The following is a 113760-nucleotide window of genomic DNA, read 5'->3' on the forward strand; positions in this document are numbered from 1 at the left end:
GACCACAATCTAGTTCTTCAGCTCATATTCTGGAGAAACTGATCATGTAAAGTATTTTGACAGGTGCTAAACACGTCCCTCCAAGTGAAATGCTTCCTGACATGTTAATTTTCAGAACTATTAAAATAAACTCATATCTAAAACAACAACAACAAAAGACCAGATGGCATTATTGCTGAATCTGAGCATTCTCACTGCCTGTAAATAGAGTTGGCATTTTCTTTTGGAAAATACTCCACCCTCGAGGTCAGATAACTACCTGCTGTGTTTTGCATTCAGCTTTATCCCTTCTGACAGACAATGCCATATGAAATATATGAGGCACTCCTGCACATTTGGCTGAAGGAGTTGCCTCATTCATCATGCTAGCCCAGGGGCACTCTTTACCATGGGAGTTCCCACAACCCCAAGGCAGCTATTAGAGAGCGTTAGAATTAAGATACATAGAGCCTTACGTTCTCATCTGCTCCCTCGTTCTTGATATATAAAATAAAATCCAAGCAGAATGTTATCTAAGTTGCAAAGTCAAACTTTCAAAAGCTAGGAAATGCCTGATTTATGGTTGCCTGGGTAACCTTAAGTCTGCCCTCTTGTGCATCCATTCATTGCACCGAATGAGACTGTGGGTCCCTAGAAAATATAGCATGACCTCCTGCAATTCAAGATTGTGTCATAATGTACATACACAAAGGGACCTCGAGCACCTTAAGTAAACCGAAGGTGGTGGAAATAATTATTGACTCTTTCCCTTTCCCCTTGTACTCAGTAGATATTTCATGCTGCCCAAACGCTGATATACCAGCTTGCTGCTGCTGCTGAAGTATTTCTCTGGAAATTAGTGCAATCTTAGAATATTTTTTTCAGAGCTGCTAAAACTGCAGAATTCAATTAGGGCTGGGTGCACAGCTGAGGCAGAAACCTGAGCCTGCCTGAACCACCCACCTATCAGGCTAACCCATCAGTCCCAGGTTTGGCTTGGCAGAAAGCTGTTAGCTATCTGCCTTTTTAATGTTCTGATGTAGTATCCAGATTCAGACATCTGATGCTCTTTGGACCTCTTCCCTGGCAATAGGGTATATCGGAAAATGGCTAAGCAAACTCTTCTCTGCTCTCTAGAGCACAAGAGGGAGGAATACAACCATTCAATGTTGCCAAACTTCAAATATCTTTTTAGGGACGAGCACTTGATACAGCCTGAATGTTGCTGTCAAGAAGAAACATATTGTGCAAATATTAGGAGGACAATCAATCTTCTTCAATTCTGAAAAGCAGCTCTGGGGAAATTACAGATTCGGGTTTGCTCAGTTTACAAGGGAAAAGCTGGCTATTCTAACTGCCCGCTCTGCAAATTCTCCCGGGGTTCTCTGAAAAATCAAGCTCTTTTCCTTCCCCTTCACATTATTATGAGCCATAAAAATTCCTCAGGGAGAATGTAGTCGAAAATTGTGCCACTGGATGACAGAGGAAAATAGAATTGTTTGTTCTCCCATTGTGGTTTGGGCTTTTCAGTACAAACTTCTTGTTATTGGTAAACAAAGCAGGTATGACAAGAAGATCCAACATTTTTTAGAAATACTGTATGCTCCTGATCATAACCACACTTGTATCACAGATTTAGAAAAAATTGATAACAAAAGAAAACTGGTTCTTTTAACTATATTAAACACATCCACAACAGTCCTAGGATGCTACAATTTTCTCTGACATTTCCAGAGTGGAAAGACTTTCTTATGAGGGAAGAAATTTCAATGATTTGGATGTGAATGAGGTGCATCAAAATGTCACTTATGCATCAGAAACATCCCTTAAGTCCATTGAAAAACACTTTTGCAATGGGGGGTAACTAAGAGAGATATTTTTTTTATTTTAAGGATTTCCTAATGCAAACGTCAAAACTCAAGCAGGCCAGGGGTGAGGTATGCCCCACTCCAAAGCATCTGTGTTCAATTTCAGTACCTGCAATGATGATCCACTATCTAAAGCGCTGTCTACACTACAATCATGCTAACAGAATGATTAAAGCATGGTTCTGTTTTCCCATATAGGCAGTGGCCAGCTGTATTTAAATAGTTGTGCTAAAGCCACTTGTCCACCAAACCTTTGAAGATTGACTGAAGTGCTACAGTATTTGTCTAAGACATATCAAGGCTGTTGCACAACTGTTAGGCATGGTTATATATAACCTGTCCACATTAGAAAATGGAACCTTACTTTAACCATGTTGGAGGGTAATTACAGTGTTACAACGTACTCCCATACAATTGTATTAGCAATGTACCAGGAACCAAAGAGGCTAGTTAAGACAACTTACTGTTCCTGTGGATTTGATTGCAATTGTTGAAACGCCATGTTGCGTTTGGATGCCTTACTTTACCACTGCACAGGAAATAACCGGCAGAAGTTTAGCTCTGTTCACTGATCTTTTAAAGATAAAATATTTTGTTTCTTTCATGTGGACAGTTTCCCCTAAGAGTTTATTTAAGGCAGTTGTGCTCCAAAGAGATCTCTGTATATCTTTGTGTGTCCTGGCTTGTATATCCCCTTTTTCAGGGCTAAAATGAAGAAAATGCTAATAAGAAAACTACATGGGCTTGCAAGGACTCCAGTTTAAGCTTGAAATGGCCCTGCATTGCCAGAAGTATTCCCTGTAAGCTGTACATTTGTGTGGCCACTCAGGAGAGATTCAGATGCCACTGGCAGGTTAGCAGAATGCCCACAGCTGGATTTTGTGTTTTTCCTGGTGGCGCACATAAGACAATTTATTCTGCACATGAATGGAAAAAATCCACACACAGATGGAAAAGATTAGAGGAAATATTGTCAGTAGCCAATACTTAAAGCTCACACTGGCTGAGTCAGCTGCCTAAGTACATTTTTTAACATAGTTAGGTAACACTTGCTGTGCAATGAAAATTTGGTTGGGTCTCTGATCCTTGCACAGGATGGAACTAAAATGTCCCAAATCAGCATCTCTGAAAATCAAGCATTTAATTCTGCCCCTGTTAAAGTTAATGGGAGACCTTGATGGGAACAGAACCGGGGCACACACTTCCTAATTTTAAATCACCAATTTTTTTCCAGACAGAAGAAGAAAGCTGCAGCAACTCTTGAGAAAACATGTTTAATTATTTAAGGTGAGTTACAAAGGTATAGGTGACACATTTAAAATGAGTGCAACCTCATCCAAGTTTCCTCTAGCTAGTTCCAAGGATTTGAAGTCACCAAATTGTGTGACCATCTTATAACTGCTGATTGACTCTCTTTTACATTTGATGAGTTATTGATCTGACCAGTTTTCAAACATTTGCACTATTAATTCACTTACTCTATGTCTACACAGCAGCGTTATTTCAGAGTATGCTATTCCAGAAGAGATATTCCGGAATAGTTTATTTCAAAATAGCACAGATACACACTAAATGCATTTCAAAATAGCGCTAAGCAATATTGAAATAGCGTGTCCACACTGATTGGACGCTGAATCGCATTTAAAGCCACCCGGAACCAGTTTAGGCAGAGCATCAGGTCAGTAGTTACCTCGTGTGGCTGCTGCTTGAGGCTATCTGAGGCTCATGCCTAAAGGGACTCCCCTGGACAGTCATTTTTCAGGTTTCCCTGCTTGCTTGCCTACCTGTCTGAGGGAGCTGGCTCCGGGTATTCTTCAGCTCTTGGAGCTTTTGCTGAAAGTCATGCCGCACTTTCTTCAGGCTGCCTCCCAGGCTCTGCTGGAACCCAACCCCCAAGGCTTCTTGGAGACCCTCCTCGGGTATATGGAGGAGCAGCTACAGGATCTGGATACCTCCCGCCATGGTTTGGCCGCTGTGCCCCACCATATCTGGCATCTGGACACCAGTGCAGACTGGTGGGACCACGTTGTTTTGGAGCACTGGGGAGGCTCCAGAACTTTCAAATGAAGAAGGGCACCTTCCTCGAGCTCTGTGAGTGGCTCGCTCCTGCCCTGAGGTGATGGGACACGCACATGAGGCCCGTCATCCCCCTCTAGAAGCGTGTCGCCATCACCCTCTGGAAACTCCCTATGCTGGACAGCTACCGATCTGTGGGGAACCAGTTCAGTGTGGGGAGATAGACAGTGGGGCCCTGCTCATGCAGGTATGGCATTCTTGAGCTATTGTCCCAGGAGGCAGGTGGAAGGAGGGAATGGGCTTCCCTAGGGTAAAGGGGGTGGGGGAAGCTGGCTGAATGCTCCCGGGGAGCAGTGGAGGGCTGGCTGGCACCATCTGTCTGGCTCATGTTGGGCCGAAATGCAGTCAGTGGCAGCTGCAGGGTGGCTCAGAGTTGTCAGGCCCGCAGCGAGCCACAAACCTGCCTGCAGAGTTTGCAGCTTTAAGGGCTCCAGGAAAGGGAGTGGGGAATAGAGTTTTCCTGTATGTGGCCAGAGCGGCCAGCAGGGCACCCTGGGAAGGGCTGGAGGCCCCCTATTTCGACTTAGCCCCTATTTCCTGTCTACACAACGCCTATTCCAAAATACCTACTTTGGAATAGGAGCGATTCCTTATAGAATCAGGTTTACAGAACTTGAAATAAGCCGTCTGCGATTTTGAAATAATTTCAAAATAGCGGTTTGGCTGCGTAGACACTCGCAAAGTTATTTCAGAATAGTGGTCATTATTCCAAAATAACTTTGCTGTGTACACATACCCTTAATGAGCACCATTCAACAACAGGAGCATTTCACAGTTTAACAGAGAACTTCAAAATCTCAGCTTCTTGTTTGGAAGACAAGTAAGCATAAATAATCATGAGGTTGAGAGGCCAGAGGCAGAAAACAATATTCCTCAAAAAATAAGGTTTACAGGATCTTGCGCAAAACAGGGTTTTCCGACAAATGGCCCCGTCTACACAGGGCTTTTTATCGCAAAAACCTCTTCTGCAAAAAGGATCAGAAAATAATATGCAAATGAGAATGAGAGATTTGCAAATGAGCGCTCCATTTGCATTTCCTCATCTGAAAATCTGCCACAGTGTAGACGTAGCCTTAGGGTCCACACAGGCAAACCAGTGTCTACACTCAGGCTGCATCAACCACCATCCATTGACTGTGACTCAACACCACTCAGGGAAATGCTATTACTAGGTTGGCATAATGAGGCATTTACATGGGCTGGAGACACCTTTAAGCGGATATCCATGCACAACTAGGTCAGCTCAAGCTGATTTGTGTTGGCCCAACTTTGTAGAGTTCTGCACTTTACTCACCCGAATTGAAGGGTCGGCCTTCATGGCGCTTTTGTCTGCAACTTTGCCTTGGAAGTAATGTGGTAATTAGCCGTTTATCTGTAGCTGATAACTCTCAATGGATTCCTTGTGTGACTAATAGGCTGTAATACAGACTTCACTGTGGTGACTGGCTGATTGTACTCTAGCCAGGAAAATCACACCCAGCCCCAAAGGCGGTTTACAGGATTACTCTGATCCTTCACATTAGTTTCCCCTGCAGCATTCTCACCACATGTACCACAGCCATTACTTACGTGTTGGAAAGCCAGGGATTCTCCCACAATCTGTGCAGTTCTTTGCAGCTCAGTGCCTCTGCCACAACACTGGGGGCCACTGCTCCATACTTGGTTTGCCCACCTAATGCACAGCACTGGTCTAGCTGCAATGCCAAGTGACACCTTCTGGCTACAGCCCCTGAAGCCACTCCTTACTTAGGTTCCACAGCAAAGTCACTATTGGCTCTGTTGGTATTAGCATTCAATGTTGCAATGTCAATGGGACTGATGGGGGCAGAGGTCATGGTTGTCCTTCCAGCCTCTCCTCTTCTCTACAGGCAGATCCATAACCTTGTAAAATGCACAGCCAAGTCATGCCATTCAAGCCCAGGCCTACACTGCAGACCATACGAAGATGCACTAGTGTTTGGAAAATGCCCAAGAGATTTTGCTGCAGAGCGGTGTCCCAGAACTCCCTGCACAGCATAGCAGCTTGAGAGCACAGCACGTTCCACCCCCCAGCATGACTAGGCATCACAGCTGGCAGGTGGACAGGGCTGGGCTGGGAGGGGGCGGGGTATTATGACTCCACCATCTCCCAGTTCCTTCCTTCCTCCTTTGGGGCACTCTACTTCCTGTGGCAGGCAACTCAGCAACAACCCGGCACTCCCCTGAATGCCGCGCTTGCCAGTTCTGGCTGGTATGACAGGCGTGTCCGTGTGCCAACTATAAAGCAAAGCGTGAGTGATAATACCAGCCAACAAACCCTGGGAAGAAAAGGCGGTGCTGACACTGCGCCTGGAGGTTTTTATGCATCACTAAACATACCAGCCACTGACTAGTTTCTTAAAAATCCATGTGTGGGGAGAATCAAACAGGCTGGGCTCTTTATGCTGCACGAAAAGGATGGAGCAGGCTAAAGGGGACGAAACAATCTGTAAATCTGGTGTAGGGACGATTTCCCTGATGCAAGCATTGCAGGGACTGCCAGAACCCTTTGCAAGCCCCGGCATAGCACATGTACTTGAAGGGGCAGGACAGCAAGCAGTGCTGTAGAGATCCCAGGAACTACTGTGAACTATTATAGGGCAGCCCAGAGACACAGCCATGACTTGAGAAGTTATGTCTAGGGCCAGCAACACAAGACTTGGGCTGGTGGCTTAGCACTACTTTAGTATCTCTCTCTCTCTCTCTCTCTCTCTCACACACACACACACACATGGAATTTGAGTTCTGTGCTCTCAGAGGCCCAATGCAGAATCTCACCCACAGGGTGTGTCTATAATTAATTTGAAGAGACTGTATTTTAAAAAGGCAGGTCCCTCAGCTGCGGGGGGATGGGTAGATGACCTCTTGAGTTCTATTCCAGAGCCACATTTGTGATTTGTTTTTCAGAGTGTGGATGAACTCTGTGTACAGGAAAACCCCTGTACACAGGCTGACCCCCTACTACCGCCAAACCTAATCATTACTATTCACACAGGGAGCCGTGGTGCCGGTCTGAATCAGCCCTTCTGTGAGCCTGGAATGGACCTTTTATTGCTGACTCCCAACAGAAACGTAATGGCCCTGTTTTGGAAAGTTAAGATCTGAACGTGAGAAATATGGAGCACCCACAACTCCCGCTGTCTTCCCAGGGCTGAATCCTAAGGCAAGGCCTCTGACTCTTTTAGTAAAATACGGTGATACTGAAAAATGTTGAGTAGTGAGGGGGGGAAGGGGGTACTGAAAGCTCCCTGTCTGCCCTATCCCTCTCCTGGCTGAGGCAGGGAGCCAGGCTCTGTCTCTGGAAAGGGGGACCAGGACAGGGGTAAGAGAAGGAGGCCATAGGTGGAGATGGGTGTTGGACCAGGAGCAAAGCCCGGTGCAGGGACCAACAGCTGGTACCAACGTGCGTGGCCAAAAGCAGAGCCCTGGCCATGGGGCTGGGGGCAGGGCCTGGAGAGTGGAGCCATGACAGCAGGGAGCCAGGCACAGGGCCCCGGGCATGGTGCCAGTGGCTGGGGAGTGGGACAGAGGGCCCAGATCAGAGCCCTGCATGCAGGATTAGGAGTGGGGCAGGCCATAGGAGTGAGGGAGGGAGCCTAGCACAGAGCCAGCAACCAGGATCCAAGCCCCAGGTGAGGTGAGGTGTTGAGGAGTAGTGTGTGGGTGGAAGGCCAGTAGCTGGGCACAAGTGTGGGAAGCACCCCCAGCTTTCATGCAGGGACCCAGCAGCTGGGGAGCAGGGCACAAGGCCAGTAGCAGGCAGTACCCCCTTCACCGCTACTTACCACACCTCTGGTAAAATAGGGGAACACTCTGGCCATCAAAAGAGCTTCTAGGAGGGTTTGGAATTTAATCTCCATTTCTCATGTGGTTGCAACAGACCAGTTTACAAAGAATTAACCCAGCCTGCCAGCACCTCTGAGTGTCAGAGCTCAGGATACTGCTTTATCAGCCGTCCTTTGCCTTGACTCGGCTGAGTACTTAGTTAATAGAACACAGTCAGCCCCCATCCTCAGCTGGCCTGGCCTATCTCTCAAGGCCTATCTATTGTGTAATTCATTGTCAATCCAGCAGTTTTTCCCTAGAATTTTTCAAGAGGGATGTGTAGTACCAAAGTGCAATTTTACTATATGATTGATCTGAATCATGAGTATATTGCTTTGTCATCAACAGTATATTGACACCACTGTTTTAAGACAATGAGCATTAAAGGCACTTGGCATGGTTCTAACTGGAAACAGATTTAAAAAACAAACCTCCAACAGATTTCAATGACATTTTTGTTTACAATTTATGCACATATAACAGCCTCGGGGTTTTTTGGCCCTCTGAGTACTGATTTGCTGATAAAGGGGCCTCTGGGCCAAACAAGAATAAGATGTGAATGGGATACTTATTCACTGTAACCTTACAGCACACAGTGTGCCCAGGGTTTTGTACCAAGTTTATCGCTGGCTGATTTCCATTGTAATAACTGTCATTGAAAATCTTTTTTTAAAAAGGAGTCTAAGCATTTAATATAGCTTTCATTTTAACCCCTTCTTCCTTTTCCCTTGTAACCCCTTATTCCTTTTCCCTTTAGATGTATAATAGTTTTAATAGGCAAAATCCCTGGCTGCCATTGTTTTTCACTCATATTATAGAGTCTTAAGTGTTCCTTTGGGGAGGGGGAGAAGTAATAGTTAGTCGATAGTTAAGTAATAGTTAGAATCAAACTTCAACCACACTCCCTTAACTGTTTCCTTTAAGAAAAAACAAGCCAAACACACATGGAAGCGGAAAGGAAAAGTTTATTGTTATGCCAAATATGACTTTACCAAAAGCCTTGAAAATCTCTTATCATGGTTCCTTTCACTTAAACAAACCAGCTAGTACCAGTCTGTTTGTCTCCAACTTTTGCTGACTTTCCTAAACAATTTTCTGGAACTGCCCAAGTTGGCCTTTTTTTCAACCTTGGGCACCTCAGAGCACAGGATTTTGCACACCACCACAGATCTTCATTCTTCCTACTTCCTAGTCCACACTCTTCAATGTATTCCCTCACTATGCCGGGCTGGGCCCAACGCTGGGCTACAACATAACAGAACTAGCGGCTCACCAGTACAGAAGAGCATTTCCAGGTCCACAGCAGTGCCCTGCTGCAGAGACAAGAGAGCTGTTGCTTTTTTAATGAATCATGTGACTTCTGGTGTTATCCCTGCACTGCCACTCGCCTCTCAGCTGTCCCTCATTTTGTGGAACATCACTCAGGTTGTTGTACCAAAGTTCCTAGTGTTCCACACCAATTTGGGTCTCAGTTCTGTAATTTCTGCCATGATGGGTGAATTGCTATGTTCACACACAAAGAATTGCAGTATCAGGGCCAAAACTCTCCTTCCTTGTTATTATTGCAAACAATTTACAGCCCCCGCTAAAAGCAAAGCAACTGAAGATACAGAAAGAAGAGCGACATGAGAGGAAGGAATCTCCCAGAATGAATCATTTCATACAAGGTTGTTTGCTTTTGTGGAGCCCTCTTGCTGGGTATTTGTCAAAAACTGGGTCTCACATTCAGCCCTTGGCAGGTCCAGAGGTGAGCTGGGCAACATTCAGAATTTCCAGTGGAAGGGAAATTCCAAAAGGACGTCCCTGTTGGAAAAATCAAAATGTTTTGATTTAGTTTTTTGGAAGGGGAATGGAGCCCCAACTCCCAAGGACCCTGCATGCAGCGCTGAGGGACTCTCCAAACCAAAGTCAGAGGTAGCTCAAAAAGTTGCCCAGAATTAGGGGCAGATAGGGAATTGGGGGCAGCCCAAAGGCCTCCTGGGAATCAGAGAAGTCCCTGTCACAACAGACAGCATGGACAGCGGGTGAAAGCCCAGCTGAGAAAGAGCAGCCACAACCCCACCCTTTCCGCCCCTTCTGCCCAAGGCCCCACCCCTGGAGCCAAGCCCTGCTCACCCCTAGCCTGATCCTTCCTGGCCACATGGAGGGCTGGGCATGCTGCAACCTTGGCCTTGCCCTCCCTGGTGGCCAGGGAGCAATGCTGCCACGCTGCAGCCCCAGCTTCCCCTGCTGGTGGCCCAGCCTTTGTCGCTTGGGCGTGTAGGCAGTTTTACCAGCTTCCTATGGCAGGGAGTCTAGAAGCCCTGAGAGCCTTGGTTTCCAGAGCTGCCAAGCTCCTGGCTGCAAGACAGGAAGCCTGGAAGCCCCAGAGGTTCGCAGCCCCCAGGCAGTTTACATGACAGAGCTGTCTCGGAGCCAGCCATGTACCCTGGAAGTCCAGGCTGGCAGGAAACCAGGCAGGTTTCAGTGGGAATTCACCAAAACCGAAACATTTCCACCAACCGGCATTCTCCCGTGAAAAATGCTTGTATTGGGAAAATGCCAGCCTGTTCTAGCTGAGAGCCAGGCTAACTGCACAGCCATTTGTTTTCCTCTCACGTGTATGGTTTAGCTCCAAATTCAGCATTAATGGATTAAACTGTTCCCAAAACGGACTTTTAGCCACAGGACTCTTTTGAGAAAGGTTTATTTGAAAAGTATTTTCCTGGTCAGTTCTTTTGTTGCGTTCTCGCCCTAAACTGCTCTATTTCTGAACGCCTCGGTTATAAAGTCCCACGTGGAAAGTTTCACCATGAAACTGCTGCCAGACTGTCAGCCAGACTGGCTCTAGAACAGTGGTCTCCAACCTTTTTACACCCAAGATCACTTTTTAAGTCTCAGAACAGGTGACGATCTACTGCCCCGCCCCTTCCTTGAAGCTCCGCCTACATTACATGAGGAAATCTAATGTAAATGCACTGCGCAGGTGCGCAGTTCAGAGAGGGCTCAAGAGCTACTCTTGGAGCCCCTGAGATCTACCGGTAGATCGCGATCTATTGGTTGGTGACCACGGCTCTAGAAGGTGTTGTGAGAGTGATATTTGTGAGTTGAGTCAAGTTACTGTAACTGTAGCTGTGCAGGAACAAACATGGAATCTGAATTGCCTTGATGGTACCAAGCATTAAAACCTTCCTACTCTTGGGCTCCAATCCCAGCACACTTCATTTGCCTCAGTGTGACATGAGAGTGTGCAAGGCATGCACAATTGAGCCCTTTATGACTTTGCGTTTACCTAGGGCCTGGTCTTGGAAACTGTTATTCATGGGGCTCCCTGGTCTAGCTCACTGAACTCAGTGGCGAGGAGTCCTGTGGCACCTTATAGACTAACTGAAGTGTAGGAGCATAAGCTTTCGTGGGCAAAGACCCACTTCATCAGATGGGTCTTTGCCCACGAAAGCTTATGCTCCTACACTTCAGCTAGTCTATAAGGTGCCACAGGACTCCTTGCCGCTTTTGCAGATTCAGACTAACACGGCTACCCCTCTGATACTGAACTCAGTGGGACAGTAATAGAGATGTAGCCGTGTTAGTCTGGTTTTGCTGAAACAAAAGACAGGACTATGCAGCACTTTAAAGACTAACCAGATGGTTTATTAGGTGATGAGCTTTCGTGGGCCAGACCCACTTCCTCAGCTCAAATTGTGGAAGAAAATTGGCAGCTGCAGAGTTAGTCACATCAGGCCCTTAATCTCAGAAGTTTTCAGAGGAAGGGTTGGTTTTGCAGTATTGGATCATCATATAGTAGAAATCACTTTAATAGAGGATTTATTCAGGGCCAACTGTGTAGCTATAAGGTAAGAAAATTCTTATTCTAATTCCCACTCTCCTCAACTTTTATAAGCAGCAAAACAGAAAATTGGCTCTGGCTTGCCTGGATCATTGTACACATTCAAAGAACAGCCCCTCTATTCATTTGTTAAGACTGATATATATATATATATATATATATATATATATTACTGTACTTAGGGGATGATAAAGGGATCCCCTAGGGATGATGTACTGTAGTTTTGTGAACAAAGCATCCGTGTCATATTTCAAAGTAAAACATTTACATCTTTTACAGATTGGGTTGTGTTAACCTTTCAAATAATGTTGTCCCATCAATTCAATTCCAGAATTCTTTGACCAAACGTATTTCATTCTTTAAATATTTTGAAAGAATCATACTTTTTAAAAAAAGGGTCAAACAAACACTACTGCATAGCCAAAATGGCAGACCTCTGAATATTATTATTAGCAGTATTACCATAAAGTCGAGGAGCCTCAGTCATAGAATAGGACCTCTTCTTACCCTCTCCAGGATGGCTGAACAAAATAACTAACTAACAATTACAGGTTTAACTTTAAGTCCTGGCTGATGACAGATTGTTACAGAAAGTTCTCTTTTTACTGTTGCAGGTGAACTAGATCAAACTTATCCATAGTGCAACTTGATTGTAGTTGCTACATTGACACCAGTCATGGGTTTGGCCTCTCTTTAAAAGCAATCCTTGCAAAGAACAACTTATGTCTGACTTGAGAATGGTATGTCGATGTATGTCAGATGAGCATTGTCTGTATATTCCTGCCCTTCACAGGACTGGTTTTAATCAAAACAATCTATGAAGTTCCTGTATCACAGGATGATTTTTAAAAGTAAACTAAACAACTAAGATTCATAACCCTAAATAAACCTAAATATTGCAAAACTCTCGGCTTCACTAGAACTATCAAAATATGCACCTTGGTGGAAACAAAAGTGGAGCTTACTGCACTGTAACCTCAGAACTGATCCACTAATCGGTTGCTCCACTAATTCAGATTCCAGATACCAGCAGCTCACTGGAATTTTGTTCTTCCTTTTCCATCAGTGTCAGGTTCAAACCTTTCAGAGTTTGGATTTAAAACCAAAGACCCCAGGCAAAATTCCTTAAAAAACTTAAAAATTCCTATGTTTTACTTGGTGGTGTGTTGAAAATATGAATAATGGAATGTTTCTAATTTGGTATTTAAAAAAATACACATGAAATAGTTTGGATCCAGTATATGCCACTACTAAACTCAGATTCAAATGAATACTCTTATGCCCACCTAGGAGTGTTTGGAGCATTTACTGATGTCCAGTGTATTTTGAATAGCAGAGAGAATCAGTAAGCCTAGTAGCATATATAATCATCTCTGAAATGCAAGTTATCCAGCCTCCCTTTGCAGATAAGACATGAAATACCCTTACATGAGCATTCTATAAGGCTTCTTATAATGCAGTTCCTTAGGTCTGACAGTCTGGGCAATGACAAGTGTGAAATCAGATTGCTGTGGTTTTACTTATTAATGCTGAAAACCCTTTAAAAACACAGTGGAAATGATACCTACTAGGACCAATTTCATCCTTGGCGTAAACTGTGTTATTATGAAATCAGCGATGCTATGCCAGAGATACCTTTGACTCGTTGCATTTTTTAAAGGTACCTGTCACTTTAAGACTCAGGCAGGGGTCAATCAGGAAATGGATGGTGGGGCTCATTGTTCTGGGTACGGCTGCTGGAGCTCCAGGACAAGCAGCACTGCCCTGTATTTCTATCGCTTCAGGGGGTAGCCGAGTTAGTCTGTAACAGGATAAACAACAAATGGTCTTGTAGCGCTTTAGAGACTAACAAAACATGTAGATGGCATCATGAGCTTTCGTGGGCACAGCCCACTTTTTCAGATGACCAGAGTGTTGGATGTCCAGGACCAAAATAAATATGGGAAAAGGAGGGGAGTGGAAAAAGGAAAAAATGGGAGTGGGGAGCAAGAAGAGGCAGTGGATAAAAAATATATACATGTAGGCTGTCTCTAGACTGGCAAGTTTTTCCGCCAAATCATCTGATTTTACGGAAAAACTTGCCAGCTGTCTACACTGGAGGTTTGAATTTCCGCAAGAACACTGACGATCTCGTGTAAGATCGTCAGTGTTCTTCCAGAAATACTGTGCTGCTCCCGTTTGGGAAAAGCCCTCTTGCGCAATTCATTTCTGCAAGAGGGCCAGTGTAAACTGCACAGTAAGGCTACGTCTACATTGGCCCCTTTTCCGGAAGGGTCATGGTAATTTTTGAAATCGCAATAAGGAAATGCGCGGGGGATTTAAATATCCCCCGCGGCATTTAAATAAAAATGTCCGCCGCTTTTTTCCGGCTTTTAGAAAAGCCGGAAAAGAGCGTCTACACTGGCCCCGATCCTCTGGAAAAAGCGCCCTTTTCCAGAGGATCTTATTCCTACTTCAAAGTTTCTGCAAAAAAGCTCCAATCACGAAAATGGCGATCGGGGCTTTTTTTGCAGAAAAGTGTGTCTAGATTGGCCACGGACGCTCTTCCACAAAAAGTGCTTTTGTGAAAAAGTGTCCTGCCAATCTAGACGCGATTTTCCGAAAATGCTTTTAACGGAAAACTTTTCCGTTAAAAGCATTTTTGGAAAATCATGCCAGTGTATATGTAGACGTAGATTGTAGTGGGTTTTTCACCCTTAGACCCTTAGGTAGGATATCCATCTGTTTGCACTTGGAAAGGAAGATGATGTCCATTTGGATCTGTGCAAGTTTCTTTGTGAAGTTGATGGATTTCCACTCAATATGGCTGAATGCAGTGCCTTGCATGTTCTGAATTTTGACTAAGTACCTGTTCAGGTACACTGGAGAGGAGGCCTGAAACAGACCTAGTGCAAGCTGTTCTTTATGCTGGAGATAAGAAGAAAGAACACCAGGTTCTATTGCTTATTGAACACTGGGATACTCCATTAACGCTTGGCATTTTAAGCATCTAGGTAAATGTCTGTCTCCTGAGTACAGTGAGACATCTTCTGGCAAAGGGTAGGCAGTGCTGCTTGTGCAAGTTGTTGTAATGAAGTGCCATTAAAGTAAACGTCATCTGCATGTGGCAGTGTAGTAAAGACAACTGCTGGAGTTTCCCTCACTTTTTTTCTCCTCCCTTCCCTTGTTTTTAGTCTGAGGAACCGCTTCTTTCTCCGATGAGGATGGTCTGCGACCACTAGCTGGTGGCCTGTGCCAAGATGAACGAACGTAAGTGTTGCATCAGTGCTTATTGAATGGCTCTTTAGTAGCATTAGCTCCCCAAAGACAGGAATGGGGGAAAAAAGGTGACAGATTCAGAGTCACGGATGGAAAGTTTTCGGTGCTTTAAATTGCCCTCCCTCCTGAGTGGGATGTCCCATCACACAAATGAACAACATGGAATAACACTGGCTAGTTCAAGTAACAACAGCCAGGAAGCCACACCCACCCTTCCACATACTTGGCGCAACCATTGCCCAGCCTACAGCAATTTTACTCAAGCGTACTTTGATCTAGCTAGATGTGCTGCAATTGCTGCAAGGCGTGCTGACTGCAGCATAGGCAAACAGTTCGCATTAGAAAAGCCTTCCTCAGATGCAGGACTGGTAGAATTTTCAGTATCCAGGCTGGTAGGTACATTCTTATTCTTCACTTATGTTGCAGCACTTAGAGGTGTGCTAAGCGCTTCACACACAACACAGAAAGACCCAGCCCCTTCCAAAAGAGCTCCTAATATGAAATTAGACACAACCCAAGCAGTGATGGTAACAGACTCTAGACCCGGTTGAGGATGGACCAGAGTAATGCCAGCATGAGTAATGCTGCTGAGTGTACAGAATGGGCACGTCTTGGTTTATTGTTTTAATGTGTACATGTAAAATGTGTCTGGGGAAAACAATTGACTCCCTTACAGTGGATCACAGAGAAGAACTGAATTTTTAGGCATTTCTGCGTTCATTCTTGGTTTCGTAAAGCACCAAGAAGCATGAGACTTGTGATACTATACAACACTCAATAAGCAATTACAACAAATAACCCCAGGAGAAGGCATTTGCAGAAGAATCTCCATCTTACCTGGAAGGGCTGTTGGGGTTTAAAAGAAGTGCTTGGCTCTTGTATTTGTCTAACTCTGTAAAAATCCAGCCTAGCCCAATTTCTGAGCAGGTTCAGATAGAACAGATGCTGCATGGGGTTCTTTTTATCTCCATGATAAACAACACCATGCCATGGAGCACACTGCAAATCCCTCCTGGCTAACGAGTGCATATATTTTTAATTCGTTCAGATTTTGTGTCCTGGCAGCTGTTGCACTATTCACTAAGCCAGTATTCTACGATGGTTTTTGTTGCTGTTGAATGATCTAACCAGTGTGATAAAATGTACCCTGAGCTTTGGGCAATAGTGTTTTCGATTCTTTTCTCTCCCCTACACATCAGTTTATTCATTCCTCCTTACTCAACTTTGTTTTTTTATCATTCCACCCAGAGTGGAATTCAGCTGCCACAACAAAGTGGGGAGTTCACTTTCAGTTAATTTGACCTCCCCTGTGAGAGATCCCAGGGCTTCTTATTAAGCTCAGCGAGAAGCTGGTCCAGGGTAGGCAGAGAAAATAATGTCCACCCTGTTTATCCCATGGTTCACGTGCTGAGGGAAGAGCCACATAAAATAAAGGAAAGAAGAAAGAGAGACTAAGAAAAGCTCCAACCCAGAGAGAAATCACAATCCCCTAGTTAAAATATTCTAAGAAATGCACATTTTTTTCAGGGTATCTTTGCTTTTCTGTTGCTTTTTTTCCTGTGCTCTTCTGGGCACTTCTCCCCATTCCCCAGCTAGATTGCCTCAGCCCACAGCCCATGATTTATCAGTACCCCATCCCTCCTGTACACAATCTCTGGCCACAGAGAGTCATAGGTCTTTAAGGCCAAAAGGGACCATTATGATATGTCCCATCACACTCTGTTCAGCCAGTGTTACCAACCTGGATGACCTCCCAGCCATCTCCAGCGTCATCCTTGTTTCCCCACCATGCACATGAAGCATGAAACCCTCTACCCAAATGTGGCCTGTCAAGCCACGCTCCTCCTCATATTCAAGTCTCTCCTTGACACCCTCTTCTGCACCACAAAAAGTGAGTTGACCCCAATAACAATTATTTTTGGGAAATGGACTGAGCTGCCAAGATACATTAACCCACTGAATCGCCATTGCTGTAACTTTCTCTCTCTCTTTCCCCAGTTCCCCTCCTTCCCTTTGTTACCCCCATTTAGCACGTCATATCCCAAATTAGCTTGCTAGATCTTAAAGACAAAGGCAGGGCCAACCTTAGACATGGGCTACTCGGTGGCCATCCAGTTCACCTGGTGGCTAAGGGGGCACCGTACTGCAGGGCAAAGGGGAGCACTGCTAATATGGGGCCTGAAACTGTTGCTCCGTGGGGGGCCCTCCCTGCTTCCCCCCAGCAGAGGAACATGGATGGTGGGCAAGCAGAGACACATGTTCCTCTATGCCCCTGAGGGGGCTGTGAGGGAGAAGTGAGGAGCAACCACAGCAACCTACCTGGGCTGTGTTGAGAAGCATCAGAAGCTGCTGCTCTTGTGCCCTCTCCTTATGCAGGCCAGGAGGGGGTTAGGGTTAGGGTGCATGGAGCATTTGGGATTGCTCCTCGCTTCTCCCCTCATGGCCCCCTGGGAAAGTGAGGAAACAGCATTCAAGGGGGCACCAAGCAGCCATGCCAGCTGCTCTGTGCATCCATATCCATTTCCCCACATGGGCTCAGGATGGGAGTGCGGGGATTACGGGTGCAGAAGCACAGTGTAGGGGTTCAAGGTAAGGGGTGGGGCACGGGGGAGAGCAGGAGTTAGAGTGAGGGAGGGTGAGGAGCCCACAGGAGCCAGGGCACACCCAGAGGGTCCAGGGCAAACGTGGGAAGGGGGAGCTCTGCATCCATGGGACTCAGGGCTGTTAAAATACAAGTTCACCCCAGGTGCCATTTACCTTAAGTCCAGCCCTTGGCAAAGGTGATGATGGGCCAGCATGTGAGGCCCAGCCATGCTGAAGGTGAAACAAAGACCCATGGTGTATTGGTGTAGAAGAGACTCTAAGCCACCCGTCCTCTCTAGCCCCAGCGCGCTTTAGAGAAGGTTCCAGGTTGCTGTAAGCTACTAGAGCTTCACGATCCCCTAGGGACAGCTTCACCTGTTGGGATCTGGCAGAGAAGCATGTGCTTTAGCTCTACCCACTTCTGCCAGCCTATATTGGGATGCCAGGGGTTGCAGATCAGATGGCAGAGAGCCAGCTCCATAAGGCTTTATACCACCATGGAATTCCCTTAGAACTAGGCCCTACAAATCTGCAAAGAGCCATGTGCAATTTGTGGGGCATTGTTATAAATATAACTAATAACTATTCATCCTGGCTCTTTGTACTCAGTGGCAGGAGAAAGCCAAGAAATGCCAGCTGCTCCTCGCCTGATCCTGGTAATGGGATCTGTGTTTAGAGAACTCACAATCTGTCTGGGAAAAGTGATGAACAACATCCTTATACCAGGTCAGTTAACTTGAGCCAATTATTGTTTACCCAGCTGCACCGAGTCTTAAGAAGCCCCTTCAGATCAATGAGCTCCATTGCATTTTGCAGCGGCCTGTCTCTATTTTTGGTTCTGAAATAGCATTTCCCCTTATCGACTTACCCTTCAATATACCAGAGTGAATGGGACTGGGAACACCATAGCAGGTAGTAACGCTGAGCTGCCAACATCACTGAGGAAATAGTAGTTACATCCATTTTCAGGGGAAATTCAGTAATAGCAGGAGGAAAAAGACATTTCCCTTGCTTGACATTCCCCTCTCCCTCCCCACCCCCCTTCCCCAGTCAGGTTTTCAGACAGTTTATGAGTCCTGAAGTAACAGGGCAATTTACTCATTGTTGCATTATATTTCAGGTATTTGCAGACAAATTAATGATTAATCCTTGTTATGGAGATTAGTTAAATACTGACTCAGCAAATGTATTACTTCCATGGAATTCTCCCAGTCTTTGGTGGCTTTGTGGAATTGGGTTGGTTACAGGATCTAAGTAGCGATAATTTGGGTTGTTACTATACAGAGCTTCGGTTTAAAAAATAATACAATAAGCATAATTTTACAGCTTTGAGAACATGGCTAAAAATCCAGCTGCCAATGGGAGTGGATGTTAGGCAGCATCAAAGCTCTAAGAGCCAGCAGGAGTGTTTGTTTATATTTGGCATAGATTGAAGGAATGATTATCTGGGCTGAGGGACCATACAATGGTCAGGACTTTGGACTGTTTTTCAGACTCTCTTGGGTTGACCTGGTGAGTGGAATTGTTAACATTCTAGCTGAAACAAAAATGCTTACACTGCAGAGGCTGCAAAAGATAATAGAGCAATGTGGATTGTTTCACAAATCGGGCCCATTCATATGCAATGTCTTCTAATACAACCAAATGTGAAGTTATAGATCTAGGAGGAAGGTATGTAGCCCATATACATAGATTGGGAGACTGTAGCTTGGAAAGCGGGGACTCTAAAAATAATTTAGGAATCAAAATGGTCAAGTATCGAAACATAAGTGCCCAGTGTGATACTGTGACCTAAAAAATGGTCAGTGCAATCCTTGGATCTATAAAGAAGGCAGTAGAAGTAAACAGGTAGTTTTTCCTTTATACAAGGGATTGCGAGGCCCCACTGTGAAAATTTTTGTTGTCCACATTTAGAAATCTCGAAAAAATGGAAAGATGAAAAGAAGAGCCATACAAATAATTTGAGGAGTAAAAAAAATGCCTTACAGTGCAAGACTTAACAAGCTCAATCTGAAGATTGAGAAGTGACTTGATTTTAGTGTAAGTATCCTCAGCGAGAGAAAAAAACAGTAGTAAAGGTCTTTTTAAAAGTAGGTCAGGAAGGCATAACAACAACCAGAGCTGGAAGCTGAAGACAGGCAAATGGAAATTAGAAATAAGGCACACATTTTAACAATGAACATGATTAACCTTTGACCCAAACTACCAAGGGAAGCGGTGGATTCACCACCTCTTAATGTCTTCACATCAAGACTAGGTGCTTTTCGGGAAGAAATGCATTAGTCAAACACAAGTTATGGGGCTCAGTGGGTTGAACTATATGGGCCTAGTCTATATAGCAGATCAAACTACATAGTCCAATTTGCCCCTTTTGGCCCTTTGACTCTGTGAAACTTCCAAAGATTTCCCCCCAGAAAAGGTTCCTGAGAATTCTTGACTCCCAACTCAAAACAAACAAACAAAAATCCTCCCATGAGCAAGTGAATGATATTTTGGTTCTAGGTTCCAACACAAAGAACTCAGTAGTCAGGCCACTTGGAGCCCCAAGATCAAAGCCCTAAGTTAATAGGGAACTACTAGACTATGAGGGAGAAAGTCTCCTCAGTGCTACAGCCTGTGGACCAGAGACTTGAAGTTGGCTCTCCGACATTGCAGATGAGGGCACGAATTACTGAGCAGCAGTCATTCTTTTTCTTGCTTTCTCTCTCTCTCTGGCCCAGTGACTGTTTCATTATGTATACAACATGGAACAGCTGTAAGAGATGGCGAGACCCAGCCCAGACTACTCCATCGCCCAGAGGTTACGGCGCTCATCTGGGTAGGGGGAAGCCCTCCATGCCAATTGTTGCTCCCCATCAGGCAAAATGGGGATTAGAATCTGGCTCTCCCACAGGCTGGATGAGTACACTACCCCCTGGGCTAAAAGGTTCCAAGGGACAACCACCTCCTCCACCAGTATCTTTTGTGCATGGTCCAATCCAGCAGGCAAGACAATAGTTAGCTTGCGGATCCTGTTGGCCAGGGTTGGGCAAAATACGGCCTGGGGGGGCCGAATCCAGCCCACCAAGCCTTTCAATCTGTCCCATGGCCCACCCCATGGGATCCATAGGCACGGAGCAGCCTCAGGGCTCAGAGCAGCTGGCTGCTCCATCTGTCTTTCTGTGCTGGGGGTAGGGGGAAGCTTCGTGCACTGCGAACTGCCGCCTTCCCCCAAACTCCCTCTCAGACCCCACACCCTCCCTTGTATCCCTGTCCCCTACCCCAAGCTCCCTTTTGCATCCAGCGTCCATCCCAGACATGGCATGCCCTCCATAGAAAAGTGTAGCCCTTGACCACTTACTAAAATTTTGGAGTGCTCCCCTCCTTCTCCCCTCCGGCCATCAAAAATTATTGCCCATTCCTGCTGTTGGCTTAATCATGAGCTGAGTTCTCAGGCTATGTCTAGACTGCAGGCTTCTTTCGGAAGAACCTTTTTTCAGAAGAGATCTTCCGAAAAAATTCTTCCAAAAGATAGTCTGAATGGACGCTATCTCACATTTAAGCTGTGATTACTATGGACAGAGTGGCCACCAGGGCACTTGTGCTTTGTCCTCTTTCCTCTTCTTTTAAAAGAACTCCCTCTTCCCCATCCACACATGCCTTTTTCCGAAAGAGCTCTTTCGGAAAAAGACGTCTTTCTCATAGAAAGAGGATTACCAACTCAGGAAAAACCCCTCTGTTCTTTCAATTTACTTTCGGAAGAACGCGATGGCAGTGTGGACATATACCCCCAGATTTCAGCACTTGGGCACCACCTACTGGCAGAAATTTAAACACTGGGGACGAGGGACTTTACTAGCAGGAGTTTAGGCACCCAGGAATTTTGACACTCTGGGTATGTCTACACTACCTCATTAATTCGAGCTAGGTAGGCAAATGAGGCAACCAGAGTTGCAAATGAAACCCGGGATTTAAATATCCCGGGCTTCATTTGCAACTCCGGTCGCCTCATTTGCCTACCTAGCTCGAATTAACAAGCTAGTGTAGACATACCCTTTGAGAGTTAGAAAGCAGCTGAGCAGGAGTTTGGGGAATTTAAATTTAGACATAAGCACCAAAAATATTGTGTAGGTCAAGCCATAAGTAACTTGCCCATGGGCACACTGGGAGCCTACAATGGGTTAGGGACTGAAACCCACAGCTCTTGGGTCACAATCAGCCTCATAGAAGAACTCTGTGGATACCTTGGAGAAGATGGGTATTGTTTGTTTAAAGTGTGTAGCTAGAAGAGGGTCTAGCACAAGCTCTGCAGTGAAGCAAAAAGAGAGAGAGCGAGAAACTGTATTACAATAAACATCTTTGTTCAGTGTAAAAAGAAAACAGATTCTTCTCATATGACACTCACAAACTCTAAGCAGCTTTAGCAGTGCCCGGTGCCATCAAACTCAACTTTTGATGGGAATGGGATGGGATTGACATTTTAGCAAATAAAATAGAAGAGTGGAGTTGAAAATGTTCCACGTGGCTTGCAATTTGCTTTTTGATAGGTATTTGTGTACTGTATTGAGCCTGTTTATCACTAAAACATTGCTTTTGTTGGGAGTGTGGGATTATACATTATCCTGGTACCAGCAGATTTCGCACACTTTCCTCTTCTCTCACTCTATCCACCATACTCCAGTGGCTGAAGTAGATCACATCTTAAGCCTCAGCTGGGCTAAGCGGTCAAACACAGCAGCCACATTTGGCAGTATTGTAACAAGCAGAGTTGTACAAAACACTCATTATTAGCATCTTGAATTGCTTGTTGTGAACACATTGATTTATACCCAACCAAAAACGTGTGTCTGTAAATTTGCATTGAGATTCATTATCCCCATCAAATGAGGCCAAATTGTGCATGATGGTGAATCGTAAAGTAAGTGTCATCTGTACTTGGTGTCCTAATACAGAAATGAGTTGGTGGTTCACTATCATTCCTAATGGAGGGGTTGCCACAAGAAACCCCTTCCTACCAAAATGGGAACCAAGGCCCATATCTTCATTGATTTCAGTGGGCATTAAGCATCTAACTACCTTACAGGATCTTGGACTAATTGCCCATACGTACACATACGCCCCTCTGCTGGTATCATCAACTGAGAGAAAAAGAGGCACAGAGACCAATCGCCACTCTCAGCTAAACCTGTGGAGGGGGCTTTCTAATTCAGTATAATGACACGCTGGTAGACCAGCATGGGGATGCTTTGCATTCTGCCTGCCATGCTATGCTTGTGCTGTTGGTAGCATTTCTAGTATCCAGGACATTTCACCATTCCTAAAGTCACTGTTATTTTTTTTAACCTCACAGCTTTTTTCTCTTTTTGGCAGAGCACTTTTTCACCAGTGAAAAACAGTTTTTGCCACCATGACGTTGGCAGCAAGGCATTACTTAGAATAAAAAGGAATTGTCCTCTTTGAAAAAGTTTATTTTTCCTTAGTGGAGAATACCACCTTTGTGGTGAAAACATTACGTTTTCTGTAAATACGGCAAGAATGTTCCTTTTCAGGGTTCTTGAATTTTGTGTAATTGGGGACTGTGCCTTTAAGAGCTTCCCAGACAGAGTATGTGGGAGAGATGCTCTTGTTATGCCCACCCAGTTGGAAATGGACACAGAATTAAAGCAGATCTCATGCATCTTATGCACCAAATGACAACTGATAACCATGACTTCATGAGATAATCCTCATTTTGTTATGTCTCCTTAATGTCCGCATCACCGGATTAGATACTGTGGCACCATGGTCCTATGGTACTCCAGTGCTGGTTATTCTAGAAACATGATTAGATGAAAGCATCCTGAATTATCTTTTGGGACTGATGCAATATTATCACTTCATGCCATTGCAGCTGCAGTGAGCTAGGCCAGCTACTCTGTTGGTGACACATGCAATAGGCAGTATTTCTATGAGATCTCCCTCTCCTGTCTGATAGAGTTATGAGAAAGAATGGCTACTGCTTTGCAATGCAATAGCCTTCCTTCAGAATCCCAGAGGAGCTGTAATGCATTAGCTTTCAGTAGTCCCCTCTCTATCTATATTATCCTAAGGAAGAAATATGTTTTTCACACGAGTTTGGCTTATCCACCTGACAAAGTGCAACAAGGGAGGCAGTTTGTATAATAAAGTTCCTTTTTTTTCTTTGGGCCAAACCACTTTTTTTACATGAATTTGCCATGACAAGTTGGTTCCTAATCAAACTATGCAAGTGGAAACACAGTTCTTCAATTGTCTGCTATTTTGTTTTTTAAATTAGTCACTCCCATTATATTCTAGTGCTATTTGCATTGTCAATGAAAAGAACAGTTTGTTTGTTTTAATCAGTAATGAGTATGAACTTGGACCAATATTTTGGCAGCTTTGTAATTACACCCAAATGTAAACATTCCCCACTGAGACTGAATCTAATCTCTCCACTGTTAACCCAGGATCTGGGAAACTATGACTGCGGTAGAGCAGTGTAGCAACTGGAGTTCACCATGGGCTCTCTTATAAAGTTATCTCCGGTGCCTGGCCTTTGATGATTCAGTCCTGCTGCAGTTCATCTGAAATTCTTCAGTTAGCTTTTTCCATTCCCCACAGTGGAGGCTTCATAATTCTTAAACATTTCAGAGGAAGTCTCAAAGGGGTAGCCGTGTTAGTCTGTAACAGAAAAAACTTAAAAAACCACAAATAGTCCTGCAACCCCTTAGGGTATGTCTACACTGCCACCCTAGTTTGAACTAGAGTGGCTAATGTAGGCATTCGAACTTGCAAATGAAGCCCGGGATTTAAATATCCCAGGCTTCATTTGCATGTTTCCGGGCGGGCGCCATTTTTAAATGCCCATAGTTCGAACTGACTGCGGCTACACGCGGCACGGACTAGGTAGTTTGAATTAAAGCTCCTAATTCGAACTACCGTTACTCCTCCTGCAATGAGGAGTAACGGTAGTTCGAATTAAGAGTGTTAATTTGAACTACCTAGCCCGTGCCGCGTGTAGCCGCGGGCAGGTAGTTGGAGCTACTGGGCATTTAAAAATGGCGGCGCCCGGGAACATGCAATGAAGCCCGGGATATTTAAATCCCAGGCTTCATTTGCAAGTTCGAATGACTACATTACCCACCCTAGTTCAAACTAGGGTGGCTAGTGTAGCCATACCCTTAGGGTATGTCTAGACTACAGGGTTTTGTCGACAGAAGTTTTGTCAACAGATACTGTCGACAAAGCTTCTGTCGACAAAGAGCGTCTAGACTACATCCAGTTCTGTCAACAAAGCAAGCCACTTTGTCTACATAACAGTGTGGACGCAAAGGACAGTGTAGATGCAATAATGCCTGCTATCGACAGAACTCTGTTGATAAAAGGCATAGTTTTGTCGACAAAAGTCCACTTTTGTTGACAAAACCCTGTAGTCTAGACACACTCTTAGGGTATGTCTACACTACCCTCCTAGTTCGAACTAGGAGGGTAATGTAGGCATACCGCACTTGCAAATGAAGCCCGGGATTTGAATTTCCTGGGCTTCATTTGCATAAGCGGGGAGCCGCCATTTTTAAAACCCCGCTGGTTCGAACCCCGTGCAGCGCGGCTACACGGGGCACGAACTAGGCAGTTCGAACTAGGCTTCCTAGTTCGAACTACCGTTACTCCTCATGAGTAAGCCTAGGAAGCCTAGTTCGAACTGCCTAGTTCGTGCCCCATGTAGCCGCGCTGCACGGGGTTCGAACCAGCAGGGTTTTAAAAATGGCGGCTCCCCGCTTATGCAAATGAAGCCCGGGAAATTCAAATCCCGGGCTTCATTTGCAAGTGCGGTATGCCTACATTACCCCGCTAGTTTGAACTAGCGGGGTAGTGTAGACATACCCTTAGAGACTAACAAAACATGTAGATAGTATCATGAGCTTTCGTGGACACAGCCCACTTCTTCAGATGAATGAGGGCATGTACAGGCAGCCTGGCTCCTACTACATTTAAACTGCACAGCCACAGTGGAAGTAGGCCTGGGACCTAGCGTGAATCAGGACTGCTTCAGTCCCAGCTCAGGCCAGATCCGGACCACTGTGGCTCTGCCTTTCAAATGTAGTAAGAGCAGCTCTACTTGAAATGTGCAGGTGGCTCTTGTTGCATAAAAAAGCCTCCAGCTGAGCTTACTTGATTTTACACATGCATTTTCTGAAAATACACTAACTATAAGGTGTAAAGTTTTAAACAGCAACTCGTTGTATCTTTGTCAAACTTTGCAACTTTGTAACTCTCAGCGCTTTTTGCGGAAAAGCGTCCGTGCCAATCTAGACATGGTTTTGCACAAGAAAGCCCCAATCGCCATTTTCGCCATCTGGGCTTTTTTGGCGCAAAACGATTCTCAGCTGTCTACACTGGCCCTCTTGTGCAAAAGCATTTGCGCAAGAGGGCTTTTTCCCGAACAGGAGAGTCATTGTATTTGTGGAAGAACACTGACAATCTTACATTAGATCGTCAGTGTTCTTGCACAAATTCAAAGCAGCCACTGTAAACAAATGGCAAGTTTTTCCGCAAAAGCAACTGCTTTTGCAGAAAAACTTACCAGTCTAGACGCAGCCTTTCTGTTTAATGTAATATTTTATTTAAAAATGAAGCCTGGCCAACAAACCCCCAATTGGGGCCTAACCCCCATCTGGCCGCAGCATCATAACACTCCTGCACCACCACATCTCCCAACCCTAGATCTGAGCCTATCGTACACTGGAACCCCCTGCCCTGAGCCTTTCACATTCCCAAACCTCTGCACCCTCAGTCTTCTGCCACAACACTTCTGCACCAGCCACACACTGCAAATCTGAGTCCTGAGCCCATCATACTCCCAGCCTACCTTCCCTGAGCCCATCACATACCCCAACCCAAACTCCTGCACCCTCACATCCACAAGCCTGTGGCTTGCTCAGTATCCCAACCCTCCATCTGACCCCAACACTCCCCAGCCTGGAGCCCCCTCCCCGAGCCAGAATCCCCTTCTCCACCTCCTTCTGCATCCAAATTCCCTGCCAAAGCTTGAACCTCTCACCCCTTTCCATTCTCAAATCCCTCATTCTCACCCCAGAGCCCACACCTACTGTCTCAACCCAGTGAGGGTAACAGCTAGACTGCAGGAGTTTTTCCAGGATTCCAGAGGTATCCCAGAAAAGCTCTTCCACGTCCAGGGATGTGGAAGAACAAACATGCTCTTTCGGTAACCCCTGTATTCCTTGTTCCAGGAGGAATAAAGAGGCTTCCAAAAGAAGGAGTTTTCTGACATTTGACCCAGTCTAGACAGGCGAATGTTGGAAAAATCTCTTCCTAAGCAGAATCGAAAAAAAAAAGCGGCAGTGTAGCCATACCCTGAGAGTGTATCGGGGCTGGGGATAGCAAGTGATGGAGAGGAGAACAGAGAGGGCAGGGCTTCAAGGAAGGGGTGAGGTCTTGGGAAAAGAATGGGACGGTAGATCTTGGCTTGTTTTGACATTTAAAAAGTGATCTTGGGAGTAAAAAGGTTGGAGACCACTGGTCTATAAGGTGCCACAGGACTTCTCTTTGTAACCTTTGTAACTCTCAGCCACTTTGCCTGTAACTTGCCTGAGCGATGAAGAGAGAGAGAGTGTGAATGTGTGTGTATATTAGGAGTTGCAAGGCTGAGGCACATGGTGATGAGTCATCAGACTGCAGCTTTGCAGGAGAAAGGGGAGTCTGGGCATGCTCCCTGGTGACGAGGTGGCTGAGTCACAAGGGTCATTCAGACACAATAAAAGAAGAGGGAGCACATGTGAGACTGTCTTTTTTTTCTTCCCCCTGCTCCTGAGAAGCTCCTTTCTACAGCCAGTGTCTCGCCTGACTAGCTCCCCAGCCATGATCAGCAGACAGAGCCTCCAGAATCTACATGCCTTGGCTCCTTCTGCAACCCATATGCCTGTGTAAGAGCGGGTGTGCCTGAGGCCAGGAATGAATGTGTGTGAATGGAGTGAATGAATGAGGGGTGTGTTTGTGTGTGTGTGTGTGAGCGAGAGAGAGATAGCTGGTCCCCCCGTTAGTTTAAACCTTTGGTGGCAGCTCTAATTTTGTAGTACACATAGTGGAGTGCTAATTCCTCAAACAATAAACCCATGTTAGTGTAACCCTGGGTGGTCTCCAGTGGGAAAAATTCGGAGTAACAGCTCTGACTAAATTTAAAAGGCAGAGCCTCAGTGCCACTGCCTCCCCCCCCCCCCAACACTACACCACAAAGATTAAGCTGGCTCTCCCCACCACTGGCTCCTGCTTTCCCCCTTTACTGCCTCTGATATAGAAGGACGGGGGGGGGGGGGAGAAATGCGAGTAGGTGACTCCATATCTAGTAGTCAACTATTCCGCTACTCTTTTACATCCCTAGTGGCCTGGACGCAACTGGGTGGGTTCAGTAATGTGGGGCTCTGAGAGTGGGGGTTCATCAGGGTGGTCCAGGTGCAGGAAGGGCTCATTTGGAGGTTTAAGTGCAGAAATCTCAGAGAGGAGTGGTCTGGATGCAGGGGGAGGGGCGTGGCACGGAGATCTGCGTGCTTGCTCCATACGAAGGGGAGTAAAGTGCAGTGGGGGGGGGGGGTCCAGGGCAGCAGGCTTAGTAGGTTTATTTCGGTACCAGCTACTCTGGGCATCTAAAATGACATGCTCATGCCACTGGGCAGGGATGCACAGCTACTCTTGCAGCTTCCCTTTGCTTCTCCATCAGATAGTCATTTTTCTTCAGGGGACATGCCATCTGCCTGTACCCAGTAGTGCAAAATTCCTCCAGGAGATACATAGTGTATAAGACCATCAGTGAAATGTTGCATAAGACTTCTTTTGCATGGGTCCCTTTGTGGCTCTTGTGGGGAACAGTAAGGAGCCCAGCCATTGCTGTTCCAGGACATCGAGGACTAGGCATTCAAGCCCATTGTGTTCCTTATTGTTTCTCAGCAAGTCGGAACATATCTCCCACACAAAAAAGCACTAATTTATTATTTACAGTGGTAAAATTCAAAATCCAAATGTACTTTTTTACAATACAAATTTCCTAGTGTTAAGATCACAGAATTGTTAGATTACACATGTGGTATATCACAGCAGGGAACCTATAAACTTCCCAGTGTCTCATGAAATGTGGCTATAGCCCTGCATATACTGGGGGAGCTACATCAGAACAAATCCCCAATGTGGATGAGCATTACCAGAGGAAAACACAACTTGCACTGGTGATTTCCACTAGTAAGCTGCCAGAGTAAGTCACGCTGGTGTGTCTACACTAGGGGTTTACACCTGCATCAAGAAGAAGTTACTCACTCTGTATAGTAATGATGGTACTTCAAGATGTGTGTCCCAGTGGGTGCTTCACTCAGGTGTCGGTGTGTCCTCATGCGGGTGATTGGAGATTTTTAGCCTAGCAGTGCTTCCCCACGCTACTCATGCTCAGCAGCCATCTCGCGCTGTTTCCATACATTAGTTGTGCATGCAGCACAAGTGTCCCTCACTTCCTTTTCTACTGGAAATCCTGTAACAGACTCCAAAGTAGAGGGGAGGAGAGAGTAGTGGAACACCCACAGGGACACACATCTCGAAGAACCATTGTTACTGCGCCGGGTGAGAAACGTCTTCTCCTTCGAGTGGTGTCCTTATGGGTGCTCCACTCAGGTGATTAAAATGCAGTACCCACCATTGTAAAGGTGGGACTTTGGAGTCATGTACTGGCAGAGGCAAGGAATGCATTGCCCACGGTGGAGGTAGGTATTGGTCCTCACAGTAACATATAATGTTGCATAAAACTATGCAGAGGACCATGAGGCCGCCCTGCAGCTGTCGGCTAGCGGGACATTGTGTAGAAAGGTGGTAGATGCCGCCATCACTTGGGTGGCGTGTGCTGTGATTGCTTGTGGTGGCTCCTTGTTTCTGAGTCTATAGCAGGTATTTATGGAAGTTGCTATCCACCTGGATACATGATGGCTGGTCCCTTGGCAGGACCAGACATGGATATAAAAAGTCTGTTAGATTTTCTAAAGGGTTTTGTTCTGTAATATAGAATGTGATCGCCCTTCATGCATCAAGGGTATGTAGTGCCACCTTCCTCGGGGAGGCGTGTAGCTTAGGGTAGTAGGTGGGCAGATAAATGGGCTCATTCAGGTGAAAGTTGGAGAGAACCTTTGGTAAAAACTGCAGCTGGGGTCTGAGAATAATCTTCTCTCTATTGAAAAGCATATACAGTGGGTTGGCCATCAGGGCAGTGATGTCACTTACTTGTCGTGTTAATGTGATCATGACAAGGAAGGATGCTGTCATGACCGGGTTTTGCATTGAGGCCGTTGCAAAGGGTTTAAAGGGAGGTCTTGTTAAGGAGTCTAATGCAAGGTTCAGGTCCCAGGGTGGGACGAGTGGACATCTATGGGGTCATGCCTTTGAGAGACTTGCTAAGAACCATTTAGTGATAGGATGGGCAAACACAGAAGCATCATTCACTGGCTTGTGGAAAACGATGGTGGCCAACAGATGGACTCTTATAGAGCTAATAGAGAGTCCTGCATCAATGAGGTCCATCAAGTATTCCAAGATGGTCGGTATTGGGGAGGAATGTGCTTATACATTGCATTGGCTATACCATTCCTGAAAACTTTTCCATTTGTTTTGATACCTCATGGAAGGGCAGAGACTGCTGAAAAGGATCTGTTTCACTCTCTGGGAGCAGGTAAGTTCATCGTTCTGGAACCATGGAGAAACCAAGGGGTAAGCTTCAGGCTCTGAGAGTTTGGGTGAAGCGTTTGTCCATTGTGTTGAGTTAATGACTAAGAAGTGATGGGGAGCTGAATGGGTTTGGCGACTAATGGATAATGGAGGTACAGAAACCAATATTGTCTCGCCCAATATGGTGTTATCAGGATGACCTTCACTCAGTCCTCTTGGATCTTGTAGATTACTCTGAGGATCAGGAGAATCAGAGGCAATGAGTATGAAAGGGGAGCTGTCCGTGGTATGATGAATGCATCCCCTGCCGAGTGTTTGCCCTTTCCCCCTCAGGAACAGAAGCAATGGTATTTGCAGTTGGTTTTTGTGGTGAAGAGGTCTGTGACTGGGAACCCCCATTGCCAAAAAATGGGTAAAATGATTGTCAGGCTGAGTTCCCATTCATGGTGTTGGGAGAAATGTCTGTTCAGCTCATCTGCTCTGGTATTCTGTTGGTCTGGTATGTACATTATGGTCGGTTCCAGAACTTGACTGCCTAGGCAGATAGTGAGCGTGATTGGGCAACCCCCTGTCTGTTGATGTAGTAAATACAGGGAGTCCATAAGGACATGAATAGTATGGCCCTAGATCAGTGGCAAAAAATGGAGACAAGCGTTGCAGACTGCTCAGAGTTCTAAGATACTGATGTGCAGTGTTGTCCCTCATTGTGACCATTTGCCTTGCCATATGTAGTGTCCACAGTGGGCTCCCCAACCTAGAAGGGAGGCATCCATAGTGATTACCCATAAAGGATCTGGGTGGTAAAAGGGGACTCTGGACAGAAGGTTGTGTGGGCAGGTCCACCATCGCAGCGATGTGCGTACTAGTGGTGTGAGTGTAACTCACTTGATGAGGTTGTGTTGATTGGGGATATACACGGATGCCAGCCAGACTTGTCGGCATCGCATATGGAATCTCGCCAGGGACACCACAAATGTTGTGGTTGCCATATGTCCTGTAAATATATTTGGATGGTTGTCACTGGGGTCTGTAAAATCGTTTGAACAACATTGCACAGTGTTTGGAAACAGCTCAGAGGGAGAAACGCCCTGGCCACAGTAAAGTTTAGAAATGCTCCGATTAATTCTATTCTCTAGACAATGTCCAGAGTAGATTTCCGTACATTTATTAAGAGACCCAGCCGGGTAAAAGTGTCTCAAGTAAGGTCTGTAATGATCATTGTGTGTTGTCAGGAAGATCTTTTGATTAAGCAATCGTTGAGGTACAGGGAATATGATGACTCCCTGCTTTCTGAGAGAGCCTGTGACTGCTACCAGGGTCTTGGAGAAGACGTGTTACACTGTTGACAGTCCAAAAGGAAGGACTTAGTATCGATAATGATCCTTGCCTACCATAACCACCTGTGGGCTGGATGTATTATTATATGAAAGTACGCATTTTAAAGGTCGAGGGACGAGAACCAGTCCCCTTCGTCCAGTGCTGGGATGATGGATCCCAGAGTTACCATACTGACCTTGTTGCGTACAAACTTGTTAAGCTTTCTGAGGTCTAAGATTGGCCTCCATCCCCCTGTCTTTTTCAACGTGAGGAAATACTTGGAATAGAACTCTCTTCTGTGAAATTCTGGTGGAACTCACTCTATGGCCCCTAATCTGAGCAATTTTTGCGCTTCTGCTTATAGGAGGGGCTTGTGAGAGGGGTTCCTGAAGAGGGACAGGAAAGGGAGGCAAGTAGGGAGTATAGACAGTAACAGGATGGTGTAGCCAGTTCTTATAATCTCGAGGACCCATCAGTCCATAGTGATGAGGGCCCATTGGTGGTAGAAGGGCCTCAATCTGTGATGGAAGATTTGGATGGTGTGCACCAGATGGAGGAGATGGTCGCTCATATCCCCGACCAAAGTTTCAAATTTGCTACTTGGGAGGAGCGGATTGAGATGTGAATGGCTGGGCATGCTGTGTCCTTCTTCTATTTGGCCTTTGCTTTGATCTGTTGTCAAATGGCCTCTAATGCTGCCTTTGATAGGACGTATCTCTTATCTTCTGATATGGTGTGTATCTCTTCCTCTTACTGGGGGGGGGCGGGTACATTCCAAGTGTGCAGAGGGTTGTATGCGAGTCTTTCATGGAATGGCGGGCTCAACTATTCATGGCTAAAATGGATTTAACCATGAATAGTTGAACTCTGTCAAAGGGCAGATCCTCCACTTTGGTTTGCAATTCCCTAGGAACACCAGATGTCTGCATCCAGGAAGCTCGGTACATAACATCACCGTTGCCAGTGATCATGCCTCCATGTCCACTATATCCATCGACACTTAAAGCACCATTCAGGCAATGGACTGGCCCTCTTTCATAATGGACTGCATGTAGGGCCTTTTTTGTTCTGAGAGGTTATTGAACAACGCCTGAAGTTTGGTGTAATTGGACTAGTTGTAATTGGCCAGGAGGGCTGCATAGTGGGAAATTTGAAACTGGAGTGAGTGTAGCCAAGGATTAGACCTTCTTCCCGAAGAAGTCTAGTCTTTTGTGGTCTTTGTCCTGGGGAGCTGACGTATAGTGTGGTTGTCTAGACTGGTGGAGGACAGAATGAACAACTAAAGAATTTGGCTGTGGATGAGAAAACAGGAAATCCACATCCTTTGCTGGGACAAAGTATTTTCTGTCGGCTCTGAGGTTGGTGGGTGTAATAGAGGCTGGTGTTTGCCATATAGCTGCTGTTGGCTCTGTAATGGCCTTATTTATCAGTATTGTGACCTTGGAAGATGTGGAATGTTGTAAAATTCTTAATAGTTTGTGCTGGTTTTCTTGCACCTCTTGTAAAGGTATGTCTTGTGACTGTGCTACCCTTTTGAATAACTCCTGAAATTGTTTGAGGTTGCCAGCTGGTGGAGAAGTGGAAGTGGGAAACATCGTTTCATATGGGGAAGACAAAGATTGCTGGAGAAGGGATTGCTTGAATGAGTTCCACTGTGGTATGTCATCATCATCCTCTACTAGGCCAGTTTGTGTCGTGGCTGAGGGGAAATGAGCTAGAGAAGACTGAACCATTTGTGGAGATTTAACGGGGGTGCACAGTTGAGTGGCAAGTTCAGTGCCGATGACGTGGTCAAAAGTGTCCTGTGCCAGGTCTGGTATTGGGAGAGGATGGTGTAGGAGAGAACTAGATGTTTTTGGAAGAATGTGGGTGCTGGCTAGATTCCACAATCCTAGGGGAATTGGGAGACAACTTATTTGTTGGCCCCAGTGAGGAGGGCATTGATGCAGGTGGTAGCCAGTGCCAAGGCTGCAGTTCACTCTCTTTAGACTTTGGCACCTGTGGTGAGAGGGGATGCTTAGATGCTGCTGGGCGCCAAAAGTCCAGTACTTGCAGTGCTGTGGTATTTTTCAACACTGGCCGAGGCAGCATATTCATGGGTGCCGGTGTGAACGGTGCCAGCATGGTGCCCTTTCTTTTTGGTTCTGACTTGGCACCTTGGTCTGTACCGTCTTTTGTTTATGTGCCATGCTGGATGTTGACAGCACTGGCAAGTGCCCAGCATGTGAAGCGGATGGCACGGCAGGCGAGAAGTGTGCTGGAGAGGCCTGTGACTTACGTGAATCCCTTTATGGGTGATGAGCTAGCCCTTTTTCTTGGTATTACAGGTTCTAAGGCGGGCATTGTTTTGGCTTCTGGCAATTGAAATTTCTGCCATATTTTTGAACCTTGTGGTCCCCTTGTGGTCCTTCCTGGCCCTGGTGGTCATACTTTGACAATGTGGGCACTTCTGCGCCACAAAGCCTTCACCCAGGCACTTTATACATGAGGCGTGACCATCTGAAGTGGGCATCAAGTCTTTACAGGAGTCAAATTTTTTAAAACCAGGAGACCCTGGCATAATGCTGACTGGAGCTAGGAACTTGAAGCAAGAACCCAATGAAAGGAAGACAAACCGGGGTATAACTTTTTTTTTAACTATAACTAACTAACGCTACTATCTCTAAAACTGACTAAACTGTAACTATGTATTTCTATGTTTTCCTTGGGTGAGGAGAGCACTGCTGGCAACTCCATCTTCTGCTGAGGATGGTAGAAAAGGAACTGAGGGACACTCGCACTGCGTGTGCAGCTAACGAACAAAAACAGTGCAAGACGGCTGCTGCGCATGCACTGTGTGTGTGGGGGGGGGGGGAATGGCACTGCTAAGATAAAAAATCTCCAATCACTAGTGTGAGGATGCATCGACACCTGAGTGGAGCAACCACAGGGGCATGCTCAAAGGCAAATATAATTATAGCCATGAAAATTTCCCTTATCCATGCATATACATGAAATCCATCACAAGAATGTTTTATAGGTACATTCAAAGTGAAGGCGTCTAACACCAAATAAATCGACACACGTTAAGTGTGTTTTTCTTAGCAAAGTTCTGCACAGAGCTCTTCTATGATGAAAACCCTGCACAGAGAAGCTTGCTGGCTGCTGGCATTTTCAGCCTACCTTTCCCTCTACCTGTAAGGTGTCTGTGGCATATTCAAAGGAGCTCCCCTGGTCTTAAAAGATGCTAAATGGAATATTATTGTCTGATTTTTCATAGAATCATATGGAGGTGGAGAGAAAATTAGTAATGAACAGGCTGAACTAAGTGTATTGACTTGCTGTTCCTAGGGGTGGTGGAAAGAATATCCTGTTTGGATAAAGGAATCAGTATTTCATGTTGTTCATCTGGGAAATGTCAGGGATGCCTATGGCGCTGTATAAATAAAAACATGATTATTAGTTTCTACCTCTACCATTTTATGAAAACACGAGTTGTTCTCTAGCACTCAACTATGGCTCTTGTGATTCTTTGATGTGGTCAGCAGATGCTTGCTTTTTTCGAGGAAATGTTTACAGAATGTTTTTACAACATCATGCAAAGAAAAATACACACTACCTCTGAGCCAATGCCCATTGAGATTGGTTAACAGACACACTTGACTACAGTAGGAGTTCGGTCAGACGTACGCAGAACGCTGAAGACTTACAAAAGACCAGCAGGACACACGGTTAGAAGCAGAAATTATATCTGATGTGCTGAATGGTGTATGGACAACTTTTCATTATTACTTACCGATGAAACCACCCAGCCTGACTGAAACAAAACATGAAGCATTCCAAGCAGCTTATGAAGACATTCCAAGAAGATTTCCAGGCTTCTTCAGGCTCCTGGCAAGATTAGGGAAAAATATTTCTAGAATGAAGATGCTGCATTTCATAGTCGTGTCTGCATATTTCGGCCCCCTTTTTCCCTATCCCATATCCTACAGTGATTTAGTCACTACCAAATTCCAGGCAAGAAAACAAATGACTTGCTGAAAGCAATACACAGAAGGATGCTTGTTTCTAGACAGTCCCCACACAGCGAGCTGGACATCCCGGAGAATAAAGCTAAATAAAAAAGGAAAATAGAGAGAGTCTTGTGTCTTCCACTAGGTAAAGTATGTAACTCTCTACCAGTCATCCAAAAGTGATGCATGGCGGGGGGAGTCAAGTTCCCCCATCCCACCCACCAGATTATCCTGCTGGGAGGAGGAGGGAAAGGAGTTCCGTCCTTCTTTCCCTGCACCTCTCCCTTGGCAGGTTCAGATATCTGGGAGCTGGGCAAGGAATGGGATGGAGCTGCTCTAACCTGAGAAACCCTGGCTGTGAGGCAGCAGTGGCCCACTTGGACTTAGCTTCTAAGGACTGGGGCTGAGCAATTTGGAGCTACCCTGTCCCCTGGCATGCTTGGACCCAGGAACCTGGGCATATGATTTCCATTGGTAAGCTACCCCCATAGTTATTACATCACTTGTGCATGTGCAGCCAATACTTGTGGTGACACACTTCCTTCCCAGGAGCATTTGTATCAGTGCGGAGTGCAATGCATTGTGACGGGGGTCAAGTGTCTCCTCCTTCCCACCCACAGACTGGCCTGCCAGGGGTACAGAGGGAGAGTGGTTTAGTCCTCCTCTCCTATTGCCTCGTCTATCACCAGGAGTAAAATTTAAGTGTAAATGCTTTCACCGCTAGATCAACGTAACCTGCCTTGTGTTGACCTAGCCATGTAGTGAAGACTAGGCCTAAAAGTTAGAGAACTTTTGACATGTCACCTTTCACCAAAATGCAGCTAGCTCTGGCACGGAGCATGGCACTAATTTAACAGTGTATAACAATACTAACCGGTAACCTGGGACATTAAGGGTATGTCTACACTACAGCCTTATTTTGAAATATCTTATTTCAAAATAGTTATTTCAAAATAAGATATTTCGAAATAACGCATCTACACACAAAATGCATTTCATTTTGCTATTCCGAAATAGCACGTCCACACTGAGTGGACTCTGAATCGCATTTAAGGTCAGGAGTTACTTTGTGTGGCTGCTGCTTGAGGCTATCTGAGGTCTGTGCTTAAAGGTATTGCCCCCCGCCCCCCGACAGCCAGTTCTCACTTTTCCCTACTTGTTTGTCTACCTCGATGAGGGACAGCAAAGCAGCTTTGTCTCTGTATGCTCTGGTTGCCCTCACTCGGGACACCACTGCACTCTGCAACATGGAGCAAGAGCTGCCCATGGGTACTCTGGTGCTTCTCATGGACACGTTGCTGCGAGCCTGGCTGCACTTGCTGCAGGCTGCCATCTGGGAGGTCCATCGGGGGGCTGTCAGTATCCAGGAGGCCCTGCGGGAGAGCTCCCACCCTGAGGCGCACTAAGAGCCTCCCTGGTCTGCCCCACTGGGGGCTTGTGCATCATTCCTCCCTCACATCCTTCCACTTACCCCTCCCTAACCCCCCTTCCTGATGTTAAATAAAATACATGTATTTTCATAAATACAACTCTGTTTGTTTAACAAAACGGGGGGGGAATGAAACTCTGGTGAGACTGGGGAAAAGAGGCAGGAGAGGGGAGGAGAAAGGGTGGGAGAAGGGAGGGGGAAACCTGGGAGGAGGGAGCTGGAAGGGGGAAGCAAGGAGAAGAAGGCGGGAGGGGAAGCTCAGGGTTCAGGGTTGGGGGTCTCGTTGGACCAACTTGATTTTCATGTGAACCTGCTCCTGGGTTCGCATGTGGCCTTTGGTGGCCAGGCTGGCAGCTATCCTGCCATAGACGGCCGCGTTCCTCCATCTAGTGTGGAGATCATGGACATTGGGGGCATCCCCCCCCAAACTTGAATAAGGTCCATGATCTCCACCCTGGACCAGGAAGGTGCCCGCCTTCTCCAGGCCCTGGCAGGCTCCTGGGAGCTGGCAGACTGCTCCTGGGGAGTGCTGGAGAGCTGGCTGCCAGTGGCTTGCTGACTCATGTTTCAACACTAGTTCCAAATCACTGCCTGCTGTGTAGTCTCGGACTAGGTTATTTCAAAATAATGTTGCTGAGTAGATGTACCCTTGGTAACTAAATCTATTACTGGCCCTGTAATTTGGACCAGAGATTGAGACTGGTAACCACTCCCCTCCCCCCGTGCTTTATAAAGTATTGTATGGAATCTTAAATAGACTCCATAAGATCAGGGCCTCGTTTGTCTACCAAATCCCAAACTGGCATCTTTGGCACTGCTCTACTATCCTATTACATATTAACTTGCAGCAGCGCTGTGCACTATGGAACCCTCTTTGTTTTCACACTTCACATAGCTCACCCATTCACACAATGACCACACCACATACCTTCTGAAATCAGCCAAGAGCACAGCCTGGGGATACAGGGCTGGAGGCCCCACAGTGCTATAGACAAACTGCAGCAATACACATACAAGATGGCTAAGTAAGGGATCAGTATAAGCATTTGCCTCCAGAAACAGAACATCCATGAGGGAGACTTACACTTTTTCCCAGAAGAAAGCTCCTACTGTCAGCTTTTAAGAAAATGTCTTATTTATCAGCTAGTTAAACAGGCAAGTAGCTGGATGTTAAATTTACTGACAGTTGGCAGCACAGCAACTCAAGCTCAAGGGCCTTCTACCAAGAACTGTGTTTAGCATGTAACTCAGTTTGATGACAAAAGCAGAGAAGCATATCTTGCAGACAGAACCACAATAAATAACATGAGAAAGGGACGCTGCTAGATAGCCCCTTAGTTCAAGGTTCTCTGCCCTAAAAACTGTTTGGAATAATGCAGTCTGTCATGTCCTTCCTTTCTACAAAACAGTGAGAATATGGGGAAAATCACATGGGCACAGTTGCATGGTCAAAAAAATGTGTTTATTAACTATGTACAATTTTACAAGACTTAGCTCCAGTGCCAGATTTATGCACAAGCTATGTAAGATACATTTTAGAGCCTCAGATTATGAAGGGCCTTTGAATAAAAAAAAGGACTAGTTTTTAGTTGCATCCACTCCTATGTACCACCATATATGTAAATATAAAACTTTGTGATGTCTATTTTCATTGTCCTTTCCATTAGAATAATTCATTGTTTTTAGGTAATGATATGTGGCCTCTTAAACTGGACATAGTTTAGGGCCTCAGCAGGTCTTAATCCAGCCCTGCCTCGCTCCCTGCTGTTCTGGCAGGGTCCTGATGGGTTCAGCAACAGACAACAGGAAGGCCCACTGGAGACCACCCAGATTATTTAAAAGACTTGTTCCCAGTTCCTATACAGTACAATCTGGAACTAACTATTTTTAGTGTGAGTACACATTACTCAGGCAGCTGTGTCCACAGCAGATCAGAGAACCTGGCCACACCCAAGACACACTCTGAGTTGGCTTGCTAATGCTTCCTTGTTAAAAAAAAAAACATTGCAGCACAAGGGGAACAATTTTACCTCTTCTAGGTTCCTTGAGCTCTTATGTGCCTTTGGGCTGCTACTCCTTTCCTCAATCACATATTCATGCTATACCAAAAGGAAGAGTTACACATACCCTCAAAAACATGTGCCCCAATTTTTCCAACTTTAAGTGTTTATTTAGCACAATGCAACATAATTACCTCGATTAGATTAATAGATATTCTCCCTCTAATGCAGGACAATTCAAATTCTGAAAGGCGAGACTAGCAACAGTTCCTGCAGGCGGCTACATCTTTGAATGAAATAGCGAAGTGCAGTTTTCTGATGGGTTTCTCATCAGTTCGTACTACTAATTTATAAATAGTAATGGTGGTGGCTACCATAGACATGTGATACGTGATGCAGAGCTAAACAACGTGTCTAGACTACAATGCATTTCTTCCCTGATACAATCCGTTTGTGGCTTAAGGAAGAAATAGCATAGGCTGTAACTCTGTAGATTTAAGTTACTCTTGAAGGCATACTGCTGAAAACTGAACAATGTCTTCAGAAGTGAAAGTAAACCAGTGCTCCTCCCAGGGCTTTCCTGCTGGCTGAAGTGCTAAGCAGCAGGCAGGTGAAAGGGACTAGCTGGGGGCATGCCCTAGCCTTGAGCCCCATCCCCAGGGCATGGTTTAGGGAAGGTAGCGGGACTGAAGCGTCTCCTTCTCCAGTTCCTACTGATACTGCTTGTTGCCTATTGTTCACTATCAGGGAAGGAAAGCAAAGCACACAGTGTCCCTGCCTTCCTCTCCCTCCTGTCTGGTGCAGGGAGGGGGAAGAGGAGTGAGCGAGCCACCCTGACAGTGATGAAAGGGGAAGAGCAAGCAACAAGCAGCATCAGTAGTAATTGGAGGTGACTTCAGCCCCCCTGCCCTCCCCTAAAAGGTGCCCTCTCCCTTTGCACCTACCCCACACCCCCCAAACTCCTACCTTGTGCCCCCTGCCCTTACCCTGATTCCTACACCCCTCCACACACCCCCAAGCACCCTACTCTGAGACCTTCCTCACACCCACAACCCTGACTTCTGCACTATCATATACCTCAACCCTCTATCCTGAGTCCCCCCCACCACCATCTCCAACCCTGTCTCCTTCATCTCCCCACACAAACCCAGCCTCCTGCCATGGCTTCTGAACACCCCACACCCATTGTTCCTTCTAATCTTTTTCATCCTCGTGGGGATTTTTTTCAGCCATGTGCTGAATAATTTTAATGTGCACTGAGCCATGTGCAAATGTGCACCACCAGTAGAAACAAAAACAATCTAGTTGTGGGCATTCTGCTAATGAGGTGGGCAGCATTTGAATCTCTCCTTAGTGGCCAAACAAGCACACAGCTTACAGGGAACAGTGTCCACACCCCAATCTCCTGCCCTGAGCCCCTTGCACTCCAAATCACACTTAAATTTCTTACAAGTACTGTCATATCACATACACCCACAACTTCTTGCCCTGAGCATCGCCCCGCAGGGGAGCAATCCAACAATGCTTGGAAGAAATTTAAATTACTTACACTCTTGAATGTCTTACTTATTTTATTCCTCACAGCATCAGAGAAATGAGACCTTGCTACTGAAGATGGTGTTGATGCTCTGAATATTCCGGAACCTGTAACGGATGTGAATTATTCTGAGCAATAGGAAAGGAGAGGAATGGCTACCATTTTAATTTGGTCTAATATAATGTCCAAAAAATTAAGTCAGACATGCTGAGAAGTGAATCAACAACCTAGAAACCTTTGAAAAGCTTGGGCTTTTCAAATAGAATCTAAGGGAGTCAGGCACCTCTCTCATCTGGAAATTCAATGAGAGTTGACTTTAGATTCTCTTGAAAATCCCAGGCCAAATTTTAAAAGCCCAGTTAAACAGTAGACTACCTAGAGTTCTCTAACTCATGCATGAGTTAAGCAGCTTTATGTCACTTTATGCCACCTCCTCTCCTGAGCTGTACTGAATGCTCCTAGGCTACAGCTGAGTATCCAGCCTTGAACCTTTTAAGAACATAAGAATGGCCACATTGGTTCAGAACAAAGGTACATCCAACCCAGTATCCTATCTGCTGACAGTGGCCAATGCCAGATGACCCAGAGGGAGAGAACATAACAGGTAATCCCTCTCCTGTCATCCATTTCCAGACAAAGAGGCTAGGGACACCATTCCTACTCATCTTGGCTAATAGACATTTTATCAGTTGCTTAGCTTCCTAACCATAGGTACCAAGTTATCAGCTGTATAATAGGAACTAGACTTAGGCCAGGTCTACACTATGAGAGAATGTCAACCTAAGATACACAACTCCAGCTATGTCAATAGCGTAGCTGAAGTCAACCTACCTCAGGTCAAATTTCTGTAGCATCCCCACTGTGGGAGGCGGGTGGCTAACTATGGGTTTATTATAATTTGCCAGTACAAAACCAATAGTCAAATACAATAGCAACACTAGACACTGAAAGTATATCTTTCTCAGTTAACCGAGAATAAATGCTACATAAGCTCTAAAAATTATTACTGAGTGGCTAAAGCTTATACTGCCACCCAGTGGTTAATATAGATATGAATCCATTTATCTCTGTGTGATAGGTCAGGCCCTACCAAATTCATGACCATGAAAAACATGTCACGGACTGTGAAATCTGGTCTTTTTGTGCTTTCCCCCATATACTAAACTGATTTTATGAGGAAGATCAGAGTTTCTCAAATTGGGGTGCCTGACCCAAATGGGAGTTGCAGGGGGGGGGGGTCACAAGGATATTTTAGGGGATTGTATTGCACCCTGACTTCTGCCTTCAGAGATGAGTGGTGGCTGTTGGCCAGGTGTCCAACTCTGAAGGCAGCACCCCACCAGCAGCAGCACAGAAGAAAGAGTGGCCATCCCATCCCATGCCATCCTTACTGCCATCCTGTGCTGCTGGTGACAGAGGCTCTGCTTTCAGGACTGGACTCCTGCGCAGCAGCTGCCACTGTCCAGCTGCCAGGCAGCACCACCGCTTGCAGCAGCACAGACGTAAGGGTAGCAGCACCGCAATTCCCCAACCCCCCACTCCCCAGTAACCTTGCAAGCTCTCTACAAGTCCATTTTGGGTCAGGATTACAATTACAACATTGTGAAATTTCAGATTTAAATAGCTGAAACCCTTTGTTTAGTCTCCCCATATCCATGGAAAAATATAAGATTCAAGATGGATTCCAGGTAGCATGGTCACATGTTTTTCTAGGACCAATCACAGTTTGGGTTTATGGGAAAAAAACATTTACAGATTATTACCTTGAGTACTGAGCCATTATGTTTCCGGAGTATCAGTAATGGCCCTCCATTAGTGCATTTAGAATTATAAACAGATCCACACTTTGTATTTTTAACTTCATGTACAAAAGTGATATATGCACAGAAATAGAATATACACATTCAGCACATTGATATGTTACATGATGCATTTTGCATAAAATGTTGCTATGCTGATAAAAAGCACATGAGATCTTTTTAAGGGAAAAGGCAATATGCCACATTTATTAAGATTGCAATAGTAAAGCAGCTAACATATGCTTACATAGACATATACTATCCTAACAATATTTACCAGATTGATCGTGGATAGGAATAGGGCTCTATCAGTCGGGACTGATGCTCTAGAATCTTGGCAAGATGAACCCAAAAATTACGGCAAAGCAGCCCCTTTTTATAGCAGTTTTCCTTTGTTGGGATTAGTACGTTTTCCACCATCATCCTGTAATCAATTGCCGTGTGACGAGTGCTTGTGTTTTTAAGTCATTCTTCACATATCTCCATTATTTTGTCCCAACTGATAGGTGCTTGAATTATCCTTTAGAGTCGTCAATCTGCCCTTCATCCTCATCTTGATAGGGATATACAGCAATCTCCTGGCACTTTTACACCTGTTCTTTGCTTCTCCCTAGAACATCTGCTCTGGTGATGGCCTTCACACTTACCTTCTAACACATATTTTACTTTTACACACACACACACACACACACACACACACACACACAATTGATTTATTTGTTTTACGGAAACAATATGAATATTGAAGCAGGAACATCAAATTACAATTTAAATAAAACATACCCTTTACTTATTTCACAATACTAATTGTAAAACTTAAAACAAAAACCTTAAGAATCTATTCCTGCCTTATCATAAAAAACAAAGACAAACAGCCTGCTTAATGCATCTGTGCCAACAACACTAGTCTGTTCCTTTCTGCGTGTTAGAAAGGGTGGCTGGCAAGGTACACTGAGGCACATTATATTATATAAAGCTACATCTTAGCTACATGGCTACAATGTCTTTGAGTTATGCATATTCATACTCATAAGCTAACTGTCATAAAGCATGAGGGGCATGGCATATATGTATGCTACCTGAACAGACTTTCTTTTACAACCTAGGATACTTTGGTTTCTTTGAAGCTATTTGCCAACACATGTTTCCAGTTATTTACACCATGAAGGATGGTCTTGTGGTTCTGACAGCCTTACATGTTTCCTGTGTAATCTGGAGAAAGTCTCTTTGGCTCTATGTGCCTCAAAGGGACATCATGAAAGTTTCTAACAAACTTCGTTGGACTTTTGGGACAAGGATTGTCTTTAATTATATGTTACTACAGCACGTGGCATAACAGGGCTCTACAGTCTCAGCTGAGGCCTCTAGACATTATTATAAACAATAAAAATAATTTTCCTGCTTATGTCCAAATATTTCTGCATTTTGTGTCACTGTGATTAATTTGGGGACTATAGGTACAACTTACAAATTCTCTTTGATGTTATGAAATTATGAAATTGTATCAGGAAATACCTCTCTGAGGATGTGGAATCTACCATACTAGGGACAATGAGGAGTTATGAACTTTAATAACCATTCTCTAACCAAATAAAGGGTATGGTAAGGAGAATGCCCAAACAGGGAAACCAGTTCAACCAAGTTTCTCTGCAGAGAGGGGAATCTGAAAATATCCGGATGGAGAACAAAGAAACCAGAAGTTGGTAGGGGTCACAAAAATTTGAGGAAGACGCACAGATCAAGACACGGGAAGCTCTGGGCAGGAGAGCAGAAGAGAAATGCATGCTTTCTTAATAGGAGGTCCAAAATCAGAGAAAGCTAGCTAACTCAGCGTACATCTACATTACAGGGTTTAACTCGAAATAAGCTACACAAATTGAGCTATGTCAATTACGTATCTTATTTCGAAATAGATTATTCTGAAATAGGGAGTGTCTACACAGGACTTATTTCAAAATAGAGCACTCTTCCTGCGACTTTCCTTACTCATACAATGAGGGTTACAGGAGTTGGAGTAAGTCATCCTCCCGATTGACAGTGTTTTGACACCATTTCAAAATAACTGCCTGCTGTGTAGATGCGGACTAAGTTATTTTGGAATACCGCTAGTCATTTGAAATAGTGTTGCAGTGTAGACATACCCTTAGAAGTACTCAAAGATTCTAAAACGAAACCATGAGCTGAAGAAGAAGAATCCTGGACATCTCAAAGGAAGCCCAAGTCCAAAGAACTCTCCAGAGTGGTAAAGAAACTGAAGTAGGGAAAAGGCATATAAGTTTACTTATTATAGTGTTTATGTATCTCTTGTGTTGCTAAATAAAGAATAATTGTGTTTCAGAATGCTGTGCAAAGTCTGTCTGTGTGTCTGTTGGCTTTTACTGTCACAGGGGTAAGGTTTGGACTCTGTTCAGGAGGCTTAAAGAGCACACAGGATCCATTTCAATAGATCCCAAACACAACAGCCTGGGAAGTGCCCAACCAGACAGGAAGTTCTATTAGGGCTGTGTGCACATTATTATTTTAAGTTTATAATATCATATATTGCCTGGCATTTCAAGATTATTAACCTGCTACTTAATTATGTGGGAGGTTGATTCTTTTTAGGGGAGGAGGGTTGCCATGTCCCAAAACACTTCTGGTTGTTCTGATGTTTATGCGGGTTCATCTTCTTCAGCAATCACAGATGGCCCCTCTCCTTTATGTGATTCTGAAATTATTGAAAAAAATGTAAGAAAGATATTAAAAATAATTCATTGGTAAGATGATTATGAGTTGATACTTTGCTAGTCATTGAATTAAACAGATATGGTTCAACTGTAGCTACCACTCACTAATCTGCGCTCCAGTGTCATTTCAGTGACTTACAACTGTTATTCTAAAAGCATCATGGGTTCTCTTTCCACTTTTGATATTAACATACTAGTTTGTTAATGTTGTTCTACTCAGTTGCACTTCTCAGTTTCACAAGGCCCCTTCTATACAGAATGTTCTTCAAAACCTACACAATCAGGTCACTGTGGCACTGGTTTCAGGCTTATTAAATGCAATGACTCACCCATTATGGGACAATTAGTCCCTTTCAGACCTCCTCACAGGTGGTCATGCTTCAAGGGACTGCATTTCTGTTCTGTATTTATACAATGCCTAATGCAATGGGGGTTTAGCTCTAGCTACTTCCAAAACTGTGAATCAAAATGGCATAAGGTTATATCACTGATTCATCTGAATCTGTGTAATGAATTCTTTCAGTTGGTGAGACTAAGAATTTAAGGAGCTAAGAGTTAGCAGAGGTTCTTCTCAAGACATTTCCCATGTGATGGAAGAGGAATATGCGACAAACTACAATTTAGATTTTTCCGCATGTCAACTGAGAAAATACGGGATTCCAAATTTGAACCTTTCAGATAAAACAGAAATATTAGTTCATTGGTCTTGTGATGTACCTTCTGGCTTTTCCAAGGACGTAGTATCTACCTCTGATTCAGTCTCAGTCAACAAAGGATTTGTTTTTTCACTGTCTTCTTTCACTATGGCAACAGATACATCTCTGTGGGATGCAGATGCTTCTGAAGAACTGAAAATGGCCTGCTAAAACATAAGTGATTGGCTCAGTGTGCAGAGTATAATAAATAGAGACTATCTGAACAGAATTATATTGTTCATCGTCAATGATGGGAACAGTAACTACACAATTTTCTGTTAAATTGGAGTTAGAGAACATATGGTTGGCATGTACTAGGCAAAATGTAATTGAAAAACTAGAGGCTCATTAAATATTAAACATTTCAAGCTGCTATATGGTACTTGAATCTAATAACAGAGGTGAGCAATAAAATGGCAGCGGTTCACCAGGGTTAGCCCCTGGTGGGCTGCTGATGCTATATTTACCAGTACTTCCGAAGGTATGGCAAGTGCAGCTCTGACAGGCCAGGAACAGCGATCTGTAGCCAATGGGAGCTATGATCCCCCGTGAGGAGGCGCAAGTAAATATGGCACTGTGTGGGCCTACCAGGGGACCTTTAATCAAAGGTTAAGTATTTTGCATGGAAGTTGACTTTACTATCAGAGACCTGTAGCAGTTAGAGAGACTGTGACTATGTACTCAAAGTATACAGTAATCTTTCAATTGCTTTCTAATAAGAGTTGCGTGACACATGCAGGGCAGGCAACAGACTTCAATGCTGCAGCAATCGATCCATCGGCAGTCGATTTATTGTGTCTGTTTAGACACGATAAATCAGACTCCATAGACTCTGGTTCTCCACCACGAGGAGAAGAGTAGCCAAAGTCGATGGGAGAGCAGCTCCCACTGATCTTAGCATGTGGAAGACATGGCAGTAAGTACATCAACTTCAACTACACTATTTGCATAGATTAGAACAACATGGGGTATAGTATAGACTAGGCCTGATGTTCTCAACAGGTGGTCCATGGACCACTGGTGGTCCATGGTGACTTTTTTGGTGGTCCATGGGAACATTGTCCAAAGTCACACGGCGTGAGCAGGCCGTGTTCTCAAGCACACAGCGTGTCATCCATAGCGTCACGTAGGACGCAACCACGTTGTGTTGCCAGTAACTTCTGTCTGAGGCTCTGAGCGTCAGTGTAGCTGCCGCCATCATGCTGAGTGGTTGCTGTGTCATTCATTCTGTGCTACATGTGCTGTTTTACAGGTGTGGTGTAGTTTGTTTATAATGGTAATGACAGGAAGAAATGTCAAGCGCAAGTATTTGGAGGACTACATCAAATTCGGTTTCACTTTTCAAGAAAAAAAAGGCGTGGATTTGCCACAACGTGTTATATGTTTCAAAGTCTTGGGGAATGACTCAATGAAGCCGGCTAAGCTGAAACTCCATCTCAAAAAGTGTCACCTCAACTTGTTGCAAAAGGTTGAAGATTATTTTGAGCAGCAGTTATCAGGTCTGAAATGGCAGCGCCTCAACTCAACAAGTGCATTCTACAATAAGACAAGAAATGCAGTGCGTGCTTCCTACATTGTTACATACAAAGTTGCACAGGCGAAGAAGCCTCATACCATTGTAGAGCACCTTGTGCTCCCCTGTACAAAAGAGATGGTGCAGCTGGTTCTTGGCGTGGAAGCAGCAAGGAAGCTGAATGATATATCTGTCTCTAATGACACAGTATCGAGACGGATAAATGAGATATCACAGAACATCAGTGAACAAAATGTGGATGAAATAAAGACGTCTCCATTGTTTGCCATACAATTGGATGAATCGACCGATGTCGCATTGTGCTCTCAGCTATTGGTGTTCGCACGATACATGGTTGAGGGAGACTTCAAAGACGAGTTTCTTTTTTGTAAGACTCTTGATACCACCACAAAGGCTCAGGATGTAATGGAAATTGTTAACAAGTTCTTTGAAGTACATGGTCTGGACTGGGTAAATCTTGTGGGTATCACCACTGATGGTGCACCTGCCATGCTGGGCTCAAGATAGGGCTTCCAAATGCTGGTGAAACAGCACACTCCAATGGTAACCGGAGTCCATTGCTTCATTCATAGGGAAGCTTTGGCGTCAAAAACATTGCATGATCAACTGAATACCGTTTTCAAAGGGTTGGTGAAAGTGGTGAATCACATCAAATCATCGGCTCTAAACACCAGGCTGTTCAAAAGATTTTGCCTGGACATAGGTTTCGACTTTGATGTGTTACTGTTCTACACTTCTATATGGTGGTTGTCAGCAGGGAATGTACTCAACAGTTTTTCAGTTGAGAGAGGAGTTGGATTTATTTCTCCAGGCTCAAGGGAAAGAGGAATTCCAAAATGTGCTGACGCAGTCAAATTTAGAACTTGCGTATCTTGTCGATATTTTTGGAATCTTGAACAAACTGAATCTTCAGCTTCAAGGGAAAGGTGCAAATCTGTTCTCTCAGCAAAGCATCATCAAGGCTTTTCTTGACAAATTTGGAACTCTGGATTGTAAGAGTCGAAGGCAATAGTTTGGTTCAATTTCCATATGTGGATACCATGCTCGGGGAAAAGGCAGCCATTCGGACACAAATTCTTGATCATTTACGGAAGCTATGAGACGAATTCCAACTATACTTTCTGGAGGTGGACAGGACAAGGGATGGATTATCTTTCATCAGGAATCCATTTACAACAGATGTTAATAGTGTTCCAGAGGATCTGCAGGAGTAATTCTTGGATCTGAAAAATGATTTTGCGGCTCAAGAGGTGTACCAGCAGTCTACCATAGAGAAATTTTGGGCCAGCGTAACCGGGAGTTACTCATATCTGTCAGCACACGCAGTCAGATTTCTTTTGACATTTGCATCAACTTATATGTGTGAGACTGGATTTTCGTGTTTGTTGCACGTTAAGTCCAAACAGAGGAATCGGCTTGCATGGAAAGTGATATTCGTTGTGCATTATGAAGTACCACTCCAAACACTGAAAAGCTTGTCAGTGAGAAGAGAATCCAAAAAACTGTTAGTAAGAAATAAATTTCAAACCAAAATGTTCGTTGTCTGCTCTTTTTTATCATGTCTCAAAAAGGAGGTGGTGCACGAAAATTTGTTGATTGGCCTGCTGGTCCATGGACTGAAACGAGTTGAGAACCACTGGACTAGGCCTATGAGTAATGGAGACAAGCAGCCCAGATACAAGGACAATGTACATAAATCTAACGAGTTAGAAAAACCTCAAGAAATGACCATGAATGGTCATTTAAGTAAACAAAAGTAAGACTGCCTCCCTGTTGGGTCTGCTTCCCATGACTACATTATTCAGTTCACTAGTAGGGCCATTTATTCATGGAAACAGAATGGCTTATGAGAAGTTTAGGGAATATTTGAGGAAAACAAATCTTAAACTCCTCTAAATGTATTTTCACTAGAAACCTGAGTCTAGGAGTTATGTTCCTCCAGTCATGGACAGAAACTTACTATGTGACTTACATACTCCTTCAGAACTACTCAACACCAGTTGGATTTCAGATATTAAAAGTTCACAGTGAACAGTTAGTGCACAATCTACAAACCACGAATGACTCACTCATAAAATTAAGTAAACAAAATTAAAAAACCAAAGAGGTTGAAGAAAATCAGACTGCTCACAGAAAATTTGTGGACAGAAAAACAAAAATTTGCCATGTAAATGATTGGCTTTGAATTATTGATATTGCCACTTCAAAACTATGAAAGGAATCCCTCATATGAGGGGTTATTTTCTGTCCAGTTATTGGTAATCACAAAGATAATATCATTAACTACCAGAACAGTAATTTTACAATAATCTTGCAATTGCTTTCTAATAAGAGTCTTGTGACACATGCATGGTTAGTGACAGACTTTGCTGGACCCTGAGCAATGGGGAGGGATGCTAGGCTCTGCAACCCTGGAAGGGGTGGGGCCCTTGGCACTGCCCAGACCACACCATGCCGGGTTCTGGCCGCAATTTAAAGAAAAATCAGTTGGGAAGCACACAAGTGAGATGCAAAAAAACTCCCAAAACCCCCAACCCTCACTGATGTGGCCTCCAACTCAGATACTTCACTCTTCTGGCACTCCAGCCCCCACAGGGTGAGCGGAAGGGAGAGGGAGGACTGAGGTTCAGGGCTTCTCATAGGCCAGATTTACTTTTCTGGGGTTCCAGAGTTAGTGGATTTTGTGGACCACCATAGGCTCTGGGGTGGGAACAAAAATTAGGGATTCCATGTGTGGGACAGATTGCCATCGAGTGAATAGGGAAGCAGGATGTGCGTAGGAGGTGGGGTACAGGACAGGGTGAGGAGAGCAGGGTCTGGAAGGGAGTTTGGCAGCAGAAGAGTGGGTGGGGTGGGGGTACAAGAAGGAGTTTGGGAGCAGAAAGGGGTCAGGGGAGTAACACAGAAAAGGTGAGAGGGTGAGAATGCAGCAAAGAGCTAGTTGGGGAGGAAGGCAAAGAAGTGGGGTGTAAAGGAAAGTACAACTTCTGCATTGCAGTTCTGCCCACAATTACCAAGCAATTATAATTAGTACATCTCCTAGAATCTTTAGTCTTAAAGGGCTAAGTTCCATTAGCAATCAGACCAGCAGTGCTTGTTCTTAAAGGGGCCTGCAATCTTAATTAAAGTAGCCAAAGAAACTATGGTAAATTTGTCACTGTCAGAAAACACTAGACGATCAGTCCAGCGTACTTCTCAAAATATGAATTAAAATTAAAGTCAAAGAGATACTCTCCAATCAATTAAAAAATTGGCATTCATAATTTTATTCATCACTCACAGACCAATGTAGTGAGATTTTATCTTTACCATAGTATTTTTATTATTATTATTTGTATTATAGTAGCACCCAGGAGCCGCAGGCATGGACAGAATATTATTGTGTTAAGTGTTGTACAAATACAAAATCAAAGGATGGTTACTTGTCCAAAGAGCTTATTATCTTTACCATTCTAATATATATATTTTAAGCGTCATGTAGGCATATTTTTCTGGTTTATCCTGTTTATTATATTTTTTTAAAATGTGTTTACCTGATCAGGAGCATATTCCTCATATGCTGATGACAATATTTCCTTTGTCTTTTCTTCCGTCTCTCCTGAGACTAAAGTTTCAGTATCCTTTCTATTATATTTCTCTCGATCAGCTGTAAGAATATCCATAACTCATAAATACTGCTCAATGCAACTTAGAATTAAACAGAAATACAACTTCTTCTCCTTAAAAGAAAAGTACATTCTTATATAAGTAAACATTGTAATTCTGGGAAATATGGGTTACAATTTTTCAGAACCTTTTTGGTGGATGGTGGGTTCTTGATCACGGTTTTGTCTTAACATGATTTAAAACACCTGATAATTCCTGGAGGTCTAGTGCGAATTCACTAAACTGATTTTGAAACAATTAGACTAGCATATACTTTCAAACTGCACTTAAAAGTGGATTAAACTGATACCAATGTAGGAAAGTCTAAAAACACTGATCAAACTTCCTGCTGAAAAATGTCAAAGTCATTACAGTATTGAACAGATCTCAGAAATAATATTAAAAGTCAGAAAACTCACCTCGGAGAGCTAAAATCTTTTCATCACAAATGTTCATGCCTGTTTTGTCTCTTCTTCTTAGCACAAAGGGTTCAGTGCTTGGATCTGTTTCATCTTCTGAATGTGGATTTCATGTGGGGGGGAAATTTAAAGCATTAGTTTTATGTTTGGGCAATATGCTAATGGTGCACAACCTGAAGAACGAGGGCCGCATGTGGCCCATTGGGGTCCTATGTGTGGCCCATGAGACATATTGTTTGTTGTTGCCCACATGCAGGGTTGCCAGCTTCCACTGGTTTCTGTCCATGTTGGTTTTTTCCTACCAATATTACTAAAGTGACACACACGCAGGGCAAGAGCACATGAACTGAGGTGTGTGCTGATGGCTCACAACACAGACTGTGAAAGCTGTGTGCTCCCTCTGCATTAACTCAAAGTGCTGCTGCGGTTCAGTCGGCACACCCCACAAATTCTAGGTACACAAGTGCAGCTGGTAAAACTACCCTATTCCAAGAGACCATCTTGGTTATGATAATCTTATGGCCCACTAAGATGAAAGAGAGCTATTCATGTGGTCCACTAACTGAAAAGTTGAGTGTCAGTCTCCAAAGCCATGGAGTTCACCCACCTCAAGAGTTTGATACTTGTACTCCAAGGCTACGTCTACACTGGCACTTTTTTCCGGAAATGCTTAAAACAGAACAGTTTTCCGTTATAAGTATTTCCGGAAAAAGAGCGTCTACATTGGCAGGATGCTTTTCCGGAAAAGCCCTTTTTCCGGAAAAGCGTCCGTGGCCAACGTAGATGCGCTTTTCCGGAAAAAAGCCCCGATCGTCATTTTCACGATCGGGGCTTTTTTGCGGAAAAGACTACTGTGCTGTCTACACTGGCCCTTTTCCGGAACAGTTTTCTGGAAAAAGGACTTTTGCCCGAGCGGGAGCAGCATAGTTTTTCCGGAAAAGCAGCTGATTTCTTACAGTAGATCGTCAGTGCTTTTCCGGAAATTCAAGGGGCCAGTGTAGACAGCTCGCAGCTTATTCCGGAAAAGCGGCTGCTTTTCCGGAATAAGTGGCCCAGTGTGGACACAGCCCAAAGGTACAGTCTTTACAAACATATGGAAATACAATAAGAGAAGGCAAATGTGTATCAAGATAGCACTGAAAAACATCGTAGTTATACAAAATGCTGCAGAGACAATTGCACAATTTTTGCTAATCAATCAGTCACTTCTCTTGATGTAGTTCTCATTAATGTTAAACATAACTTATTAATGTTAACTTAAGTTGCATATTTATTAAAGGAATAAATTACTTCAGCTTTCTATGTAACTTAGGGTATGTCTACACTACCCCGCTAGTTCGAACTAGCGGGGTAATGTAGGCATACCACATTTGCAAATGAAGCCTGGGATTTGAATTTCCCGGGCTTCATTTGCATAAGCGGGGCTCCGCCATTTTTAAATCCCCGCTCGTTCGAACCCTGTGCCGTGCAGCTACACGCGGCACGAACTAGGTAGTTCGAACTAGGATTCCTAGTTCGAACTACCGTTACTCCTCATTCCACGAGGAGTAACGGTAGTTCGAACTAGGAAGCCTAGTTCGAACTACTTAGTTCGTGCCGCGTGTAGCTGTGCGGCACAGGGTTCGAACGAGTGGGGATTTAAAAATGGCGGAGCCCCGCTTATGCAAATGAAACCCGGGAAATTCAAATCCCGGGCTTCATTTGCAAGTGCGGTATGCCTACATTACCCTCCTAGTTCAAACTAGGAGGGTAGTGTAGACATACCCCTAGTGTTTCTACATTAACTTCACTATTTTACATATCATTACTTTCATGATTAAGCAAATATATGTCAATAAATCACAGTAGGTAAAGTCAGAATACAGCAAGTGGGACAGAAGTTAATTTGCATCTGAAATGAGGAGCAGCACTTCCTGTTGCCTACAGATTAAAGATGAAACTTGTCTGATCCTCAGTGTCCCCTTTGCTTTTTTTGAACGTGTAAGTTACCAGCTTTCTAGTAGGCTGATTTCTATTTTTAAGAGAAAGGATGGCAGCAGCATCATTGATGTATAGTATATGTTCATCTCTTCTCAGGGAAGAGCTGACTGGAAATAGGAACACAATTTGGGAAAACAGACAAAAAAAATAGGCTCATTAAGAACTTTGATAGGGCTCATGTACTAATGTACTGTCCCACTGTCACAAAGAGAATAAAAGGCTGAATTGAAACGGCAACTCTGCTGTGAACTTTTTTGCATGGGAGTGACTTTCCATAAATGACAAGGGGCTTCACATACAGGCAGTCCCCGGATTACGTACAAGATAGGGACTGTAGGTTTGTTCTTAAGTTGAATCTGTATGTAAGTCGGAACTGGCATCCAGATTCAGCCGCTGCTGAAACATCAGTTTCAACAGCAGCTGAATCTGGACACCAGTTCCGACTTACATACAGCTTCAACTTAAGAACCCCAGGTGTCCCCAAGTCAGCTGCTGCTGAAACTGATCAGCAGCTGATTCCAGGAAGCCTGGGGCAGAGCAACTCTGCCTCGGGCTTCCTGTAGTCAGCCACTGGTCAGTTTCAGCAGCGGCTGACTTGGGGACGCCTGGGGCAGAGCAGCTCGGGTGCTGCTGGGTTGGTCCAGTAGCGCGGCCGCTCCTCGGCGCTACTGGACCAACCCAGCAGCACCCCAGCTCCCCTGCCCCGGCGTCCTGATTCAGCCGCTGCTGAAACTGATCAGCAGCGGCTGAATCAGGATGCCTGGGGCAGAGCAGCTGGGGTGCTGCCGGGTTGGTCCAGCAGCGCCAAGAAGCAGTGCTGCGGGACCAACCGGCAGCGCCCCACCTGCTCTACCACAGGCCCCGGGCTTTGGTCCATGTCTCCCTGTTCTGCTGGGGGGGGGGGACACTAGTTGTGTCCCCCCCCAGCAGACCAGGGAGACGCTAAGCAAAGCCACGGAGGACCCGGGCCGGACCCGTGGCGCTTCCAGATCAGCTGGAAGCGCCGCGGGTCCGGCCCGGGTCCTCCGCCGCTTTGCTCCCCGGGGAGCAGCTTTTCTCGCCCCGGAGGAGGCGGGCGGCGGGACCAGGTGTTCCGCCGCTCCAGTCCTCCGGGGCGAGAAAATCCCCATTCGTAACTGCGGATCCGAAATAAGTCGGATCCGCGTAACTCGGGGACTGCCTGTATACAAAGTTATGTACTTGCCAGTCAAGACCTAAAGCAGTATTTTCACCCATTTAATAATTGCTCATACTTCATATAGTTGCCTACCTGTTGGATCCTTGGTTGCACCTTCTGGTTGCTTCAAGAAGAAAAAAAAATGAGTGAAAAATATTGAACATTTATTTTTTCTAATGAAAAGAGGCACTATTTAGTAGCTTGTTGTGCTGGAGGGAATTTTTAAAATAATCTTCTGAATTCTTTTCATTTTGGGTCACAATAGTAACTCTCAGCCTTGACATGAGTTGTGACTGTCCGATAATTTTCTTTCAAACTAATTAGAGGGCGCTGTACATTAATTCTTGTGCTGAAATGACTACAGAATCATGTATATAGTAACTAAAAAAGAATTTAGTTCAATGAGCTGTATTATCTTTGGAAAAAGTAAGTCCCCATTCTACTACTGTAGGAATATCTATATATAATCACCAGTCATGGAACAATTTGTGAACATAGTCCCACTGAATTAAATCTTTGCCAGATGGAGACCTGTGATTTCAGGCAATAGTCCTAACCACTCTGTCAAATATTCAATGAAACACTGTTAATGGAACATCAGAGCTGTCACATATTCAACATGCACCAAGGTCAGAAAACTAAGTTATGTTTCCCATAGCAGTTGCAATTGAACCCCAGCTGCATATTCAGAGCCAAACCTTGCCTCCTTCCAAAACAGTAAACCCTAAAGTACAGCAAAACCTCCTTCATTTTATCATGCAAGATGACTGGACATTGAAATCACATCATGGAATTTCCTGATTTTTGTGTCTGGGTAATTTCAGTTATAATACTTTTGTTTGAATGTAATGTCTTTGGCAAGGTAAAAATCATTACATCATGAAATGGGCATCATAGCACCTGGTCCTGTAACCACTGCAGTCAATGGTAAAATTACCACTGACTTGAATACTATTGGATCAGGTCCTTAATGCTCTTTGATTACACATGCAAATAAATGAACTGGCACCTTTGATTAAATATTGAAATAAAAATTTGCACATATGTTCATGCAGCCCTTGTAAGAAAAAAACTGCCAAGCATTCTGCTAGGTATTACCACTGGAAATTTCAAATTTCACATGTACTAAAGATAGCACTCCTTGTTTTCAGTTACTTTATTTAACCTAATTTTTTATTTACTTAAATCCCAGGAATTTATCACTGTTTATTACCCAACAATAAAAATGGTAAAAATCAGTGCAAAAAACTATTAACTTTTCTGAGTATATGTTAGGGTTTATTTTGATGGACAGAAAGCCAGGAGAGTAAAGTATTTGGTGGACTAATGCTTTGAATTCTGTTCATCAACATGGTTTGCTGAAAAACTAGAACAGAAATCAGAACACAATGCTACCTCTCAGTTTAAGAAAACACTATACCTCTCATCCCCAAATACATCTTTTCATTTGAATAAACAGTTTACTGTTGTAGACACAGAACTACTAGCCTCTAAATATTTACATTTAATCATTGGACCATTCTTCTTGCAGCACATACTCAACTTCATCCTTTTCTCCTGATTTTTTTTTAACTTTCAAATACTTCCTTGTGTTCTGAAATGTATTCTAATATGGATTTTCCTTTTCTTCCCATTTTAATGCATCAAATCTTTAAACCTGTTATCTGCTTTTAGCTTGAAATGTACATATGATGGACATGAGATTCATCAGTAAGTTCAGTGCTCAGACAGTTCTGAGTTTGAGTGTATACCTAGAATCATAGGACTGGAAGGGACCTCGAGAGGTCATCGAGTCCAGCCCCCCGCCCTCAAGGCAGGACCAAGCTCCGTCTACACCATCCCTGTTTGTTTATTATGTGTATCTTTCAGACAAACGCATGGTCTGACTGAACAGCCAGCTTTGCATAAATACAGACTAATGTATTATCATAATGCTTATACCTCATGCATTGTATTTTCTTAATAAACCAAGTTATTTTAAAATATTTGAACGATACAAAGTAGGTTGAAAATTAAAAGAAATTATGAATTATACTTTTTGTAAAACCCAGGATTTTTTAAAAAACAGATTTAAACTGAAAACAAACGGGCTTATCTGTAAAGCACAATATTCTCTGGGGGCACAGAACTCATGAAAATTGCCATGACACATCCGCCAAGAAAGCTGATAGTTATGCCTCTCCTAATGCTACTTTAAATGTAGGAGATTTCTAAAGGAAATGAGGTGAAAGAGGGATTAGCAAGATTGGGGAGGGAAGCAGGGAACCAACGTTTGACTGGGACTACATCTACACTGTGAGCTAGGGGTGTGATTCCCCTGCTTGTATTCACATACTCGCACTTCTTCTTAGCAAGCTAGTGCAAGTTTATACAGCAGTGTAGTCACAGTGACATGAGTAGCAGCAGCAGAGACACAGCTGAGCTGTGCAAAGTACTTACCCACCAGTTTCAGATAAGCCTGCAAACATAGGAGGATAATAGGATTTGTATCTGATTAAAAGAGAGACATAGCTAAGGTGAGCCAGACTACAGAAAGGGGCGGAGGTGGGGAGGGAGTGTCTGCAGCAAGCTAGACCTTTCAGAAACCCCTTGGTTATTTTGATTCTTTTCTCTTAAATGCTTTGTGCCTAGAGTTAAATCAACAATACTCTTTTTTTTAGAAGGTCACTGTATTCAACAGGTCATAGGCTCCTAAAGGGAAGAGTGGCAGATATCAAACCTAATAGGACCTACTGGGTAAATGTATTTGATACACATGGTTCTGCAGCTTAGAGCCATTTGACAATGGGAAAATCATGTGATTCCACGCAAAGAGAGGTAAAATCGCCAGGCCTGAGATTCAAAGTGGTGCACTCAGAGAAGCCAGAAAGAGGCAGAGTTGCAGTGAGCCCTGTAACTGAGACACATGGTTATTTGCTGTGGACTTTCTGCTACCTACTTTTTTATCTCGATTAGGCCAAATGATTTTCTTTATCTTCAGTGCTTTAATTAGGTTTTCACAGATGCCACAGGGCTCAGATGTGGTGATTAATTCAGTGCCACTCAGATCATTCTCAGTTCTGTAAAAGACAAAAATGTTGTCATTTTTTAAAATGAGCTCTTTTTGGTTTTAAATTAATTCTCTTAGCCTATCTAAAGTGAGTTCTTTTCCGTCTCTTCCTCCACCACTGACCAAAGGAGATTAGTAAGGAATCTGAGGCCTGTAGCTAAGACTCAGGATACATCGTGAGCTCGCTGCTATGATGGGATGAGATTGCATTGACTCTACCCAAGGAGCAGTCTGCAAGGTCCTCCTTTCATCTATGTGTGCAGCACTGTAGAAATAATACTCCTGTCTATACATATACCTCACACAGATCCCGCCCAGTGTTTTAGCTTAGTTGCCTTTCTCCCCTGCTCTAGTTATGTCTAGACTACATCCCTCTTTCAACAGAGGGATGTAAATTAGACACATCGAAATTGCAAATGAAGCTGGGATTTAAATTCCTTCATTTGCATAATTGCATCATGACATTCTTTCGAAAAATGCTATTTTGAAAGTGAAACCACGGTCTAGACACGGTTCTTTCAAAAAGAAAAGCCTTTTTCAAAAGATCCTGTAAACCTCATTTGAAATTCAAATCCCGGCTTCATTTGCAATTTTGATGTGTCTAATTTACAGCCCTCTGTCAAAAGAGGGATGTAGTTTAGACATACCGTAGTGTGAGGTAACATACTCTTTTGTATCTTTTATAATCTTGTCCATCTGCCATTCATCCATGGCTCTCGCCATACCCATACCTCTACATCAAAGCATCTATTCTCCTCCTCCTTCTCCCCACTGTCTTTATTTTCTCTTCTTTGTTACTCTCACATCTCTACAGTTCTCATCAGGTCTACCTACTTCTCTTTCCCTCCCCATCTCTATCTCTTCCCTCCTCCCACCAGGAAAAATTTGGGTTCCACATCTGCATACTCTTCCTCCTCCTCACTTTTGGTGACATTTGCCCCCATCCACCCTTTCCTCCATCCTCTCCTTCTCCCACATCCACAACAACTGCCACCACCTCCCTCCCTTCTCATACCACAATTTCTCACACTTCCTACCTCAGAATTATTGCATTGGCTTCAGCACAGATAATTGCATGCTGGTCACAACTACAATCATCCTTCTGTGCAAAAAGACTATTTACTGTCCCTTTTGGAAATCCATTGTAGCCAACAGCAACCTATAACAATACCAGGCAAAAGTAAACAAAAAGAAGAATACTTTCCCAGGACCCTGATGCATTTAGGCCCAGTTCATCTCCAAAAACTTGTCACTGACTTCCATAGGAATTGTATCATTGTACACTTCAATCAGCCCATCATTATTCTTTGAGCATGTAGATTTCCATCACCTAAAATGTTTGCATTTTGAATCCTGAATATTAAATATATCTGAAGCCCCAGTTAGGGTTAGTTCCATTGCCAAATCCTGGTTTTAGGACATTTTTTCTTTCAATTTACAAGAAATCTTGATACATGAAGTGAAATAATTTAAAAAATTGAGCAAAACTGCACTATTTGCCCAACTGAGATGGTATTTATTCATTTTGCAAGGATGTATACTACACAGGTTGCACAAATGTAGGAAGCAATACAATTGTATCAGGACTGGCATGCAGAGAAGTCAGATGATGAGGATGATGATAATAATAATAATAATAATGATAATAATAATAATAATTAATAATAATAATTAGCGGGGGCTTTGCACATTCCAAGCACTGTGAAGATATGAAATAATCATCACAACATTCCTGGGAAGGAAGGAAGGAAGTATTTTTATCTTCATTCTTCACATGGAGAAATAGACACAGAGAGCCTAATTCTGATCTCACAGTGATGTGACTCCACTGACTTGGTAATGGAGCTCAAAAGTACATTCCTTAGTCCTCAACCCACTACACCATGCTATGTCTCAGCCTTTGTAGTTGTGTGAAATATTAGTAAGGCTATGGGTGTACTAAGACAATTGCTGTGTCTACACTGGGCCACTTATTCCGGAATATCAGCCGCTTTTCCGGAATAAGCTGCGAGCTGTCTACACTGGCCCTTGAATTTCCGGAAAAGCAACGATGCTCTACTGTACAAAATCAGCCGCTATTCCAGAAAAACTATTCTGCTCCCGCTCGGGCATAAGTCCTTATTCCGGAACACTGTTCCGGAAAAGGGCCAGTGTAGACAGCCCAGTAGTCTTTTCCGGAAAAAAGCCCCGATTGTGAAAATGGCGATCGGGGCTCTTTTCCGGAAAAGCGCGTCTACATTGGCCACAGACGCTTTTCTGGGAAAACGGCTTTTCCGGAAAAGCAGCCTGCCAATGTAGATGCTCCTTTTCCGGAAAAAGTGAAAACGGAATAGTATTCCATTTTAAGCATTTCCAGAAATTCATGCCAGTGTAGACACAGCCAATATGTTCTAAGGCAGTAATAGGCAACCTGCAGGCTGCGGGCCACATGTGGTCCTTGGGGGTTCCACCTGCAGCCCACACACCCTGTTTTTCCTCCTCCCCCAAACCCCTCTCACACACTGGGGCACTGGAACCCAGCAATTCCTACGCCTCCCCCTTCCTCCCAGCACTTTCAAAGAGTATTGAATCCACGGATTTGCACTCCATCCCCGCTCTGGTGCCCCAGTGTACAAGAGGTCAGTACGGGGGAGGGGACAGAGAAGGGGTGTGCAAGTCACAAATGGAACCACAATGGGCCACTGGTCACAGATTAGCCACCACTGATCATGCAGTCCACTGACACAAAGGAAGACTGCTCATGCAGCCCACTGTCTTGGATGCCCATTACTGTTCTAAGGCCTATGGTAGATTGTAGCTGCACATTTTATTAGCCTCATCATAGTCTGTCCAAATGTCCAATAAGTTTTATACTCCATTAAAAATAGTCATGTGGAAATATGAATAATTTGTTCCTTGTGCAAGTTTCATTGTCTTTAAAATCCTTTCAGATTTAGACTTGCACACGGAGGGGTAGTTTAGGAGACTTTTTAAGAATCACTAGCGGGTTGCGCCCCATTCTCTCTACACTTGCCAACCCCCCGTCTCTGGTGGCTTTCATGGCCATACAGTATGAAAGTGTAATTAAATCATTCTGTCACCTGGCAGGAAAAGCTTTTTTATACATAGAGAGAGATTATTTACGTCAGTAGAATTAACTTGTTGACTTATAGAAATAATACTAAGAAAATCCATAGAAATGCTGTGCCTATTTTATGAAAGACTTGAGCTCTTTCAAATATTTGTATGCATCACAATACATTGCACAAAAAACCTACTAGGAGAAGTTTAATGTGGCAATCAACTGGCACAGATTAACGTTTGTGTCAAAAATGAATACTTGATGGCAAGACTGAGCAGGTTTTCCTCATCATTTTCAAACTGTACCTAGACAAATATGAATAGTTCTTAGGCTGCATATACTGTACTTACAATGTCTTCTTTTCCATAGATCAGTGTCCCCACTCCAATATTAGGACTGTCTGGTATGAAAAAAAAATCAAATCGTGAAGATGCCAACAAAGTCTCAGAAACTGATTCACCTTCTTGGTACAAAGTACACACCCATGAGCTATCACTATTTCCCTCCAAAGAAGATTCTACAGAGGAAAGAAAGTGTTAAGTTGCAGTGAGGGCTGCACATTGGCACCAGCTGCGAAAAGTGTCCAGGGATGTGCTTAATCAGCACATTCTACTGATGATGTGCCTGAACACAGTCTTATAGCCCACATAGCCTATGTCCCTATGCAATCCACCTCTACTCCCACCTGGTGGCATCATCTTGAGTGGAAGTGCCAATGATCTGGTAAGTGCTTATACCATTCCCAACTGCTCATTCTCACAGTTATTATATCTGCTGTTATCTCAGAAAAAGAATAAAAATACTATCTCCCCCGAGAAAGCAAGTCATAATGGTTTCTGCTAAACCTTCTGACTACAAAAGGTGAACTTATCAACTCACATCTCTCCAGGCCCATTGACAGGAGGGAGAAGGAAGCAAAAGGGACAATTGCTTTGAGGCCCAGCAATTCAAAAGGGCCTGGGACTCTCGACCACCGCTGCTGCTACTGGACGGTGTCAGCGACTGGGAGTCCTAGGCCTTTTAAATCACTGCTGGAGCCCTGCACATTGCACTTCAGACAGCATTAAGGGCTGCCTGGTATAGGCACAGTGTGCTCTGGGCAGCACTGAAGCTGCCTGGGGGAAGCTAGCTCCAGCCCCACCCCTTCCACCTGAACCCTGTCTCTTCCACCTGAGGCCCTGCATCTTCTGGGGGTGTGGAGCTGCCCTCACACATTGTCTAGGGGCCTAGCAAGTCTGTCAGCCCCACTGCCTTTCTCTGCAGCTTGGGTCATGGGTCACTTGCAGATTTAAACCAGCATAACTTGAAGTATTTAAATCATGATTTTAGGACTTCAGTAACTCAGCCAGAAATTAGGAGTCTATTACAAGAGAGGATGGGTGAGGTTCTGTGGTCTGCAATGTGCAGGAGGTCAGACTAGGTGATCATAACGGTCCCTTCTGGAATTAAAGTCTATAAGTAAGACCAACGACTGTCAGCCAATGCAGCTTGAAACTCAAAATAATTAACATGTCAGATGACACCTGAAGAAGTGTGTTATGCCCATGAAAGCTGATGATACCGTCTACATGTTTTGTTAGTCTTTAAGATGCTACTAGTCTATTTGTTGTTTTTTAAGTTTTTCCTGTTACAGACTAACTCAGCTACCCCTCTGAAGCTTCTGTACCATAGGGTCACAAAACTCAGTCTTGCAGCTTCATATAGTTACTTTCTATATCACATATTACATACATATAATCAGGGCTCGACAAACCGCGGCAAAATCCACTCGCCAGCCCCGCACCGCGCATATAATTATCTACTACCCGGCACTTTAAATTCATGAACTCTTGTCTTTCCTATACCATATTATTTGATGACATTACCTTAATACTAATCATTCACTTACCGTTTCTGGCTGCTAGTAAGTTACAGAGCTGCAATGCATGAGTGTACTTGAGCTCTCTTTGAATGCTGTGTATATCATCTTGAAAATTATTTTCCATTATTTTGGTGTCAGTACCACCTGCCAGCATCCGAAAAGACTGCATTGCTTTAGCAACATCATCTTTATGTGATTTCTGGTGTAATTTATCTTTTTTAATATGTGTCAAGTTAAGTATTTCTAAAAGTTTAGGTGATAGCATATGATCATATATAGAGGTAATTGGAGTGGTGCCCTTATCATTTGGAGGTGATCCTGTTCGTGGGAAAATCCTCTTCTTCACTGTTTCAACATCTAATATCGGTATGTAGATTGCTGCAGTGATGTAGCTTTCCCTAAAGATGTTATCAACAAGTTCAGCTTCCTTTTCAATTTTGGTCAGATTTACTTCTCTTATTTGTATTTCAAGGTTAGGCCAGTAATACACTTGAGCAACTTGAGCTGTACAAAGAAAAATATATGTAAGATAATATTAAAAATGAAATATAATAAGGTGAACTCACCTTAGTCGGCAAAATTAAAGTAGCAGGGGAACTAGCTAAACTTGTTTATGCATTATTATTTATTACTCATGAGAACTGAGGCAGCGATGGTTGCTGCAAACAGTGAGGTCCTGCTCCATGATCCTAGATGCTGCTACACTACCAATAAATCATCATCATCACATTCTATCTACAGCACCAGCAACAAAAACATGAAAACAAGAGAAATGAGAACAGCTCTGTTATTAGCATCTACGTTTAACTCAGTGGTCCCCAACACGGTGCCCGTGGGTGCCATGGCTCCCGCCGGGGCATTTATGTGTGCCCACCTAGTGACCAGTGCCGGCCCGAGCCATTCTTGTGCCCCAGTGCCTCGGGCACCCAGTGCATGCATGGCCCCCACCCCAGGCATTCGGCAGATGCATGGTGCCACCCCCGGGTGCTTGGCACATGTGCGGTCCCGCCCCCGCCCAACCTGGCAGCCCCAAAAGGTTGGGGACCACTGGTTTAACTATTAATCTCAGACACATTCAGTGAATTGCAAACATAGCTCAATCAACAGTAAAATGGAAGTTTCACCTTTCAACCAAAATGAATTATTATTAATATTCATTTTAAAAATTGGCATCTTTTGAATTACAGGAATACTGTGAAGCCAGGTACCTACTTTGTCATATTTAAGAAATTTGTTGTAACTGGAAATTTCAATACAACCCTAATTATGAAACTGCCCACACATATAAATGCTTATAATAAGGTACATTTTAAAATTAAGGTTACTGTTACAAATATTTGAAACATAACTCCATTTAAAATTCAGTTTAGTCGAGTAGATCTTGGTGTTTTTATTTGTTTACAATGTGAACTACTTAACAGTGATTGGACCAAGGACATATATGATTCCTTTCTATTTAGCAAGGTGTTACCACATTACAGAGTGAATCTCTTTAGGCCATCAAGGAAGCGTTGTTTCGGGTGCTATTATTAAATTGAGTGAAACTACTGACTATTCATCATTATCAAAGCAGCTGCAACAATCAAATGGTAATATTAAAAAATATTAAACAGGTTCTGCATAATTTGGGAGTTTTTTATTGGTGGGAGGTGTTTGTTATTTTTTTAAAGCAAATGAATCTTGAATAAATGACAAGCATATATCTAACAATCTATTTGTCTTCTGTATTTTTGCTGGACATAATTGATACATTATTTTTCCAGAATAACACTTTTCCTCCCTTCCTAATTTTTTTTAGAATTATTCCTCTAGTTTTGTACTATTTTTCATTTTCCAGTCACAGGTTATCAGTAGCCACAGGCTAGCAGCTGAGAGCAGATGAGAGATTAATTCTCATTTCTTTGAGTTTGACCATTTCTTTTAGGAAGCCCTAGAAGGTTTGCCCTAGGATCATTTGGTAATAATTTCCAACAATTAGTAATATCACATTACAAGTGGCATCCTAATACTCTCTAATGACTGGACAAACACACTATACACACACAAAACCTTTGTGTTACCACAATTCCTATAATATTTATTACCATATAATCTCTCATATTTTTTACCTGATAGAAAACATTAAAAAAACCACACTTTCCTAACCACTGCTCAAAGTTCAATTTCTGTTTTAACTCATTTACTCACTTGTTTTCAATAACAGGATTGTGGTATGAAAGTTAATTGAGAAGGGTGGGTGGGGTGATTCATCTCTCTATATACCCATCACTCAACAATGGGATGGGCTATTCAGTCAGGAGGGAATGGGAAATGAGTAGAGAGAAAAAGGAAGTAATCCTTGACATCAGTATTTTAATCAGCTCGTGAGTCTTTCACAGGTATGATGCCCGTTAGTTACAAGTATTGTATCTCAGATACTGACCTTGAATCAAAAGTTTTGCACAACTGATGCAAGGCATTCGAGACAAGTAAACTTCACAGCCTCTCAGTGCATTTGGAAATCTCAACAGTGCTTTTGGCACAGCATGAAGATCCTTAGTGGAGCAATCCATTGTGATAATCCTTTTTGGTTTGTTAGCTTCACAGATGACAATTCCAGTTTTGGAAAACTACAAAATAAAATGCTTTCAAAATACCTTTAAACTTGCCATTCAAAACAGATAATGGCAAGGTCCATTTCACCAAAGCAAACTGCTTGCAACATATCTTTTGAGTGGAAGTGTGTGCAGCCAGCTAACAGACCACAGAAAACGTGTTTGAAATTGATTGGGAAGGTGGTGGGCCAAACACACCCAAGGCATCTGCTGCTTCAATGTATCTCTGAGGAAATATCTATTAGGGCTTGTCTTCACTGCAACAGTTAGCTCTAGTATCCTCAAGTTACTGCACTCCAGTCAGCCTAGTTTCAGTGCATGGAAACACACTTCAGAACACAGGAGTTTCACCAAGTAATCTGATTAGGAGCACAGATTATTGGATTTGCTGCTGATGCATTATTACAATGTAAGGCATTGAATCCACTTGAGCTTCAAGCCACCAATAGTTTGATACACCACCTGGCTTGATCTTAAAGCACTTTTTAACCCAAGCAAGAGCTTGGCATGCAAAGCGGAGAGTATCACTCAAGTTATAACTCAAGCTAAATGTGCCATGTAGACACACCCTCTGTGTGGTTCCTACAAAGTTCTAGATAAAGTCATGCTTGCTGCCCATGATGAATCACATGCAGGAAGGCAGAAGTTGTATGACTGACTACTTTCCAATAGGGTGAACCTCCCCCAGTGCAGCTGCCCCTTAAGATACAATTTACGTCTTCTCAACTGCAGAGATGAAACAAGCACCACAATTTCACAGCAGGATCAAACAGGAAAATACTGGCTCAGAGACAATATTTTAAACAGAGGTAAGTGTATCTAATAGCTAATAACAATTGTAGAAAAGTTATGAGATTGAAATATAGGAAAGAATTATCTCTTTTAATATTATTTATTTTAAGGTTTTTTTCAGTATGAAAGTCTTGTTTTATATTTTTACCCTTAAAAACTAAGGCTGGCTTTGCTACAGACTTAAGTCCTCCAAGAGCCAAATGTTATCAAATATATTTATTACTGGTATTATTTAATACTTGTATTGCTCTAATACCCAAAGGCCTCAATTAATGGGAATGGGAGGGAAGGAAAGAAGGAAAGTAGTCCTTCTGTCTGGAAATTCTTCTCTATACAGACAAATTCATCAGTAGCCATAAGGATGAAGGGAACTGCAATAGTTTAGTACTAATATAGTTAAATTATTCCACTTACTACTCCTAGTCCTAAAGCACTATGTTAAACAATATCAGAACATCCTACACAATGTCACATATGCAATTCCTGATTTTGGGGGCTGAATTTTATGCTTGTGAAAATGAGTTGGCTAGAAGCAGACACTTACTCTGCTAGCCTTCCATACACAAGTAACAGTGTACTTCAACCCAACATACAAAATCACTGTTCATCTGGTCCTGAACCACTTTAAAACAAACACCATCAGCTGTTCTGTGTGCTTGTTTTGTGATATACCAAATATGGACTATGATGAGATTATGTAAGACTAAATATTACATGACCATATGAAAACACTAGGATTTGGAAACCAATTCACTCACATGAAATCTTTGCCAAATAATGTGATATTTTCAAGGGCTATTCCACCACTGTTGGTTGGCATAGGGACTAAGTATTTAAGCAATTGGGAAAAATAAAAGGAGTTTCTGATTTATCAGAACTTCTTAGAAATGTTCCACATTATAGGTTAAAATTCTAACCAATCAAAATCTTGGTCAGCAATATGTAACAGTCAAAATCCTAACTAATAACATAGTTTCTTTTATCCTGCATAATGGATACTGAACTCTCTCAACTTACTTTGAAGGTATTTGCTTCTTCTTTCTTACCCACATATTTACAACTTGGCTCTTGACAAGTTGGTGAATTTTCCATATGGAGTGCTAAAAAGATGCACAAGTCTTCTTTATTTGGTAGACGAGCTGGAGGACCTAGAGAAAAAAAAGAGGAATTAGTTTGTCAAAACAAGCATGGAGTAAAAGTAGTAAATGGAGTAAGCGTAAAATATCCAATGGGAATGAGCTACAGACAATAATTCCCAAACTATCCCAGTCTTTGATTAAAACGAATGCTGCTGTACATTTCATTTCCATGTGTATTAAAATGAAGCACTATATCCTAAAACCACATTAATATTTGGTTCACCAGACCCCTCTGTTAAAATCCTCATTCTTGCACCAGACCAATCTATACCTGTCCAGTGCCAGCCATAACTTACACTGGCAGTTCATAGCAGCTAGGGATTGCTAGTATACAATGATACTCTGGTCTTGCTCCCTTCTCCAGCTATTCCCAGGGAAGATAAGACAATTCTGATGCCACCCATTTCCTTTGGCTGGCACAAGGAGTGAATTTCAACAGGTTTTGTGCCTAGGCAGATATCCTGTAGCTGGAAAAGCCTTTACCTCCCTCGCTCAACTTCACATTCCTCTTCTAAACTCATTTATTTCAGCTAGCATTCTGCCGTTTATCTTCACTTTGATGCTATATGTCCTTCTCTGTTACCTGAACATTATTTAAACAATTAAATCATATAATTAATGCAAATTATATTAAAATGATCACATCAGATTTACTTAAAAAGAGCACTCTCTCAAAAGCTGTATTCCCTTTCCATCCATTACTGTTGCCTTTATCTCCCTCCCCACTATGATCTGTTGCCACTATCCATTATGTTACTGGTGTGGTGTAGACTATAAGATCCCAGGGGCCTTATGTCTTTACATGTTTGTAAAGCAACAGTGGCACAGCTGTAGTTTTATATAGTGATATGCAAATAATAATAAACCATACTATCAGAACAATAACATTATTCTAATGACTATCAAAAAAGAGGCTTAGAAGTATGGAATAGCATGGAAATTTCAAATTCAAACTGAGGTATGTTGCCAAAGACATATGTTAGAAGTCTGAACTAGGGCTGTCAAATGATTAAAAAACTAATTATGATTTAAAAAATTAATCATGATTAAGCACACAATTAATTGCACTGTTAAATACAAATAGAAAACCATTCATTTAAATATTTTGGATGTTTTCTACATTTTCCGATGTTTTTATTTCAATTACAACACAGAGTACAAAGTGCACAGTATTCTATTTCTTATTGTAAATATTTGCATTGTAGAAAAAAATGAGATTTTTTTCAGTTCACTTAATATAAGTACTGTAGTGCGATCTATCATGAAAGATGAATATACAAATGTAAAATTATGTACAAAAATAACTGCATTAAAAAATAAAACAGTGTAAATATAAGAAGCTAGAAAATCTAGTAAGTCCGGCTTCTTATTCAGCCAATTGCTCAAACAAATTTGTTTACATTTGTGAGAGAAAATGTTGCCTGCTTCTTGTTTACAATGTCATCTGAAAGTAAGAACAGGACTTCATACATGCACTGTTATAGCTGATGTCACAAGCTATGTATAAGCCTGATATGATAAAGATTCATATGTTCCTTCATGCTTCAACCACCATTCCAGTGGACACGCGTCCATGCTGACGACAGGTTATGCTCGATAATGATCCAAAGCAGTGTGGACCAATGCATGTTAACTTTCATCATCTGACTCAGATGTCCCCAGCAGAAGGTGGATTTTCCTTTTTTGTGGTTTGGGCTCTGTAGTTTCCACATCAGAGTATTGTGCTTTTAAGACTTCTGGAAGCATGCTCCCTACTTCAGTCCCCTCAGATTTTGGAAGGTACTTCAGATTCTTAAACATTGGGTAGAATGCTGTGTCTATCTTTAGAAATCTTACTCTTTTTTTTAAGTTTTGTCAAATCTGTAGTGAAAGTGTTCTTAAAATAAACAACATGTGCTGTATCATCATCTGAAACTGCTATAACATGAAATATATAGCAGAATGAAGGTAAACCAGCAGGACATATAAAATTCTCCCCCCAATTGTTCCGTCACAAATTAATGCATTATTTTTTAACGAACATCATCAGCATGGAAGCATGTCCTCTGAAATGGTGGCCAAAGCATGAAGAGGTACATGAATGTTTAGCATATCTGGCACATAAATACCTTTCAATGTCAACTACACATGTGCCATGCAAATGTCTATTCTCATGATTAGGTGACATTGTAAATAAGCAGGCAGCATTATCTCCCATAAATGTAAACAAACTTATTTTTCTTAGTGATTGGCTGAACAAAAAGTGGGACCGAGTGGACTTGTAGGCTCTAAGGTTTACATTGTTTTATTTTTGAATGCAGTTCTGTCTCAAAAAATCTACATTGGTGAGCTGCGCTTTCACAATAAAGAAACCGCACTATTGTACTTACATGAGATTGACTGAAAAAACACTATTTCTTTTGTCATTTTTACAATACAAATATTTGTAATAAAAATAATATAAAGTGAGCACTTTACACTTTGTGTTCTGTATTGTACCTGAAATCAATATATTTGAAAATGTAGGAAAACCTCCAAAACATTAAATATATTTCAATTAGTATTTTGTAATCATGATTAATTGAGTTAATTGCATAAGTTGACTGAAATATTTGAATATTACCTGTCCATGCAATGGCTCATGACTTTCAAAACAATGAAATTTATTCAAACATTTTAAAGAAGAAATAATTATGAAATTAGAAAGAAATAAGAATATATGCACAAGTTGTTGAATATATTTTTTGCCTTTATCATTCTTTCTTTCCGCATCTTCTCCAGTGCTTTCTTCTAAATTCTCTGAGTCCTCACTGAGAATAGAAGCTGGAGGAGAAAAGAAAAATTTTAAATGAGGAATTAAGTAGGGGTTTGCTCTGATGAAGTTTAGTAATTGAAACTATCCCACCTACTACTATGAATGGCACCAGACTGCTTTTCATTACAACATGGAGAGGATCCATTTAGTTCAATATTTAATAAGTAAGACATGAAGGGCCTTATTCTAATAATGATTATTACAGGTTGTACCTCCCTTAACTGGGACTCCCTGGTCCAGCAACATCCGTGGTCCGGCATGGACCACGGACGTTCCTGGACCACAGAGCCCAGGAAGACGGAGGTCTGGCGGCAGGGCAGATGCACTGTAAAGGGCACCGGCGACTCAGCCAGGAGCCCAGAGTGTGTGTGGGAAGCGGGGGAGAGGACAGGCATCATGGCAGGGAGTTCTGGCCCCAGCAGAGCTCCCTAGCCCCAGCAGCCACGGAGCTCTAGCCTGGCCATGGCCATGGATCTCTAGCCCTGGCCAAGGAGCTCGGACCCCAGCAGCAGCCAGGGAGCTCTGGCCCCGTCCCCAGCCGCGGAGCTCCGGCCATATTCTGGCTCCAGTGGCCAGGGAACTCCAGCCCCAGCAACAGCCAGAGAGCTCTGGCCCAGGTCACAGAGCTCCAGCCCCATCCCTCAGCTCCAGCCCCAGCCACAGAGACAGGCGGCTGTGGCACTCTGCCCCAGCTGCGCAGCTCTGGCCATGGTGCTCTGGCCCCAGCAGCAGCGAGGCTGGGGAGAGTCCCGGGAGGCTGAGGCAGCAGCAGGGGCAGGCTGAGGCCCTAGCCTGGTGGCAGCACAGCCATGAGGGGAGGGACATTCCCTGGTCCAGCATATCTCCTCATTCAGGACCAGTCAGGTCCCGAGGGTGCAGGACCAGCGAGGTCCAACCTGTACCACACACAGAAAGTAGTCCCAATAAAGTCAATAGTAATCATTTGTGAAGTAAAATGTTACTTAACCAGAGTAGGAATAAGAATCAGGTTCTAAAACAAAATATATAAAAATAAAATTTATAAATAGTTTTATAGTCTTTTTTTCAAGGGCAGGGGGTTATACTGCACAATAGTGGATATTGTAAATCTTGATTTAGATATCGAAGACAATGCCTAATTTAAACTGGTGATAATTTTTCCATCAGTTAGTAACTTCTGAGGGAATGGACTGAAAGGCTTTGTAAAAATATTTAGAATGATTACATGTCCTCTCAAAATATATTTCTTCCACAAGTCCGGTAAAATCTAATTCTCCCTTCATAGTAGCTCACTGTGTGTGTGGGTGCATGCACATGCATTTGTGCGACTATACTCATGTCCCATTATACAAGCTGAGTAAGAATAAAATACCAGATTTAGCAACTTAAAGACACAATGTATATACCTTACCAGTATATTCCGCCTCTTGTGGTTTCCACTGTTGAAAAATAGAAGGAATTGATACAAAGCACGGTCACAAAATAACATTTTGCACAGTTCTTTTTCAGCCCACAGCTCCCTAGCTATTCATCAGATCTGTTCAGGGAATTTCTTGGGACATCAGACAAACCTGGGTACCTTTCTCTAATTCTACATGCTATCTGTGTCATTATTTCATTTCTAAAGCTCTCATTCTACTGGGGCAAGGCAAATTCACATAAACAGCTACCTTCATTCAGTATTTATCTGATTTGTCCATATCCCTGTCTCCCCCATTTCTCTCTTCCCCCCCAAACTCTGATCCTTTAAACTCTGTCAAATATGTTTAATTAATCTTAATTATTAAGTGATATTATTTCCCTCCCTTGATGCCACTACTGACATTTCTTCTCATTGATGCATTGTTTCCCATGCCATCCTTGACTGGATGACTCCCAAACACATAATACAGGCAGTCCCCGAGTTATGTGGATCCGACTTATGTCGGATCCGCAGTTACAAACGGGGTTTTTCTCGCCCCGGAGGACGGGAGCGGCGGGACGCCCAGATGCGCCGTGGTCCCGCCGCCCGCGTCCTCCGGGGCGAGAAAAGCTGCTCCGCATCTCCCTGGTTTGCTGGGGGAAGAGGAGCCCCCCCACAGCAGACCAGGGAGACGCTGAGCAAAGCCGCGGAGCACGCGGGCAGTGGGACAGCCCAGATGCGCCATGGCTGTCTTTGCTCCCCGTCTCCCTGGTCTGCTATCTCCAGCAGACCAGGGAGACGGGGAGCAAAGCCTCGGAGGACGCTGGCAGAGGGACAGCCACGGCGCGTCTGGGCTGTCCCGCTGCTCACGTGCTCCGCGGCTTTGCTCCTTGTCTCCCTGGTCTGCTGGTCTCCAGCAGACCAGCAGACCAGGAAGACGCGGAGCGAAGCCGCAAAGGATCCGGGCGGCGGTACCGCGGTGCGTCTCGGTCTGCCGCCCGCATCTCCCTGGTCTGCTGGGGGGGAAGGGGGTGAAGCTAGTTCGCCCCCCCCCCCAGCAGGCCAGGCTTTTCTCCGGACGCCTGTGTTAGAGCAGCTGGGGCGCTGCCGGTTGGTCCCGCAGCGCCGCTCTGGGCACTACTGGACCAACCCGGCAGCACCCCAGCTGCTCTGCCCCAGGCGTCCTGATTCAGCCCTGCTGGTCAGTTTCAGCAACGGCTGAATCAGGACGCCTGGGGCAGAGCAGCTGGGTTGCACCCCCAGCTGCTCTGCCCCAGGCGTCCCCAAGTCAGCCGCTGCTGAAACTGACCAGCACTGACTACAGGAAGCCCGAGGCAGAGTTGCTCTGCCCCGGGCTTCCTGGAATCAGCCGCTGATCAGTTTCAGCAGCAGCTGACTTGGGGACGCCTGGGGTTCTTAAGTTGAATCTGTATGTAAGTCGGAACTGGCGTCCAGATTCAGCCTGTTGAAACTGATCAGCGGCTGATTCCAGGAAGCCTGGGGCAGAGCAACTCTGCCTCGGGCTTCCTGTAGTCAGCCGCTGGTCAGTTTCAGCAGCGGCTGAATCTGGATGCCAGTTCCGACTTACATACAGATTCAACTTAAGAACAAACCTACAGTCCCTATCTTGTAAGTAACCCGGGGACTGCCTGTATGCTGTCAAAAAATCCAACAAATATTTCCACCATGAACACTGGTGTGAGTATGAATTTACACAAGTATGCACCACAATTTCTTGTATGCTGAATTTTCTTACAAACCAAAATGGGCCCTGGTCAAGCATCCTCCCAATAAAGGAATTAAAGCGGTCTCAACTGTCATTAAAGTGAATTTGATTTTATGAAATGAATGGTTGTGAATACAGTAAAACTCCAATAGTCCGGCATCTAACTGTTCGGCACTCCCGATACTCCGGCATCAAAATGCCAAGTGCTCCTGACCAGCTGATTAAAAAGCCTGCTGCTCAGCACACGTGCTGGCTGTAACCAGAGGGAACATAAGGTTGGGGAAGGGAGGGAGAGAGTGGGATTGTGTTACAATATGGAAAAGAGCACTTTGCTTCAGCAAAGAGGAAAGGGGAGGGGAAGGAGGATCAGGTTACAGCAGGAAGGAGAGAGACTGGAAGAGGAAAGGGGAAGGGAAGGGGGTGGAGGATCAGGTTACAGCACTGAGGAGATGCGAAGAGGAAAGGGGAGGGGAGGGGAGAGGGAGGGAGATTGTGTCCTGGCCAGCTATTAAGCCGTGCAACTGTACCGGACCTCCTGATTCTCCAGCAAATCTGATAATCCGGCACCACCTAGGTCCAAAAGGTGCCGGATCATCAGAAATCTACTGTACTTGTTTGCTACATTCTTGGCTCTATATTCCTCAGTAAAGGATACACACCTGGTTATATTCAAAGTTGTTCTTTAAAGAGTCTCTGGAGTCCTGAAAAGGGAAAAAAAAAATAAAAATACATGTCTGGGCCAGCAGAAAAATTAGATCCTATCCGTAATATTCTTTCTAGAATGCTCCATGTCTAGTAGCCTTTACAATATTGGTACTCTCATTTTCCCTTCTAAACGAAAACAGACCAGATATTTTGATGTAAGCCATGCTTAGAACAACCGAACCTGACCCCTTCTCATCATGACTATGGTGGCCATCAATCATGAAGCAGAGTCTGCTTTGTTCAAACCAGCCTCAAGGGATAGATCTGGCAATCAAATGTCCTTCATTTACCACAGAAGAAAACTCTCCCCTTGCATGTGGAGGCAGTTTTCCCTGAATGTTGCAAACTTCTCATAGTTAAAATAATCATTTCTGGCCATGAGAGCCTGATCATTTAAATCCTAAAGTGCACAGTAGCCAACTAATATGATTTATGGTCAAATATATCTATTTTTTGGAACATGTTCTTTTGGTGCAGTCTCATTTTGCCGATGCAACTTTTCTGAAGTAGCTGTCACAACTAATGAAGATGGTGCCATGTGCATGTAAAAGAACTCAGTTCCTCTTAACAGGACTTGGTATTTCTTGCCCATCTTAGTGGAGGTGGGGGGTGCTGATCCAGGACTGCCAAATTACTTTAGCTAAATCCATAATAGCCTCATTTACAGGAACAGCTATCACTCAAAGAGTATGTCTACACAGCAGAGTTATTTCGAAATAACTTTCATAGTGTCTACACAGCCAAACCACTATTTCAAAATAAATTTGAAATAGCGGCACGCTTATTTCAAATTTGGTAAACCTCATTCTACGAGGAATAACGCCAAATTTGAAATAGCTATTATGAAATAAGTGCTGTGTAGACACTTATTTCGAAATAGGGGGCCTCCAGCCTTCCCAGGGTGCCCTGGTGGCCACTCCAGTCTCAACCAAGAACACTCCACTTCCTCCCCCCACTCCCCGGAGCCCTTAAAGGGGTTGACTCTGGCCACAGTGCGTGTACCAGCTCCAATCCTGTCAGCCCAGAGCCAGCAGTCACTGCCCCAACCGAGTGGCCCCAAGACATGAGCCAGCAAGTCACTGGCAGCCAGCCCTCCACTGCTCCCCAGGAGTAGTCTGCCAGCTCCCAGGAGCCTGCCAGGGCCCGGAAAAGGTGGGCACCTTCCTGGTCCAGGGTGGAGATCATGGACCTTATTTAGGTTTGGGGGGGATGCCACCAACAGCCATGATCTCCACACTAGACGGAGGAACGCGGCCGTCTATGGTAGGATAGCTGCCAGCATGGCCACCACAGGCCACGTGCGAACCCAGGACCAGGTTTGCATGAAAATCAAGTTGGTCCAGCGAGACCCCCCAACCCTGAGCCCTGAGCTTCTCCTCCCCCTTCTTCCTCTTGCTTCCCCCTTCCAGTTCCCTCCTCCCAGGTTTCCCATTCCAACCCTCTCTTCTCCCCTCTCCCACCTCCTTTCCCCAGTCTCACCAGAGTTTCATTCCCTCCCCCCTCCCAGTTTTGTTAAATAAAGAGAGTTTGTGTTCATGAAAATATGTGTATTTTATTTGACATCAGGAAGGATGTGAGGGAGGAATGAGGCACAAGCCCCCAGTGGGGCAGACCAGGGAGGCTCTTAGTGCTCCTCTGGGTGGAAGCTCTCCCGCAGGGCCTCCTGGATACTGACAGCCCCCCGATGGACCTCCCAGATGGCAGCCTGCAGAAAGTGCAGCCAGGCTTGCAGCAACGTGTCCAAGAGAAGCACCAGAGTGCCCAGGGGCAGCTCTGGCTCTATGCTGCAGAGTGCAGTGGTGTCCCGAGTGAGGGTAACTGGAGCACGTAGAAACAAAATGCTTTGCTGTCCCTCATTGAGGTAGACAAGCAAGCAGGGAAACCTGAGAACTGGCTGTCCGGGGCAGGTCCTTTAAGTACAGACCTCAGATAGCCTCAGGCAGCATCCCCACACAGCCTTAAATGCGATTCAGAGTCCACTCAGTGTGGACACGATATTTTGAAATAGCAATACGTTATTTCGAAATGCATTTTGTATGTACAGGCAGTCCCCGACTTACGCGGATCTGCAGTTACGAACGGGGCTGCCCCAGAGTACACGGACTGCGGGACCTCGCGGTCCTGCCGCCCGTGTACTCTGGGGCTTTGCTCTGCGTCTCCCTGGTCTGCAGACCAGGAAGACGCAGAGCAAAGCCGCGGAGGGGCTCGGGCAGCGGGGCAGCCCCGCTGCCCGAGCCCGCCCCCCCCAACCGCGCGGCTTTGAAAAGCGCGGGGAAGCCGGCGGCGGGGCAGTCCAGGCGCACCTGGGGTGCCTCGCTGCCTGAGCCCCCCCCCCCCGCGGCTTTGCAAAGCCGCGGGGGGGCTCGGGCAGCGAGGCACCCCAGGCGCGCCTGGACTGCCCCGCCGCCGGCTTCCCCGCGCTTTGCAAAGCCGCGGGGGGGGCTCGGGCAGTGAGGCACCCCAGGCGCGCCTGGACTGCCCCGCCGCCGGCTTCCCCACGCTTTACAAAGCCGCGGGGGGGGGGGGGGCTCGGGCAGCGAGGCACCCCAGGCGCGCCTGGACTGCTCCGCTGCCGGCATCCTCAGAGGCGCTCCCCGTCTCCCTGGTCTGCTGGTCTCCAGCAGACCAGGGAGATGGGGAGCAAAGCCGCGGAGGACCCAGGCGGCGGGACCGCGGTGCATCTCAGTCCGCCGCCCAAGTCTTCCTGGTCTGCTGGGGTGGGCGGGGGCGCAGCTAGTACGCCCCCCCCCCCCCCCAGTAGACTAGGCTTTTCTCCAGACGCCTGTGGCAGAGCAGCTGGGGTGCTGCCGGTTGGTCCCGCAGCGCCGCTCTGGGCGCTACTGGTGCAACCCAGCAGCACCCCAGCTGCTCTGGTCCTGATTCAGCCGCTGCTGGTCAGTTTCAGCAGCGGCTGAATCAGGACACCTGGGGCAGAGCAGATGGAGTGCTGCTGGGTTGCTCCAGTAGTGCCGAGGAGCGGCGCTACTGGAGCAACCCAGCAGCACCCCAGCTGCTCTGCCCCAGGCGTCCCCAAGTCAGCTTCTGCTGAAACTGACCAGCGCTGACTACAGGAAGCCTGAGGCAGAGTTGTTCTGCCCCAGGCTTCCTGGAATCAGCTGCTGATCAGTTTCAGCAGCAGCTGACTTGGGGACGCTTGGGGTTCTTAAGTTGATTCTGTATGTAAGTCAGAACTGGCGGTCAGTTTCAGCAGTGGCTGAATCTGGACGCCAGTTCCGACTTACATACAGATTCAACTTAAGAACAAACCTACAGTCCCTATTTTGTACGTAACCCGGGGACTGCCTGTAGATGCGTTATTTCAAAATAAGCTATTTCGAAATAACTATTTTGAAATAAGATATTTTGGAATAACACTGCAGTGTAGACATACCCAAAGAGAACTTCTTGAGTTCTAGTGATTTTTGCCCAATGAACCATACCGATGGGTCTGGAAATACACATGATCTGAAAAAGCAAACTTCAAAGTAGACCAAAGCATGGGAAGTGGAAGGAGGATAGAGGAGTTCAGATGTGGGGGGTTTTGCTGTCAGCCCCGAGGACTAAACTCCAGAAGACTGGACTTTCTCAGGGTGGGGGAGTCCTAGAATGTAGCACTTACTCCCTTCATGGCGCCACAAGAATCTAGATTTAAAGGCACATTGCAAGTCATAAAGGCACATTGCTTTAGTCATACCTTTGTACAATTATGGATGTTGAAATATGTTGAAGGTGTTTTTACAGTGGATGTTCCATGTATCTCTACTATGTCGACCTTATGAGGGCATGCACAGATCCGTAGGACTTTTTAAATTGAAAATACAATATAGCATTGAATATCACATGAATGTATAAATAAAAATTACAATAAGCAGGGTTTCTCAAACTTCCCTGCACAACAAAAATTACTGCATGGACCCACCATCCTGGGCGGCGGGTGGGAGGAGCAAAACCAAAGCTTGAGGGCTTCAGCCTGAAGCAGAGGAATGGGCTGTAACCTGAGCCCCACCACCCAGAGCTGAAGCCCTCGGGATATGGCTACAGCCCTAGGAAGTAGGGCTCAGACTTTGACTTTAGCCCCACGCTCCAAGCAAGTGTAATGCCAGCACTGGGGACCCCATTAAAACAGGGTCATGACCCACTTTGGAGTCCTGTCCCATAGTTTGAGAACTGCTGCAATAAGGTAATTGTATTACATTAGCTTACTTGTTGGCTTGATGATGACTTTGATGCTTCTTGTACAGAAATAATGTTCTTTATGCCCACATATTGTATATAGTTCTGACATTCAGGGCAGGGAGGTTTGCTGCTATAAAGAATATCATTCTCTTCTGGTTTTTTTCTAAATCTGAAAAAAATATAGTAGCACAATTTATTCTCTGTGAAAACAAATGAATAGATCATACTGAGATATCCCCCCGATAAATCCGAGGGCTTTCTCTCTATCCCAGATTTCCCATCTCATATTTTTTTTATCTTTGAGCTTCTCATCTTTATACATAAATATTTGTGTTTATTTACAACAGTAATGAATTTATTGTCTTAACAAAAACCATTCCAGTCTCATTGTTGTACTCCATTTTTTTTCTACAGAGAAAATGGCCATAAATTAACACTAGGCCATTTATAGCTCCCATGCTTCACCCAGCTGTTGGATTTACAGTCTTATCATACTTTCACTGTGCCCTCCGGGGTAAATCAATGGAGTTATATTGGAGAGCAATATAATGTAGTACATTTGGAACCAGGAAATTTGGATTTTAGTTCTGGCTCCAACAGTGCTTCCCTGTGTTGTATTGAGTAAGTCACACAACTTTTGTGTCTATGTGAACAAGTCCAATGTCCACTCCTTAGTGGTCACTACCTCTGGGGGTCATTCTGCCTAGTAGTTGCAATCTCTGGCAGGCATGAGCTTGGCAAAGGCAGAGGGGTAGGGCCTCCTGAGCCCAGAGCTGCTCTCTAACCCTTTGCTGATAAGTGAGAGGTATATACAGCCCTCAGACACCCTTCACCTCAGATCCAGTACCAAAGTGTTATCTTGTGGCCCTTGTGACCATCTACCTCACAAAGGCAACAGGTTCACACCCCCTTGCCAATGATGAATGGCTATTTCAGACTGTAGTTTGCCCCTGAGAAAAGGGGCTAGATGACAACTCGTAGTGAATCACTGAGGCAAGATGGGGTTAGGGGTTCCCAGAGGGAGAGGACCCCAGAGTGTGGGGGCACTGTGATAAGGCAGTACCCAGACATAGAAAATAACAGGTAAAAGCAGACAAGATGGCTATGTCTACACTGGCATGAATTTCCGGAACTGCTTAAAACGGAATACTATTCTGTTTTCAGTTTTTCCGGAAAAGGAGCGTCTACATTGGCAGGCTGCTTTTCCGGAAAAGCCCTTTTTCCGGAAAAGCATCTGTGGCCAATGAAGACGCGCTTTTCCAGAAAAGAGCCCCGATCGCCATTTTCGCGATCGGGGCTTTTTTCCGGAAAAGATTACTGGGCTGTCTACACTGGCCCTTTTCCGGAACAGTGTTCCGGAATAAGGACTTATGTCCGAGCGGGAGCAGAATAGTTTTTCCGGAATAGCGGCTGATTTTGTACAGTAGAGCATCGTTGCTTTTCTGGAAATTCAAGGGCCAGTGTAGACAGCTCGCAGCTTATTCTGGAAAAGCGGCTGCTTTTCCGGAATAAGTGGCCCAGTGTAGACACAGCCGGAGACAGATAGAAGGGGGCACGCCTGAGCTGAATGAGCTAATTCCTGAGGGACCACCAGGAGGCGCCCATGGCGATAAGTCACACCTTGTTACAAGCACCCATAAAGGGATACCTGTTGAAGAACCACAGTTAGTGAACAAGGTGAGTAACCGTTTCTTCTTCTTCGAGTAGTGTTTCTATCGGTGCTCCATGTCAAGTGACTCCTGAACAGTATCCTCAGAGGGAGGAGGGAGCTTCAAAATCAAGTCCAAGACTGAAGATAGTAAGGCAAGAACCAAGTGCTGCATCAGCTCTGATTGCATGGATCAATACGTAGTGTTTAGCAAAGAAGTGCACTGAAATCCAGGTAGAAATTCTGCCTACCACAGTCCCTTGAATGTTTGCAAGCCACACTGTGGAAGTTGCTTGTTATCTGGCAGAGTGTGCTATAATCTTTTGGGGATGCTAAGCACCAGCTGCAACACAGCAAATACTAACAAACCCAAACTTTCATCTTGACAGTCTCTGTGAAGAAATTGTGGACCTTTTGATCTGTCCACTCTGGAGACAAAGCATTTAGGTGACTTCCAAAACTGTTCTGCTTATCTAGATAAAAGTCCAATGTACATCATACATCTAACATATGAAGGGTAGTCACCCACTGAGATGTATATGGTTAGGAAAAAAATATCGGTAGATGAATAAACTAGTTAAGATGGAAATCTAATAGCACCTTAAGCAAGAACTTTGCGTGCAGTTGCAGATCCACCAGCCCTGACAGCAGTGGAGGCATAATTTTGCATGCTTGGTCATGAAGATTAAGCTATCATAAAAACACGAGTTGTGAACAGCTCCTTACATAGGGAGCTTTCTTGAATTGTCTCAACAAATTTGACAACATTGTGAATCTCTCTGGAAGGAAGGCTCTGGCTTTCAACAAATCCAAACATGTCCCTGTGCATGCCCCTCTACAGAAAATAACTTGGAATTCTTTACATTTAGCAGGAGACCCAACTCCTGGAAGAGGGAGAGAGACATCTGGGTGGAAGTTAGTATCGATTTGTAAGATCAGAAAATACTCAGTATTGCAAAGGATCCTGATTCATGGTGAAGAAGAGGTAGTAGAGAAGGAAGTGCAAGTGATTCATCCTATATACCCTTGGAGCATGGCATGAAGTTGTCTAGAATACATATGCAGGGCAAACCAACACTGTGAATGGAAAATCTCTGATCAAGGATTTGAGTGGCACATGTGTACCTGAATTGTCTATTTTGATGGGCAGAAAAATTCCATAATTCTAATGTATCTAAACATTAGGTAGCCTTAAACTGCTCCTAACCCAGCTATTTGCCTATTGCTATGGTATTGGCAATGCCATCCAAAGCATCTTCTCTCCTTCTCCACCAGTACCTCAGTTAAGTACCTGGACAGGGAATAGTGACATTTGCTGGTTGTTAGGCAACGGAAGCAGAGCATTTTCACCCAAATACGGCCAGTCTCTGCTCTGAACAGGCACATAGCCATGCTACTCTCATCAGCTCCCCATACATACAGATTTAAGTAACCTGACAGCCACTACCATTACCACCAGAGTCTTCAGGGCAACCTCTCTGTCACTGCTGTTGCTCCCCTAAAGAACAGCTGATGCTACCAGGTAAATCTTTCAAAAGGTGCTGGGAGCTACATTTTGTTGAGAACAGGTAGGCATGTTGGGTGACTGTGCTTGAACAATGAGGTCTTATGGTAGAAAGCATTTGAAGAGGCTTTTGTTAAAATGTTGACAGCAGCATATGCCTAGTCTTAAAGATGCACAATGTTAACATTCTTAGAGAGATAAATTGTGGGGCAGATACCAAGTGAGGTGGCTCCACAATTAACCACATGGATATTACCCCGGCAGCCATATATACTTTCCTAACAAGCATACATAAAATTACTGAATTACTTTAAAGAAACATCAATCAATAATAACCTGAATAGTAGAGCATTTGCTTCAGCATGGATAAGGACAGGCCCTTTTTCTGTTCCTAGCTTTTTTTTGTTGTGCCTACCTCCACAAGGCAGGTTTGCATATATTGCACCAAGAGGATATCCATTATAACCTGCCCCAAACTAAGAAAAAAAATTAGAACCTCACAGAGCTGTAAGATAACAATAATGATTAAGAAAAATAAGACCTACATCACCATTGTTTAAGTAAAGATAAATAGAAATGCATGCAATCCCCTCTTCCCGGACATGTACAACTTCCACATTTAAGAAAATTTTGTAACATACAATAGTTACATCACATTTATTTCTTAGGGATGTTTTTCTGCTTAAATACTTGGTCAGTGCCTAATCTCAAGCTCAGTTATTTATTATATACAGGCAGACCCCGGGTTACATGGATCCGACTTACATCGGATCCCTACTTACAAACGGGGTGAGGCAACCCCGCACTAGCTGCTTCCCCCCAGCAGACCAGGGAGACGCGAAGCTAGCACCCCCCCCCCCCCCCCCAGCAGACCAGGGAGACGTGGAGCAGCTTTTCTCGGCAGACACCTCAGCTTGAGAATAAAGGACTGAGGGAAGTGAGGTGTGGGAGAATAAAACTGAGCTCTGGAGAAATGTTTAGCTAGAGTTTCCCCTACAATATGTACCAGTTCCGACTTACATACAAATTCAACTTAAGAACAAACCTATAGTCCCTATCTTGTACATAACCCGGGGACTGCCTGTAAACATAAGTCTGAGAGTCCTCTAGTGAATATATTGCACATTATTTTAATATAGTGCTTCTCAAAGTATTGAGGTAGCTTTTCCAATTTATTAAACTAAATATCTCAGCTGCACCAGCCAGAAAGCTTCTCACTGTCACTACTTCCATTTAAAACCACTACTCACTACTTTTTTCCTGCAAGCAGTGACCTCAGAATTCCTCCACCATCACAATATTTTCTATTGCCTACCTTAATAATATACCTATAGACCGTGCTTTTTTTGTAAAACAAATAGTTATAAAAGTATCTAAAGTTTCTAGAATACTACATACAGTTCATTTACAGATACATACCTTCTTTTTGTATATTTGCAGCTAACAATTCCTGGCACCTCACTCTTTTGATGTTCAGAATCTCATTTCTAGCCTTCCTTCCCTCAGAAGCCTAGCTCTCAATCACTTAACTATAAACTCAGTAATAACATTTTATCATCAAAATCCAAACAAGTTTTCACCATGGCCCAGTGAAGAAGCTGTTCAGTATGCTGTGCTTTTTTTGTGATGGTACTGCCAGGTACGCAGTACCAGCACCTCCAGTCAGAGCTCAACAACTTTTCCCATGGAGTGCTGGCACCTTTTTTTTTTTTTTTTTTTTTTTAAGTTTTCAAAGAAGTGAGACAGGTACAAGGCCAGATTTTGATTTAGTTACTGTGATATAAAATAAACTCACTTACAATATTCTAATCTCTACAGCCCAATGATAGGATATGCATTACCATAGTATTACAGCTGTGGTTGAGAATGCAGCCAAAAAATCCTGTGCTCCCCTGGGCTATTGTGCCTTACACACTTTACTAAGGGCTAAATACTGAAGGCACTATCTAGAAGGTAGGTATACAGGTTGCACCTCCCAAAACCAGAATGCTCATTCCTGGATCAGAGGAACCCCGGTAGCCTAGTGTCAGGAAGGCAATCCAGGTGGGGCCGGTCTGAAGCAGTGGAACGGGACAGGGGTGGGGCTGGTGGCAGTCCTCAGCAGTGGGGCTGGAGCCTGCAGCAGCCCTCAGAAGCCCCCAACAGCCTGCAGCACTGGACCAGGCTGGGGCAGCCCCCAGCAGCACGGGATCGGACTGGCGACAGAACGTGGCAGTGCAGGCTGGGCTAGAGCCCCGGGCAACCCACAAAAGTGGGGCCAGAGCCTGTGGGCTACCCTGGGGCAGGAGCCTGAGCCCTTGGCAGCCCACACCAGTGGGACTGGGGCCAAGGTTGGCAGCAGCCCCATCAGCTCATGGCACTGTGGGACTGAAGCCCATGGCAGCCTGCAGAAGTGGGGCCAGAGCCCTCAGGTTGCCATAGGGCTGGGACCAGAACCTGAGCCCTTGGCAGTCCCTAGCAGCCTGACCAGGACCTGAGCCAGAGCCAGAGCCAGCCTCTGGCAGAGTGGGGCTGGAGCCTGTGACAGCCTGTGGCAGTACAGGCTGCTGGAGCATGGCAGGAAGTCCAGCCATGACAGTAGCATCAGGGCCTGCAACCCAGCAGGCAGCCTAGCAGGGGTGGGAGGTAGTCCCCCTGCTTCTCCTCCCCATACCCAGAGCTGGCAGAGTCAACAGCTGTGGGCTGTGACAGGGATGGGAACCTTTTCTAGTCTGGCAAATTCCATGGTTCAGGACCAGTCAGGTCCCAAGAGTGCCGGATAAGAGATGTCCAACCCGTATTACTGCAGCAGTGACCAGTCATTATAGCAGTGGCAAAAGCCTGAAGTACTAATATTGGTATACTTAGTTAACACACAAGAGAGAGTGAAAAATTAAAGAAAGGGAATGAAGTGTTAACCATACTTACAAAATATCCATTCTGATTATATAATGTGCAACCCACACCTCGATCTGGATCATCTTTTATAAGAAAAAGTATATTTTGTATCATTTTTGGTTAGACTTTAAATATTATTCAGTGGCTTAAGGTATAAAACTTTAGAATATTGAAACAATATATAAGTGGATTGACCTGTTCAAACTACCACAAGAACTTCTACTGACAGTATACTGTATTAAAGACTTATCTAAAGAGTGATAGCTACACTGTTACTATGGAGAGGCATTATTATCATAAAGCACAAAAGGAAGAGTATATTTTATCACCACACAACAACCCAATATAAAATTATTGCTTGACTAACAATCTCAAAATATGACATAATACAAAACCCTGAAAATGGAACATAAAATATTATATGTACACTATAATTGGGTATGTTGATTAACCTCAAATGCAAGGCTAGTTACATACATAATTTTAACACAAATGGACAATTTTATATATTTTTTCCTGGTAAATGACATGCAGAATTATTCTGAAGAAATAGCTATTCCAAGGCTTTACCAAAAATGAGTAAATTTATAAACATATAAACTGATCATTTTCATTTGACAATATCACAAGAAAATATTCAGGGGCCAAAATAATGAAAATAAAAAATAGCTAAATTATAAACATTTACACACACCAACAATCCAAGGAGTCAGAATTATGGATACTGTGTTGTGATGAAATATAGTTCTTTGTGCTTGATTAAAACAACTTTTTGTATAAATTTATTAAGTAGAAAGCACAAGATTTACTTATCATTTCCTTGTTATTCATTGCTTAGGTTACATAAATGATATCAGGAAAGGGCATCATTGTCATTCAGCAACCTTCATTGTTTTTAAACAAACCTTTGGGAATTTGAAATATAAATATAATAGTGTGCTTCAAAACTGTTGCAATTTTGCTTGTACTAATTTTTTAAAAGTCTATTTTGGCTCAAATATTTTACTCAATATAATTTCTACAAACATAACATGTACTTGTTGAAATGAGAAATTATTAATTTCACTCCTGGGCTGGGAAAGCATGCCAGTTCCTTTGTTAGTCACATGCCATTTGGCTTAGCTCTAGCTAAATTTATAGGAACATATATACATGTTTTTCATATTTGTTTGCTACTAATTTTTTAATATTTTCAGTATACTTACCGGATCTTGCTGCTAAAAGATAACAAAGCTGCAATGCATGTGTGTGCATTTTTTCCACGTCATCATTTTCTTTTTTTTCAAATTCTCCATGGGGACAATGAAGTAAACAATCCAGGCAACATAATGCATTCTTCATTTGCTCTACACATATGCTTGTATGGCCTTGCATATTAAGCAGTGAACAAATTTTTAACATGTCTTTAGGCACAGCCTCGGCATAGTGGGAACTACATTTTGTGCACTTGTGCCTTTTGGTTCTATGGGAAATTGTAGATACAGTATCAAAGTCTGTGATTGGTAGAAAAACACTGCTACTAATTTGGCTTCTTAGAAACATTTGGTCAACTTGCTTGAGATCTTCCTCAACTGCTAAATCTTCCCCTTTTAGCTCTGGAGAGATTGGCCAGTAATAGATTGCAGAAACTGATCCTAAAGGTAAACATTTAGACTGATTTAAAATAGAATTCAACCAGATAGGGTCATTAATACTTCTTGATAACAATGATGGGCCTAATTCTCTGTTGCAGAGCAGCCAGCCATACTGTTGGTGCATTCTAGTCACAAACCTGGCCACAGAGACTATTCCTACACTAGCGAAGATGGATTTTCAGATGCTGCAGAATCACAGTGTCAGTTACTATTACACCCTTCATGTCTGTGGCCAGTAAAGAGTGTATGGCCGAGAGAAGGAGCTCTGGCCAGCTTAGCCCTACACCTAAATGTTCTAACATTTTGCTAAGGACTATCCTAGTGCCTAGACAGTCTAGCAGTGGGAGGACATAAAAGCAAACGTTGCACTACTGACTTGAGCTCTACCATGCAGTCTTTGGAGACAGGGGCAGTAAGAACTGAGAGCTATATATTTTGGACATATTTGATAAGTGGTTCCTGACACAAACTCACATTACATGACCCAAGAATTACATTTATGACCCAAGCCTGCAAATCCTTCCCAGACAAGGTGTTTCACTGATTTCATAAGGGATTACTTACATGAATAAATGGCTACTTGTGTGAATCAGGATTTGAGGACTGAATACCATAAGATAAAATGTTTTTTTCAAACCTGATATTCAGTATGGGCTTATTTCTGACCTCCTTACGCAGAAAACTCTCATTGACTTCCATAGGTTCATCAGTATACTATTTACCCTGAATGAGAAATGTAGTACAGGTGGAACAGGGTTTCCTGGACAAATACACAATGCAGTTACTCAAAGAATGGGGAACGTTCAGTATGACATGTTGCACAGCATGTAAGTTTTCTCTGGAGCAGCTCATTGCCACCACTTTGTGTATTTTGTCTGACTCACACACAACAATCCCAGTTTTATTGAACTGAAAGAAAACAAAGTGAATATTACTATTTGCCACAAATGTTATTTTACACACATCTATATGTTACAAAGAAACTTCAATGTGTTACAGATTTTGCTACACTGTATTTAGGTATATTGATTCTTCCATCCTGATAAACTTTGGCACTTAATTTGTCTTTTTGCTCGATCAGTTCTATGAATATTTTTATTGATTTGTTCATTATTCTTATTAATTCACTATCTTTATATGTGTAGGCTATTTCTGAATGGACCTAATTAGGTTGCCTTTGAAGTCACTGATGAAACTCCAAATGGCTTCAAACAAACAAGATCGACCCACAATTTTCTCAACACCCTCAAGTGAAATTTATGAGCGTGAATGAAAGCATAACTTTTAGAAGTTCTAAATCATTTCTGCATGGTCCTTTGTCAGCATTAGATTAGCCGTGATTGATTTAGTAAGGCAGGGGCATCAATGCTATTGGTTAGATTTCAAGTTGTTTGGATGAGAGACTATGTGTATGTAGACTACTCCTATGTTTATACAGTATCCAGCACAATAAGGACCTAATTCTTCTGGTGGCTTAGGCTTTCCTATGAAATTAGTGAATAAATTAAGTTCAAACAAAATTATTCTTAAAGGTAAAATTCTAATGTGCTCTGTGAAAGAAATAACTCAGGGTATGTCTACACTACCCCGCTAGTTCGAACTAGCAGGGTAATGTAGGCATACCGCACTTGCAAATGAAGCCCGGGATTTGAATTTCCCGGGCTTCATTTGCATAAGCGGGGAGCCGCCATTTTTAAATCCCCGCTGGTTCGAACCCCGTGCAGCGCGGCTACACGGGGCTCGAACTAGGTAGTTCGGACTAGGTTCCTATTCCAAACTACCGGTACTCCTCGTGAAACGAGGTGTACCGGTAGTTCGGAATAGGCACCCTAGTCCGAACTACCTAGTTCGAGCCCCGTGTAGCCGCGCTGCACGGGGTTCAAACCAGCGGGGATTTAAAAATGGCGGCTCCCCGCTTATGCAAATGAAGCCCGGGAAATTCAAATCCCGGGCTTCATTTGCAAGTGCGGTATGCCTACATTACCCCGCTAGTTCGAACTAGCGGGGTAGTGTAGACATACCCTCATATACTCTACGCTAGAGGGTTTCATGTGTTGCTCAATTATTTTAAAATACAGTAGCATGACAAGTTCCTGACATGCATTATGGAATTGGTTTATGAATATAAATATGCATAACTTGAAGATGACTTGGACAAAATAACTCCTGTAACTTATCAATTTAATGTTATCTGCTGGATCTGTATGTCTTATTTTGGTGTATATATCATTCTTGGATGTAAGCGGGGTCAAGGTAAACTCTATCCTGACATCTGGTGGTGAACTGTGGCAAGTGGTACAAAGAGACTTCAGGGGCTGAGCCCAATTTGCATAGACACACCCACCCTGTCTAATATGTGCTCACAGCAGCCCAAATGGTCACTTTGGCCACTGTGGGATCCCCAGTCTCTCTGTTATTGAGGCAGGGGGGATAAAAGTGGAGGCAGCTCACCGTGACATGCGTCGACGGCAGCGGCAGAACCCCACGGAAAGGCGGAGCCATCGGCAGAGCCACCAGCGGGCCACGTAAGGTGTATCGATCCCTACCCCTCCAGGTTGGGATGGTGAAACCCTGCCGGGTGAACTTTTGAACCCTGGGGTGGCACTGACCTGGGGCAGAGACTTTTGGGGTGTTGGACTTTTGGGACTTTGGGGGGATTTGTGGCTGGGGGGAGGGCCTTCGCTCATGTTTGGTCTGTAAATCCGAGTTCTGGTGTTTCCCCAATTTAATGCTGATGTCGGTTACCTCATGTTATTAAAGGTTTGCTACTATACTGAGGCTCTGTGCTTGTGAGAGGGGAAGAATTGCCTCTTTTGAGGCACCCAGAGCTGTATGTAAGATTTCCCAGATCACTGGGTGGGGGCTCGAGCCAGTGTTGTATTACCTTGTTGGGAGGAGATCCCTAGATACTGAACCCGGCCCTTGCTGCTATTTACTCGGCCTGGCAGAAGGGCTACATGTATATAGTTAGAAATATGAAATATGGGATTGTTCATGGTTTTAAATGTGCAAATGAGAGCCATCAATGGTGCTCCAGCAGCCTTAACAACTGGGTGATCAACTTGAGGACTTAAGAACAGCCTTGTTTGTCCTTTAAGTCTAAACAGTAGTTGGTTCTAGGAAGACACGTGACTATAACACCTTGTAGTGGGATACCTGTCTGACCAGGTAAGTTTCCATGGAAAGGGGGGTGGAGAACAAAAGATTTCTGCCCAGGAAAAGTCTATAAAACAATAGGAAGCTATCAGTCCCTTTGTCTTTGGTGGGTGTGGCACACCCAAATGGAGAGCTAGGGACCCAAGTCAAAGAAAAAGATTATCTTTGACTTGAAAGCATGCCTGAAATGGCAACAGGTTTTAGGGTAAGTTTGTAATAAATGTTAGTGAATGAGAACTATTATTTTAATTTTATAACTTACTTTGGTTTGTCTGTTTTCACTTTCAACCACTTAAATCCTACTGCTTGTACTTAATAAAAACAGTTTTGTTTACTATCAAGGCCAGTGTCAATAATTGTTACCGTGGGGGGGGGGGGAGGAGGAATCATTGTGCATATGCTCTCTTTCATTGATAAAGAGGGTGAACAACCTCATAAGCTTTCTTTGTGTACAACTTTTACTCAGAGAAAGATATGCATTTATTTGGGGGTTTGACCCCTTTTGGGGATTGGTTTCCTGGGTGCTGTGCTCTAAAACTACATTCTCCCAGAGCTGAAGTGGTACAGTGTCTGCATTGCTCTTCAGGAGGGGCAGTCACCTCAACTCTGTGCCTTATCTGGGGGGACCAGAGAATCTGGCCCAGCAAGACAGTGTGGCGGGGAACCCCAGAGAGCAAGAAGGTGAGTGTCAGTGGCATAATCAGCACACCGGGAAACAGCCCCAAGGGGTCTTCTCTGACCTCCCCCATCACAAGTGGTATACTAGCTAATCTAGGATGTTATGCACAAGAACGATGGAAATTAAACAATAAGAATATTTGACACTTAGGATGATTTTATATTTTTAAATAGCTATATAATATACATTGGTCTTCACAGCATTCCTGAGAAGGAGGCAAGTAAACATTATTGGCCCCATGTAACAGAGAGGAAAGCCAAAACAGAAGATTTGCATATACTAGCCTTGTTCCAAATATCTCCCACCAGTGTACTACTATCAGGTATGTTAAGAATTATGGTATATTGGTATGATATCGTGGCTGTCAATGATCACATCTCAGCTATTATCTAGTCAGGAAACTGAACTGTTAATATAACTGTTCACCTGCTCACTGGCTGAAAAGCAAGTAGTATTAATTACTGTTGATACCTATTCATTGATATTATCAGTAATTTTAAGGGTTGGTCCCCTTGTATTGAAAAGAAATACCTCTTTGCAATGACATCTCATTACATACCTTTTCAGATGGGCTAGCACACATTGGAGAATTCTCCATATGAAGGGCTAGAAACATACACATGTCTTTTTTACTTCCTAAACGTGTGGCAATCTTGTAACCTACATATTTTCAAATAAAGAGAAAAGATATTTTATAGACATATTAAAAAAGAGCCCCAATCCATGCTGCTAAAAATCCATGCAGCTGTCAACTGTTGGAATACAAGTAATTTACTGAGCACCTATCACCAAAAAAAAAAACACTTTGGGTGAAATCCTTGCACCAGTGAAGTAAATGAGGCTAATATTTTCCCTTGGTCAGTGCAGCTCTGGAACACGCTTCTGTGACACTGGCAGACCAGATGCTTGCTCTTGCATCATTGACAAATGCCTGGTTAGAAAGCAGCCTGGGTCACCCGTTTGTTAGTTTTGTTACAGTAGATGTTAAGTTTATAAGGATGTGTTTGTGATTTGACTTTATGAAATGTATGTAAGTTGCTCCATGCATTCATTTCACTTGTAATATAGGACAGGTCTGGGCAAAATATGGCCTGTGGACTGGATCTGGCCCGCCAAGCCACTGGATCCAGCCCATGGGATGTAGCAGGGAGCCTTAGGCAAAAATAAACAGCTGCAAGCCCAGAAGGGGGAGAGAGGTTTCATGTGCTGCCCCTGCCCCAGCACAATCCCATCAGCCAATTTCTGGCCTAAGGGAGCTGCCTGTTTGAAGAACAGGCAGCATGCGAAGCACTGCTCTCCCTCCCCTCAGGTGTGTGGTTATTCACAGACACACGTGGCCCCTTCAGAATGTGCAGGGATGGGGCAGGCAAGAAGCCTGCCTGACAAACATGCAGGGCTGCTGGCTGGGAGTCATCCAGGTAAATTTCCAGGCCAGAATCTTCCTCTGGAACCACAGCCCTTCCCTTCCCCCAACCCCTCTGTTCCTTCACTCATGCCCCCCTACCTCCCATAACCCAAACTCTCTGTCCTCCCTCCTGTACCCATACTCCCTTCCAGACCCTGCACCCCAACCTCCTGCTCTAGGTCACAACCCAAACCCCTGCGTTCCCTCCTGCACTCCAGTCCCTTACCCTAGGTCACAACCCCCTCCTGCCTAAGATCACAACCCAAATGCCTGCACATTTAACAGAATTAACTTTTAAAACCTAAGACTGTAACTCATTGTGTGTGTGTATGGTTACCTGCTTTAACCTTACAGATAACTCCCCTTTTTTTCTTAGCTAATAAATCTTTATTTAGTTTATTACTACAAACTTTGTCTTTAATGAGGTCTCTAGAGCACAACTAACCTGGGATATGTGACTGGTCCTTCAGTACCAAGAGTAAACCAAATACTGTTGTACTTTCTGATCTACTGAACCATCTATCACAAAGGCAGGCTTGCCTGAATGACAAGATAGACAAAAGTGTCCTGGGGTACTGTCTGCAACTCCAAAGAATTATAGAACCAGTGAGTTAACGGGACCATAATGGTCAACTAGTCTTGTGGCTCTCAACCCTTTCTAACTACTGTACTTGTTTCAGGAGTCTGATTTATTTTGCATACTCCAAGTTTCTCCTCACCTAAAAAACACTAGCTTACAAAATCACACATAAAAATACAAAAAGTGTCACAGCATATTATCACTGAAAAATTGCTTACTTTCTCATTTGTACCATATAATTATAAAATAAATTAATTGAAATGTAAGTATTAGACATATTTCAGCATATAGTATATAAAGCAGTACACATTTTAGTTTGTGCTGAATTTGCTAGTGCTTTTTATGTAGCCTGTTGTATAACTAGGCAAATACCTAGATGAATTGATGTACCCCCTGGAAGACCTCTGGATACCATCCAAGGATATGCATACTCCTGCTTTAGAATCACTGATCTAGCCTCACCGTGTGTTAAGGCTCTTAGGGTATGTCTACACTGCCACCCTAGTTCGAACTAGGGTGGCTAATGTAGGCATTCGAACTTGCAAATGAAGCCCGGGATTTTAATATCCCAGGCTTCATTTGCATGTTCCCGAGCACTGCTTCATTTGCAAGTTCGAATGCCTACATTATCCACCCTAGTTCGAACTAGGGTGGCAGTGTAGACATACCCTTATAGTGCATGTGCAGTACATACTTGTTAAGTTTGTGAAATGTACATATAGAACATACAACCAATTTGGGGTTTTTTGTGCTGCTTCTTGACAGTCTGCTCTGAGGTGGGCATCTACATTCACGGGACACTCCAGACAGCCTGACAACTTCTAAGGAAGGCTGTCTAATTCCCACTTTTGGAGGTTGGATAAACTCCTATCAGGGATGGTGTAGGTTTATTTGGTCCTACCTCAGCATAGGGAACTGAACTTGCTGACCCTTTCAGGGTTTTGTTTGTTTCTTTTGTTTTAGAGTTTTTTGGTTTTACATAGATGCATGCAAAAAAACACACAACAAAAACAAAGCCCTCAGCTTTCTTCACTACTCAACATGCAATCTATATATTAGATGAGGCAGGGGTCTTTCAGAAAAAATAATGGGTCAGATTGTCAACTGATACAAATTGACATAACTACATTGTCTTCAAGGATCTGTCCCAAGATATCATTGCATATGTTCAGATTGTATCACATATCATATGCACAAAAAGAAAGAGTTATGGTCATGACAACCTCAGCTTTGGTATTTGCTGAATTCTGAGTACTTCACATTACTACCTCTATATTATTTGTGACCATTTTTATATAGAATTTCTTATATTTCACAAAACTACATTAATAATCCATTATGTGGGGCAGTTTGCTAAACACAGAATTCTCTGTTCTGCACAAGATTAATATTCACTCCACTGAATCAGTTTTACCCCTTTAACTTTGTTGTCCAGAATGGAGTTACACTGCATAAGACCAGTGTATTGGAGTAGGGAATTAGGTTCAAGATGTACAGCCTTGCCTCTCCTGATGCCCAATCACAATACCGTTGACATCTTTCAAATTACTTCAACAGATGCTAGATTGGGCCATAAATAAGTGCAATTCTGAGTCCTGGGGTACATATTCCAGATATAATAAAGAATTTTTGAAAAATAATTATTAGTGCTTTAGTGTTGTTCACACTGGAGGAAGTGGTTCGATGTTTATCCCACCCACTTTTTCCATAACATTTTTGGTGAATTGATTCTTAAAAAAATTTTACTTTTTTAATCAAACTTATCAATGGTATGTGCCTGCAGAGCAGACAGCCTCTGCGGGCCTCTAGGCAAGGTAGGGGGGAACCAGCTTCTTGCTCCAGGAAGGAGCATGGTCAAGAGCAGAAAGGGTGTGGCCAAAGGCAGTCAGCCCTCAGCACCGGTCGGAGCACAGCGTGCTCCCCCCAAGCCTTTACCGCTGCTTGGAGCATGTGTCCCAGTGCTCTGTAGGGTTAACAGGTGTCCAGTATCCTACCGGACAGTCCGGTATTTGAACCCTCTGCCTGGTAAAAAAAATCAGGCAATACCAGACACGTGCAATGTCTGGTATTCTCTGATTTTTCCGGCTGGGCACCAGACAGAAGCCTGACGTGGGCGGCTCCGTCCCCACCAGGCTTCTGCGCAATCACAGGTTCCCAGCGGTGTTCGTGGCCCCGCCTCCCAGCAGGGAGACCCAGCTGGGAGGCAGGGCCGCAATCGCTGCTGGGTGCCTCTGGTCGTGTCAGAAGCCTGGCGGGGGAATGGCTGGGAGTCCCAGCTGGGAGGCAGGGTTGTGATCGCTGCTAATCCCGCATTCCTTTTTTTTTTTTTTTTGGCTCAGGTGTCCGGTATTTTTTGGGAGACCATCTGGCGACCCTAGTGCTCCGGTGTGGCACTCCAGCAGCGATTTAAAGGGACCACGGCTTGGAGCACTGCCACTGCTACTCCTTTAAATCGCCAGGCTCCAGGGCAGTTGGCCTTTTGCCCTCTTCCCCTGCCCCATCGGTGGGCCTAGTTTCTACCAATTTGTTTGTGAACTGCACAGTTCTCAAGTCTCATGAACTGTCTTTTCTTTACCATACTTTACCCATTTTAAAACCGTGTATATATGTACATTGCTTTATAACTTAGGAAGGCCCCAGTTGTCTTTCAAGAACCATGTAGGCTTGTGACCTGAGTCTCTTTCCCTGATGTTATACATTCCTACTGTTAGAAGCTTCAGGGGGTAGCTGAGTTAGTTTGTACAGGATAAATTTTAAAAAAAACAACAAATAGTCTGGTAGCACTGTTTTGTTAGTCTTTGAAGTGCTGCCAGACTATCTGTTGTTTTTTTAAGTTTATTCCTACTATTATTTGTCTACAGCCAGCATTCAGAGGTGGGCACCAAAAAGTGACTGTGATTGGAGTCCCTAGCACTACCACAATACAAAGAAATTTACTGAATGTCCATGAGCATTTAGGACCTGCATATCAGATGTACTGTAGAGGAAGGAAAAGGGAATACGGGAATTTGTGTGCAGCCATCTTGGTCTTGTTAACAAGAGAGCAAGAGTCAGGCTAAGTCTGTGGCCTGACAACGCGAGATCTGTAATTAGACGCTGCCTTTGCCTCTCTCCTCCATACGGAGATAAGGATAGAACGCTGACTCTGGCACGGACCTTGAGATAAGGAGCATCTGGGTGGAACTAAAATAACGGTTAGCCATTGGTGTTTGTAATGGGAAGGAGACTAATTGTTATTGTTATTATATCTAATGGACAGTATATAAACTGCTTCATAATTGCTTGTATTCGAAGATCTGCCTCGGTGGGGGAGGAGCTTCCCCCCCCCGCTCCCCCCCGTTCAAACCAGTTTTTCCCTTGCTGCAGCTCGTAATAAAACTACCTCTGGCTCCTTGTTGCTTACAAACGCAGAGTGAGGACAATGTTTTCTTCCACAGTACAAAAGAGAGGACAATTGTTAAATATGTTAATATTTTTAAATGAGTGGCAGTTTCTTCTACTAATCCTCAAAGTGTAAGACAAAAGAAATACAAACCCCGATTCATGTCTGATTGTAAAGAGTCTTTCTTGCTTTTAAGAATATTTAAGAATCTCTTCCTTCCTCATTCTTTCATCTGATATCACTGTGGTAAAGAAAGATTATATCATTACATTCAGACTCAACATCATAGATATATTAAAACTATAATTTCATTGTGCTTAAAAATGTGTTGTAAAACAGTATAATAAAACTTTTTCCTCCATATGGATGAAAGGTGCATGCACAGGACATTTTGACATTTAATATCTCAGCCTTGTGCTAATTGCCAGTATAGTAAACCTTCAAAATACGAGAACAGATCCTTCCCGTAATTAGATCAAGTCAGACATACTACTATACCTAGTTATTTGGCAGAAGAACAATATCATGGATATTTCCACTTCCCACAAAATAGTAAAGACACTTTGAGTAAATATTTCATATTCGTTCAAATACTGCACCAGCATTTCAGTGTGTCCTCTCCATTTTCTTCAGCATAATGAACATCAATTTCTACTTCTCTTTTAAGGAATTATTTACTACTGGTGACTAAAGGAAACTTTACTTTTATGTTTTAAACAACACCCAATTAAAAAGCCAATTACTTTAACAAAGTAAATTTATGCTTTGCTTACCTGCTTATCTATTACCAAGAGTGTTTGCTTCACTAACATTTAAATGGCTTTTAAAAAGCAAAAGTGAAACTCGAAACCTAGGTTCAGTTCGTCATGACGACAAGCTGCTTCCTGATTATGTTTAATAGATCAATCCTGTTTCATGTTGTTTGTTGTGCTATTTACAATATACAATGTTTTCTAAACCAGATTAATTTTCTGAAATAATGGAAATTTACCAAGCTAGAACAGAGTATGAAGATAAGTTCCAAAAATGCCCTTCAAAATGGCTAAATGTAGGTTAACCAGAGGGCATTTTATTTTGTACTTTACCCACCTCTACCAAAAATGTATTTCCCCTCTTTTCAATGTTAAATTTCAAGTTATGACATGATCTGAATAACTCCTTGCTTCTGATTATGGAATGATGTACTGGAAAGGGTTTTAAGGCTGGGAGGGATCCTCTGTTAAAATCCCGCCATTAAACTGAAAAGATGATCGTGAAGATTTCCTTGCCTGCCTCTGAATTTCAGATCCCATCTGACTACTGAGAAATCCTCTCTGACAAAAATGTATTAGCTATTAAAATTATATCTGAAGAGCATTGTCTAAGGAAACCATCAATATGCACCACATGCAAGTGGTATTCTTAAAAGGTCTCCACTACCTTCACCGTAAGAATAGGTACTCTAGTTCTTGGAACTAAACAGTAAGTTGCCAAGCAGAAGAGTGAAAAAAGTTCTCACAGAAGTTCTACACTTACTTCTACGGCAATTCTGTGCCAGTGTGCAATGCAGAATTCTGCAGAAATTAAAGTTGTGTATGCAGAATTTCCTTTCCCCTGCAGAAATGGGCCACAGTGCTTCTGGCCACAATTAGGAGCTGCTGGACCAACAGATCTCAGTTCACACATAAAAGACTCTGCTGGCTAGGTGGAAGAATGAGTTAGAGCAGTGTTTCTTAAACTATGTTCTGCAGAACACTGGTATTCCGTGAACAACATGCAGGTGTGCCATGACCTCTTTTTTGTTTTTGTCTTTTTTTGTCTGACAATTTTTTTAAATAAAATTTTCATAGGTGTTCCGCATAAAAAAATATTATTGTTTGGTGTTCCATGGTCTCAAAAAGTTTAAGAAACACTGAGTTAGAACAGTGTTTCTCAACCAGTGGTATGAATATCCTTAAGGGTACTTTGGATAAGTCTGAGGGGTACATCAACACAACTGGGCTACGTCTACACTGGCCCCTTTTCCGGAAGGGGCATGTAAATTTCACTAGTCGTCGTAGGGAAATCCGCGGGGGATTTAAATATCCCCCGCGGCATTTAAATAAAAATGTCCGCCGCTTTTTTCCGGCTTTTAAAAAAGCCGGAAAAGAGCGTCTAGACTGGCCCCGATCCTCCGGAAAAAGTGCCCTCTTCCGGAGGCTCTTATTCCTACTTTGAAGTAGGAATAAGATCCTCCGGAAAAGGGCACTTTTTCCGGAGGATCGGGGCCAGTCTAGACGCTCTTTTCCGGCTTTTTTAAAAGCCGGAAAAAAGCGGCGGACATTTTTATTTAAATGCCGCGGGGGATATTTAAATCCCCCGCGGATTTCCCTACGACGACTAGTGAAATTTACATGCCCCTTCCGGAAAAGGGGCCAGTGTAGACGTAGCCCTGGGCTGTGTCTAGACTGCATCCCTTTTCCATAAAAGGGATGCAAATTAGACACATCGCAATTGCAAATGAAGCGGGGATTTAAATCCCCCCCACTTAAAAAAAGGAATAAGGGATCTTTCGGAAAAAGGCTTTATTTTCTGAAAGATCCCCATCTAAACTGGCGCTTTTTTCTGGCAAAGTTCCAAGCCGGAAAAAAGCGGCAGCCATGTTTATGCAAATGAAGTGGGGGGGATTTAAATCACTTAAAAAAAGGAATAAGGGATCTTTCGGAAAAAGGCTTTATTTTCCGAAAGATCCCCATCTAGACTGGCGCTTTTTTCTGGCAAAGTTCCAAGCCGGAAAAAAGCGGCAGCCATGTTTATGCAAATGAAGTGGGGGGGATTTAAATCCCCGCTTCATTTGCAATTGCGATGTGTCTAATTTGCATCCCTTTTACGGAAAAGGGATGCAGTCTAAACACAGCCCTGAAAATTGGAGAAAACTGCTAATTTACTTTTTACAGCATTTTATTGTTTTTGTACTTTTTACCCCTAAAATTTCATCGCCAGCCCTGCTACAATTAAGATGTTTAAACAAATGTGTTGCAATGGTAGAAAAAAATTGTGTCTCTGAAAACTGTAGCTACTGGGGGTACTTTTTTTAAAAAAAAGGGGTACTTTATAAATAAAAGGTTGAGAAACAGAGTTAGGAAGTTCCTGGCAGCTGCAGTTCCTAGTATGTCCCAGGGAAGGAGCCAGTGGCACACAGAAAAACTCATGCAAGCCTACTACAACCAAGCATCAGACAGTTTCTCTCTCTGAACCCCTGGGCTCCAAGGGGAGGGAAGAAGAGGGTGTCTAGACCTGAGTCTAGAGGGTAGTGGGTATCTGGGAAAGGGAGGTCCCACAGCTGGGCTCTGGAGGAAGGGAAGGGGGTGCACGTATCTGGGCAAGGGGGGCCTGAAGATGTGCTTGGGAGGAAAGCATGCAGGTATCTGGACTGGAAGCAGCGTCGGATTTAGGGCAGGGCGAGCGGGGCGGATGCCCCGGGCCCCGCGCTTCCTGAGGCCCCGCGCATGCGTCTTGGCACCACGGCGTATGCGCTGTGTCAAAGGGGGGGGCCCCCGCAAAATTTTGCTACCCGGGGCCCCGCGGCACTCTCATCCGCCCCTGACTGGAAGTGCCCCATGGCTGGGCTTTGGAGGGGAAGGGTGCAGATATCTGGGACAGGAGAGCCCCACCACCTGGAGGGAGGAAGATTTGCTAGATTGGCAGAGGAGCACCATATCTGGGCTCAGGAGGGCAGGGGTTGTGAGTATCTGGCCTTCAGCTGGGCTCTCAGGGGGAAGAAAGGAGGCAAAAGAAGAGACCACCTACAAGTTTCAATTTTACAAAGGAAATTTCACTGCAATGTTATAGTTAACGTCTGAGCTGACAGTTGTTGTAAAAAATACCTAAGTGGCAGAAAGTACAAGTCACACAGCAAAAAAGTGGCAGGTGACAGCAGAGTGCAAGAAAGAGCAAAGAAATAATTCCCATGGAGAAAAAGGATGAACTATCACTAAAATACCTCTTGAGAGCACTGCGATAGACATGTAGTTAGTGTAGGAAGAAAGCACACATGGCAGATGAAATGGAGTGGAACCAGTAGAGACATGCAGTGAATGTAAATGAACGGTTTTTTCGAACATGTCTGAAAAAAGCAAGGAATCAAAATCATAACCCAAGGGATACGTGAAGCATTTCATGGTATTGTGTGTCCAAATATGGCATGCCATACATGTCTGTACTGTTAGTGAAACCCTATTAAATTTAAAATCAAGTCGGGGTACAGGTGACAAAACAATGAAGTCACTCAGAAACTTAAAAATAAGCACATATTTAAGTGCTTTGCTGAACCAGAACCATGCTGTTTTGAAAACAATGAGTAATCTGTAGCTCTTGTGGGTACCTCTACATTACAGGAAAAAGTCAAATTAAGATATGCAACTTCAGCTATGCTAAGGCTACGTCTACACTGGCAAGATTAGCGGCTGCTTTTGAGCAAAAACTTGCCACCAGTCTACACTGGCCGCGAGTTCTTGTGCAAGAACACTGACGTTCTAATGTAAGAAATCAGTGCTTCTTGCGCAAGAACTATGACGCTCCCACTCAGGAATAAACCCTCTTGCGCAAGTGTTCTTCCACAAAAGGCCAGTGTAGACAGGCAACATGAATTTCTTGCGCAAGAAAGTCCGATGGCTAAAATGGCCATCGGAGCTTTCTTGCACAAGAGAGCGTCTACACTGGCACGGATGCTTTTGCGCAAAAGCACATCTCTTGCACAAAAGCATATGCCAGTGTAGACATTCTCTTGCGCAAATGCTTTAACGCAAAAACTCTTGCGTTAAAAGTATTTGCGTAAAATCTTGCCAATGTAGACATAGCCTAACTGTGTAGCTGAAGTCAAAGTAGCTTAACTCGGCTTTTGGTGCTGCTTACACTGCAGAAAGTTGGCTGAAGAACACTCTTGTTTGAACTTCCCTTACTCCTCTTGAAAGCAAGGTTATAGGCATTGACTGTATTGCCCCTCTCACTTCGAATTAGCTGCCTTAATTAGATTGCTAATTTGAACCCTGGAAAATCGACAGTGGTAGCTTTGATCTTCCTCTGTAGCGTAAGCGTATCCTTAAGCTACGTCTACATTGCGCATTCTTACACAAGAACATATGCAAATGAGGCACAGCAAGGAATAGTGCTGTGCCTCATTTGCATACCTAATGAGCCACCATTTTTGTGCAATGGGCTTTTGTGCAAGAAGGAGCAGTCTACAATGCTCCTTCTTCCACAAACCCCCGCTCTTGCGCAAGAGCTGTTCTGCCTGAAAATAAGCGGCAGAATGGCTCTTGCGCAAGATGGGGGTTTTGCACAAGAATCCCAGGGAATCCTCCTCCTCTAAGGGCTGGGATTTCAGGCAGGGATCCTCTCCTAGCCTTCCCCCAGCTAGGCTAGCTAGCTCTTGTATCAAAGGGGTACCTACCTGGGGAAAGAAGGGAGCCCTCCCCCTCTTGCTGTGGGGCTTTCAGTGAGCTATCTCAGTAGTGGGAGCCAGGCCTGGAGGTTAGCTTAGTAATCAGACAGAAGAGACCTGCCAGGGCCCCAACACCAGGCAGGCTGGGAAAGAGGGAGGGGGAAAAGCAGAGCCCAGCCAGCCTGTCTCAGTGGCTTCTCTGCTGCGAGCGAGGCATGTGCAGAGAAGGGAGGCAGGCAGGAGGGAGGGACTGAGAAGCCAGCGGAGAGGCTGCTGGTTCTAATGGTTACAGTGCAGGAACCCCACTAGGCTCGTGTCACAGGAGCAGCGTGGAGAAGCAGGCAGTGTCCTGCGGCAGTGGGCATGGTTGCAGGCGATCTCAGGCTGGGGAGCAACAGGGAGACGAACATGTGGCCACTTTACAGAACAGGGGTGCCCAGGCTGGGGGAGATGTTGCTTCCTGGGCTCTCCTGCAGAATCCAGCACCAACTTAATTACAAAATACCAGACATTTATATGTCCAGGATTTTCTCCATTTGTTTCCTGAACAAAAAGCTCAACTACCAGAATGTCTGGTTCAAAACCAGACATTTGGCAACCCTAGATGCAGCAGCACCTCCAGCACCCATGCCTCTGTGCAGGCCAGAGGGGCAGGAGCTGTCCTGGGCCCAAGGCAGCGGGGTTTTGCACACCAAGCTGGCACACAGAGGCTGGACTAGGGAGAGCAGGTGTGCCAGGTTCAGTAATGCAGGAGTGGGGACCCTTTTGTGTGTGTGTGGGGGGGGGGGGGAGCACTAACCCACAGAAAAATCAGTCAAGCACCTCACACAAATGAGAAGCACAAAAAAACAAACCCTCAGAGACGTGGCCTCTGATAAAGAAGTACAAAGACACCCCCCCCCACTCCCCTGCCACACCAGAGGCTAAGGGGGCCCAGCCTAGCAGACTGTGCGCTCCAGCCCTGCGGGTGGATGGGGGGGGCGCCAGTGCGGGCTCCCCAGTGCTGGGGGGGGGGGGGGCTCTGAGCCTGAGGGACCGAGCCAGACAAGCTCGGGGCTGCATAAGGCCCCTGGGCCCGAGGTCCCCCCCCTGGTAGCGGGCGGAGGGGGCGGGGTTACTGTCCCCGCCTCTCACGCAGGGCGGGGCACAGGCGGCCGAGGCCGCTCGGGGAGGAGCCGCGCTTTAGTCAGCCCCTATCCCAGCATCCCTCGCGGCGTCCCCCCCCACCCAAGATGGCGGCGCCCACTAGGCTGCGGGCGGCGCCTCTTTGGCGCGGCCTCTCCCGGCGGCTCCATCACCAGGCGCAGCGGGCTCCGGCCGCCAAGGGGCTGCTGGCGGCGCAGTGCGAGCGGGGCCTGTTCCAGGAGGTGTTCCCGGCGCCGGGCGCGGAGGACGGGCTGCCCGCCCTGCTGGAGCCGGGCCAGCCGCCGCTGACCGTCTACTGCGGCTTCGACGCCACGGCCGACTCGCTGCACGTCGGCCACCTGCTCACCGTCCTGGGCCTGCTGCACTTCCAGCGCGCGGGGCACAACGTCATCGGCCTGGTAGGCGGGGCCACCGCCCGCCTGGGCGACCCGAGCGGCCGCGCCAAGGAGCGCGCGCCGCTGTCGGAGGAGCACGCGCGGCAGCACGCGCGCGGCCTGCGCGAGGGGCTGCGGCGGCTCTTCGACAACCACCAGCAGCTGTTCTGGCCGGCGGCGGGCGGCGCGCGGCTGGGCGAGGTGTCGCTGCAGGACAACGCCTGGTGGCTGGGGCGCGAGCCCGTGGTGGGCTTCCTGGGCGGGGTCGGGGGCCGCCTGCGCATGGGCACCCTGCTGAGCCGGCAGAGCTGCCAGGCCCGGCTCCGCAGCCCCGAGGGCATGAGCCTGGCCGAGTTCCTCTACCCGGCCCTGCAGGCCTACGACTTCCTGCACCTGCACCAGCACCACAGCTGCCGCATCCAGCTCGGGGGAGCCGACCAGATGGGCAACATCATGACCGGATACGAGCTCGTCACCAAGTAAGGGCGGTGGGACCAAAGGGGATCCCCTGGAGGGATGGTCAGCCCCTGAGAGATGGCACGGAGCAGGCTTGAGAGGGGCTAGTGGGAGCTGCACCACTGTGGCCACCAGCCTGGTCTCTCACAGGGATGGCTGCAGGAGAGCCCAGCCTGCCACATGCCATTGTGCACTGCAGCAGTATTGCCAAAAACTTCATTGCATTGGGCTGGGCAGGCCTTGACAGATGTCATCATGAGCTGCACCTGCAGGGCTTCCCATGTCCCATCTCAGAGATGGGTACCCTCAGAAAGACCGCAGGGGGGAAACTGCCATGGGCTGCACAAGTATGGCTGATTGCTTCCTTTCATAGAGTTGGGCAGTGGAAGCCCCTGAGGAATGATGGCACTCAACCGGCTAGGTGCTACCTTGTGCGTCTGCAACCTTAGTATCTTGTGTGTGACTTATCTAAAAGCAAGGAGGCAGCTATTCCAAACTCAAACTAGTTGCTTCACACCTGCTAATTCACAAGCGCAACTGATGAGAGCAATATTGAAACACTGAAAGGGTCAAATTTCTTCCTTTACTGATTCTCAAGTAGCGTACAGTAGGGATGTAAGGGACTACTAAGCTTATCAAGTAGTTGAGCCATGGCTTGGCTACTTGCAGCAAGGGTGGGAGGGGGAGCCGCCTTAAAAGCCAGTTCTCTTCCCCCCTCCCCCCCCCCCCCCCGCATTGTCTCCGCATGCATGGAGAGGCAGAGATGCAACAGGGGACCCAGCATGAGCTGGGACTCAACAGTCCTAGCTCGTGCTGGGTCACAGACTACTATAGCTCTGCCTCTTAAATGTAGTAAGAGCCAGGTGGTTCTTACTACACTTAAAAGGCAAAGCCGCAACGGACCAGGACCCAGCCTGAGCCAGGACTGCTAAGTTCGAGCTCACACTGGGTCCTGGACTTATCTCCGCTGCAGCTCTGCAGTTTAAATGTAGTAGGATCGGGGCTGCCTGTGCTCACAGCTCCTACTACATCAAAACTGCAGAGCTGCAGCTCATTGACTAACAGTGTACTCAGTACAAATTGTATTGAGTACACAATTAGTTAGTTACCTGCTTAACATCCTTAGGCTAAGTCTACATTGGCCCCTTTTCCGGAAGGGGCATGTTAATTTCACGAGTCGTAATAGGGAAATGGGCGGGGGATTTAAATATCCCCTGCAGCATTTAAATAAAAATGTCCGCCGCTTTTTTCCAGCTTTTAGAAAAGCTGGAAAAGAGCGTCTACACTGGCCCCGATCCTCCGGAAAAAGCACCCTTTTCCGGAGGATCTTATTCCTCCTTCAAAGTAGGAATAAGATCCTCCGGAAAAGGGCGCTTTTTCCGGAGGATCGGGGCCAGTGTAGACGCTCTTTTCCAGCTTTTCTAAAAGCCGGAAAAAAGCGGCGGACATTTTTATTTAAATGCCGTGGGAGATATTTAAATCCCCCGCCCATTTCCCTATTACGACTCGTGAAATTAACATGCCCCTTCCGGAAAAGGGGCCAATGTAGACGTAGCCTCAGTGTATGGAACTAAGCATAGCCAAGCTCAGGTATTCAGAAAAATGAATTGGGCCACAAATAGTTATTTTTGACTTAAACTTAACACCTGCTATATTTTTTTTTAACTTGCTTCTGGTTTTTCACCCTTTAGTGGTACATAGATATCACACTCAAACTTTTCCATGCAGTCATGAGGGCTGGAAATTTCCATGGCTTTTTTTTAAATGAAAGTGGAAAGTCTCACATTCTTGTCTCCTGCACAGGAGACTTCAAGTAAAACATTAAAAATCATGAAACGCTTCATAAAATTGTTAGGAGTGGAAATGTGAAAGTGGTCAGTTTCCAGAATTTTAACAAGCTTTCCAAAATGAAAGATTATTTTAACTTATTTTTAAATGCATCTTTTGGCTGACAGTGAGACTTAGAGATCAGCATTGTAAAGCTTCGTCGGTCCTTTTTAAAAGTCACAATCTATTCGCCTTCCAGTAGATAAGTAGAAATAAAGGAGAAAAGTGTGCTGAAAAATCCTAAGGAGCAACTTCAGAATACCAGCATTGGTGGTGTAGTAGTTGCTGCTGTTCTTGATAAGTAAATGCAAACAGTGTTTGTGCTAGTCTGTCTTAGTAGGTGAAATGGAAATTAAGGGTGCTGTGGCACTTCTCAAAGCTAAACAGCACTCAGTTATTCTGCAGGTTATGCTGAACACATCATCTATAAGACACTGTAATATATCAAAATTGACACGCTATGCACCTCAATCAGGATAGGCAAAATACAGGCTGGATTTGGCCTGCTGTGTCCCAACGGGACCTTTGGTCAGGCTCCCTGCCTGCCATGGCTCCACATGCTTCTCAACATGTGGTGTTTGTCCCCCTGCCCCAGCACCATCCTCACAGCCTTCCATGGGCCGGAAACCAGCCAGTTGGAGCTGCAAGGGCAGTGCTTGTGGGTGCGCACAGAAAGCTACTGCACCCCCTTCTCCCAAGGGGCATAGTGCGCCAAGACACATGTTGGCCCCAGCAGCTGACCGCTTTGAGCAGCATGTGGGGCTGTTGCAGGCAGGGAGCCTACTTGAAAGTCCCACTGGGCTGCCAGGAGAATTTGCCTATAAGTGCCTTCTGGCCAGAATGTGCACCCAAACACTGGCCCCAGATCAAACCCCTCCTGCACCCAATCTCCCTCCCAGACTCTGCATCTTTGCCCCAGGTTACAATGCCCTTCTGCACCCTAGTTGCCTACTCAGAGCTCCCCAATATATCCAAACTACATCCCAGACCCCACAGTCTCTCCATCAATATAGTAGAAATGTGCAGCCTGATCACTTTCCAAATTCTTGGGTAAGTACCAAATTCTTCCCCATCAAAAACTATTTCCCGTCCCTGATTTTAATGCTATATTCTGAATCAGATGCTTCAGAAGAACCTACAAGGAAACCTGTTACGGAATAACCTGCCTACAGGGGAATTTTCTTCCTAACCTTTTATTAGCTGCTAGTTGGCTTATATCCTGAAGCTTTTTTTTTTTTAAACTAGGTAGTTTCATTACATATAAAATTGTAACATTTTTGTATTCCACCAATATTTTTTACCTCCTATCTAGTGGCTGAGTTAAAAAAAATTTTTTTTAAATTACTTTTAGTATGATATAATTACTTTGTGAAAAGTTTAGAAACACCTCAGAAGAACCAGTAGTTCCAAGTACACGTTATATTTAAATTTACTGGGCAATGTGATCTTAATGCATTGTGATTCTTTCTCCACAGGGTGACAGGAGAAGAAGTGTTTGGAATCACAGTGCCTCTTATTACCAGTACCACTGGAGATAAATTGGGAAAGTCTGCTGGTAATGCAGTTTGGCTAAACAGAGATAAGACCTCTCCGTTTGAGCTGTACCAGTTTTTTGTAAGACAGCCAGACAGCACTGTTGAGAGGCAAGTAGTTCTTAAACCTCATTTTCCATAAAACTTGCTCCAGAAAACTAACAGCAGCACTGAGGGTATGCTTGTATTTTATACTAGGGATATTAAATTTAGATTAACTAATTGACTAGTCGATGGGATTTCCCACTGGGGCTCTTGTGTATTTCAAAACCAGAATTGCAGCAGAAGTGGCACAAGCAGAGACTGCTTCAGTCCCCACTCGCGCCATTTCTGCTGTGCCTCTACCTTCCTTAGGCCCCCATGGAGACAGTGCCAGGGAGGAGAGGGGGGACCGGCTTTTAAGACAGCTTCCCCCGACACTGGCTCCTGCTCCCCTCCCTTGTTGCCTTTCTGATAGGCAGCAAGGGGGGGGACGACAACCAGTTGCATCACTAGTGGACTGTCCAATAAGCTTCTGCTTATTGGATAGTCAACTAGTCTTATATCCCTATTTTATACAGCAACACAGGCCCAGCCTTTGGGCAAGGTGCATGAGGTGGCCTTGGGCCCTGTGCTGCCCAGCTACCTGCCCTGCCCAGCTGGCTGCTCACTTGCAGCTCTGTGGCTCAGCCACGCTGCCTTGGGCCCTGCAGACTCTTTGACCAGGCCTGCAGCAACAGTATGAGATTGCGCAGCAAAGTATATTTCCACTGTCGTCATGCCAGTTTTTGAAAGAGTCTTTATATTGGTTAAATAGCTTACCAGATTCATAAATGTACACGACATTAGTAATTCATTTGTTGATCTATGCATCACAAATTAGCATCAAAAAATGACCTTTTGAGTGTTAAGTGGCTTAGGGGACACCACCAGGAAGGTGTATGGGTTTCCAAAGCATATGCGCTTGAGGAAATATTTGAAATCCAAAAAACATATTGTTAGTCCTAACTCCGCAAACAGAAAAAGAAAGGTTTGAGAGAGCATCTGCAACTGGGATTAATAAAAAATAATTTTAACACATGGAATTAAATTTGCATGGCAGAGAGAAAAGAAGTGTAATAATACTGAGTGAAGTAGAGACACAATAAATCCTTTTCTGCTTTTAGGTACCTGAAACTGTTCACTTTCCTTCCTCTTCCGGAAATAGAGCACATAATGGAAATGCATGCTAAAGAACCTGAAAGGCGGGGACCTCAAAAAAGACTTGCTGCAGAAGTAACTAAGCTTGTTCATGGAAAAGAAGGTCTGGAATTGGCCAAAAGGTAAAGTTTGACTGATTTATACTGTTTCAGGCTTATTTAGGATAAATGCTCATTATGACCAGAAGAAATTCTGTGTGGATAGTTTGTGAATATTTGAGGGTGAAGGAAGGCACATTTTATGTAATTCTGCAGTTGCTTTTACCTTAAGTAGCACTAACAAAGTTGGGGGGGGAGGGGCAGTCTTAATGCAGTTTTTTGTAGGAAGGTCTGCTACTGTGATAAAGATGCACTATGGAGTAGCCTGACTTTTCATTCACAGTCCTCAGCACAGATACTGTCATGTATTTGGGGAGAAAATCTTAATTAAGGAAACAGAAAAACACTAACAATATATGTATTTTAGGTGTACTAAAGCACTGTATTACAGCAGTGTGGAGGCATTGGAAGCTATGTCTGACCAAGAATTACAAGAACTCTTCAGAGAAGCTCCATTTGCTGAAATGATGTTTGAACCTGGAATGAGTGTACTTGAGTTGTGTGTCAAAACAAATGCCATTCAAGATGGACCCAGTGGGTATGTTGTATTCTTTAATTTAATCCTGTTTGTTATATGGTCTACAATTGTACACTTCCAGAAATTCATATTCCACAGTGTTTTTATTCAGGTCAGTTATATCAAAACAGCAAAGTAATCATTCATCTGAGAAATCGATTAGTGAGGTGTTGATGATCTGCCTATAAATACTGTAAATTGAAGCAGGAGACAAGCATAGGTGTAGAAGTTGCACAACACTAGATTGACTTATAAATTATGATAAAGGTAAAGTAATTTGATAGGTCTTACCTCTGCTGCTAAAATCATCCTCACTGCTGTATTCATTGGAGTGTTAGAATGTTGCTATCTGCTAAAATTCATTAAGTAACTAAGTCTGTGCACCAGAACCAATTCCAAATGCACTAAAAGGGAAAATAGAATTGGTTGACTAAACCTCAGTATTGAAACAAGTGTATGTATTGCTGTCAGTGCACCAGATTAAAAGCCATGAATAATGAATGGTCTGTCTTTTGACTGAAGCATCAGGTATTGGACACTAGAGGGAATGAACAAAACAGGTAGTCAGCAAGTGACCTATCTTTTATCATCCATTCCTAGCTTTTGACAAACAGAAGCGAGGGCTGTTACAGAGCATGGTGTTGCATTTCTGCCTATCCTGGCTAATAAGCCATTCATGGACCTATCCAGTTTTTTTAACCCTGTTGTATTCTTGGCATTCACAACATCCTTTGGAAAAAGCATGGATTGGTGTCCTTTAGGAATGTGACTGGTACCAATCTCAGTTGACTTGGACTGAACTTGAATAAGTGACCTAGAGGCAAGGATTTCATATTCCATTTGGAAAAGTTGGGCAGTTCATGTCTCCCACACCAAAAATAGAGTAAATTCTTTTTTTTCTAATCTGAATGTTTGAGGGTTGGCAATAATCATTTTGTGATTACTGTTTTGTTTTAAGGTACCAGAAGATTACAGATGGTGGAGTCTCTATCAATTACATGCAAGTAACTAATCCAGAAGCTGTTCTTGTTATTGGGCAACATATCCTCAAGAATGGAGTGTCAGTACTTAGGATTGGAAAGAAAAACTTCTACCTTATAAAATGGCTGCAGTTGTGACAAAGGAAATAATTAAAATGTAAGATACACCTTCGCACAAAGTTTTCCGGACTTACCTTGTCCTTTCTATATTGTGCATATTGCACAGCTCACGAGAACAGCCCAATAGGAGAGTAGTGTTTGTCTCGTTCTTCTCACAATGTGAGATCCTACCTAATGGTTCAAATAAAGCAGCTACATTCACAAAAGGATAATTTTGTATTTGTTTTAATTTTGATAATGTTAATCTGAGAGGTTTGCTACATACTATGAGTCATGAAGCAAAGAATATACTAAAACTCAGCAAAATATTCCATTTAGTCTACCTCCAAAAATCTTTGGCAATTATCAATTGCCATTCACATAATCAGTTCTCAAACAGAATTCTCAGTGCAATAAATGTGCCCCAGAATCAGTCTGTTCTTTTGCCATCAGGATTGTGAAAAACTAATTCTCTGCCCCCATCCTATACCCTCAAGAAAAGATCTGTTTTGTGCTCTAGTTTGAGGCTTTCATTTTGTTTGAACAGTGACAAACTTTAAACACTGGACACTCATTTCAACTGGTACCTACAAACTTTTATCCAAAAAGATGAGCTATGATGGGATGAAGGTTGCTATTCTTCCTCTTCAGGAAATAAAGTTACAAAAATATTTGAAAAACTAAAGTTGTCAAGGCTGTTCTCCACTTTGGCACAATGAATGCAGAAGTGGGTGCCTACACAAGCTCTCCAAAACCTTGCCTCTACAGGCTCTTGTACAAAAAATCCCCTCTCCCCCCCCCAAATCCTAATACCAGGATTTTGGAGAATCCACTGCCACCATCAAGTGCTTTTAAATCCACAAGATCTTTTTCCCAAAAGATCTTGTAAAAGAGAAAAACAAGCTGACCCCTCAGTCAGGAAAGCAGATACACACAGACGGACATTCCAGGACACAAATCAACCAATACTGGATAATTAGAAAAAGAAAAACTTTTATTATCAAAACAAAACTACAATTGCAAACATAGTAAAGTGGCTAGATAGAAAGAGGGGTGGACCTCTTAACAGCTCAGACATTAGTTCCAAATGTCTGACCCAGGAAATAAGCAAGCAATGAAAAATTTTAATGCATCCATCTATTGGGAAAGAGAGCCACCGGCATCATCTTGCAGAATGAACAATCATTGGCCAATCTGACTTCATCCTGACAGAGCAACCTACATAAACCAGCAAGGAGACGCAAGTTCAAACTTGAAGATAACAGGTATCCTCTGCTGGGCAGTGTGGCTTTCATCAGTGTAAGACACGCAACATAAAAGCAGACTTGGGTGAGCCTCACTTAAAATGTAAACTGTCTGATCTTACCAAATCCATAGCCATTGAAAGTGTGGTCTTAGACCATGAAATCTATTGGGGGTTCCCCCCCCCCTTTGGTATTTTTATACTATACAGATTTCGTGAGGGAGATTAACTTTTCTCACATTGAGAGTCCTGACCCAAAAGGCAGTTCCAGAGGGGTTGCAGCTACCCTTATATCTGTGCAGCTTTGAGAACTTGGCAGCCAGAGAGCAGCCTTAAGGCCAAGATCTGCAGGCAGCAGAATAGAGATAAGGGTAGCAATACTGTACCATCATATCCTCACTTCTGCTGCAGCTGGCGGGCTTCCAGCCAACAGTTGCTGCTCTCCAGCTGTCCAACTTTGAAGGCAGCACTGCCACAAGCATCAGTGCAGAAATAAAGGCAACAGTACTGCAACCCCCCACAATTCCGTTTTGGGTGAGGACCCCTACAATTACAAAACTCTAAAGATTCAGATTTAAATAGCTGAAATAATTAATTTTAAAAACCTTATGGCTTTGAATATGACAAAAGTGAACTGCATATTTGGTAGACCCTAATTATAATAGTAATTGGCAGGCAACTTCTAACCCAGATAAAGTACATCATGCTATTCTAGCCCAGACCTGGGCAAAATACAGCCCAGGGGCCAGATCCAGCCCACAGACCCCCTCCCCCCCCCACTGGGACCTTCAGGCACATAGCTGCTGTGGTTTAAAACCCAATACCTGCATCTCTGTGCTGTGCAGGGAGGGAGAGACTTCATGTGATCTCCCTGCCCCCAGCCCAATCCTCAGTTCCTATTGGCCAGAAACAACCGGCTGCCAATCTATCAGCTTCTGTTGGCTGGAAACAGCCATCCAATCACAGCTAAGAGATTGGCTTGAGTGACAGGGGCAATGCAACCCTCTTCCCCCATGCTGAGTTCAGAGCCAGAGCCACCTGGAAAGAGGAAGCTGCATTTTCCAGCAAGGGAGGTGGGGGGAGGAGAGAAGAGTACTGCAACCTGCTGGCCAGGAGCCCACCTAGGTAAATTCCCAGCCAGCGCTGGCCTCTAGCACCCCAGCCCTTCCTGCACCCCCAACTCCCTCACCCATCCAAACCCTCTGCATCCCCCTTCCCCAGGTCACAACTTCCTTCCAGACCTGTACTCCCTCTAAAACCCTTCCCCCAAGCCAGAATCCTGCACTCACACTCCCTCCCTGACCCTACATCCCAGTCCCCTGACCCAAGTCACAACCCTCCTCCACCCAAACACCCTCTCAGACCCCACACCCCTCCACAGAAGTACAGCCCTTGACTACTTACCAAAATCTTGGAGTGGCCCCCCCACCAAAAATTATTACCCACCCCTGTTTTAGCCTCTCGTAGGCTGTGCATCTGCATAATCTAAATGTATTGTATCGCCTAAACCCCTCCAAGGCTCTATTGTGCTAAATGGTCTACAAACACCAAGCAAAATGTTTAGTTTTCCCACATTACATAAATCAATTACATTAAGAAACCACACATTCCAGTTCTTATATCTTAAGGACTGGCTGGACTTCGGTGTTAAATTCCACATCATTTCAGACTTCAGCACTATACATCAAAGGTCACCCCACTGAATCGATGCAAGTCTATTTTCTTTCAGCTCTGCAAGCAAGCACAACTGCAAGGAAAGTCTGAGATATTTACCCTACTGCATATTGCATGAGGCAAAAATCGTGCTGTTCACTCAATCATTCCTATTCAAAATTAACATCTTTTCATGCCTTAAAATGGGAATCCTATCCCTGTCCTTTTGCCCAAAGCCACATACAGAGGCAGCAGTGGGAGGTGTCAGCAGCCCTTGTCTGGGGGGTGGGGGACTGTCTGAGCTCCCCACAGACAGAGACTGCTGCAGGGGGAAGGCTCCCAGCACATTACTTCGTGGCAGCCTCCTCCCCAACCCAGCTGCTGGCTGCTGTCTTTTAAGCCAGCTCCCCCTGACCCTTTGCTGCCTCTGATAAAGGGAAATGTGAGTAGTCAAAAAGATTAACCCATAAGTGTAGGCTTATGGGTTAATTACATACTCTACTACTTGTTTACATCCCTAGTTTGAATATATCTAGGCTGCCCCCCACCTTGACAGTAGAACATGGGGTCCTGTAAGAACCCTTAAAATACCCTGCCACTAAAGGCTTGTTTTAAAAAAAAAAAAAACCTCTTCAAGGTCACAGATTCCCTGACCTTGGTTGGTATGCTACCACCACCCAAATGCAAAAATCCCCTGGAATCCAGAAAGATGAACTTGGGAACTTCTTCCTATGAGGTGACTCCAAGCTCTTTAAATCTCCCTCAGGAGAGAGCTTGAAAACAAACTATAATTTCTTACTAGCTAATCTTCTGTCTCAGGCACATTTACACAGAACCTCCTAGGACACAAGAGTCTGATCAGTCTTAAAAAGGTGATTTTTAGTAACAAAACCAAGACAACATACTTGGGAAAGCATACTTGATTGCCAGGAGATAGAGCAACTGAAAAAAAGAAAAAAGCAGATTAAAGCACAGAGAATTGCTTCCCTGGAATTCAGTTTAAAAGTTTTTTTTGGAGGCGGAGTTTAGCACAGAGGAGTTTAAACAAACAAACAAAACCTGATCACATCTAATTAAACATTCTCTGTTTACTTAGGGTAAATATACACTTGCACCCTCTTTCGAAAGAGGGATGCAAATGCAGCTGAGTGAAATTACAAATGAAGCGTGGATTTGAATTTCCTGCACTTCATTTGCATATTCGAGTTATATTGCTATTTCGAAATAGTGCTATTTTGAAATAAAAACGCTGTGTAGATGCAGTTATTTCAAAAGAAGTCCCTACTTCTGAAATAACCCTTATTCCTCATAAAATGAGGTTTAACAGTTATTTCGGAAGAAGGGTTTTCTTTCAAAATAACTGTCTCAACAGCACATGTTATTTTGAAATAGCGGCTGTCCGCAATTATGCAAATGAAGCACAGGATATTTAAATCCCCTCTTTATTTGCAATTTCAAATGCCTACATTTGCATCCCTCTCTCGAAAGAGGGTGCAAGTGTAGACATACCCATACATATCCTCTGCTCCAAGGTTCAGTCTGATAGCAGTTTTCAAGTATCTAAAATGGTGTTATAAGGAGGAGGGAGAGAAATTGTTCTCCTTGGCCTCTGAGGATGGAACAAGAAGCAATAGGCTTAAATTGCAGCAAGGGAGGTTTAGGTTGGACATTAGGAAAAACTTTGTCAGGGTGTTAAACACTGGAAAAAATTGCCTATGGGATTTGTGGAATCTCCATCACTGAAGATATTTAAGACCAGCTTAGACACCTGTCAGGGATGATCTAGACAGTGCTTGGTCCTGCCATGAGGGCAGGGGACTGGATGTGATGACCTCTCAGGGTTCCAGTTCTAGTGTTCTAGGATTCCTTAGGCATGAATATCACTGAAAAATCCATGCTTTTATTCCTGATTCAGTCCATCTGTTTACCCCAGCTCCTGCTCTGATCTCTCACACAAAGGATACTGAAGCAGGCAAAAACTGTTTCATTTCTAATCTCTCTTCCCATTGGGTCTTCTGGCTCCCTGCTAGCACTTCCTGAATGCTCTGGGTTTAACTCTTAATAGGCAATTTAGTTAACTGTATGCTGGGATGTCTAGCAAAGAATCCCATCCATCTCAGAATAATTCCTTCAATTTTGTGGGAGAATGTGTCTTCTGGTGGTTGGGATATGTTTCATGGAAGGTTATTTGCTGAGTCTTCAGTTATCAGTTGCCTTCTAATTTTTGTGGAGACTTCAATACAGTTGAACTTGGTTGCTGCTACAGTGAGAGCCATAATTAAAAAACTAAAAAGCTCTCGTCCACTCGTGTCCCTTCTCTACTTACCCTATACAGATGACATCTTCATCACCTGGACACATAGGAAGGTGGCTCTGGAAGAATTCCACTGCAATTTCAACAAATTCCACCCCACCATCAACCTCAGCCTGGACCAGTCTACACAAGAGATCCATTTCTTGGACACTACAGTGCAAATTAGTAATGGTCACTTAAACACCACCCTATACCAAAAACCTACTGACCGCTATGCCTACCTTCATGCCTCCAGCTTCCATCCCAGCCAAGCACTAGAATACAACTGCATTTGCTGCAACCCCTCAGACAAACACCTACAAGATCTTCACCAAGCATTCCTGAAACTACAATACCCGTCCGAGGAAGTGCGGAAACAGATTAACAAAGCCAGATGTGTACCCAGAAGCTGCCTACTACAAAACAAGCCCAAGAAAGAAACC

At 44.3% G+C, this 113760-nt stretch overlaps 2 protein-coding genes and 1 long non-coding RNA gene across 6 annotated transcripts; 1 reads left to right on the top strand and 2 right to left on the bottom strand.

Moving 5' to 3' along the window:
* Positions 1–8713: 8713 nt before the first annotated feature.
* Positions 8714–18507, bottom strand: LOC142831081 (uncharacterized). The gene is made up of 2 exons (XR_012906726.1): positions 18302–18507; positions 8714–9569 (listed from the first exon to the last, which is right to left on the bottom strand). It is a non-coding gene; the product is annotated as an uncharacterized LOC142831081 (long non-coding RNA).
* A 24387-nt stretch (positions 18508–42894) lies between these two features.
* LOC102453956 (uncharacterized) lies at positions 42895–96502 on the bottom strand. 4 transcript variants are annotated; one of them, XM_075940277.1, is made up of 23 exons: positions 95293–96500; positions 94673–94760; positions 91003–91136; positions 89712–89812; positions 86040–86226; positions 84889–85317; positions 83714–83766; positions 81143–81282; positions 77682–77823; positions 73433–73474; positions 71057–71084; positions 69600–69674; positions 66751–66881; positions 64770–64956; positions 62375–62851; positions 60837–60886; positions 58463–58584; positions 57315–57435; positions 54470–54500; positions 51220–51315; positions 50689–50801; positions 45644–45788; positions 42895–44907 (listed from the first exon to the last, which is right to left on the bottom strand). In XM_075940277.1, exons 4-23 carry the CDS (start codon positions 89772–89774, stop codon positions 44852–44854), a joined length of 2688 nt encoding a protein of 895 aa, XP_075796392.1. In that variant the 5' UTR covers positions 89775–89812; positions 91003–91136; positions 94673–94760; positions 95293–96500; the 3' UTR covers positions 42895–44851. The 4 variants fall into 4 exon arrangements, with proteins under 4 accessions (XP_075796392.1, XP_075796383.1, XP_006114445.2 ...); XM_075940268.1 differs by lacking the exon at positions 91003–91136 and having other exon boundaries at positions 45644–45785; positions 95293–96502; XM_006114383.4 differs by lacking the exon at positions 91003–91136.
* A 4615-nt stretch (positions 96503–101117) lies between these two features.
* On the top strand, positions 101118–108353 carry YARS2 (tyrosyl-tRNA synthetase 2). Its single transcript, XM_075940287.1, has 5 exons — positions 101118–101919; positions 105199–105366; positions 106401–106556; positions 106900–107070; positions 108008–108353. Exons 1-5 carry the CDS (start codon positions 101153–101155, stop codon positions 108165–108167), a joined length of 1422 nt encoding a protein of 473 aa, XP_075796402.1. The 5' UTR covers positions 101118–101152; the 3' UTR covers positions 108168–108353.
* Positions 108354–113760: the final 5407 nt, after the last annotated feature.

The sequence above is a fragment of the Pelodiscus sinensis genome, chromosome 1 (genome assembly GCF_049634645.1).
Source record: "Pelodiscus sinensis isolate JC-2024 chromosome 1, ASM4963464v1, whole genome shotgun sequence".
Taxonomy (NCBI): domain Eukaryota; kingdom Metazoa; phylum Chordata; order Testudines; family Trionychidae; genus Pelodiscus; species Pelodiscus sinensis.

Bases quoted from the DNA above. Each gene is read 5' to 3' on its own strand.
- YARS2 (XM_075940287.1), top strand. From the start codon at position 101,153: ATGGCGGCGCCCACTAGGCTGCGGGCGGCGCCTCTTTGGCGCGGCCTC. The intron at 101,920-105,198 runs GTAAGGGCGGTG...CTTTCTCCACAG, and splicing joins GGATACGAGCTCGTCACCAA to GGTGACAGGAGAAGAAGTGT. The intron at 105,367-106,400 runs GCAAGTAGTTCT...TTCTGCTTTTAG, and splicing joins CCAGACAGCACTGTTGAGAG to GTACCTGAAACTGTTCACTT.
- LOC102453956 (XM_006114383.4), bottom strand. The intron at 77,824-81,142 runs GTTATTATTGAT...TATTTTTTTCAG, and splicing joins GCAAATGCTCTACTATTCAG to ATTTAGAAAAAAACCAGAAG. The intron at 69,675-71,056 runs GTAAGGTATATA...TTTCTCCTCCAG, and splicing joins ACAAGAGGCGGAATATACTG to CTTCTATTCTCAGTGAGGAC.